The 141879-nt window shown below is 41.8% G+C and overlaps 11 protein-coding genes across 12 annotated transcripts in view; 4 read left to right on the top strand and 7 right to left on the bottom strand.

Moving 5' to 3' along the window:
* Positions 1-15385, top strand: part of unc119a1 (unc-119 lipid binding chaperone a1) — a 20216-nt gene extending 4831 nt beyond the window's left edge. The window contains exons 2-5 of one of the 2 annotated variants that reach the window (XM_071541411.1): positions 12993-13106; positions 13617-13707; positions 14853-15025; positions 15265-15385. In XM_071541411.1, coding sequence (XP_071397512.1) covers positions 12993-13106; positions 13617-13707; positions 14853-15025; positions 15265-15377 — 491 coding nt within the window. In that variant the 3' untranslated portion in view covers positions 15378-15385. Of the gene's footprint in view, positions 1-12992; positions 13107-13613; positions 13708-14852; positions 15026-15264 lie in introns of both variants that reach the window. The other variant, XM_071541410.1, reaches the window with a different exon arrangement.
* Positions 15386-18027: 2642 nt separating this feature from the next.
* Positions 18028-30545, bottom strand: foxn1 (forkhead box N1). Its single transcript, XM_071541409.1, has 9 exons — positions 30416-30545; positions 25131-25275; positions 24057-24407; positions 23298-23402; positions 22577-22704; positions 21665-21761; positions 19763-19970; positions 19002-19466; positions 18028-18325 (listed from the first exon to the last, which is right to left on the bottom strand). The coding sequence occupies exons 2-9, from the start codon at positions 25254-25256 to the stop codon at positions 18036-18038; spliced, it is 1770 nt and encodes a 589-aa protein (XP_071397510.1). The 5' UTR covers positions 25257-25275; positions 30416-30545; the 3' UTR covers positions 18028-18035.
* A 5510-nt stretch (positions 30546-36055) lies between these two features.
* Positions 36056-49167, bottom strand: LOC139662689 (solute carrier family 13 member 2-like). The gene is made up of 14 exons (XM_071541412.1): positions 49066-49167; positions 42715-42843; positions 42230-42366; positions 41874-42121; positions 41630-41685; positions 41457-41492; positions 40756-40925; positions 39955-40077; positions 39643-39852; positions 39185-39279; positions 37898-38013; positions 37632-37793; positions 36927-37064; positions 36056-36184 (listed from the first exon to the last, which is right to left on the bottom strand). The coding sequence occupies exons 1-14, from the start codon at positions 49165-49167 to the stop codon at positions 36056-36058; spliced, it is 1851 nt and encodes a 616-aa protein (XP_071397513.1).
* A 4902-nt stretch (positions 49168-54069) lies between these two features.
* Positions 54070-62422, top strand: slc46a1 (solute carrier family 46 member 1). Its single transcript, XM_071541420.1, has 6 exons — positions 54070-54554; positions 54934-55325; positions 55775-56253; positions 57941-58024; positions 58805-58961; positions 60029-62422. The coding sequence occupies exons 1-6, from the start codon at positions 54237-54239 to the stop codon at positions 60081-60083; spliced, it is 1485 nt and encodes a 494-aa protein (XP_071397521.1). The 5' UTR covers positions 54070-54236; the 3' UTR covers positions 60084-62422.
* A 179-nt stretch (positions 62423-62601) lies between these two features.
* On the bottom strand, positions 62602-67745 carry sarm1 (sterile alpha and TIR motif containing 1). The gene is made up of 8 exons (XM_071541423.1): positions 67285-67745; positions 66504-67122; positions 66163-66375; positions 65660-65751; positions 65235-65561; positions 64282-64471; positions 63349-63470; positions 62602-63120 (listed from the first exon to the last, which is right to left on the bottom strand). The coding sequence occupies exons 1-8, from the start codon at positions 67743-67745 to the stop codon at positions 63003-63005; spliced, it is 2142 nt and encodes a 713-aa protein (XP_071397524.1). The 3' UTR covers positions 62602-63002.
* A 3914-nt stretch (positions 67746-71659) lies between these two features.
* vtna (vitronectin a) lies at positions 71660-75515 on the top strand. The gene is made up of 9 exons (XM_071541421.1): positions 71660-71723; positions 72020-72139; positions 72253-72302; positions 72384-72732; positions 72947-73086; positions 73231-73387; positions 73575-73727; positions 74326-74892; positions 75394-75515. The coding sequence occupies exons 1-9, from the start codon at positions 71666-71668 to the stop codon at positions 75513-75515; spliced, it is 1716 nt and encodes a 571-aa protein (XP_071397522.1). The 5' UTR covers positions 71660-71665.
* A 2459-nt stretch (positions 75516-77974) lies between these two features.
* On the bottom strand, positions 77975-85365 carry scarf1 (scavenger receptor class F, member 1). Its single transcript, XM_071541422.1, has 11 exons — positions 85242-85365; positions 84768-84829; positions 84530-84631; positions 83633-84173; positions 82738-82956; positions 82135-82263; positions 81607-81713; positions 81344-81455; positions 80429-80553; positions 79842-79979; positions 77975-79645 (listed from the first exon to the last, which is right to left on the bottom strand). Exons 1-11 carry the CDS (start codon positions 85340-85342, stop codon positions 78510-78512), a joined length of 2772 nt encoding a protein of 923 aa, XP_071397523.1. The 5' UTR covers positions 85343-85365; the 3' UTR covers positions 77975-78509.
* Positions 85366-90206: 4841 nt separating this feature from the next.
* Positions 90207-101587, bottom strand: rilp (Rab interacting lysosomal protein). Its single transcript, XM_071541415.1, has 8 exons — positions 100904-101587; positions 99225-99348; positions 96766-96887; positions 95179-95364; positions 94785-94954; positions 93900-94022; positions 93404-93487; positions 90207-91808 (listed from the first exon to the last, which is right to left on the bottom strand). Exons 1-8 carry the CDS (start codon positions 101237-101239, stop codon positions 91682-91684), a joined length of 1272 nt encoding a protein of 423 aa, XP_071397516.1. The 5' UTR covers positions 101240-101587; the 3' UTR covers positions 90207-91681.
* A 545-nt stretch (positions 101588-102132) lies between these two features.
* prpf8 (pre-mRNA processing factor 8) lies at positions 102133-122245 on the bottom strand. The gene is made up of 43 exons (XM_071541416.1): positions 122108-122245; positions 121339-121459; positions 121027-121195; positions 120657-120821; positions 120188-120406; positions 119784-119996; positions 119393-119518; positions 118832-118937; positions 118269-118459; positions 117996-118115; positions 117673-117862; positions 117180-117299; positions 116275-116409; positions 115961-116090; positions 115630-115826; positions 115143-115349; positions 114531-114694; positions 114273-114399; positions 113818-114010; positions 113393-113580; positions 112960-113198; positions 112604-112750; positions 112197-112407; positions 111841-111957; positions 111486-111733; positions 111193-111372; positions 110823-110958; positions 110494-110663; positions 110014-110143; positions 109712-109858; positions 109143-109303; positions 108761-108952; positions 107610-107847; positions 107289-107417; positions 107011-107124; positions 106688-106861; positions 106165-106358; positions 105489-105728; positions 104942-105083; positions 104614-104754; positions 104287-104426; positions 103327-103529; positions 102133-102792 (listed from the first exon to the last, which is right to left on the bottom strand). The coding sequence occupies exons 2-43, from the start codon at positions 121445-121447 to the stop codon at positions 102638-102640; spliced, it is 7017 nt and encodes a 2338-aa protein (XP_071397517.1). The 5' UTR covers positions 121448-121459; positions 122108-122245; the 3' UTR covers positions 102133-102637.
* Positions 122246-122420: 175 nt separating this feature from the next.
* Positions 122421-126861, top strand: LOC139662696 (arsenite methyltransferase). Its single transcript, XM_071541419.1, has 10 exons — positions 122421-122550; positions 123204-123337; positions 124069-124219; positions 124309-124445; positions 124555-124624; positions 124738-124819; positions 125013-125144; positions 125244-125386; positions 126228-126350; positions 126732-126861. Exons 1-10 carry the CDS (start codon positions 122515-122517, stop codon positions 126807-126809), a joined length of 1086 nt encoding a protein of 361 aa, XP_071397520.1. The 5' UTR covers positions 122421-122514; the 3' UTR covers positions 126810-126861.
* Positions 126862-128803: 1942 nt separating this feature from the next.
* On the bottom strand, positions 128804-135705 carry LOC139662695 (apoptosis-inducing factor 3-like). Its single transcript, XM_071541418.1, has 19 exons — positions 135622-135705; positions 135029-135119; positions 134736-134845; positions 134084-134193; positions 133446-133490; positions 133250-133331; positions 132652-132764; positions 132360-132446; positions 132149-132240; positions 131649-131779; positions 131063-131178; positions 130872-130943; positions 130658-130721; positions 130331-130407; positions 129771-129888; positions 129562-129660; positions 129389-129464; positions 129188-129292; positions 128804-128939 (listed from the first exon to the last, which is right to left on the bottom strand). The coding sequence occupies exons 1-19, from the start codon at positions 135656-135658 to the stop codon at positions 128909-128911; spliced, it is 1656 nt and encodes a 551-aa protein (XP_071397519.1). The 5' UTR covers positions 135659-135705; the 3' UTR covers positions 128804-128908.
* Between the last annotated feature and the right edge of the window lie 6174 nt (positions 135706-141879).

The following is a 141879-nucleotide window of genomic DNA, read 5'->3' as shown; positions in this document are numbered from 1 at the left end:
GTTTTGTTCATTAGCCTCATTATTACTTGGCTGCTCGCAATGCTGGTGATACATGAATTTAAATGTATTCCATTGTTGCATATATTGTAAGTCAGTCTAGAAAATAGAGTCTGCCAAATGCTTCAAATATAAAATAGAAATATAGATCTATTATTTAAGACTTTGGCTCACTCCACTACCTACCTGTGTTGAAATGTGAAAGGGGAACTAAAAATTAGAGATTTTCTGACAAAGTAGTATATTATTATAGTCCATTGTGGACTAAAGTCAAATAGCCTGACACGCTAACTCAGTGCAAGACTTTGTCCCCTTGTTGATCCCCATTGAGACAATGAAACTGATTTGCCTGCAACACATTTAAAATAGCCTATAACCCATGAATTTAATATAAATATGTAATTGTCAAGTAAATTGTGATAACAACCATTCAAGTTTTGTTCTATAATTAGTTTAGTTCTATAGCAGCTCTCTGACGGTATATTTCATTATTTCCACTCTTTCCTGCTTTTACAGGTCCCATATCGTGCATCGATATAATCAAAGATTATAAAGGAGTTGGATGTGCTATCTAAACATCACAAAAGTATCAAAACGCACTGTAGCAAACTAAATCCACACAATCCATATTAGAAAAGCGAGCCTCTAAATGAGCTGTTTGGACTTCTGTAACTTTGTGGTGTCACAAAGGTTCGCTCATTATCATTTTTGTAAGAAATAATAGACTAACAAAGTGTTTTTTTCAAAGCGGTTGAGCGTTGAGTTTTACCTGTCACTGCCGGGCTGTGGTGTCTCACATTTCACTCTTGAAACGGTTAGCCAATGAGAACAGAGGGGTCGTTAATATTAATGAGCCTTAAAGGCACAACAACAGAAACAGCCTGTTCTTGATAAGGCTCAGAGAGATGCTGGAAAATGAACATGTAAAAATGGATTGAGAGTGTTTTTGGTACATGACACCACACAAACAACTTTTAATGGACCTCAACACATAAGATAAAACACTGGAAAGTGTAGAATATGGGACCTTTAATGTGTGACTGATTGGATCCATAAATGGAATTTCACAGAGAATCAAGCCCAAAAACTTATTTTGGACAAACAGCATCTCTCCTCCATCTTTCACTGGTGAAATAAAAAATGCCTTTTTTTTCAAAGCCTGTGAGTTACAATAGCCATATTATATAAGGTATTCCTGTAACTTCAACTTCTCTGTTGTTCCCTCACTAGATCCTATTGCATCTGCTCTGCCATGGAATGGGATGTAGAAACTCTACCGTGCTAGATCCTTCATTGTACTGTCGGTATTTTTATTGAATTTTGGAGTTAGACTCAAAGGATATTGTTGTGTGACTTCACCTTATTCAGACGATTTACTGAGAACAGCCTGGTTCCTTTTACACTAATGGGTGATCAATTACCTGGCCTTAATAAGCCTGGGACACACAGCAGTGCTTTATCCACTACGGGCGGGATTTCCACTCTGTGATGTCTGCCAACACAATGGATACAGCTTTAATTAAAATTGATTGGTGCGGCCTGTTTTAAATCTCCCATGCACAGCTGTCACAAGGTTACTCTTTCAGAGTGGTGTGGGATGGTGTGGGATGGTATCTTCCATTCCCATCAGCAATCAACACAATCTGTTGAACTGTCTTTTGCTGTGGTTAGTTGTCTTTGTGGTTAGGCTGTTGTTGCTAGACTTCAGTCCATGTCACCTTAATTACATTTTATGTGTTGAACTAGTCGTACCAAGTTAAAGGTGCGTTAAGATTGTACTGTCCTGTAGCACAAAATGGGACATACTATGGCTTTCAAATATTCATTTTCCAGGCCATGCTCTGTTTAAAAGTCATAAATTACTTAACGCCCCGTTAAAGGACTACACAAACTTTTTTGAGTTTGGCCCCTTGATCACCTAACCCAGTATCTGACAAAAGGATTGGTACCAAAATCATCTCTGTTCTGTCTGGTGCACATGCTAACGTTTAGCATACAGTATGTTGAGGAATCATAGGTGATTAGCATTGTCCAGAGTATGATGATAGACCATTTAGTTTAAGATAGACATTTTGGGTGCACCCTGGTGGCTCACCGAGTAGGGCGCGTACCATAAGGCTCAGTCCTTCCTGTAGCGACCCGGGTTCAAATCCGGCCCGTGGTCCTTTGCCGCATGTCCTCCCCTCACTCTCTCTCCCATATCTTCTTGTCTCTCTCTCACTATATCTCTCAATTAAAGCATAAAATGCCAAAAAGAAATCTTTAAGATAGACATTTTGGTTTTTAGTCTATGGCCTGTAGATTCATAAATTCTAGTCCAGTTCCAGTCTTCATCATTATTGAAGTTAACAACGTAAAAACTTTAGCTGTTTGGCCAACTTTGCTCACTTGCTGTGTAAACAAAACAAATTACACTCAAAGTTGCAAGAAGAGAAATCTTGTGTTATTGAAAGCGTGTTCTTTTTGTTGAATTTTATATCTATTTTACCAGAACCCTAAACAAGCATGGCAGGTTTAGACATGTGACATTAAAATTAACCATCCAGTGTTACAGCTGCTACAAGTTCTCATTTAGGATAATGGTAGTCCCCTATGACTACTTAACACACTGTATGCTAAAGTGTACTGGACAGAGCTATCTACCGGAGACAGAGATGATTTTGGTGCCAATCCTCTCATCACATATTGGGTAAGGTAGACAACTCCCAAAAAGTCGCTGCTCATCAAATTAAGGCCAATATTTTCTGCATTTCAGTAAACATTTTTTGGCTGTCAAAGTTGTTGTGATATAATAGCCCACCAGGAAATGTAATTCAACAGTCAACTGTCTATAATAGCAAACTGTCTATAATGAGGCTGCGTCATGGCTGTGTGATAACAGTCCACTAACTCCTCAGCTGGGGAGTTCAAGTTAGTTCAGATCATTGGCATACACTCTGAGTGTACTCTGTTAGTACTGGGATGACGCACTGTGCAACAACACACTGCTACAGTCTGTCTGTCTGTCTGTCTATGTATTTGTGCTCACCATGTGTGCGTGTGAGTGTGCATTGGTGACAAGTAAAGAGGAAGAAAGGAACTGAACTCTAATCATGCCATACAGAGTATGAGTATATATTACAGATATTAGGCTGTCACATGAATTACATTAATATTACAGGTGACAGGAATATTCTTTACTTATTCAACAGTTTTTGTCCCATTCCCCATTTACATATTTCCAGTGTGTTACAAACAATAGCTTTACAATCAATAAAACAATAGTAAAAAAACAGATCTTTTGTTTAGGAATGTGATGGTAGTTATTTGGTTGGAGACGGAGTCCAGGGAAATGTCAGCTAGTCATCCTAACATGCAGCTAGCCAAGCCTTTAGGCTCCAGATGCGTTACATTAGCACACACGCTGTGTGTGTTTGGCTTTCAATTCAAATGACGTAACGAAATGGGAGAGTTGAGACAGAAAGATCCCTGCAGAAAGAAAGTGAGCAGTCTATCTAACCATATTTGTTTTAGCGACGTCCATTCTTTCTGGCTTTGGCACTAAATCATATCAGCACAGAGCAATATGCAAAATAGCCCACAAGCCTCTCAGTACTGGTAAGAGTTGAAGCCTGAAGGCCTCAGTGTTGGCTATCACTGCTACAGGAGAGCTGTCAGATATGTGGTACTCAAACGCTCTGCCTGTGGCCATGTTGGTTATACCTCTGAAACATCAGCCTTTTCTCATTTAAAATCCTACACACAGGCCAAAATACAGGAAGCATCAACATAAAGTCCTCCACAGTCAGAGGCTCCCATGGCTCTCTGCTGCTACGTGCCAGATCCTGGATGATAATACCTCTGTTCACATGGCACAAGTGGGCGCCCAGCGGCTTGAACATGATAATGATGTTAGCCAGATGCCATGGCCTTCTCCATAACCAGATAATTATGGTCACAGCTGAACATTTCTGGGTGGATTTTTGGCATTTTAAACAGTTTGAAACAATGTTTTCCACATGAAGATGGAAGGTCCAGACAATTTCTCAGAAATATACAATATTAGAAGCGATTAGCATTTGCCTCGCCCTCTAGGAACAAACACCATGCCTGAACGAGCACCACAAAAGTTTTTATGTTAAAACTTTTTCTGTTCATGTTTTTGGCCATATCCTATACATCTATGACTGTGCTGTTTTGGCTCAGACTGTGGTGGCCCCACCTTCTCCTGATGGGACGGATTTGCACAAAGTTCTAAATCAGATTAATCAGGGATGATCCTGAACAGGATGCAGCTAACTTCATTCTCGATTTTTCCTGTTTTGCTGCAGAGATGGATGCCTTAGGATCACTCATTGCTAGAGGGAAAAACTGAGAGAAATGGTGTGTGATGAAATGCATATACCTACATGTTTGAAATGTACTAGGAATGCAGACACATTTTTTGTCTTACAGGTGTACATACATATATCTACAGTATTTCATACAGGTTTAAGTCCATATATTTCATGTACTATATACAGTACACATATGTACACATATAAAGGGCTTGGTAGTAATATTCAGTCAGCTCAACATCTTGTTATATATTATTTTTAATTAGTTTAATTCCATCTTTTTCTGGAATACAGTTCAGCATGTTCCTCACATACCTCTCCACATGCGTAATCAGTTTTTCTTTGATGACTCAGAGAAATCACTAAGCCACCAGCTAATTTAATTGGACATGAACTGACCTATAAGGCACTGGGAGAACCACTTACAAAGTAGTATATTATTATACTGACTGCCTAAGTGCATGGATTTTGTCAATATAGGTGTGATGCTCAGCACAGAATGTGATGTGAGATGCAGTATTCATGATACAGTACTATCACAATATCAGGAATAAGGGAACACGTTTATGTGAGGTAGTTTCTTCCTCATGAGGGATTAAAGGGACCTTGGTGCATATGTACATATTCCAATGAGGAAGTGATAATATAAGACTAGTTAAGATCAGAATTACTTAATCTAGGAAATGGCAATAGATATATTTTATTTTACCCTCAGGGATCAATTTCATTTATATTCCGGCCTATAGAAAATTAAATACCCTTTAGACTTCTCACCGTGGATTTATGTACTCCTGAGTGAAATTTCCAGAATAGATTAAAGTAGACATGAGGATGAATACAAATGGAATGATTAGCTTTTTGCTCTTTGCACTGTCTTTACTTTCTTTTGGAATCCTGGCTATGAGTACAGAAGGAGAAATGAGAGCTGTTGAAAGGCTGTAATCACTTCTGCTAGCCTGTTGCACAGATGGCTGCAAGTTGGTGGTCACTTGGACAGGCAGTAATAGCTTGGATCTTACATTCACATTTGGTTCTTGCATTTAATCCTTACATGTAGGGTTTCATTCCCAAACAATCAGTCTATTGTAGATGCAGTGCTGAGTGAATGACCTAGATGTATGTTTTTAGAATTATCCTGATGTAAAATGCTACAATTTTACATACATTTTAAAGCTATTTAGATAGCTAAAAAAAAAACTCTTTTTGTAACAATCAGTGTTAGATTTTCTAAATGTTTAATTCTTTGTTTCAGAATTAAAACAGTGTTTTCTGGCATCTATGAACTGCAGGAGTGACCAGCTGATCTTCTATTTGTCGTTTTGTGTTGTGTGACGTTTCAAATCTCCCGCATGCACTGTGCGCTAGTGGCTGTGCATCAAAAGACACGCGTCCACTGACGCTTCCTATCTGTCCAGGGCTTAAGCCAGGAAGATTGGTCAGGGTGTGTGTGTCTGGGGGGAGGGAGGTTAGAACATTTAAAGGTCGATTCATACTCCTGAACAAAGTGGTTCATCTGAAGAGCTTTAACCACTCCTTATGGGGCTGTTTGAAACCATTTCATGGTATGCTGCACACTACGTTTTTCTAACTTGTAGCTGTGAAATAAAACCCATTGTGGCCACTTCACCTCTACCATTTACATGTATTTGAGCCCATCTCTTCATCGCTTGTGGAGAAAGGGTCATTCTGTTCTTGTACTACCAAAATTTTTATAGTGATTAGACAAACATATGATTTCCCAATTTAAAATCTTGTAGAACTATTAGCAAATTCACCCCATGAAGAATAAAAGTATGAAGAGCGCAAAGAGGGTTTTTTTTTTGTCTTTATGCTTCATGGTCCACTATCATTCTAGCCTAGGGAGCATAGATCCAACTGTGTATCCTCAAAAAGCGACACCCCTTCCCATCCCTCTCGCTGAAGAACACATTTTTTTTCACTCCGTTTGTGCAGGCCTGAGAAAGATAAGACGAAGGAATCTCATCTGCATTCAGCTGCTCAACATGCAACCTCTCCATGAACCTCCCTGTTTGCCAGTTGCCTACAGGTGTCGTTAACCAAGAGACATGAAACAGCCTATCCCTTATTCACAGGTGTACTGTAAGATGTGTATATTGAGGTGTAATGCTAATGTCACTATCCCCCTTTGGCTATGGATTTTTTATTATCTGAAGACGAGTAAACATGTCTACATCCTTGTTCTTGGATTGATTCAACACATAGTTTCAGCATTGATTGGAAACCACAGAGAGTCAAATCAAAAGAAAAAGGCATGTGAAGCCAAGCTCTGTGGCTGAAAAGTCACTAACTCCAGGCTAATCTTGGGGATTAAGGAGCTATAAATGGCAGCCTGCTTGCTCTTTATGAATGCCACTGGAGACCATCTTGAGTCAGACAGGCCCTCTCTATAGGAACACAGCATAATTTAAGACTTGGTGGTAATTTTACTTCCTTGCAGTGGCTGCCAAGGGATCTTTTCAAGACTGCATTGAATTTGTATTGCCATCTAGTCACCATTATGGTCATAAGAATCTTCTGTTGGTCTTTAGGTCTGTATGATAAATGCGTTGTAGCATGGATGAGAGCAATGATTAGCAACCACAACAGAATCTCTTGTAATGTTCAACATGGTATTTGAAATTGATAACATAAACATCACAGTAAGTTGTGAAGAGAATAAATGCAGCGTCACACATCCTTCCTCCAAGCAGCAAGCAACAGCCATCCCTATAATATCCTGCATTAAATCAAATCTATTGCAGATTCCGATTCCTCTGGTGCCTCAGAAGTGTGAAATCACCTTGTTAAGTCAGGCAGAAGAAGGCCTATGGGCCTCATGTATCCCTTCATCAGATCCCAGTCATGGAACGTTTCATTAGCATACCACTGATGCCTAACCCGAGACACTCTCTCCTTTGATTTGCTGCTGCACCTTGTTTTTGCAAAGCAGCCAGGTGGATGAGGGGAAGGAAAAAGACAGGCTAATCGAGCTGGCACACTATTAGAAGGAGCGTTGCTAGGTGACAGTGTTGAAGGAAGTGAAGTGGAGCACTTTATATGTTTGCGTTCATTTGCATGCGTGTGTGTGAGTGTCTGTGTACCTGTGTGTGTGTGTGTGTCTGAGAGAGAAAGAAACAGAACAACAACCCTTCGGCATCCGTCATGCTGAAGCTCACTTGTTCTGTCTCTTTCTCTGTTTCACTCTCTCACTCTTTGAAAATCAAAAAATGAGAATTAGACAATTTATCTTGGGGAGAGAGCAAAAATGCAGCAGTAATTACGTTTGCATGCAGAAAAAAGCGGCTGAAGACAATGGCTAAGTTTGCCTGATCACATGATTATATTGCCTTCACCCTACCTCATCTAAAATATGACAACTGTTCAGGCATTTTCCTTGTAATGCAGAAGTATAGAGATCAAGAAGTATTGTGCACAGTAGGCCAGTTTCGCTACCTTTCTCTGCAGTATCACAGCACAGCTATTCCACCAGTAGGTCAGTGGTCTCCGCTGCAGTCTGCCCATCCTGAGGTTATAGGGGAGTTTTATGGGAGTTCAAGTATCTCTCCCATCTTTGAAGTATGATCACAGCATCAAATGATGGCCTTCAAAACACGCTCCGCTCCCTCTCTGCCCAAACACTCCTCACAATGACATTTTGTTGGGCAAATGTTGTTCCTCAAACACTCATCTCTGAGCTCAATTTAGCCAGATTAGCTAGCCTTGTGAATACTGGTAAATGTTCTTCTCACTGCTTTGAAATGAACAAAATAGCACTTTGTTCACCATAAGCATGTCTAATGATGTTTAAATGAAAGTGTCGTTGAAAGGACCATTCTTGCAGCGCTTTTCTGGTCTTGCTGGTAAATATGTTACATAAATTGTAGCTTAATGCAATTATCCACAAGGTAAAATTCAATTCAGTAAGCTCATAGTTAAGCAAAATAGTTCCCTCTTGGAAGATCCTTAAAAACAAGCATTGATGAGCTTGAGGCCTATGGCAACAATTAAAAAACTATGAATATTTTAGTTTAATGTGACATTTGGCCAGGAGGCTGAAGGCTACATGCAGTTAGAAGCTCATGATTAAGTCATTATCAGTTCCTGAAAAGCACTATATTAACCGTATTATTTAAATATACTCACAGATAATCCGGACCATGTGCAAAGCAACAATGATCAGTTGGGTGAATATTTTCCCAGCTACATCTGAAAATGTATGTCAACATAAACTTAAATCAGTTTAAATCAACAGTGCTTTTTAAGATGGTTTTGCCCAAAATAAGAAACATGTAATAACTGAGTATTTGTTATTATTATGACTGGGCCCTGGTTGGCAATGAAAAAGATTGTTCTACTCACAGACTCCATTGGGACAGTTTTTAAAAGAAGCTTCATGCATCAGATATTCAAGATCTTTTTAAGATTTATTTTCCAAGAAATTCACCATTCTCATTCTCTCTCTCTCTCTCTCTCTCTCTCTCTCTCTCTCTCTCTCTCTCTCTCTCTCTCTCTCTCTCTCCCTCTCTCTCTTTCCTTTTCTTTTTCTTTCACTTTTTTTCTGTCTCTCATCACATCATATTTGTATCATGTTCCTTTTCTCTTACAGCCCACACTCATTTTTTGCCACTCGGCAGTACTCACCTGGAACATGCAGAGTGTGATTTCTGTTACCCTTTGTACAATCTCTGACATGTGGTACAATTGACCAATCATCTGCAAGCAGGCTACACTTTGCTCCATGTGCAGAGATTGTGGAGCCTAAAAAGAAGAGCATTTTGGAGCTGGTCTGGATTTGACTGTAGGTGTAATATGATTATGTGTATCAATGTGAATTCTTGCACTGAACAGGGTGAAGTTGACTCCACTGGTTGCGTTTTCAGATGAAACGCTCCATCTGTCTTTTTCAGCACACTTGATAAATGGCCAGCTCTGATTCACAGAATACATCTATCGGTCATCTGCCCACGAAGAAAGCAAGCTCATTGACAACGTGTGTGTGTGTGTGTATGTGTGTGTGTGTGTGTGTGTGCGTGCGTGCCTGTGTGAGCATGCAGAGCATTAGCATTATTCTAACCTATTTTGGACATAAGTGTCATCTTAGTATCATTTGAGAAATGTCTGATTCAAATGATGACGTCTATTTTACACTTTAGAAATGCTCCTTCGGCAGTGGTCAACAGGACAGTCTGTCTGGTCTCAGCCAGTGTGTCACTATTCAGTGAGCTCCGTTCTTATTGGACGTTGTAGGAAGGTAGACAGCAACAGCGACACACTAGAGGAAGTATGGAACAATGGCTACAGGTCCCAATGTGGTTGCAGAGGCTCTGAAAGAGCAGATGGAGTCTTGGCTAGGCCGCAGACTGCTGGGGAAAGATGGGTGCTTTCTATACTTCTTCACTCCACTTCAGGCTGAAATTACAGCCAGTTTTTTGGATTAAGCCCAGGTTTTTGAGTGTGAAAGCTGCTCTTGTTTTGTGTGTTGTTTTACAGAAGCATTCTTAATATATAGCCTACCTGTTCATGACCAGTTTATAACACAGTTGTAATGCTCCGTGGCCCATTCTGAAATACATGCATTTTTCTTTCTGAAATCCATGTTGTTTGGTTATGTAAAGCAAAAGACCTAGACTGTGCGACAGCTATAGAGTCTGTTTGTATGTATAATTATCTGGCCTAAGACCAAGTAGTCACTCATTTACTGTCATTCTAAACAAGTAAAAAAGTATTGCTTGGTAACATAAATAATTTGGTCAACATCTTTTATGCAAAGCACTGTACTGTGAGTGCATAGATTTTTAGTGTGGGTGTCCCTAGTGGTAAACAGAATAGCTTTAGTGCCATGTTCTACCAATTGAACTAAATAGTCAGTTATACTGTACAGTATTTGATCCAGTTGATTAACTGTAATTTAACAACTCTTATTTGAGTCATGCCAAACTAACTGGCTAGAACCATAATTATTTGCCCCTACAACCACATTTAGCAAAGCCATTAACACAAGTACACATTTCTTCCCACTGTGCTGCCATGACTGAAGTGTGGCAGTTTAGTTTTGCTGATGCTTAATAAGAAACACTGTGTAGTCAGTCCCAGACTTAGGCTTACAGTAATATTCTCAGAGCAGATAAGCCCCTACACATCAAATGAACTGGCACTAGAGGGCACTGCATCAAACAGCAGCTCTCTAACCCTCTTAGTTTGGAAGGCAATATCAAGAGAGTTGCTGCTTGTGAGCCAGAGCAGCTTACATGGAAATCTGTTGACAGGCGTTCTAGTGAGCACGTGGTGTAGCTTGTTTGCCACAGAGCAACTCTACTCACATCTACGTTAACTTGAATTCATCTGGGGAAACTCAACCAAAGACAAGCCCAGTTCACACCCAATAATTCTGCCATGCACATACAGTAGAGAAAGATGCAGGTGTACACACACAAAAGCACATAAACACAAATTCAATCACATGTATGGCATGCATATATTTTATTCACATACTATGCACACACATGCACACGCACTGTCACATATACACACAGTGCTGAAATGAACACACACAAACAGCCTTTTTTCTCTGCTCCAGTATTTAGACAGCTAATTGCCATTCTACAGTTACCACTGATGAGTCTGAGTCATTATTAGTTCTTGACATTTGTTTCCACGGCAACTACACAAGTAATTAGTCAAGACATGTGGTTGTTCAATGGGACTGCTGAATCATTCCAATCAGGTCAAATAGTACAATGTTGGGGTTGCAGCTGAGGTTAAAGTATAAGTTGAGATGCATCTGTATGTGAGCGACAATGAAGTTGGGCAATTAAGGAAGGTATTAGAAATAATTATACAAAATAACAGTATAGAATTGTTTTAGTTGTAATAATGAGAACTTTTCTAAAACAAAGTTTACAAAATACTTAACAAGCATGACAAACAAGGTTACACAAGCAAAGGAGAGGACAGCAGCAAAAAGACAGTCATTAGAGAGGGGGTTTGGTACGGACCTTGGATAAGACAAGGGGTGACATAACATACCATTACATAATTTAAGAAATCAGGACTGCACTACTCTCTTAACCTGAATATCAAAGGTAAGGTCTTTCTGACAGCTGGCTTTATTTTAGCCGATAACATTTTCTGATTTGGCTTCATTTAGTTGTAAAAAATGAAATTAAATCGACAAAGACGACATCATGGAATTTATTGGTATATGTTTGCATGTGGATACGATTTGTCATACCTGGAACCATAGCGAACCACTCAAGGAGCTCTGATGTCTTGTTTTGCAAGGGAACTCAAGAGAAATCTTCAGACAAGTCATCATTCTCTGTCTGGTAATATAAGATGCGTGGCTATTACTTCATGAAAAAATGAAAATCAGAATCAATCCGGTCGGAAGTCTATAAATATCTCCACGCAATTGGCTAAAGCCTGTGTGGCCCATCTGCTTGGTAACCCTCAGGAAGGTAGAGACTGTGTTAGTGTGTGCGTTTGTGTGTGTGCACATGTGCACATACTGTATATGCATGCCTGAATGTGTGTGTGTTTATCTTAGAAACAAATGTAACTTTTCACCTCTGCCGTTGCTACCTATTGTCTTTGTAATTGTGTTGCATGTAGGCCCCAGTGGGAAAGACCCTGACTAACCTGCCCATAATACCTGCCCTTACCATAGCCCTAATCAGATAGTAGGTGTGTGTGTCTGTGTCTGTATGTGTGTGTGTGTGTGTGTTTGTGTGTGTCCCAGTCAGTCCACGTGATGGTAAAACAATATAAGCCTCTTAGGTGTAATCCTGCCCCATGGGGAGGGGACTGTCTCACACACACGCACTCATGCATGCACACATGCACATATACAACCAAACAAACACACACACACACACACACACACACACACACACACTGTGCCTACACAGCCAACCCTGTTACCCTGCTTAGGGGACTTGGGATGCTGTCTTCCAATGGGCTTGTGTTTGCTCGATCTCTCTGACCTGATTGGCTAACAGTATTGTTCACACAAACAAAAGCATATTACGAAAATAAAACCTGTAATGTAAAAAGTTTCAGGCTTCTTGTTCTTTGGACACTAGGTATAATGGAGAGAGAAACTTGACAGAATCACACCTAGTGATAACGCATGCATAGATTGAGATGACGGTATTTTGATGTGTCTTCAAGTATGTGCATACTGGGTTTGGAAAATGACTTGGCTCAGGAGACTGGAGTAGTGCACTTCTCTTTGAGTATCCCTCCTCTTGAATGAGCCTGACAGTTAACAAAGTGTGAGATGGAGCAAGTGGCCGAGGTGCCCAGAGAGTGTGTGGTTATTGTCGATGTCAGCTTGGCACAGAGAAGGATTTCATGTGTAAAAATAGCTTCCTTGGCCTCACTGTGCGGTTACACTGGTGTGTCTGGAAAAAAACCCACTAAGGAGAATGTTTTTAGAAGAGAGCTGACCAGTATGCTCAAATAAACATAAACAAAATTGACTAAGAGAAGCCCATAACAACACATATTACTGAGTCTTGGCACAGAGTTAGCAACAAATTTTTCATAGATTGACAGCTTGCTGCCTGACCCGAAAACATTGCTTTATACACAGTGGTATTATGAAAACAAGAAATGCATGCGTTGGCTCTATATTACTACAACACAGACTAAAAGGTCTTTTCTCTGTGTGTGTTCCAGATTACCTGTGTTCTCCAGAAGAAAATATCCACATGATCGACTTCACCAGGTTTAAGATCCGTGACATGGAGACGGGGACAGTCCTGTTTGAGATCACTAAACCTCCAGCGCCAGGTCAGCTCCACAGCCGCGAACTAGAGGGCATGAGATTATAGATTTATTTGATAGATCTACAACTTTTGGAATATATTATTTACTCAGAGTTAAAGGCTTCAACAATGGTTCATGCTCTTTAATAGGAATTTCTCAGTTTTGTTATATGTGAGCCACTCATCTTTTTATCTCACTCTCCGTAGTGTTCTTTGAAAGGGTGCTTGACATTTTGAATTTTATTGTATGTTATTTGTCTTGTCAGGCGCTTGTCATCATGACATTATGAGGAAAAAATTGTACATCCAGTGAGCTATCAAGCCAGCTTGCAGCTATAGTGGTACCCATTGCAGAAATGCCAACATGCTGTTTTTCAAATAGCTGAAGTTCCAACACAAAAGCATTTCTCTCACACTGAAATAATAGACTCAAAACACTGGGCTATCATTTAATTGTCAACTGATGAATGGAGGAGGTTATTGAACTCAAAAGCTTGTCTAAGAAGAAGCCTTTTTTTTTTCTTCTGTGAAGCAGGTGGCAGAAAGGATTGTGACCCCAATGCTGGCCGTTTTGTCCGATACCAGTTCACCCCAGCCTTCCTGCAACTGCGGCAGGTTGGAGCCACGTAAGTCAACACCAAAATGCCAGCAGGAGGGATACAGATGGTATTAAAATGTGCATGTTTGTGTGGGCGTGTATAGTGGCATAGCCAGTGGGCAGGACACAGTTTACTCTTCATGTACAGAAAGACAGATAAATGGATAGATGATGATGATGGATGATGATAGAGTGTGACAGAGACATGGAGATTAGGGGAAAGAGAGAGAAAGAGAGAGAGAGAGAGGGGGGGAGAGAGAAAGAGAGAGAGAGACAGAGAGAGAAACATGGTGGCCATTCAGTCCTGCTGCTCTTACATACGTGACAGATGTGTAGGAGGTGTGAGGGCTATTCCGTAGAGAGTGAGTGTGTATGTGTGCATTAGTGTGGGATGATGGGCTGAGGATGGTAAGTGTGAACATATATAGCAAACCAGCTCATGCCCATGAATAAGTCAGGCACCACACAACTGTCAATGCTATTGAGTAGTGATCATCACTACACACTGAGTGTGTGTAGTTTTGTTCCAGCCCAAAATCTGACACATCTACTCCCCCAGGCTTTATGAAACATGCTCATGTTTTATTTAATATACTGTGGTTTGTGGAATGCATTTGGGTCTCATGTTTGCTATCAAATTGGATTTTACTCAACATAGCACCTGAGACAGGATGTGTGTACAGCTATGTTCATTGTTGTTTGGTAATTTTGTGGTTCATGACATCACTTGCGCCAAAATGGGCAGGGAGTGCACTAGAGAGGGAGTGTCAATACAAATAGGGTGGTGCAGTGCAATTTTGGTATTCAAAAAATGCTTGCACCTCCGCCTTCTCAGACAAAATCATATAAACCCCTTTCATGGATGTTGTGCTTTCCTGTTTAGGGGAAGCCGGTCTGGAATCTCCTCACTCATTCATTACTAAACTGTCCAATAAGAGAAGATGATTTGATTGGCTATGATTGACACCAGCTCCTACCACACCTACTGATATTTTATTCCTCCTAATCAAACCGCTTTTAAGACTGTGCTGCTGTGCCTGCTCCTGGTCGCAAAATTACCAAAAATCTGTTGGTCACACCAAAGTGACTGCCTGTGCCTTGACTCTCGAAAACCAGGCCCTAAATGTTTGTATTTTCAGTTAATTCCAGGTTGGTAATCTCTTTCCTCCACAGAGTGGAGTTTACAGTGGGAGACACACCCATCAACAACTTCCGCATGATTGAGAGGCACTACTTCCGCGAGCAGCTGCTCAAGAGCTTTGATTTTGAGTTTGGCTTCTGCATGCCCAGCAGCAAGAACACATGTGAGCACATCTACGAGTTCCCTGCGCTCTCCGAGGAAATCAGTGAGTATTCCTGCAGTCACACACATGCATGTGGACATACACACTCACAACCCCCCACAGACACACGCACACACAAGTACACAAACATACTTGCATATGTAAATGTGCAAACACACACGCACATATGACAGACACATATAACCACAAGAGACATATAGGCCCACACCGGGGTAGGGTATTAGACCCAATAGGATGTGATGTCACAGAACCCTGAATGTTGTGTGTTTCTTCTCCCTCAGTGCGTGAGATGATCCTGAACCCCTATGAGACGCAGTCCGACAGCTTCTACTTCGTGGACAACAAGTTGGTGATGCACAACAAGGCAGACTACTCCTACAGTGGCGGACCATAGGGAGACACACATCCTTTACCCCTACCACTCCCTCTGTTGTAGACATTTCCAGTTCCCACTTCAACCCCCTAAGAGACCAGAAGCAGACGCATTGATGGACAGACCACTGCCACTTTTGTTGGCTATATTTTCATCGGTATTCAACTGTTCAGCCAGATTTCTCCCTTTGCCTGACCCTATACATACCAATGATTTCAGACTATCTTGCCCTCTATGTGGGTTCCACTTGATCATCAGTAAGACAGATTGAGTTACAACAGTTTCATGTATTCCAGTGGCCGTAAACATGAAGACAGGGAGCGTGGTGAGGGAGAGATCAGACAGCAAGTCTTTACTGTCGTGTCTTTACTGCATCTCCAAGGAAAGACAAGCAGACAGGCAGAAACCAGCCATGGGACCAAGAGAGAAATGGAGAAGACACTACTCTGAAAAAGTCAGACAAGAATCCATTCAGTCCATTCAGACCTACAGTACATATATATATATACACATATATATAGCTCTACTAGGAGTCTCATTATATTTTTTACTCTCAAAGAAAGTCGAATGTTCCTCATTGAGTTTCTAGTAGTCCTTAAATCTGAATGACTCGGCGCTCATGGGTATGCCACGTTCCCATGATCATGGTCTATCAACATTCCAGTAGATTTACAGTCAGTTGAATGACATTAGATTAACAGAGATATGTACTTTATTAATGTGAATGTGTTGTTTGTTTATGTCCTCATACTCATAGTATTGTGTCAGGAGTATTTTTTAAATAGCCATTTTGAATTATCAGTCAAAGTCCATAGCCACAAGTCAAAACCAGATACCAATTTTGATATCCAGTACATATTCTGTAGTACTGAAGACATACTATGTATACTTTATTTATAATAAATGTGGTAAATATAAAACAAAACTAAAAAAAAATAATAATGTGTAAAGTTTTGACAGCTGAAATTCCATCACTGCAATAAATTATGTGATTTTTTTGGAAATCTTGACACTAATTTTGTGTCTTTTATCTGAGATAAGAGAATACACTGAGAAAAGAAAGGAAATAAACAGTATAGAAAAATATGCATATATATAAGTATATTTTGCAATAAGTTGAGCAGAGAGAACAGAAAGAAAGAAACACATCAAGAATTGGAATCAGTACAAAGAGAATACCATAGACTGCCTGTCCACTTGAAACAAAATGAATAAAAATCAGGTTAAAATATATACTGTTGGCAGTGTGTTCTCTTTCAGTTTATCTGTGTGTCTTGCTGCCCTGCTCCATTTTCCTTGCGAGATGGAAAGGATTGATTCCAAAATGATGATGTTGCCTGATGTTGATTGTCAATAATTCAAAGATATAATCTTAATATCTTCTCAAATGTGACTTTTCCCAGAAAAAGGTATTAAGGTGCCTACAGTAATGCATTCAATAGCTGTCTAACAGCTTTACCTTTATGCCGGCAATCATTTTGCCAGAGTAGTCATTGAATTTTTCAATCTCATTAGAAATTAAACTCATTAATTAGTTTGGAAGAATTATGGCCAATGCTGTTTCATGAACAATCATTGCTTAACTCAATAACCCAAAGTGCTAAATTGATGCCCATTATCTTTAGAGGGGATTGCAGATGACTTGTATAATTTTTCTTCACATTTGTCAGGCTACTCAATATAGAACATGTTGCCTGTGGGTTCATCAAGAAAACAGCAGCACTGTGGAATACAACTACGAGTTTGGTCATCAAGGCTGAGAATTATCTAGGAAAGTGGAAGATGTGATTTTTATTTAAGGAAACTGTCATTCCCCATGTCGAATAAGCTACAGGCCATGAAGGATCTCTGCTGCCATCTGCTGTGGCAACAGTCTCACTACACTATTATTTGGTATTGTACTACTATCATGCCATTTGTTCCCATTCATCAGGTAAGCATGAATTAGTGTAAACAAGTTTAGAAGTTTGCAGATGATGAGCCCATCACAGTATCACAGTAGACTGAGGAGTTAATGACTTAATGAGTGTGATGATATTGATGCAATTCTTAAGACTTGTATTAAATACACGAAAATATCTCACAGATTTGTGGTTAATATCAAAAACATTTGAACATAATTTATTCAATGAGATGTTCTAACATTCAAATAACTGCTCTTAATATGTTATTTACAGCGGTGGTTTTCAATCCTGGTTCTCGGGACCCAAAACCCTAGCAGTCTAATCAGGGACTGATTTACAGCTGGGATGTAAGGTAAATGTAATGAACTCATTGGTAGGATTGAAAACCACTGATTTACAGTATAGGTCAGATGATAGGCTGTCATTTATATCCACATTGCACAAAACAGATCAGAAAGAAAGCTGGTTTTATCAAAACATGAATAGGTTGAATTCCCGCAGTTCAGATACAATGACATGATAATCCAGCCTAGTCTTGGTTTCAAGTTGCAGCCACTTCATAGTAAGGTGCTTAAAGCAGGGGACATCCTCCAACCACCATTTTCAGCAAGAACAGTCTGTTACGCAGCACACAGAGGTTGCAGGGGTTAAAAATCCACCAAGTTAATACTGTGGCATGAAGCTGCTGGCTACAATATTACCCACTCTGCCTACTATAGCATACAGGTCAGGGAGGGGTAAAGGTGAGTAGGCCCAAAGGCAAGGGACTGTCTCTTCAGAGTAAGGAGATAGATGTGGTACAGGACGTCAGATACCCAGCCAAGCTCTCCACCCCTGAATAAACCATAGGATGCAGTCCATTGATATGCTCCAAGCTGCTTCCAATGATGTCATCCTCGACCTCTCCTTTCCGCCGACCAATAGCGATCATCTCAGAGGTTTGACTGACAGAGGCTGCAGCCTGCAGGCTGCTGGTCTGGACATGGGACACAGGCAGAGCTGAAGTGGTGCTAACTGCTAACGGATCCGACAGGCTGTCTTCTCTCAACTCCTCCCACAAGTTACCTAGAAAGATGAAAAGGTAACACTCAGTGTTGGCATGTCTTTTCTAAAATATAATGTATTCTATGTATTCTACATTATAAGCAAATGAAAACCTAATGAAAAAAACGTTGATTGTTTCTGTACAGGTGTCATCACTTTCTGTGATGACTGTCCCTCCCCTCTGTGAAGATAAATCAATGCAGATAGTGTGTTTCTTCCTTTTTGAACTAGTTTATCCTTCACCTCAACAAATTTCTAAGTTCTGAAAAGTGTGTGGTAGTGCCACTTATCCAATACAATTACTGATAAAAAAGCCCTTTTTTTTACCTGTATATTACTCAGTATTTACCAGTCATTTTAATGCTATAATTAGTTGTTAAGTTGTCTGTTTTACTTGGATATTACATGGTTATTTCTGGTCATTACTGCGTAATTAATAGCCTGTAATTTAAAGAGTTAAAAAATAAAAAAAATGGGGAAACACCTTGTGTATTTTGGAGGGGATCTGAATGCTGAAGAGCAGCTCTAATCACTGTGTAAAGCAAGTATTCTGTGCATTTATTGGGTTACTTTGTCAAGAGCGTTTACAAAACAGGAGCATGAGAATCTTGTTATATCATACAGCATGATTTCACATGACACCACCGCAGTGAAAGCCCACATGGCCCCTGCCTGCTCGTCTCTGGCCTGGTCGTACCTTGGAGCTGCAGGTCAGTCAGACTGGGGTTGAGCGTGTCGATGTCATAACTGGCATCCCCCTCCAACAGGAACTCCTGCATGCTCCTGGCTCCAATGCTGTACTCGGCCTGCAGTGTGGCGCTGTAAACCGGCGGCATCTTCCCAGCCGTGGGTGAGTTCAAGCCTCCCATGGTGGACGGGACGCCGGCTGAGGCCTGCTGTCCGCAAGGCGAGTACAGGGAAAATGGGTTGGAGGGATGAGGGGCGGCAGGGGGAAGGTAGCAGGGGTGCTGGGACGGAGCTGGAACATGGGAATACTGGGGACGACGAATGGGAAGGCAGGGTTCTCTGAGCTGGGGCGGGGCAAAAGAGGAGGCGGTGGTGTCGTAGGTGGAGGCGAGTCTGGATAACAAAGTTGGGTTGCTGTAGAGCGGCAAAGACTTGAGCTTCTCGGGTCTCTCTCCCAGTAGACGGTCTAGGTCCTCTGTAGAAACAATATGAATGTGTGAATCAAATTAAATGTACTACTACTCAAATTACTGTCCTGCTTTACTGTAATTAATAAGGAGTAGAGGTCAGATTAGCCTGTGACCCAGCCAGAAGCTTGAGTAACTGGTTTTCAAAGGTAACCTGATTGATGACGTCAAAGTCAGACATTTGAAGCATCTTTCATCTTTCAATCTTTTAATGAATTCATAGTAAAATCAATCCCCTGAGAAATATTATATTCAGCTTCATTCAGCTCTCATTCTTCTTCCCTGAGGTAATAGTTCAGCTCACCTGGCCTCGCCATGCTCTTGCGAACAGTAACCGGGTCTTTGCGTCGCCACTTGTGCAGCTCCTCTTGCATCTTCTCCACCTTGGCGGGGTTGAGGGCCCATAGACAGCCTTTACGGGACGAGTTCCCGCTCTTGTTCTCCACCTTCTCGAAACACTTGTTCAGAGAGAGGTTGTGACGCACAGAGTTCTTCCACCCATCAGGAGCAGTCTAAAAACAGAGAGGGTTAGAGGAAAGGAAGAGTTAAGAAAGGGTTTTTAAATGCCATGGCACACTTTCATGATATAAGAGGAGGCAAAACTAAAAAGCACACATGCTTATCAATTCTTTGGGAATGTGGCAAGAAGCCAAGAGGAGAGAGCATTATTTTTTCTGTTTGTGTGGAAATTGCTGAAGAACCAAACCAATGCTTTCCAGATTCAATTGGTTCTTTCACTCCTCTTGTCCTTTGATGTTATATTTTTGCTTGCCATTGATTTCCTTTCCATTCAAGCAAAACCTCAAGGCTCACCTGAGCTCACATCCACTGCACATTTCAAGGACTGTGTTGCAAATGTCCACTATGTCTCCGTTGTTGATCATTTAGACAAACTGAATGTTGACAAATACAGTGTAACCCATTTTATAGCATCAGAACATCAGACCCATTCTGAAGGGAAAAGTAAAAAGAAAGCAAAAAATAAATACATTTTGCCACCTACTGCTCTGGCAATGTACTGTATGTAATCCCTGTGTCATGCCAATAAAGCACCCACTCAATTGAACCAAATTGAAAAAAACTTAAAAAATTGCCCATGTTAAATATTCAGATCTATCAGAAAAATCCATACTCGCTTTGTGCAAAATTTTTACAGCATTTGCAAATACACTTGACTTTCCAAAACATATCATTTTCTATGATCTAGCTCATGTGTTATCTGGCCCTGCAGCCTATATGTTTAAAGTTACAGGCAGCTGTCTGGAAAGCAGCCATCTTTAAGGTGCCTTCTTCAATGTGAACGCCAACAAGTCTTTGAGCTGGTTCCAGGGGTGAGTCTGAACTGATTTGATTTGTAGATGCCTGGAATCCTTTGGGATATCTATTTGTGACTATCCAGGGTTCAAATAGAGGATCACACCTGCAGCTGCCTCAGAAAGAACTATTTAGCCAACTGGGCATGAATGTGTAACACGCTTTTGAAAGCTTCCGCCAAAATTCTAGTTTTTCACTAATCAGGTTAAATTGTCTGAGTGGTGAAACTTTATCACACTTGCCCAAACTCTCACATTTATCCACACACACACACACACACACACACACACACACACACACACACACACACACACACCTATCGTACTTGTCCACCATACACCAAGATAAACAGATAGAGAATTTGAATTCCCCTGCCAGCCTTCTTCATAGGATTATTACTGACTGAGCCAGTCTGCGCAGGAGGGATCAAGCCTTAACAGGTTACTGTCTGGGTTGGTCCATCGCTGCTGATCTGGCACATTGTTCGACTGCTATTAGCACCGTGTTATTAATCATTAGGGGGACATTGGCGGAGTAATTAGTGTCAATTATGCAATAGATGTGGTTTGGGGCGATCTTTTTACTTACAACACAACACTGGCCTTTGCAAGAAGCCCTTAGCTACTGGAAAAAGACTAAAGGATTGAAATAGACGTAATTACATATATCTATTTTACACATTTTTACAATATGAGTTGTCAAATGATATTACAGGAGTGCTGTTTGAAGTGTGAGCAGTTTGAACAGTTTGTTAAACTGTTGTGTGCTCAATCAGCTTGAGATTCTTCCAATTCAGGGTATTGATTGTCTTGAAAATCAGTGGGTGATGAGTGGACAACAGCCATTGTAGCCATGATTACTACTAGTTTCTGTGTCCCATCATCTGTGATACCTTGAAATAGGGGAAGTGTTCAGTCATGAAGCTGTAGATCTCACTGACTGGCAGACTTCCTGTTTTGCTGTTCCTCAGAGCCATGAAGATCAGGATGCTGCAGACAGGAAGGAGACATTAACATTTATTTGTACATTATGGTACAGGCAAACAAAGCACTAACATGTTGGACCTGAGGTTACTTATCCATTGGCTTGGCATTGAGAGCTTGGCACTTTTACATTTTGAGGCTTCTCTTAGGTATTTCCATTTTAGGGGACATTATATTCTTACTTGATTACATTTCAAAGCAAGTATTTAAATTTATCACATATATCTGACATCTGCAGTTACTAGTTATTTTGTAAGAAGAAGGTTGACATATAAAACCTGCCATTAATTCATGAAAGCGCTGCATTTTCAACACTCAGTCTCAAATGTAAGCGGAAGCAGTCAGAGATAGGATAAGTGGAACTACCGAACCTTTAGAAGTTTAACTTCAATACTTTCACTCATTTACTCAGTACACATTTAATAGCAAACACCTAAATACTTTTAGTAGAATACCGAATGGAGAATATTGAACTTTTACTTTTATCAAAGCACTAATGGGTATGCATGCTACACTTAACAATAAAAAGCCAGCCTTTCACTGTACTGAGGGTACAGACAGAATACCTCACACCTGCAAGCCTCGGGGATAGAAGCAATAAAAAAAAAAATCTATCTCAAACTGAATTTTATCCAGCCAATAATAATGTTGATATTTTTTAAGTTTAGATAGACAGACATACAGAGAGACAGGCAGACAGACAGACAGACAGACAGACAGACAGACAGACAGACAGAAAGACAGACAGACAGATAGATAGATAGATAGATAGATAGATAGATAGATAGATAGATAGATGGTGAAACGAGATGTAACTTCACCTGTATGAGTAAATGGGCTTGGGGAAAAGGGACTGTGTGCTGTCCTGGTGAGACGGAGCGGAGAGACACTGGACAGAATATTTGGAGCTGTTGGATTGGCCATTTGCGGAGTACAGTCTAGATGAGAACTGGAGAGAGCACACATACAGTACATACACACAAAGTATGCATGTGCACACACACACACACACACACACACACACACACACACAATGTAGGCCTATATGCTTAAGTTTAGTACATTCCCAGTTGCAATGTATTCCACATAAATGATTAGCAAATTGGGCGCTGCCTTAAGGATTTTTTCCCTGGTCCATTCAAACATAATGCAAACATGTTAAGACAAGCCATGTAATGGCCATGTAATGTTTCATTTGTGTTTGCTTAATCACATCCATCCATGCATAGACTGCTGTGATGGCGTGGGCACTTAGATTTAGCTTCCACTGACTTGTGGGCACTTGTTCAATCCAGTTATATCATGATCACACCTATCTTTTCCTGCTTATATCCATACAATGACATGGTCCGGTGCTTTTAAACAAACTGGCCGACACTTTCCTTGTTTGTATGAATTATAGTGATGCGATACCTATAAGAACCTTTGCAAATGTCTTTCACCCAGGCCGATATCAATCATTCATTCATACTATGTTTTTTAAGTTCCTCCTTTACAGTATAGGCACTCCCTGAGTGTGGCTCAGTCCACACACCCACTCACCTGCTGCAGAGGGCTCGCTGAGCTGCAGGGGGTGTGGCTCTGAGACAGGAAGCAGGTAGGCTCCACGGGCGCAGCTGGTAGTTCTGGGTACGTGTGTGGAGAGCCCTGTGTGCAGAAATGAGCGATTCATAGGGAATATACCAATCAATTAAAAAATGTACATGTGTTATCCTTAATATGGTCTAGTGCAGTTCAGTCAGTATTTGGGAACACAAATAACTCTCTTCCAATTCCCCAAACCAGAGAAGGGTGTGGGTGTGTGTGTGTGTGTGTGTGTGTGTGTGTGTGTGTGTGTGTGTGTGTGTGTGTGTGTGTGTGTGTGTGTGTGTGTGTGTGTATGTGTGTGTGTTTGTCTGTGTCTGTGTCTGTGATTGCATTGTATCTGTGGTAGTCATGTAAATCCCTCCAAAAAATTTCAGGAAAAACCACCATGCAGTTTTAGTTTAGTATCTAAAGGGTTTTGAAAGGGTTTCCTCAGACCAAGGGTGGGAGAATTTTCTCAACCCACAGAGGATCATGTAATCCTTCAATTTAAGTGAAATCAAGAAAATCACCTAAATTGGAGTTACGAGGTTTTCGCCTGGCAACAATGAAATATAAATATGTCCTGGTCATCCAGTCCAGTCTTTCTTTCTATTAAATCACAATACAAACTTGATAAGCCACTATACTGATACTCAACAATTGTTTCAAATGCAAGAGACCATGACTGGAATATTACATTTGCCCAGTTGCAAAGGGATGATAAAATGAGTGTACCATAAGTCTGGAAGCCTGAAAGCTGCCACTGAATTGGTCCCAGGACGTTGGCGCCTCGCTGCTGGAGCTGTGTGCAGCAGAGCAGGTGTCGGCGCTGGACACCTCCTGCAGGCAGCTGTAGGGAGACGGGCAATGTTGGAGGCAGCCTGTGGCCTTCACAGCTCCGTCGCTGAACTGGCGGCGGTACGGGTGGAAGCGCTCAGAGTCGCTGCCTTGCCCCGGCACCGACCCCGACCCCGGGCTGATGGCTCCGTCAGCGCTGTGTCTCCTGTCCAGAGCTGCGGTCCTCAAGCTGAAGGTGGTGCTGTCTTGCTGCTGGGTGAAGCAGACATTGCTGCCTTCCTCCAAATTCTGTGGTGTGATCATCACCCCGGAGGAAATAAATCATTAAAGACGTGACAACGATATTCAACTACAACCTACAAGAACTGTTAATAAATCTCATTTCCAGCCCCATTATAAGCCAATAGATAAAGATGATGCCAAGATGCTTTATTTGGAAACTCCTTCCAGGTCTTTATCAAAAGATCTCACTTCTCATAGTAGATAAACGGTGGAGAATTGTCTTGAACTGTGAATGTGAATGTGATTTATATTCATAATATACACACTTAAACTGTAAAAACTTCATTTCCTGAATGGGAAAACACATGCTTGTTATGCAAAGATGTAAGATGGAATGCAGGACTCCTGATAAGCTCAAGTATATGTTGTGACATATGGCATGCCCCCCCAGGCATTAATTAATTTGCCTCTATAGAGGAAATGGTGATCAATGCCAGGTTAAAACATTTCTCCTTAGGCTGTCTTGGCCATGGAAAGGCCTTCTGTCTTCCTAATTCACGATTAAAACCAGAAACTCTCCCCATTTCACTGCCCATTTCAAAACAGCTGCTGATGGCTGTGCAAAGAGTTCTGCTGAATATATTTTACGGAGCACATACTTTGTACTCAGCCTTGAGTACAGCAGCACTCAAGGCTGAGTCAAAACAGAGAGTGGTTTTCTGTGCCCAATGCTACACAGAAGAAGTGTTTTTTTGGGTTAAAAAGAATGGCTTAAGGCTGTTGTAGTACCTGTGATTCTGCCATCTGCTGGTAGGACGTCCCACAGGGCTCGCAGGTGTGCAGGTTGGCCTGAAGGGTTGACGTTTGAGACTTGCTGCTGCTGGGGGAAAACGTAGAAGTTGGAGAGTCTGACATTCTGCACCAAAATCTGCACCTGTGAAGAGTTGAAAGCAGGCTGAATGAGATGGAATGAAACATGTGTCAACTATACTTCATCGTCTCTGGGATTTTCTGATAAGATGTTGATGAAACTTGGAGAGATGATGCATGTTGTTGCTGATTGGCCCAAGGGTGCCTGCATTATTCATGGGCGATGACTTGATTCACTTGTTAGAATTTAGAACCATTTAAATGAAAGGTAATTTGATGCTTGATGTTGACCTTTGGCATCAGATAAGTAATAAAAAAATGCAAAAATGTGTCATTTGTGTTACATTGACACAATGAATTATGTATAATTCATCTGTAAAATAAACCAGCCTTTCTCTCAGTTTGTTTTGAAAGACTAGGGACAGGCTTGCCCACTAAAAACTCTACATAAAACATTAGCTGGGTGTCATTATGATGGGCATCAGTGGTATATTCTGGTAACATCAAGCTCTGGATCAAGTTAAAAAGCTCAAACTTTGGATGAAATTCTAAACACAGTGCACATCGTCCAAAAGTTTCAGTGACTTCATCACATTAAACATCTTGTTTGTCACATACTGTATCTTTGTATTTTTATTATATTTTGTGTTAAATCATGCAAATCAAAAAACAACTGACGATATGAGGCAAATCTATATCTATACATGGAAAGTGCATGTTGGTGCCTATGTTAAGGCAATAGGAATGTCCCCATATATTGGAGACAACTGCTTCTTACAGTCACACTCACATTAATATCATATTTACTGTCCCACCAAGGGAAGTTTTGGTTGCAGTCAGGGTTAAAAACAATTACAATACACAGAGCCACATCAACACGTTATAGACTCAAGACACACCGACAACAAAGCAGAGCAAAAGGAGCTGATGTGCAAAAAAGGGATGCATGATGTGTGTAAGGCCTGTGTCCTGTGCACATGCAGCAAATCAGTAGCTGCAGAGACAAAAGACACCCTGAATCTCTGACTGTCCAAGCTGGAACTCTGCACTTTAGAATACAATAGAATAAAATAGCATGTCGTTTTTGATTCTGCTTTTGATTTATATTGCTTTTGCCATATGATAGGAAGCAATTGCGATGTGTTTTGACAAAGAGCTCCTTGTCACTGATCCTTTTAGATCATGTCTACTGAGTCATTATTCTACTGTAAATCAGCGAGATATACTATCTGTTTTGTACAGTATGAGTGCAGGTGTGGGAACAGGTAAGCTAGTTTCCCATGCCAGTACATTAGAGCACCAAGGTTTGACACCAGTGGCCTTATGTGGGCAAGGGTCCCATCTGCCTGACTTTACAGAGCTGTTATCTGATCCCAGCAGCGGTGAGAGACACGTGGCCCAGGTTCCAGTAAAGGAAACCTCACCTCAACCCTGCAAACCAAGCTCATTAAAACTGCCAACAAACCATGGCCATAAGGTCACTCAACGCCAAATAATGCTGAGAAAGACTGAAAGTGGAATCAACCTGCCTTGTGGTGTGCCTGTGTGTGTGTGTGTATGTGCGTGTGTGTGTGTGTGTGTGTGTGTGAGAGAGAGAGAGAGAGAGAGAGAGAGAGCGAGAGAGAGAGAGCATGACAGAAAGAGAGAGCGAGAAATAGCAATCGTTGATCTTTCTGCTCAGATCAAAGGAAGCTAAGGTGTCAAGTTGAAAGTTCACTGATAGCCTTTTCACCGTCGTAGCAACAAATCCTCTCAGCTGCTTGAGAGACACACTGCTACCAGCCAGAGGGGACGCAACTGAGCAATGGAGGAAATTCTCTGGCTATTTCAGTCTGTGAGGTGAGACATAGAGGCATAGATTTGATATATACTGATGGTGCATAAGCATAGAAGGTACAATGGTTCAACTGTGAGGTTAGTCGTTGCAAGAGAGGAGCTAAAAATAACATATAAAAAGTACATCTATGCTAAAGGTTCAAATGAGGCTGTGTGTCACTCCTGCATCAGTTTGTTTCATTAGTTCGTGTTTGTTGCCATATGCGGAGATTATTACTGACAAATCATGCCATTAGACAACAATGGGGCCATTGCTCATGAGTTGACAGGTAGGTATTACTGCCAACCCTTGCCACCTTGGCAACAGTGGGATGTTATTGAAAATAAAATCTTGAAATGTTCCATAGTTTATCCTAGGGGTTATCCTCTAGGTATCTTCACCCAGAATGTTTTACAAATCAGTTGTGATTCCGTTCAAATGACAAAAGAAAAAAAAAAAAAAAAGAGATACACGACACCTCCGATATATCACCTTCGAAGAAAAAAAAAAAAACGGTTTTCCGTAGTGTCATTTCCCTGTTTAATAATGATGTTATTGTCTCCACTGGATCTTGGCTGGTTTCTAGTCTCAGTTGTCACAGCCTCGAGAAACGGCTTTGAGCTTACACTGTTTGACTGGCATGACTAATGAACTATGAACATATAGTTTTTCACTTTCATCAATCATGTAATTAGTGGGATTTCTGTGCATATTTCCTCTTGACTGAGTCGGGACATGTTTTGTATTTATTGCGAAGAGGGTGAGCAGTGAGGGTTCTTTAGCCAAAAAAAGGAGCAAAAACAAACACCCTCTTGGAGAAATTTAAGTGGGGTTTTGACATTGGCTTGACACAGATCTAAACCACAGATGTAAACCACAGATCTAAATCAGGTTTTCCTGCAAGGACAAAGAATGTGAACAGGCTGTTAAGAGCAGCAACAGTGACATAAGCAGTATCAGTAACAGTGAAAGATGAGTGAAAATAAATTTCCCCGCGTCCCATGTGATGACTTGTGTATGCATTAAACTGCCTGTACTGTGCAACATAAACCCTTCAAAAATGACTTAAGGGTTGTCATATGAAAACACAACATAAAACACGTAAATGAAGTAAATCAGTCTTTCCGAAATGTGATAAACAAACTAACAACTGTACAAAACAGTTTGCTCAAAGAGTTCATCTGCAAAACAGGTGTGAACTGGTATGAAGCTTGATAGGAAAAGTCCAACCATTAAACATAAGTTATTCCTCTTATCTTGGACACTTTAGTTTTAAATTGTAAAAGTGAAAATTGCCAAAACTAGAAAGAGACTCCACACTGGGAATGAATGTGAAACCAATTTAATGGACAATAAAATGAGATAATGCTCGTTTGGATGTAAAACCTCACAGAAGCAAATACAAAACTCAGAAATTCAGCTGGTCATCAGCTGTCAGTAGCGATGTCACAAATTAGAGCCACGACTATCTGATTTTTCATTTGTACATTTTGCATTTGAAATTTGAATGTTTACTAATATTGATTGAACTTGATTGAACTGTTGTAGATCATGGGGAATAGCATGTGTATTCTGTTTTAGTGAGTGAGTTTTTGTTTGAAGAGTTCCTGTCATACTCCTGTCTCTACAGCTTTTGTAATTGTTTTCCTCGCTCTGGAAGCTGTGGCACCCTTTCATCTCCCAGAGCCTCACCCTTCAACTGTCGCACGTGGTGAGAAAGTATTTCTCTGGTCGTCATGCAGTAACGTGATGCACTCCTAATATGCAAATCTTTCTGCCTTGTGCCCATGCCAGTGTCAATGTTGTCTCAGATTGGAGAGGAGCCACTGAAATGTCATAGGTAAATGTCAACAAGGTGCAGCCAATACAGTATAATTGTTTAGTATTTTGTTTACAATTGTAAACATTAAAATCTTATCTTCATGATTTGTTATAGACTACTACTTTTTTGTGATTGAGACGTCAGTTGTCATGACAGTGAACCCCACTCATCTGGTCCTCCGTGGGTATGAGCACATGTCGGCCCATGTCCTCTGCTGCATAATATATGATGTGTTTTGAGGCATTTCTGTGATGGCAAACATTAAAAAGAAGTCACACCAAAACCACATCCAGCAGGATGATTCACAATGTTTAGTATCGCATCAATGGAAATAAAACATGTAACTGTAAATCAGTGATCTTGTTGTCAGGTTTGGATATTTGACAATGTCGTTTTGATGATTTATTATCATCTGTAATCAAATCTGAGACACGATTGAAAGTGGTTCCCATTTGGGAGGTTTCACATGTGCTGCTGCCTTTATTGGCACCAAACCAGGTGACAATCCCTAAATGCAAAGGCAGAGATGATGAGTGCACATTATCAGGCAGATGCATATTTATTTGGTTTTGCTGTGGTTCAATAAATGACCCTTATAATCTGATATTACTTGTGCTGTTACTGTAAGCAGGGACCATGCATCGCATTACTTTTCTTGGACTATCTCATTAAAACATACCAACATACCATGTCTAAAGGAAAAGTGGTGGGAGGGTATTTTGTGTCTTGTTTGACCGCCATGAATATTCATATTTAGGGATCTGTGACTCCTTAAAATGAAGCTATCCCTCGTCAGGACCGGCTGACATTGGCGCTTGCAGAGAAAGGTTAACTAAGGCGCTGTTTGGTGTACACCCAACTTCAATTAATCTATTATTACCTTCCTGAACAAACCACAATGCCACTGAACACTGGAGTTTTTCTGCACTGACAGGTTTAATGATCGCAAAAACAAAGTCATATTTCCCACAATTCTTTAAAGTTCGCCCTTTAAAGTTCAGTCAACTACTAAGTTCATTTGAAATTGTATTATTCAGCTATGTCTAAAAAAAAATGTTCTATCAGATTTAGAGAAGTTCACTTACAGTGTGTACAGTGAGACAACTTTCAGCCTTCCAGTGCGGCTAGCAGTTAATTTTCTCTCTACTTTCCTTGCCACAAGCTACGGTTAATACGAAGGATTATCAGGTAAAGCTAATTATCTTCAATGTTTATGATTGTCAGACAACAAGAACAGGCAGGTCTATTTGTCATAAGCGTGATCAGCTGAATTACATAATGGTACAGTTACTATTGACAGTCGGTTTGTCAGTAGTGTAGAAATGCAAAGGCTCTCTGAGGAAGCAGGTGCTCAAAGTTCAAAAAGGGCAGCAGGCAATCCACAACTGCAACAGCGCCAAGAATACAACTGCTTTCTCACAATTACTGCTCAATTACCGAATGATAAATATGAAGACAAACTGAATAGTAGAAATGAAACAGAAAGAATCACAGAGTTAACGCTGTATATCAACACAAAGAGACATCCAAACATCCAAATATTAGAAAACTTTCCAAACAACTCACCCAACCCTCGAAGTCAGTAATGTGCCATCGCCACTCTCTCTCCTCTGTGGTTTTGTAGTTTCACTCAAATTTTCCCGCCCGGTCCTGTAACGCCTCCTGACATCTTGAGCCCATTTCCCTCTAGGAGCCGAGGCACCTGAAGCACCTTCACCTGACAGTGCAGCAGGTCGATTAGATCGACTGTCTAAATGTGTATGGAAGTGGCTGATAGGCTGGTTTCAGATTTTGGCAGCACAGAATATCATCCTCATTCTCTCCGTGTGTGTGCGGGTGTGTGTGTGTGTGTGTGTGTGTGTGTGTGTGTGTGTGTGTGTGTGTGTGTTTGGCACTAGTCCAGGCCAGCCCAGCAATAAGATATACAGAAGGAAAAACCTGCCGCAACAGGTTCAGAAAGGCCTACTGCTGGAGCCACTGGCAGCTGGCAGCCCTCTCTTCCTCCCTCCATCAGTCTTTCTTTGCCTGACTGAATGGTTACTTGTCTGAATAGGACATAAGATACACTACCGATCACATCCAGTGGCAGAGAGTGGGCACTTTGCCCTGGTTTCAGAGCTTGCCCATGGCAAAGGCTCTACTAGTTGTGATCTGGTTCCTCACACACACTCACACACTGCTCATTCACATACAGTGTGTGAGTAAACACACACATAAGCAGTGAGGATTGTACATCTACATTTGAAGAATGCACACACACTCTCACACACACACACACACACACACACACACACACACACACACACACACACACATTTCACACAGCGTGGTGATTCGTTTGCCAGCAGATGTGACCTACATACACCAATGGCAGTCAGTCAAGAGTTCACATGATGAATGCCTCTCAGCTTTAAAACTGGAGCAAACTGAACCACAAACACTAGACACTCAAGTAAACAGAAGCAGGACAATGAGCAATAACGTAATTTTCAATTTGCAGTGTAACCAATAGGAAGTTTAGCATCAAAACAGTCGTGCCGCAAATGGACATACCCAATACTGGAGGTGAAGTCAGACTATTCCCAGGCGGGACAGCACCATCAGGCAGCTCCTGCACCAAGATGCTCCATGGGGCGTCAGTTCATAGGAAGCACTGGCTTTTTTCCTTGGAAGACCGTTTTGAAAGAGGAACTTCAATTTGAGTTCTTCTCTGAAACTTTTATAGTGACAGATGAAGACGGGAGGAAGAATGTAACCTACAAAGGCACAAAGAGAGAGGGAGGGAGAGAAATAAAGAGAGAGAGGGCGAGAGAGGGAGAGGGAGTAGAGGTATGTCAATACAGGTAGATTCCTATCCTATCCTCCCAATGAACCAGGAAAACAGCAGCACCCTTAGCTCTTAGCTATACCTTTAACAAACCCTGTCCTCAGTGAGAGGGCGAGGCAGAATGACAGAGAGACGAGGGATGAATTACAGATTGAATAAACTCTTGTGTTACAGTGCAAGGCCTCTGCAGAGCGAAGCTACCGCTGGAGGCTCTTTCTGCCAAACACAGAGTTTTCTAAGAGGGTGTAATGTGGGAACAGATTCCAGGGGGCACTTCAGTGAAAGTCCCATTGTCTTCTGAGTAATAATTGCTGGGGTGCTCAGGTGTTCTCAGTTGCCATATCAAGTTTTACAGAACTAGAGCATTTTATAGTCGCTTTTATCAAGTTAGAAGTAAGAGAATGTTTTCAAGGCCATGTTTCTCTACTGGTCTAACCATCACTGTGCTATGGTCACACTTTATTTGGAGAGTCCAGTGTTGAGACTTAACTTCCAATCAAGTGACTATAATGTGTCACTAAAACGTCTACTGAGTTTTAGAGATTAGAGGCTAAGGTCAGGGTTAGGGTTACATAGTCTGTGGAGTTTCACCAAATAGACAAGTGACACTTTGTTGAACATCTACTGATAATTGATAGTCACCTTATAGTTGAGTATCAACACTGGACCCTCGAAATAAAGTGTTGCCAGTGTTATTAATTAAAGTACACTTTAGATGTTCAGAGTCGTTAATGTGAGTCAAACTGTCCCAAGTAACTGTAAATATTCATCAACTATGAACCCATCAAGCTATTTAGCAATTTACTGTTTTTTAAGAACTCAGACCGAAGTTGACCAAACCAAATAAACAACTCACGATGTCAATGCAAGTTCTTGATTCAAGTCATTGGTTACTCACAGGTGTTACTCACATTTTCAGCATATTTCCAGTATGCAACATTATCTAATCAATCTGTCAAGAAAAATACAGTTCGTAGTGACAGTCTGCCAGTCTGCCAGGATGATGACTCACACAGACCTGTGTGTGTGCTTGTTGTATTAAATTTTGCTATATGCAAATCAGCATCGTGTCATACAAACGGAATTCAATCCTGGTTTCTCAGTATTGGCTTATCTGATGGTTTTTATACTTGATGTGTAAATGACTCATTTGATACATGGCAGTCACTCAGCAACATTGACACACCTTGGTCCACCTTCGGCGATCTCTCCCTGTTTCTGAATCTCCCAGCCTGCTTAAGCTACACAGTATGCCAAGCTGGTGCAGATGCTGCCTGCAGTTGGCATAATGATTGCAGCCAATTAATCTAATTGGAGTTAGTGATGCAATAGCCTACTGTTACTAATATATACAGCATAGACATGCAGGTAACTGCCAAAATATCGTCCTAGATTCCAGTTTCTGTAACTTTATTGGAAGATGCAACATCGTAACGCTGTTCCTCCGTAAGAAATTCTATCACTTGCCGTTTTGGTGGCGGTGGAAAACACTGTTTCAGAGTCTCCCCTAAGAGCTGAACTGCTCATAATTGCACTGAGCACTTGTGCCACCACTGTGGAAGCAGGTATCGTCATCCTGGAAGATTTCTCTCCCATCAGGGTAGAAATGCTTCACCATCAGATGAATGTGATCGCTTAGAACTGTTTTGGCTTCACTGTGGGAGACAAATACTTGGGCCTATAGACTATTTAGGTTTGTACCACACATGAATACGTCTGCTTGTTGAGAAGAAGGTGAAGGACGACTCCTTTGACCATATGACATTTTCCACTGCTCCATAGATGCCTGTGGGGTTTATGTGCTGCAACCTGACCACAGCCTCCCTCTGTGAAGTTTCTCAACAAACTGTTATTGATAAAACTGTCTGCTTCCGCCTTAGATTGATCTTTGTATTCAACTGATTCAGAGTTGCTTGGCTGTTTTTCCTTGACTCTCCAAACAATGCATGGACATCACTGTCAAGGAGTTTCTATTTCAGACCACAGTTGCAACTTGATGCTATCTTTCCCTGACATTTTCATGCCAAAATCACCTTTGCCTCATGAAACACCAGAAAGTAAAGTCTTCCTCACCGAAGCTGCCAAATGTGCCTTCCCTCAAAGTCCCTGAGGTCTCATTTGCAAGCCATCGTAGACAAAATGAGATCAACTCAGCTCAGCATTTTTATACATGATAGGATGTTGATTTTTTTTAAATTATCTTAGGGACCATACCTGTGCAGAAACATGTGCTTTCAATATGCTTTGTTTCCTTTATTTTGGCTGTTACCTGAACCCACACTTGTACCCACTGTCTGTTTTCCTCAGTAATTTATCAACTTAAGCAACATATTGCTTGCTATATAATCAGTTCTAACTGTCCTTATTACTAGTTTCATTACCGTTCAAATTATCTTTTGTTATAAGCAATGTTGGTAAATGAGAAAGAGGCATGTAATGTGTTAAATAATGTCAGTGGAAAATATCTAATTCCAGATTTCATATCATCAGAAATGGTGATTTATGAGTGTCTTTTGAAAACTTAAAGGAACACATCCACAGTCCCTGGGGCACCAAGATTTATCACTGAATAATTCACTTTTTGGCTCAAGGTGAGCTTATAAAAAGTCCCAGTGATATTCCATAATATAAAAACTGCAGCTGTCTCCCCACAAGACAGTAAACGGGGTGCTATATTTGCATTTAGCTAGCCCTTTCAGGCCCTTCTTTGAAAAGACTGGTTCAGAAACACTACAGTAAAGCACAGTACACTTAATAATCTTTGGAAAAGTTTCCACTTAAGGCGACAAGGAGGGGAATACTCTACTTTATGTGGGGATGATTCACATTTCAGTACGTACAGTTCTTGCACACCAGTGACAAATTTCAAATACAATGGAATAACACTAACAAGTTGTCACAAAAGTCACAAAATGGGACTGAACTGACATATTTTCTCCATGTATTTTCCATCATGTACTGCAAAGCCATTTGGAAAAAGACCAACAATACTCAAGTAAGATGAGTAAGAGCAGGACATTAAATGTCAGAAAGATGTTGACTTACCTCTCAATAAAGACATTCATCACACCTTCAATAATTCCCATGAGAACCAACCTATAATTCAACAAGAGTGAGGAATGGTTTGTCCTTTGAACGATCTATCTTACAGCGTTTACCAGGAGAATGGTGGCTCGATTATATAGATACTATATTATACAAAAATATTTGATTTCATCACTGCTTACTGTTTTAACCCCTGTGTCATTTTATAGGTTCTGTAGTTTCTCCATTTTAAAATCCCTCCTGTTCCCAGCATCACATGGCACACGGCCCCCTGCCAAGCAGTTCAATGAAATTATTTCAGTTGGTTCTCTATAATTTATTTCCCTTTCCTTCAATCATTTTGCATTTCTCCCACATCGGTTGTTTTGAAAGGATTTGCCTTCTGTCCCCTTGGCTCTGTTTAAACCAATTGGGGACCCAGTGGTTCTAATCCTATGGATGGCAATGGGATTTGAGCCCATCATCAAATTTAACAGTCTCCACAGAAAGTGGGCAAAACTAAACTGAACCCATTCCCAGCCCAAACATTTATTTTCATGCAAGATGAAATACTCTTTCTGCCTTTGGCATACAACACAAAAGACTGATTACATATTATGTCTAGCAAATTTCCATGATGCATGTAATAATGTGTATAATTTAACTATAGGTTTGTAAATACAATCACAAAATGTAGAAATGATTGCATGTTGTTTAATAAAGTAGTAATTAACTAAAATCCTGAAAGTATAATATTTATATATTTATTATACAAGTGAGAAACAAAATCATTGGCCTTTTTGATATTGGCAAAAATGCACAGTATTTATTACGTTAGGACGCTGCAACACTATTCACAATTACTACAGCAATGAGAACTAACAGTATCAAAGTTTTATAATTATAATATCCAATATCCACTCCAATCCAGACTGGCATCATCCTGCATAAAACATAGATTAACAATATTGGTGAACCTAATAGCATGAAGTTATGACCTGCTTGGTTCAGTGTGATTCTTCTAAATTAATTGAGTTCAGATCCACCAAAACATTGACAAAAGGCGAACCAGTGTTTCTAGTCAGCAAGTCCAGCTGGGTGCCTAGGAACGTCACAATGTCAGGCTGGATGTAAAGCTGCATATGAACCTGCGTCAACACTTATCAACAGGCTCCAGTGCATATCAGGTTGTACTGGTTGTTTGGACTGTCTAGGAGAGATTTAAAATAAAACACCAAGATGGCCGCCAGCCCCGTCTTTCACTGACATGCTGATAAATGAGCACATATCGTTCATCTCTCCCCCTCTTCCTTGCTTCTTTGGTCTTCACCATTTCCATTTCCACGTGTTCATAATCAAGGGGTGTTGGTGACATTGGCCCAGCTGGGAAAGGTGTTCAGCTGGAACATGGCCGCACCCCACGTGTTTAGGGCGATGTTGATGGTTATGACTCCAACAAAGTTCAGAATGAATCCAGCCTTGGCCTGCAACCAATAGGAAAATAATGGGTTTTCGGTAACAAAAGTATATTTGAAGACTACACAGTCTTAAACATTGTACTGTGAACATCCTCTGTTATCAATATTACCTCAGACTAGTATTATCCCAATATTGAAAATTACATTTGCTGGGATGTATCAGTATTATTACCAATGTGTCAAGGTGCTGAGGCATGTATACATTCCATTTACTTAAAGATTTCACCATCTGCATAAGATCAGTTTCCATGGTAACATTCAGAATATTCTGTTTATGCAAATAGAGATATGAATTGACCTTATTCACATGGCAGCCATTTTGAACACTCAGTTATCAAATTAGCTAGCAGTCTTGGGAAAAACGACAATGACTGCTTGAATTTAGAGGGAAAGTTAGTTAGCTAGCTTAGTAAGCTACAAACTAGAGACCTAGGCTAGACTCTGGTTGCTTGTGATAATGCACCAAATATATTAAAATGTAAACCTAAATCCCTCCAGTTTCTTGAGATCCATTGGTCTCTTATATGTTTTTCAGTGGGGAATCTGTGAATTGATAAATGTTGCGCATCTTGGTGCACAACAGTAGGACGGTCACATGAGGATGCATATAAGGTCACATCAGGATGCATATAAGCAGCTTATCTCAAACTCAGACATGAGCTTTTGTGTGTGTGCTGTAAACATACTCACTAAAAGGTTCCCTACGGTTCTCTACTCCCATAGCCGATGGAGAAGTGAAGGGTCTTACCATGTCCATGACTTTAAGGTTGCCGTAGGAGAAGGCAATTGCGTTGGGTGGAGTGGCCACAGGCAGCATGAAGGCCAGGGAGGCACAGATGGTGCAAGGCAACATGACGTACAGCGGGTGCAACTTGATGGCGACGGCCTGGGGTGAAGAAGTTCACACAGATGTTAACAGGCCAGATGAGGGATTTTAGAGCAGTCCTACTGATACTATTGTTAACGATGCAACTGGTTGACATCAAACAGACAGACAGCCTTCTGTTCCTCTGTGGTATAGACACACATGGCCCATCGATGTGCTGCTAGACCAACAGCTACAGCAAGCAACTCTCTTTATGCCTTTTGCTGTTAAAAAGTTAAATATATGAAAGGTGACATAGCTAACATAACAGCAGGCTAACAAAAATACAAAAAAGATTTTCTGATTTGTTTTATCAAAAATAAAAATAAAAATCTTATTTGAATGGAAATTCACAAGCGGCAGACAATTACATAGCCAACTAAGACCCACCTTTCTGAGGGTATCAGTGCATATATGACTGTCAAACCAACACATCCCTTTAAAAACTGTAAAGCTCCACTTGTTTGGGATTGATGACATCAACGTCACATGACTGACAGTGTTTCGATAAGACAAATCTTAGAGAGAGAGAGAGGGAGAGACAGAGTTGTGTCTGTAAACATGTTGCTCTGCGTGACTGTCTCTCACCATGGAGGCCAGTATAGGCAGGAAGAGCGTTGTGGTGGCAGTGTTGCTGGAACATTCTGTGAACATGGCCACCAGCAGGCACAGCAGGATGGAGATGGCAAAGGGAGGGATGCTCTGCAGCGGGGCGAGACTTTCTCCCAGCCACGTGGAAAGACCAGATGTCTTTATCCAGAGGTAAAAAAAAAAAATACAAGTCAGCATCAAAAAATATGAATATGGGATTCTCTTTAGAAAACTGTAGAGTGCTTGATGATCAACTATATTACCTCACTTCCTCGGGCCAGCGCAAAGCCTCCTCCCAGAAGCAAAATGATACTCCAAGGCATCTTTTCATGGACTATATCCCAGTTAAGCAGGGTCGGAGGGGCTTTGAGGGGCTTTCCTATTGGAACAAGGAGAAAATGTTGAAGAAAATTGCAAAAAAATCTTTACAGCTGACAGTTTATTTTCAGCCATTGGTTAAGAGATCATAAATCGTGGTATCTCTAACTTAACTATGGAGAAAGCCCAGCTTTTACTGTCTACAGATATGACATTATGACAGTGAAGGTACTCCATAAAGATGAAAGGAAATGTGATAAAACTCACAATTAAAATTTGTTGTTTTAACCGGATTCATACAGGTTCACAGGTTTTTGCTGATAATAACAGATCTATTCACATAATGACCCTGTATTTGACCCTGTACTCATTTTTCTCAGTTCCCAAGATGAAAAATGGACTTTGACACAAAATGTCACCTCAAAGTCTGCCTCATACTTCTCAAACAAAGTGTGTTTAATCTTTGTGGCATCTCTCTGTGTACAAAACATACTGCTTTGGGACTGTTCGAGGAGCAGCAATAACCTTGTTGCTTATAAGCACCAGCAGGCCACGCTCAACTTAAGTTACCAAGAGGGAATAAGAGCATGTATTGATTCAAAAGTAATTTGTCTAAGGAACGGTACAGCATGTAGTGTTGTACAGGCTTGACCTTGGGGCTATCAGGCTACAGCTCACTCTTGTGTGCCTCTGCAAGGAGCTGGGATAGCGTTTATTACAAAGCACGAGTCAGCTAGATGGGTCGTGTCACAAGACAGTAAAAGTTATTGTCTGTATCTCCTTAGTACACAGATAGAGAGGATAGACATGACTGCACCGTAAAAACTGACTGCACTCATATCTTCTTGTCACAGACTTAACACACCATGCAAACAGAAAATGTGATGCAACAGCAAATAAACTGAAATACTTCCGATTGTGTACAGACATGCAGAGAGGGGCCCCAAAAGAGAATCGAATTGCTGCCCTTTTGCTTGAACATACACAAGTTCCCTCTTATCCTTCTTATAATGTGCTGACTTACATATTTCCCATTAAGATTTTATCATTGTCACTTAAAAACGTGTGGGATAAACATGAAAAAAGACATCCTAGACATCCTACTACAAAAACGTCTTGAGAGTTTTTTGTTTTGTCTGTGCCTGGTACTGTACATATCCAGACAGTAAGGTGTATATAATGTACCTATTGGTATGGTGCACACACAAAATCATCAAGAACATGCCGCCTACCATCCTCAGATGTCCCGCCACATCTGGGGAGTGTGGATGGGATGCAGAAGAAGAGTGTTGACATCAGTATGGCCACTGTCCCATCAGTGACATACCTGTTAACGGATAAGAAAAGGGATTGAACATATCTGTGATTAACATATTAACATTTTTAAAGTACTTAAACTAGTACTTTGAGTAGAGCCTAGCATTATAATGACCCAAGACTGGGCAGATGATTACAAGGTTGGTCAACTGACAAGTCAACAACAAGTGATCTCACATCAGACCAGCACTCAAAAACACAATGGCTACTGTAGTTTGGCTCACACTCGGGTCACGGGGGGGAATTGGGTGTCATGAGTTCATTATTAAAACACTATTAGACCCCTCTTTGTTTTCTGCTCCTAGACTTGACCAAATGTTTTAATTAAGTGATAATTAATTCCCTCAGGAGTCATGAAAATCATCATACTCACGGTCTGTCCTTGTTGAAAAGCACAGTGGCCCAGCCGGGCATGAACCCAGGCTCCCTGGTAAACCACAGAAGAACCAGCAACGTGAAGATAACCAGCACACAGCCCTCAGCGAAGCTCATGCTGCCCAACTTTTTGTACTCATCTTTCATTACCTGGTACGCCTCCCTGTCACCATCTTTGTGTGTGCCGCATCCAAAGGACTTTTTTAAGCTGGAATAGTACAGTGAGAAAGATAAATTGTTCTATTTGTTCATAATGTTGAACTTATGGTATTGCTAAAAAGAGAATATGACTCGAATCCATGAGACTTACTTGAAGCCCAAATAAATGAACTGCAGCCACAACCAAGAGAGGGCAAGCATTAATACCATGTTGGGAAAAGAGAAGCCAAACCAGCTGGCAAAGTTGATTATATCTCCATTTCCTGGAAAGAGTCTGTTGGTAAAAAGCCAGCATTAGCAGACATCCGAACAGAGGCCTTTTCAAAGTGGTCACCATTATTATATCATACTGATAAATCGTATCTGATAAATATAGCAATTTTGTGCTCATAGTGGCAGAAACCTTGGTGGTGGTAGAATCTTTTTCTAAAGACCTAGACTGCAAAAAATATTTGAATCTCCTGATTTGACTTGAAAACCTCACTCTTTGAACATTCTGTGAAATTTGTACTGTGTAGATAGAAAGTAACTAACTCAAGATTGAGGAAGGAGAAGGGAGAATGCCAAAGATTGCTAATGCAGATGAGTGATACTGCATAACTTCCACTTTCTTATAGATCCCCTGTTTAGATGGCTGTGCACTTAAATGGCACGAGGAAAAAAGAATTGGAGGAAAGCCATGACTGCAATCAAGATGAGTTAACCACAGGAATGAATGAATTTGTGCTCAGGGACAAACTCGTATATATTATATATTGCTTTAATAAGAATGATTTGAGGACTATGTGGTCTTTTATTAAATTACAAAAAAGGCCACAGGAGAGAGGAAACCAAACGCTTGGCCAAGCCCTGAATTGTTTGGAAGCAAAGCTTTCTAAAGATGAGGAAGAATGGAGAACCTTAGTTAAGGTGTGTGTGTGTGTGTGTGTGTGTGTGTTGGCACAGGTCCTACTCATCAATCTGGCCCTTCAGGATGACATTGGGTGTGGTTCCTGTGAGTGTGGCCGTCCCTCCGATGCTGGCAGCGTAACACACACTCAGGCTCATGCCTTTTGACAGGTTCACATACTTCAGCTCCCTCTTAATTCTGCTCAGCTCCGCCTCTGGGCTCCTGTCACAAACCTCTGGAGGAAAGAACTGAGGGTCAGACAGAGCTTTTCACTGGATCACTGGACTTTTTGTGGACTCTTTTCACCGTTTCACCAGTTTCTGGAAATGTTTCAAATTCTAAACACCAACCTTACAGCAAATGTAAACGCTCTCATGAACTGGGTATTGGTTGAATCACTATTATGTTTTATCAATCAGCAATAGTGTATCACTATTGTGTAGCAAAACGGACATTTATTTCTATTATTACTTTATCTGTTGATGTCAAAATCTGCTAAAGGTTTCTCCATAATATCTTGGAATGAACAATGTACAAGTCAACATGTCAGTTCCTCTCCATGAATATTGAAATGAATGAATGAAATTAAATTTGAGTATGCATGAAAGACGAACGGTTGACTGAGTATCTTTTTCAACTAATCCACAGGTGTAAACTATCTATATCATGATCATTCAGAAGATAAACCTATGTGAACATAGAAAAACTGTGTTGTAAAAAAGCCCCAGGCTGAGAATACAGTGTATTCAGGCAGTATAATATACGCATACTGCATGTACTACTGAATGTATTGCATTCAGCTCCAATACTTGAGACGTTCTCTTGTGACAAGATGAGTTTTCCCATGTTATTACTGATTTTTTCTGTAGATTTGGCGTATAAGAATTTAATACAATGATATTAGGCTGTTATTTCAAGGAAACCTACTTGAAGTGACACCATTGTCTTTGGATTTGATTTCCATCATGTCCTTTGTGTCTTTGTTGTCATCATCTTCATCCACATTTGCTTTCATATCTGCAAGAAACCATTACAAACAACAGCAAGGAATAGAAACCAAAAAGTCATCAAATCATCTCTTAAACAACCGAAACGTAAACTTCAAAAACAACTCGATTGACTTACTATTCCAACAGGACACTCACACACACACACACACACACACACACACACGCACACACCCATGTTAATGCTGCTGTCCTTGGGCTCCTTGTCGTTGCTCTCGTTGGTGTCTCCCATCTCGAAGGCCTGGTTCTGGTGGCCGGCCTTTGCAGCAGTCAGGCCCAGATCCCTCTCCTCAGCCTTGGCCTCTGTGTCAGACAGCTGCTGCAGCACAGCGTGGGCGATGGGCAGCATCATGGCTGTGGACGCTGTGTTACTGATCCACATGGACAGAAAGGCTGTGGTGGTCATGAACCCCATCATCAGGCTGGAGAGGAGAAAAACAAATGATGAATGAAGAAAGAATGTAAAGAGATTGGAGTGACAAATTAAACTATTGTGGGGCAAATAATGTACGGAGAGCAAGGCATCTTACAGAGCGGGCTTCACCCCGACAAGAAGCAGGACTCGAAGGGCAATCCTCTTGTGCAGGTTCCAGTGCTCCACAGCGATGGCCACCAGCAGCCCGCCAATAAAGAGCATGTTGGAGTCCTTCAGGTACTGGATACAAACCTGGATAATGAAAAAAAGAGTGAGAGAGAATACAAACATACTGTATGTTCTCATGTGGGAGTGAAAAACATGCTGCAAATATGGCTTGGAAGAGGAAAAGAGGCCCCGTCAACTAAAAAATAAACATATTCAGCCGCTTCTGGAGGGCAAATAATATGGAAATGAGATGCTAAGTCATCAACTCTCAGCAGTATACTCTGACTTTTTCCTACATAAAAATCTAAACCTGAAATGGCAAACTGATCAGAATCAAAATCCACAGTAGCTATACTGTGAACGTATACAGTCAGATTTGGTAATAGTTCATCTTAAAATGAGTTTACAGGGAAAGGATGAAGGTGTAAATACCTCGCCTGACTCCATGATGCCCATCATGGGGAAGAAAATGACCGGCAGCAAGGCGGTCACAGCCAGGGGGATGCACTCTGTACACCAGTACAGAGCCATCAGGATGATCACATAGCCGCACTTCGCCTCCTGTGGTGCACACACAAGGACAGGGTTAATTATCTAATGCCCTAAATGTGCTGATGCACTTGTGTGTGTGTTATAGCAATGGCTGCCACTGGAAAACACTGAGGTGGGCACACATCAAGAGATCTTATGAGAGGTTGTACTGGCATTAAGGAAATTTAGCACAGACTCATCAGTGCACTGTGTAGAAAGTGAACAGCTGGAGAAGAACAATCAAGTACATGAAGTATAAAATGCTCATCTCCATTCAAATTTACATCAACCGTGAAATGAGCACTAGCTGAAAAGGGCAGAAGTCGTGGTCCTTGAATGAATGGGACTGATTGAGCCCCTGAACGTCGCCTACTTTTTCATTTAGCTTGATCAAAGATACAAAAGGTCACCAGCGGAGGTCTTTCCTGGGCATGGTGCAGCGGAGAGATGGACAACGTAAAGCACTGAAAGTACGACTGGACTGAAGGTGAATCACTTGTGGGATATTGTTCTCTGATCCTTTTTGATTGTCAAAGGTTACCTCTTTCATTTGGTTGCCATTGACTCTCATGATTGTTGATTTGGATAGAATATTATTGTAAGTTCCCCCCCCCTCTCACTCACTCCCTCTCTCTCTCTCTCTCTCTCTCTCTCCCCCTCTCTCTCTCTCTCTCTCTTGCTCTCTCTCTCTCTCTCTCTCTCTCAAGACATGGCAAAACATATTTTTCATTTGATTCAAAATACCACAGAATGAATCCAAAAACAAAAGACTTCACTTTTTTGTCGAAGGTACATGGGTCATATTCCAGAATTGATCTGATTTGTATTTCAAAGCAGAATCTTCACAAAATTGAAGAGTGTGTTATAGAACCTATTACTCTATCTGACTCTTCATCTGACCATGGTCCAGTAAGGCTGAAATTGAATATGGGTTTCGAAAGGCATTTTAAATACTGGAGATTAAATGTCTCGATGTTGACAGACCCGGTTATTCAACAACAATTAAAACAAACTATAGAAGAATACTTTGCAATAAATGATAATGGATCAGTGCCCCCCTCCACTCTTTGGGATGGAGCTAAGGCTGTGCTGAGAGGCAAATGCATTGAAATAGCTGTTAAATTAAATAAACAAAGACTTGAAAAGGAGAAACAATTGGAAAGTGATATAAAAAGATTAGATCATGAACATAAAGCAACTGGGGATGAGGACACACTGAAACATCTCCAGTATTGTAGAACTGCTCTGGATGAATTACTTACACGTAAGGCTGAGGGAGCGCTTAGATACACAAGTCAAAGATATTACGAGATGGGGAATCGAGCAAGCCGTCTACTTGCCTTTCAGTTGAGAAAAGAACAGTCGAATCGTATAGTTCCTAAAATAAGACACCCCACATCTTTGACTGAGGTTTCCCATCCAGAAGAAGTGGCAGAGGCGTTTAAAACATTTTATAAAAATCTTTATGATGCACCGGATGAGGCTCAAAGTATGGCGAAATTGAAAGGAATTTTTAAAGATCTTAATTTGTTAAAGCTAACTGAGGCAGAGGCTGAGCAGTTAACAGCCCCAATTTCAGAAAGTGAAATAGAAGAAACCATCAAATCCCTGAAAAACAAGAAGTCCCCTGGGACAGATGGTTTCCCTTGCGAATTCTACAAGACGTTTGTGAAGGGGTTTACACCTAAACTTTGTGAGGTCTTTAACTATGCCTTAGATGAAAATGACCCACCCAAGAGCTGGTCAGAGGCTATAATATCAGTAATTCATAAGGAGGGGAAGGATCCGCTAGAGTGTGGCTCCTATAGACCAATCAGCCTGCTCGGGAATGATGCAAAGATTCTTAGCTCCATACTGGCGAACAGAATGCAGAAATATCTAGGGAAATGAATCAACCCTGACCAGACTGGTTTCATACCAGGTCGTCAAGGAGCAAATAATATTAGAAGAGCTTTAAATTTACAATCTGTAGCAAGAGACTCGATCCTCCCTTCAATGCGTCTTAGTCTTGACGCAGAGAAAGCGTTCGACAGGGTTGATTGGTCATATTTAAATTATACTATGCAACAAATGGGATTCAATTCGACCTTTATTAGGTGGATTTATACTTTAAACAAAGATCCTATATCTAGAGTTAGGGTGAATGGATATTGTTATGAATTCTTCAAACTTAAGAAAGGTGTTCGGCAAGGAAATCCGGCCTCACCTATTCTGTTCGCATTATGTATTGAACCGCTAGCTGAATTAATTAGAGGGAATGATCAAATTGAGGGGATAGTAGATGGGGGGGGGCATGGTGCACAAAATATCATTGTTCGCGGATTACATTCTTTTGTTGTATAAGAAATCCATTATTATCTATACCTGCTCTCATGCAATGTCTGAGGAACTATGGAGAAGTTTCAGGGTATAAGGTCAATGATGGGAAATCTGAAGCAATGATGATCTCAGGAAGTTGGCCTAAACAGCTAGACAGACAGGTGAAATTCAGATGGTCAAAAGAGGGCTTTAGGTACTTGGGGGTCACTCTGACTCATAACTCTTCTCAATTATACAAAGCTAATTATGATAAACTTATTTCTCAGGTCAAAAAAGATTTGGAAAGATGGGAGATGCTTCCCCTATCTTTAGTAGGTAGGGTAGAAACTATCAGGATGAATGTACTGCCAAGGTTGCTATTTCTCTTTTGTTCTCTTCCTATTACTGTCCCTATATCTACATTCAAGTTTTTGGACAGACTTGTTTCCAAATTCATATGGCAGAATAAAAGGCCCAGAGTGAGACTCAAAGTTCTCTGCTCACTCAAAGAGAAGGGCGGCTTAGCCTTGCCTCATTTCAGAAGTTATTACTGGGCATCACAATTTAGGATATTGGTCTCATGGATTAGGTTAGATGTGGATACAAAATGGGTACACATAGAACAAAGCTCTGTAACTAATGTATCAATTTCTGTTCTTCCCTTTCTAAAGGCGAAGGTATGGCGTAAACTTAAGATACGAAATGAATGGGTAAATTATACCTTAAAGGTTTGGGAGAAGATAAGAAAAAAACTGAATTTACCATTATCTTTATCAAGGGCAACAAAAATAGCTTCTATTTGCGACTTTTTGCCTGCCAAACTGGACAGTGGTTTTATTAAGTGGGCGGGGAAAGGTCTGACCACAGTAAATCAGTTATTTGAAGGAACGACTCTCAGGGCATTTTCGCAACTTCAGGCCCAGTATGGTATTGCATCTAATGAATTGTTTAGATATTTTCAAATACGACATTATTTGATGACACATAAGGAATGGGACAAAATTAAAGAATTACCAACCAATTTTGAACAGTACTGGATTGGGTTGATTGAGAATCAAGTACACTCAAGGAGCATAATATCTTGTTTATACAGTAGAATTTGCATGGATTCAACAGATAATACATTGGATGTAAAAGCAAAATGGGAATTGGAGGCCAATGCCATAATTGCAGATGATGAGTGGGAGAGGTCCTGGATGTCTGGGCATAAATGCTTAAGTAGCTCAAATTGGAAAGAATTTGGTTGGAAGTTGAGAATGAGATATTTTAAAACACCTCTAGTGATATCCAACTATGACAAGAAATCTACCCCTCTCTGTTGGAGAGGATGTGGTCTAATAGGAGACGTTTCGCACATTTTTTGGGATTGTCCTAAATTACAAGTATTTTGGGAAAAGGTAAAAAAGGAAATAGAAGAAATTTTGAATTTAGACAGATCATTTGAACCACAGCAGCTAATTCTAGGCAATATACCTTTAAGGGGGTTAGGGAAAAACAAGTTGTATATGCTCAGAGCTCTTGTGTTAATAGCCCATAAAATGATTACAATAAACTGGCTTAAGCCCCACCCACCTACCTTGGACCAATGGACCCAAAGACTTAAGGTTGTGAACTGTATGGAAAATATAACGGCGAGACTACAACTCCGGATGGACATTTATTTAGAAAAATGGTCTTCTGTTATAATGTATTTAGCAAAGTAAACATACTGTAAACATTTAATTGGATAATTTGGGGTGAATGTGAAAGTATATATAACATACAAAGAAGGATATCCCTCCTCCTCCTATCTTATGTCTGTATTGTTAATTAGTTTTCTTTCTTTTTTTTATATATATACCAATATTATTTGTGTCTATGTCATGCTGTGTGAGACGCATTGTCAAGGAACCTGTTTTAATAAATGTTCAAAAAAAAAAACACCACAGAAGAACCCTACAACAGAGTCACTCCCAATTTTCCTCTTCAAAAAAAAAAAAACTTCACATCCTCCTAATACCCCCTCTGCAGTCATTCTCTACTATGCTTACTTAGCTCTTATTTCTTTTTCCCGCACTTCTCTATGATAATGTTATGGTCACTATTTTGTTGCATCTATTGTCAGCGCACTGTGGCTCTGAACTTTGCACTCCTCACTAATAATGTTGTTGATCTTAGAATTTAAGCTTCCTCTGTTGTTGCACTAATTATAAGTTCCTGTGGATAAGAGGTTAAGCTAAATGCCTAAAATGTTTTTAAGATAGTAGACCGAAAGCAAAATGCCTCTCTATTGTATGATATTATTGTGTGGTGTTATCACAATGTACAGTAGTAGACCTATTATCAAGTTACTACTGAAAAGACAGCTAATCAGTGTAGTTAAAGCAATTACCATAACGTTTTTACGGCCTGATGATTCAAATAAACAACATCCTCGATTTCAAATCGGTGAGTCATTTCATGGCATTAATGATTGCAAAATAGAGGATGACGTAAGATAAGAGGACAGGCTCCAACAGTGACTGTCACAGTCTCATTCACAGGTAAACCCAAGTCTCAGGACTCAGCCATATGTCGACATCAGTCACACAGTGACAGAAACTATTCCTGTGCAATAAACCTACCTCATGTATATAATTGTATATAAGTATGTAATGTGTAATAACTCATGTATATAATGTAACCTGTTACACCAACAACTCCATATTTATCCCAGCATCTTTGCACTCTGCACCATTGCACTATTGTCCTGTACATAAATGTTTAGGTTCACCTCTGTTCATCTTGTTGTCCTTGTTTTTAGCTGTATATTTATTCTGTGTTAGTACATTGAGAGCAAGGAAAAACCAGAGTTAAATTCCTTGTATGTGCACATACTTGGCCAATAGAGCTGATTATGATTCTGATTCTGATTCTGACAACAAGTTTTCAAGATAATATCTACTGTGTATTTTGTAATTGCTATTTTCCAGCTCTGAAAAAAATATTATGGAATTTGTATGGAATATATTAATAATTGATGTTTTCAAATCCTATAATATTTTCTGGCAGAAATTGAAATTTTAATTAAGAAAAAAAAAAAGTACTTTAAGGACCAGTGAGGTAGTATTGAACCAATGAGACCAATGATGAGAAGGAATAATAAACAAGAGGAATATATAGGATATTTTTGGTTTATGAATGTTTCCTTATCAGATACATGCTTTAGAATTACAATATAAATGTACTAATTAAACACATTGCTACCACTATTTTTGATTTGCATTAATGTGCATTTTTATGTATTTTTACACCTTTCTGAATCTGGAAGCTGGAATGTGCAACCATTTATTTTTAAAATATTTAAGAAAATATGTTGCTTATGCGACTTCCAGCTCATATTGGAAACGAGCTATTCAAATTTGAATGTGTGTTACAGAAGAAAAACATTTTCTAAAATATCGAAACCGATGGTTGTAAATTGTTCTTCCACTTTCAGTAATCATAAACAGGCTGCTTTCATCAGTGTGCTTTAATGTGTTTGTGTCACAAGTTGTTAAAGGTGGAAAAACAAATATCCACCGAATATCTGATGTCAACAAACAAAATGGACCAACTAATACAAAGTGCATCACCAACGGCTGTGTTTGAGTGATTTATGATGCATTTTCTAAGACTCAAGAATACTAAAGAGTAATATATCACAAAATCATGTACCAGAAGAGTTTTTATTGCCATGACTCACATGGGAAATTGAGCCTGCAGTGTGGGCGCTGAGATTGTGATCTTGCGTAAATAGGTTAATTAGCAGAACTTCCAAGATCCACGAGCATCGCCAAATTATCCAACAAATTAATTTAAAATGAATTTCATAAGTTTTATTCAGCTGCATCCCAACAAGTCCAGTGAACTAAGTGAGTCTAAATGAGAGGGATAGGAACTAAAAGTGATGTCACTGCATAATTCAAACATTCAAACATACACACACGTCCTTACCGGGCCTGGGATGATCAGTGGCAGCGGCAGAATCAGAAGGGGCGTCAGTACTATCAGAAGGTAATTCCTGTACCTCCACAGCCATGAAAGGCAGCCAGCCATGATCCAGATGTGCTCCGGATATCCAAAGCAAAGGAGTGGGAGCAAGAGAAAGAGTAGAAAATGAAATTGAGGCGGGGGGGAACGGTTTTACAAGATAATTGGTGACACCACTGCACCATTTAAGAGAGAGTAGCAGAAAAAGTCACAGTATATATATCACCCAGAGACAAGATTAAAAATTAACTTTAGAGTGAGGGGCCCGCATGCAGAGGGTGTGCTGTAGTGTCAAGTGTTTGGAAAGAGTCAGGGTAGGGTAAGGAGTTGTGATTTTCTATGGAAAAACTAATCTTCTATGTCATAATCGTAAGATGTGAGAACTGCTTGGTATGTATAAAGTGTGGAAATACAGAAATACAGAATCTCTTCAAGATAAACCATGGAATTATCAGGTAATTAGCAGAATTACCTGGTTTTTACCAGTTTACCCATGAAAACCTACATGTGTAGTAGGCCAACACTGAAACAACAAAAAAAGAAATCCATCTTTATAAGTAAGTCGAAGTAAGACCAGTCTGCCTTACTTCAGGATACTGACACTTGTTACCAGAAAATTCCTCAAAAAAGGAGATTTTAAGATTTTAAGATTGAATACAAGTCCAAATGATTTGTTGTGACATTTTTGTAGTATATAAGCCTATGTGACCATGTATGTATGTATTTGTCTTATAAAATACATAAGTATGTATTGTATGTATTTTATACATACATACATACATACATTATATAATTCACTCACACACTGACCACTCAAACACACCGTTTATGCCCCATGTCACATGATTGTCAAACTCAGGATGTCTCATGTGTCCCACTCCTACCTTGAGTGACTCCTTATATTGATTACTGTAACAATAATCTTATGCAGAGCAAAACGACATTCAAAGGAGGGAGATTTAAAGAAGCTGAAGCTTTCTGGTATATTGTTTTTTGTCTTTGTGGGAAATTACACAACTACCACTTTGTGGCAAATTACACAAAACCTTCAAATCCAAAGACTTACTCTGCCCCATCTCCCATTTAAATTGGTGGGATTTTTCAAAGAGCTAACCACTTACCCAAGCACAAGCGACAAGCGGACCGTGCCTGGCTCATGTCCTCAGTCAAGGATAGAGCCTTATTGTCCCCACTGCACAGGGCTGCACGTTTGAATGATTACTAATTTCTTTCATATTGATAGATACCCACCCCAGATACCCCAGATACATGAGAATCATGCTCTTTGATTTCTCCCATGCAACACCATCCAGACCCTCCTGCGTGGGGAGAAGCTCAGAGTGATGCAGGTTGACACTGCTATGGTGCTTTCTTTTTTACCTCTACTTCATCTGTATAGTTTAATATTTTTTTATCCTATTTTTTTTATTCTTTGTACCTACTCCTTTTGGTTGAAATTAAGCTTATCATCGTCATAGCTTTGGTTTGCATTATATACACATACATTCCAAAGTGGCAAGCTTGTAACCATTGTTTTGTGCAAACATTAAGGCTGGGGAGGCAGGCAGGATGAACAAAGTGGTGTAGAGCTGAGTCTGGACAGCCTGGAGGCAGCAGCAGAGGGGAGGATGAGGTCTAAACTGAACTCCATCCTGGACACAAAAACATAAACATCTCCCACCTCCTCTATGGTGAGCTGATGCAGCTACAGAGCAACTTCAGCCTCCATTCCCCCCCTCCCCACCCACCCAAGGTTCAACACATGCTCTTTTATGTCAACAGCCATCAGACTGTACAATGCCTCCAGTCCAAATGGCTAGGAGGGAGCTGAAACCTCTCCAACAAAGTAAACGACAAAGTCTGTAGCTAAGAATTTGGGTATGGTATTTGATTCAGTCCTCTGTTTTACTGATCAGGTTAAGAGTGCTGTTCAGTCCTGCTTCCTTCAGTTAAAAATGTTTCCAAGATAAGGTCTGTTATATTCTTTGTTGACTTTGAAACAGTTATCTATGCCTTTATCTCGTCACGTTTGGACGACTGTACCTCTATTCCTGCCAGTCAGAGATCCTCCCTCAGCTCCTTCCTCTAGTGCAGCACTTTGTAATGGTTGTTTGGAAAAGGGCTGTATAGTTAATTAATAGATTCTTTCAAATATAGGTTTGAATTTAATATATTCATTGATGCAAAAATGTTTAAAGATAGATTGACATTTGTCATGACTGTAGATTGAAAAACTTACTACTACTTTTCATTATATACTTTAGTATGCTACAACCCACACGAAGCAATCACTGCTTTACTTGGCAATGAGCCTTTATCCCTTTTCAGTCAAGAATTCCTCTCTAAACTTTGGCCTTTGTGAACAGCTTTCAGAAGGAGACTTAATTTTGAAGTTCATTTAAGTGATGTGATGTTTTTAGAAGAAGGACCAGATGATGATATATTTTAAGTTCATTTTGGGGGAATTTCCAGGGTTAAAACTAACTCTACTTTACTGTACTGTAACCCTACTGTAAAGAAATCAGGTTTAACGTGTCCACTGAGGGATGATAAAGATAATAGACCCCCAAAACAAACATTGAACTAAATGAAAACAACCCCTGAAAGAGTCAACGTAACTATAGAGCGACAGGCGTCTTCAGCCATCCGTGTCTCCTAGAAGGAGTGGGGAAGACAATCTTGTAGGAAACAAAGTCCCATTGGGTAACAGAGATAACCGGCCAGTTTGAGGACTCAGTGGGCGTGACTTATCAAAGGGATGTGTTGATTCCTTGGCAAGGCCGCCCTCGGGGGCTGAAATGTAGACAAACCTGCTCATCCTCCTGTTGTTTTCAAGTCACCATCAATCACCAAAACAGATTTTTTTTTTATGATAGAAAAATAATCCAGAACAAAAATGATTTGCATATGTGTGTGTTTCTGCATAACAGACGGGGCGGGTGTTTCTGTAACAGTCAGAGGGTTGTACAATAATAGTTACGGGAATTGATGCAGGTGAATTTAAACCAGTCTGATGGGGAATAACAAATATTTGTATATGACTGAGGAGAGTTCAGTTTGCACTAGTGAATATTTACTAGTTCAGAAACGTCAGACCAGTGAACCCTGCCATTGGAAATGTATTATAATATTATAAAACATGAATAAGGTGAGATCAACAACAGGGAACTTTCTGGGGGTATGAGCAAATTTTCAGAATGAGAACTGTCTTTATTGCTATTAAATGAATATCATTTGAGGATAAAAGCTGAAATAAATATTCTATTAGTCTATAAAATCAGTCCAGCAATCAGTAAAGCCGTTCCAAGCTGTGATCTACTGTGTCCAGGTGTGTGTGTGTGTGTGTGTGTGTGTGTGTGTGTGTGTGTGTGTGTGTGTGTTACACCATAAACCAGTGAAAAACAGTTTCCAGGGTGAGAGTATTGGTCTTTTATTGCTTGAGGAAACCTTGAGTTTTCTTGAAATTACTCTCAAGCACAAAGTCCCACACAGTTATAGGAACCTTTATTTTCAATCTTAAACATCCAGTCTGAAGAGGGCAATCATAAGAGAATGCTGTCTGTCTGTTACATCTGCCTAGTTTCCCATCATTCTCGCAGTGACCCCATGATGAGAAGAAAAAAAGATTATTTTCTGACGTTGTAAAATTAAGTGTTGTTTAAATTGTTGACTATTTTCTCATAATGTTTACTTTATTCTCAAAATTTTGACTTAAATCTCAAAATTCTGACTTGACTTTATTCTAAAAATATAATGAATATACCTTTTTCTTTCCTGGCCCCAATACTCCTTTGTACTCATCACTCCATTTAATTTGGTGAATGTGAAATATTCCAAACATTAAAAATAGATCAATATCACCTAATCTCTACTTCTGACATACAGAGACATATTCACAATACGTTTCTCATTCAAAAACACTCATGGCAACATAGAGATGTGCAAGGCCAGGCAAAAAACAGGTGTTACAGAATAAGCAGTTATAATTAAAGTCTAATTTTAATCTCTCTGGTGTATCCTTCACAGGATATTCTGGGCACTTAAAGGACACTTCTTTGGTTTTATTGCTGCAATAACAGTTAAAAAGACACAAGATCCTTCCATGGAAGCAAAGGAAACACTGACATCTGCACATATTTTGAGGAGGGACTGGAAATGTTGTTAAACAATTTCCTTACAATTTACAAAACTTACAAAACTTGTTACAAAACTTACTAATTACAAAGTTACGAAACTTTGGTTGTCTGACTAGATTCTCACAACCGTAGGCCTATGCTATGTAGACTTCACATAGAGCAAATGTGTCGCACAGAGATAAGGAAAAAAGTCATACATTTGTTCATATATGCTACTTTAATCCATAAGCAACATAAAGTGGCACATTAGGCACATAGTAGGTTGAGCCAGCAGTTGTGTGCCTCATTTATAAAGTCCAAATAACTTAACATGGTGAGTAGAAATGGAAATGATCTACATGCACAAAGCACTCTGGTAAGGGATCCAAAACAAACCTCTTGCCAAGCATTATGTCACCAGGTGTTGATGTCAGTGGGAGGGCTTTCATTTTCAGCATTGCACTCTATTCATTCCTGACAAACTGATTTGAGCACAGAGATTAAAGTGACAGCATATGGACAGAGGCAAGAAAAGGTTTGGCCTTCACTGAATATCATAAATCACAGCTAGTTTGCTGTAGGCAGTAAAATAGGCCTAAATGTGATGTTTATGCCTCATTTTTCGCTACACAGCAATAGTGCAATCTACAGTAATGACATGCCAAATAAGCTTACATTTAGATTGTTTTAACAGAAGTGGCCAAATTATGTATTACTGTATGAACACAGGTGCAGTTCACATCTTCGTCCAGATGGGGCCGCTGACTTCACGCTGCAAAGCTTTATGAACCGCTTCCTTTAGCTGAAGTTGCATTATCTTCAAGTAAGTAAAGAAGCTCCATTTTTTCCCCAAGAGAGACAACAATAGAATAAATACCCTCTAATGAACTAGAGGCGTATTACACAGGCATAGCATCGGAGAAAGGCAGCCTCCAGCATGAAGTATTAATAGTTTGTGCGTGTTTCGTTACACTGTAAACAAAAAGTTAGTCTACTACGGTTAATGTTTATCAGCTCGGCATGGACGAGCCGGACACCGCAGCGATCCTTCCCGACGATGGGCTCACATCTACCGACGAAGAAATGCCGGCAGATAATTCCCCTGACCGTAAAGAGGAGGAAGGCAGAGGAACTATCCGCTCGTTAAGGCCGCCGGTCGCCTGTCCCGTGCTGGTCTCGGTGGAGCCGGTGTTGTTCCTCTCCATGTTCTCTCTGGCCCTGCAGGCGCCGCTGGCCACGCAGTATCTGTGGGACCGCATCAGTGAAGACCTGGGCTACAACGGCACCAGGAGCGGGGGGTGCGGCAACAGTTCAGCCCCCCATGACCCTCTTCAGAAGGTAACTATATGTCTTTCTAACCATAATTTATCCCGGAGGAAACTTTTCACATTCATACAGACTGCCTAGTACAGCCAGTCTGCTGCTGTTGGCCACAGCTGGGGGTTCAGTGCCTTGCTCAAGGGTATCTCAGTAGTTCTGTTGCAAAGTATAGCTCTGCCCTATCCCGCTAGACTGAATATGTGTTACTGCCATTAACAGTGGTTGTCAATTACTATCTCCATGTATCTGGGATCACTCCATGGTGAATACAGTGAACTGCAATTAACTACCTGGAGGGGTAGAAAACCAGCAGTATTCACCAGGTGCAGAGGACCAGGATTGAACACAGATTACAGGATTACACACATCCCTTTGCCTAAATCTTTTATGTTTTCAGGAGGTGGAAACCTTGACGGCCCACTGGAATCTGTACATCAATCTGGGGGGCTTCTCCGTAGGACTGTTCGTGGTGACCCTCCTCGGTTCATGGAGTGACCTGGCAGGCCGTCGGCCGGTCCTCATCCTGCCCAGCCTGGGCCTCGCCCTGCAGGCGGCGGTTTACCTCCTGGTGATGTATCTGAAGCTGCCTGTGGCCTACTTCCTCCTGGGCAGGCTACTCAGCGGCCTTTCAGGTGACTTCAACAGCATCTTGGCGGGCTGCTTTGCCTACGTGGCTGATACCAGCGACAGGAGGTCCCGCACCTTCAGGGTGGCGTTGCTGGAGGCGTGCCTGGGCCTGTCAGGCATGCTGGCCAGCATCATTGGAGGGCAGTGGCGGCGGGCACAAGGGTATTGAATGGTTATTGTTCTGTAGTTACAGCTCCTCTAGAAGAACTATCCATATATGTGCGCATTGCACAAAATGAAAAACAGACATACAATCATCCTTTAAGACCCTATGAAACGGCATCTTTACTTCCTTGATTTGATGTATTTCCTGTTGAAACAGGATGTTGGGGCGGGACATAACACAGTGAAGGGTCATTCAAAAGTGTAAACCAATGGAATATCAGTCAGGGAGAGAGACAGTTTTATTTGATGGGAGGGGCAGAGAGACAGGACTGTTCAAATATCTGTGATGGTTTTATTGGGTGGATTTTTTATTTAGGCCTACTGGTGTGGCATGATACACTGATTTCCAGGAGTAAAAGTAATGGGAGTTAATTTCATGGAGGCCTTAATGGTTATACTATTGCATCTTTATTGCTATTCATTGACAAGTTTACTCCTGTATTTAGGTACATCAACCCTTTCTGGCTGGTCCTGGCCACCAACCTGGCTGCAGCTCTGTACGCTTACCTGTTTGTCCCGGAGTCTGTCGTCCCAGACCCCAGTGCCAGGCTCTTCACCACCCGCCACCACCGCGCCGTCTGGCGCCTCTACTCAAAAGGAGGCAGTGCCAGCGAGGGTGGTGGAAACTTTCACAGGTGCAAGCTGTGGCTTTACACGCTGTGCTTCTTTTTACTGGTGACCGTCCACTTCGGCAGCCGGGATCTGTACGTGTTGTATGAGTTGAGCGCGCCGCTGTGCTGGGGGCCGGCCCTGATTGGCTACGGATCGGCGGCTCAGCACCTGGCCTACCTGAGCAGTCTGCTGGGGCTGAGGCTCATGCAGCGCTGCCTGGAGGACTCCTGGGTGGCTCTGGTGGGCCTGGCCTCCAACATCGCCGGGCTGGTGGTCATCTCTGTGGCTGACACCACCCAGCTCATGTTCACAGGTGAGAGGCTCCGGAGTGAGTTAGTGAGCACCAGAAGCTTTGTCCGCACCTTACACAGATTTGTTATTAATTTACTCGCATGGCTAAAGAAATTGGTTGCATGTGTAAAAAGTTTCCTTCAGCTAACATTCATACACAAAAATAAAAACAGGATAATGCAAGTAAGATGACTCACAAGTCTCTGATTACCACACTACTTAGCATAGAAATCAGTTTGATTTTTCTTTAAGCATGTTTAAGCGTGTTAGGGGCTCATAAATCTATTCAATCAAATTGCTTGGCTGGGGACTGTCAAATTGTCAAATTGCTTGGCTGGGGTTATCCCTTGCATAAAAATTGCAGAGCTTACAAAATCCATTTAATTATGATGGTATAATATAATTTACCTGCAGGCAGCCTTGACCGGCCCCTCTCCTTCTCTGCAAATGGAGTTTAATCTTTTTTCGGTTTACAGCACCCAAGGCAGGACAAAGGTTGCACCATATACTGTGGATAAGTGTAGGAGGAAGATTTGTTAGGATGAATTTCTTTTGAATTAATTTATTAAAAAAATATATAGGGAAAGAGGATTGTTTCATAACGCAAGATTTGAAATTCAAGACCTGTTTAACTGTTGAAATCGTCTCCTCAGGACTCATTGACAATATTTTTAGAGCTTCCACTCTCCCACTTGAACTTGCTCAGTCACTTTACATCTATCTAATTTCTATGCAGAAACCTAACCTCCATCAGTCTCATATGGCCTACTTTGTCCCTGACTATTTGAGTGTTGGGGAAAATGACTTTAAAAAGTAATTACTTTCTTTACTTTGTTATTTACTTTTAAAAGTAACTAGTTAAGTTACAAAGTTATTCTTTATTACTAGTTATTCGTTACCCACTTCAAAATATACCTTAGCATTATGGCTTGTGCTGACAAATTGTCGATCATTGTTTTAAAATACAAAGCAGGACTATTGCTCTGTTTTTAAAACAGTAAGCCAATCTTATGTCAAGTGTAGTTCAATTGCATTTTTTTAATTAGTTGCCTGCATGAGGCAAGACAATAGGCAGCACTTATTCATGCCACAGAAAAAATCTCACAGCATGAATAGGTGAATCAAAAAAAACCTCAGCTGTTCCCTCTCCTCCCTGTTAGGTATTTTCTCTATGCTCGCAGCCTCTGGCAATAATTAACATGAACCACAAATTATACTCTGCCATGTAGTAAAGTTCTCAGATTGTAAAATATTTGCATTTATTAATGTAGTGGCAATCCGTTATTATAGATTCAACACAAACATCTGTTTCATTAAATCCTAGCCATAATCACTGTGTGGTGACTATGTTGCACAATAAAATTCTTGTGGTTAATGTTAATTATTACAAGAGGCTCCGAGCTTAGAGTGTAGAGTTTCATTCCAACATGTGAGTGTGTGACTTCTACTATTACAGAATGATTGACAGCAAAAATTTCAAACAAATTATGGTACTTGTTGAAGGATGTTTGGTTGACAAAATGATAACACTTTTACAGCCTGGGTCTTGTATATTTTAGAGATATTGAAGTGTTGACTTTTCAAAAATGAGATATATACCGCAGTTTGGAATGTAACTCTTCAAATAGAATCTAAGGGGGCTCGACTCCTCTGAGCTCCACGCAGTTTGTCCAAGTGAAAAAGTGTAAATGTGTTTTGTCTCTCACCAGGATACGGTGTGTGTTTCCTCTTCATGGCTGCGACTCCTGTGCTGAGGTCGAAGCTGTCCAAGTTGGTGGATCCATCAGAGCATGGTCAGTCACTCATCAAATACAAACCATATATACGATACACTATACACTATACACTGTATGACCGCCTCACTGTTCATATCACAAGTACATGGATCTGGATGAATTTGTTTAATAATTTAGACAATTTAAAATGCATTTTAAACCTTTTAAGACTTTTTTTTAACACAACAAAATGTGTAATGAGTTAAAGGGGTGAGTACTTTGATTGAGCAACTTTATATTCCATTCTTACACTGTTTTTAATCATATCATGTGACCAGGGGCCAGTTGCATAAAGCTAGTTTAAGACTAGTCTAAGCCTTAGACTGGTCTTTAGACTGTATGTTGCTTAAATATTAAGACTGACTTATTTTGAGATAGGAAAGTTAGCCACCTTCCCTCTGGGTAAGCTTGGGTTAAGAATTTTGTTTCTATAGCAACAAGTTGGCCTAACTGTCACAGTGGCAAGTTTAAATACTGTCGCTATTTCATAAAAGATGGGAAATCTTTGGTTTTTGGAAAGAGCCTGAAGAATAGAGAGTGTCATTTGAGACAGAAACAACCCATTAGAGAGCTACAACAATCAAGTCTATAGCAAGTTTGACTTAAGGTCAGATTTAAGTCTAAGACTAGGTCTGTCTTTATGCAACTGGCTCCAGAGCACATCTGGAAATGAGTTTGCTCTCAGTGTGTTACCCTGTGTACTGGCTGAATGAACAGGTGAATACAAATTGGACCATCTGGGATATCTATAGTACAGCAGGTTTTATACATACTTGTGTGTCTGTGGTTTTGTCCCAGGTGCCCTGTTTGCCTCTGTGGCCTGTGTCGAGGGCCTGTGCGCTCTGGTGGCTAGTGGCCTCTTCAACTCCCTCTACCCAGCCACCCTGCACTTCATGAAGGGCTTCCCCTTCCTTTTTGCTGCCATCCTCCTCTTCGTCCCTGCTGGAATAATTGGGTGAGTCCACCACCGCCTCATCACCGCTCCGATCCTCATTCTTAAAGTGAACTGATCGCCTGTTGTGTTGTTTTATGCAACAGTGTGTTCCAGTCAGAAAAGCCACAAATGTTCAAGAGCTCATAGTTCCCTTCAAGTCTACAATGAGTAAGACAGGCATTACAATGGAGATTGTGAAGGCCCAAAACATAATAAATGACCATATTGTAATAACTGCTCATAACAAATGTAGTAAAGCCCATAACGTAATAAAAATCCAATAACGTTCTAAAATTTTGAACCTGTAACATAATAGCATTTTTGCCCATAATGTAATAACTTCTTACTTTATTTATTATTTATTTAATGCATGTTACAAGAAGTATTCCTTAGCACCAGAGAGTGTCACAGAAAACAGCAAAGTATCACAAGCTATACTGGAAATTATGAAAAGCAGCATGAAGCAAACCAAACACACAACACCACAAAATGTGGCACAAAGGGAGCTGATCCCAAAGCCCCAAAAATTCTACACCAAAAAGAACAACACAGTAAATTAAAATACATTTTAATTTATGTTATTTATTATGTTACTGGCTGATGTTATTACATTATTTAGTAAAAATATTGTTATCACGCCTGTAAAGTAATGAAGTAGCAATAACATAAGAAGTTATTATGTTATGGGAAAAAAGCTATTATGTTATAGGTTCAAGATTTTATTACGTTATTGGATTTATTACATTTGATCTTATTACATTATGGTCAATTATTACGTTTTGGGCCTTTACAGAGATTGCTTACCATGAGACATGAGACTTTTTCAGTCATACCTGAAGGGAAAATAAAAGCTGTTTACATAAGTGGATGCCCAGCCCTCTCCTGTTGGCTCTTCACTCAGCCATCTTTACAGCTGTGACAAACACTTTTTTCTCAGCTGGTCAGGACGTGTGTGAAGTGAAGTGCATTATCAGTAATGTTTTTAAACATCAAGCACTAAACTGGAAAATGCCCTTGACACCAGAACACCAGTGTCCATAATCCTTTTCTATGAACACTACAGTGTTTTTACATGTTTGTCTGTCTAGGATCCTGGAATGTGAAGACCAGAAGAGAGAAAACAGAGACTCAACAGCATCCTGACCTAAGACGAGGAAGAGAGCCGTAGCTTATCAGAGGGTCAAGGTTCATCCTGCAGTCAGACTATGAGGTTAGCACCTCTCAAAGACAGACATCCATTTTGTCTCTGTCTGTGATGCCAAAATTTTAATCTAAATGCAGTGTTGGGGCAGCTGACTGTTGTTAGCGAGCACAGAGATGGGATTCTTCCACCAGTCCCATCAAAGGGATCAAGACCAAAGGACCAAGAATCAAACCCATGACTGGCATTACTGAACAGCCTCCTCCGTCTCACGAGGAGACAGAGGAGGCTTTGCTGGTATTAAAAGACATAACTTAAGCCATAGCTATTATTTCATTGTGACATTTATACTCAAGTGTAGCTGATTTCATGAAGATACCATGCATTGTAGGAAGCTCTATGCTATCAATTATTACCAATTTATTACTTAAAGGTATACAAACAATACTCAAACATGGGACATCTCAGTAAATTGAAACAAATGTGTTCAAACTAAGACTAATCTGAGCACCATCATTTGAACCCTCAAAGTCCCGATGCTGCTGCGTTTTTGTTGAAAAGCAAGCAGAAAAATAAGCTTACTCAGCAAATATGCAAGTCAGCACCAAAGAATCACAGTATCACACTGTAAGCAGATAGATTAGCCTTTGCCAAACATGTCCAGACCCAACCATCAGTAGTCCCCCAGCAGAGCGAAAGCCAAGAATTTGAAGCCGTGGCCTGGGATTACAGTTACTGAGTTACAGCTCTACCACCCCCCTACTCAATATAACAGAAAGCAAAGTCCACATTCCCTGAAGACTCCCTCCTCCACGAACGAACAACACTGGATACCCCCGGAGCATGAGGCCGCGGCCAGTATACATGCAGAGGTCAGGTCACAGTCGCACAGAGAGGGAACAAGAGCTGCCATGACGGCTTTAAAAGGCACAAAGGGAAGATCACAGGTTAAGTGAAGTATAAACTCAGCTACTGCAAATTTATCCGCATTAGGAATATTTCTGACCGGCCATTTGACACTGGGCTCCAGTTGGGTCGAATCATGAGGTTAAAGCCATTCTTCAGCAGTACTGTCCTGTAATTTATGTAATATTTAACAAAACAAAGCTATTCTTTGTCATAATAAATGGCATAATTGTATTTCTAAGTTACAGTCAATTAATTTACTGGAAGAAAACTGCAGGGTCAGTTTGTATTCTTTTAGTCTTATTGACACGATAATCTTAATTCAAGTGAAGTTCAAATGAAGGTTTTCACTTTCTAATTTTTGTACAACACTTTTATTTATTTATTTTTTAAATCAAAGGACCAAAATATTTATGCCTGACACTGAGAAAATGTTTCACAAAATGTTATGGTCACAAATGAAATCCTGCCTAAGTACTTGAATAAAAAGAAATGTAACCTAAAATACACATTTACACAGTCCTTTTCTAAGAGGTGAGCAGTACAGGCAAACAGTATTAAGGCAAGATAAAAAAAAAAAAAAAAAAGCCCTGCAGAACAGTGACAGAAACACCAGCTGAGAACACAACTAGATAACTGTCATTTTGAGCCTGTGTGCGTTATAGATATAATGCTGCAGAACAAGTATCTCATTCAAGCTGTAATATCATTTTATTGAACAATAAATATTCATATGACCCATTCAATCCTGGTGACTTCCAGTGTCAGTTTTCAACACCTGACAATCGTCTGATCATCTCTTATTGATCTCAGCAACAAAGCAGAGCAGGATGTTGTTTTTCTTATTTTCTGTATTCACAGTTGTGGAACTGCACATTACGTGTTCTTTGCCACTGTATTTTTACAAGCCTCAGTGTGGTAGCATTGCTGGTTTCCTTTCTTTTTTTACCAAGCTGCTTCTATCAAATACAACCAGGGAATGAGGAGAAGTTTTCCATTGTCAAGCAGCCAAGGAATTATTCAACATATACTGTACTGCTGGGAAGAAAACCACAAGTCACCAGTGTTAAAGATAAGTGTCAGCTTACCTAAGCTAATGTATTACAGCATGTTGTAACAACAAGACATTCTGAGAAACAGATGGAATAATTTTCAAGAGAGTACAGATTTAAATGGATACTGTAAGTGAAATTGCATCTTTTTTGAACATACATTATTTCCTCTATCCACTTTAACATCAGCAAGAAATGTTTGATACTGCGCAGGTATTGTTCATTGCCTGAAGCACTCTTTGAATCTCTGTCTGGTTAGATTTGGGAGTAGGGTTATGTTGAGCTCATAGCTCATAATGTCCTGTGCAATAGGTCATCCCTTGGCCTTGGATTAAACCCACTGCTGTTGCATTCATCATGAACAAATCACTGCATCCACTGGACATAATTCATTTTCTATCTCAGCCCAAACATAAACCTAAAAAAAAAAAAAGGATTCAATTTAAATATAAGAAACAAAGAGATTTGGTTATTGTACAGAAGTGAACAGAAATGTCACAAAAATCCGAGACTTATTTTAGACCACAAAAAAAAAATTTTGGCAAATAAAAATCATCCCTCTGTAGATAACTTATGAAGACTGTAATGCAAATGATTGCTATTGATCATTTTGCTGGGTGCCAGGTTGGCTGATACATCACAGTTATTTTCCTGAGAAAAAGACAGAAGGCATATACCTGAAAACAACATGTTCAGTAGTATGAGGGGACTGCAGGTAAAGATTCAGAGTTTATTACATACAAGCTGGAATCCCATGGTGTTACTTCAGCTACTGGTTGTAATTAGATTTATATTAAGGTCTCAGTGTGAGTATCAGTGTCCTTAGCATATAATTTAACCATAACTCACCAAATTTGTCTTTACATGCATTGGGGCAAAGTACAAAGCCACCGGCCAGTTGAGTATAGGCGATGTTGTATTTGGCATCATTGGTAGACAGTAATTAGCTGAGGTCAAACTTTGTTATTTCTGTTTATTTTTCTGCCCTTTGGAGCCCTCTGGACAGTCCGGCTGGTCTTGGTTTCCTTTCAGGAAGCGCAGGATCTTCTCAATTGTGGCCTCCTGATACTCATGGGACCATCTGTGTTCAGAGAAGGGAAGGCCACAGGCATTTGAAGATGTGTTTGTTGTTGTATCATAATGCAGTTATGGATTGTGATAATTAAATTTATTGTGAGACAATCAGATCATTAGAAGCTCGTATTGCATAAAACAGCGATGTGGTGAAATTAAGCACAATTAGATAGTGATGTGTTGACAAATGACAACATGTGGCTTTTAACATATTAGAGTATTATCAGTAACTCACTTGATGCCATTGAAGTTGAGTATAGACCTCATGTCCTCCGGCAGAGACATGGGGTCCGGCCACATGAAGTTATCTGTGACAGGAACAATGTTCTTCTTACCGCCCAAGGCTGTGACTATCTCCTGCAAGAATAAGGAGAAATCCTGTCAGTCACTGAAATAATGAAACGGAACAGAATCTAGACAGACTGGATCATACCAGAATCATCAGCAGCTGAAAAGTAGTCTGATCCCTTGATTCAGGTTTGACCTCTGTATTCGATCTTTCAAATCCAACATATATGCTCAGATATGGAAAATGAATTTGAGATAGGAGTGATACGATTGTATGAAGAATTGTAATTCTCAGGCAGTACTCTTTTGGTAATTCTGCAGTCTAGGCGGAAGACTAAGGGTGGTCGAGCTTTGTCTGTCATGGCCAACCCACCAAACGACATCCAGGTAGCCAACACACAGAGGCAATAAGTAATTTATGACTTTTATCAACCTCTATCGGCAACCAAGGAATTGCAATAACATCGACGGGTGTCTGATAGTTTACGGTAGCACATAATGGACAGAAATATAAAAGTCAAATTTGTCAGATTTGATTAGCCCCAGTCCTTAAACCAAGGCATTGGAATTTTATACTAAAAGTTACTATCCAAACACAAATCTATGTACAGTACATATACATGCAGTATGCAGTATGGAAACTGATCTGATCTATTCCAACTAACACTGTATCAGCCGTACTGTGTACCTCATTTATTACCGTTATCAACATGAATTTGTAATATCTTGATGAGGGGGTGTGGGGAGGTGGGGGGTGAAAGGTTAAAGAGGAAATTATAAGATATATACTCTTTTTATAGACTTACTTACTATAAACTCAGGCCTGCAATTTCAACATGGAATCTCTGAAATACTGTATAGAGAATGGAGGAAGTCTGACCTTGTGCACCCAGTCCTTCATGGCAGTGTCACCCATGCACTTGTCGAGTGCGTTGGCGGACAGGACCAGGATGAAGTTACGTGCCCGCTGTACACTTTGAATCAGCTTGTCCTCAAATTTGCCGGCCTCCAGCTTCTCCACATCTATGAAGACACTGTATCCTCGGACCTGCAGGTGCACCTTCAGGAGGCTTGGAGGGGAGAGAGAGCGAGAATGAGAAAGTTAGTGACAAATCCTCAGCTTGGAGTTATAAGGTTCTGTCAAAACTGAATTATCCACATATTTGTGATCTTTGTATGTTACTTTAGGCTGCTGTGATGTGTCGTTTTCTTTTTTTTTTTAAAGAACATTTTGGGGTTAATTTTAAAAGACAGAAAATACATAATGCTTTTGCCAGCTTGTATGTGAAATCTTTGATGCTCAATATTTCAGAACTGCACTCCACCCTGATAGAACCTTATAATTCCAAGTTCACAAAATGAAGCTTTAATACAAATATAATTTTAACACATCTGTGTGTCTTCTTTGGAACAACACACACTTGTGTTGAAGAAGATATGTTAATAACAACACATGTTGTGTTAAAATGTATTGTCATTAACATACAGTATGTTGTGTTGAAAAGTAGCACAGGTGTATGTTGTCCCAAAGAAGACACCCAGGTGTTAAAAATGACACATCCTTTTTAAGAGAGTGAATGTGTGTGTGTAGGTGGTGATGCTTTTACTCAAAGCAGCACCTTACATTAGCATACATTTATAATAAAGGTGATCCAAAAGTGGGGAAAAAAGCCCTAACCCTGTCAGTGTCTTTGCCATGCTCCACCCATTGACCTACACAGGACCACAGTGAACTTCATCACCACTGTTCACCTTGTCCCTTTATGCCCTGTGCTCTTTCACCCTCCTCCTCCTCTCCCTGACTCACGCCCCTCACCCTGCCTCAGTTCTGACCTGGCCAGCTGGGAGCCGGTCGTCCTGCGGTAGCTGATGAACACGTCGGGTCCTGGGGGCTGGGAGTCCGTGAGGCAGGGCTTGAAGGGCCTGCGGTTAGCGGCCAGGATCTTGGCCCGGTGGACGCCATTCTCAACGCAGCAGTCGCACTGGAGCTGCTGGTCCGTCAGGGTCTGGACGTTATTGCGATCCACTCCTGACTGGACTAGGCCGTAGGTATACTGGCGGAAACGAGGGTCCACCTCGGCCAGCCAGTCAGCCATATTGTTTGGGTCGCATGTGGAGTAGTTGGCGTAGGTCTTCAGCACACGCAGGTCTCTTAGGAACCTGGAGGACCAGGCAAAGCGGAGGGAGGCAATGTTTAACACAATGAATGAACTGGGTTTTACTTTTAACCCTCGTCTTGACAGATCTTTATCACTTACCTCTTGCGGGTGAGACCAGCAGTCATGCCCAGGTCACTACTCAGATCCTGCTCTGTGATGTTCAGCAGGAGGTCTCCATCCACCTGTAGCTCCTACATTATAAGACAGTTAGAAGATATATGGTATATATCAGGGGTTTTCATCAAGGACCTCCAAATAGATGCAGACCCCCATTTGATAAGATTTTCTAAGACCCATCTAAGATTTTTGTGGTTAGATTTTTAGTACGGAATTATGACTATTATGTTTGTACTGTGGGTACCACAGTGGGGGAGACTGAAACCTATGGGCATCATTCTTATTCATTCTATTTATCTATATCTATATTTACAACCAACGTATGAGTGAAATAATTGTGAAACAAATTAAACAATTCCTCATTTTGCTGGGGACCCCACTTGAAAGATAGATAGATAGATAGATAGATAGATAGATAGATAGATAGATAGATAGATAGATCTGTATGCCCTTAATTACTGTGTAAGATCTTTGATGTTACACACCTGGAAACGGTCACAATAGGCACTAAAGCCAATCTGCTGGAGCCAAGTCTGCACCTCACAGTTCTTCCAGTTGGGCACACAAGACAGGATCCGTCTTGGCACCTCCTCACCCATCATGCCCAGCGCCCGCTTGGCAAGGGCGCAGGCTGTGCCATTACTGGAGTACATGACAATTCGTTTTAGGCTCTGCACTGCTCCGATCTCTTGAAATATCTTGGATGGAGGACAAATGATAATTAGTTCATTTCTAATATAGGAGACTTTCAGGCTAAGTCACAATAAAACCACCTGTTATTTGACCTGAAAATTTGAGTGATATGTAAAGTGGACAGCGGCAGTACCTTTGTGTTGCGCTGGCGGGACTTGATGCTGGTCTCAACACAAAGGTAGAAGGCAGCAATGCACTTCCCCTCCAGTCTTGTTCCATCCAGCAGTGGCAAGAGGTGCTGGAGATCAGCTGCTGTCCTCCCCTGCATGCAGTCCGCACTGTCCAATAAGCTCCGTGCAAAGTCATCCGGGTCCAGAGATGCAATAAATGGCTCTACCAAATCCAAGGTCCCAGATTTCACCACCTCCTTCTCGATTTCTCGGTTGGCAGCTAAGATGGCTACAGCCAGACATGCATGGAAGCGAATGAGTTCGTCCTCTTTGGAAAAGGCCAGTGGGAAGAGCCATTCCGCTGCCTGTTTCTCTATCATGAACCGCTGGCAGCGGTGGCCTCCATACATGGCACAGTTGGCCAGGGCCACAGCGCAGTGGCGCAGCACAGTGGGATCTGTCCCTCGGCACCAGAAGAGCAGGGCATCCAGGGCGCCGTTGGAGATGAGCTGGACTGACGTCTCCTCTGTGTGTTTGAACATGTGCTCCAGGATCCCAGAGACACTGCGTGCCAGCTGGGCGTCTTCCTGTTCTCGGGTCAGGTTGAGGATGACCCCCAGCCCCATGCGTGCCACATAATCTCTGTCAATAGAAGTGTGTAGAAAATATGGTAAAACTCTATGGTAAAAGCCTAATCTATTGGCTAGATAGTGACAGAGATCATTATCAAACATGAGGCGTAAATAGGCATATATAGAGTGTCTTGATAACACTAAAGTTGTAAATCAGTGTAGGCCTGCATACCTGTTCTCTGACACCAGGATCTGCTCCAGTAGTTTTGCAGACTCATAGGTGATCTCCACAGCAGGTGTCTGCAGCAGCTGCAGCAGCAGCTCCAGGCCTCCATCCAGCCGGATCCTGTTGCAGATCTCTTCGGCCACCTGACGGCCGACGGTGGGCAAAACCCAAGCCTCCTCCACCAGCTGAAAGGTCTCCGCGATGGCCCTGCGGGTATCATCTACGTCAGAAGTATCTTTGGCTGACTTCAGTGTCTTCATGGCGGAGCGCAGGGCGGGGAGCGAGCTATCCAAAACGGCCTGCACGTCGGCGTTGATACCCGGAGAGACCGCCTTGTGGTCCGCAGAGCCGCTCCTCCGGGTCTGGAGTCGGCTGACATACTCTGGGACTGTGAGTCTGTCCGAGCTGAACATGATGGAGAAATGTCGATAGAGCCTCCACAGCAGGAGCGTCAGAGAAAGGAGCATCTACCGACCAACTCCGACCAGGCCAAGAGAGCTGGATGCAGATTTAGATCAATCAGACATCGGCTATATTTTACCAGTGCGGTGCGCCTACAATACGAATGCAATAAACAAACACAAACGCTGAAATGTTTTTGTTTACAAATGCCTCCAAGCCTAGAGAGTTAAGTCTGTAATGTGCTGTCTGCTTCCTTCCGGTGCGTCAAGCAGGCCTCTACTCCCCGCTCTAAATTAGAAGTGACAGCTATCACCAAATTGCATCACCTCTCCTTGATGTCATCTCTAGGAGTAAAGCGGATAAACACTCCCGCATGTCGCGTCATGAGCCGGTCGCAGTGCGTTTGCGTTCAGGCTTTCCTTTGCCCTCTTTTGTCTCTCTTATAACAATGCCCGTTAGATGACTTCATAACAACTCACCGGAGCCTTAGCCTAGATACATTTTGCAATGGGCCCTTTAAGAGATAATAAAGTCTCACCACTGCGTCTCTGCCCGGCTACAAACTATTACACAGCAAATCATTGTTTTTCCAGAGGGGTGGAAAAATAGACAATAGTTCTCTGTCCCTCCGCTTGCATTAATTGAGGTTATCCAGACAAAGAAGGCCTGTTGTTAAATTATGTCGACCTACTGAGCTTTTCCCACATCATCCGCCGCACTATAGCCCAGTGGTTCGTTATAGCCCATTGAAAATATGATTTCGGTGCTCCCAAAATAGCCCCTCGCCCTTCTCATCCTTTGGTCAGCATCTGCAAGCTGCATCCTCGGGGTTTGCACCGCCCACCGGCTCCAGATAGCCTACTGGCGGAGATCTGTAAGAAAGGAAACCTCCCCCCTCCCGCATCACCGCATCACAGCATCATCTCTAGGGACGGCCCTCTTGTGGAGATACAAGGGAAAAAGCTGTGAGTCAGACCCCCGCGTGCATACACACACACACACGCACACACATGCGCGCACGCGCACACACACACGACCTCCTTCTGAAATAATTTCTCAAATTGAAATTTGGGAAAGAGAGTTATGCTAGTTCTGATACTCGGTTGTGATTGGCTGAGCCACATTCAACGGCGGTGTAAAAAGACTAATGAACACCTTTGATAACATATGACATTTCATTTAAATATTAATGCACGCGCCGAAAATCACCACTCATGCTCAGCAACCACTTGTTTAGCTATTGTTAAGGAACTATATTGCTTGGTGGAAGAATAACATTTAATACTGATTAAAAAAAAAAACTAAAAAGTAAATTACAGTGGTGTTTAGAATAGCAGATGAGAGGCATTGTTAGACCATGACGGAAAGAATGTCACTATAAAAAATATGTAGCAAATGTGCTTTTGTTTCATTTTATTACGTTAGTTATTTATTTTTTATTTTAAAAAGGTCTACAATCCTGTAATACATTTTAGAAGGATACTAAATATCACAGGAAAACTAACAGGATTAGCCTATACGATTATTATGCAATGGGAGATAGAAATAAACACAAGAATGATAAGGTCACTATAAACTCACTGTTGAGTACCACAGAGACACTATCAGTCCCTATAGGAATATAACAGGAATATCAAGTCAAATCTAAATTTATTGTCATTCATACACAAGGAGACTCTGTGCTTTACATAAAAACAATAAAAGCAAAACATACAAAAGTAGTAGACACACCTGGCGCGCACACACACACACACACACACACACACACACACACACAGGAATCAAAGGCATTGGAGAAGACAAAGGTTTTTGGCTAGCTCTTAAAAGAAGTCTCTCAAGTCCACAGACTGGCTATCCTAACACCTTGTAGCATTATAGCTAAAACCGGCTTCACCAGCTTTTGATTTAATCCTTGGAACATCTAAGAGGCCGGCGCCAGACGACCTGAGAGACTTACTTGGCTCATATCGTGTAGACAAGTCAGAACTGTATTGTTGGGCCAGGCCATTTAGAGCTGTGTAAACAAGCAGTGGATTCTTAAAGTCAATGCTTAGTGGAAGCCAGTGCAGCAGTGTAATGTTTAATGTGTTAAGTTTTTTTTGTCCTAATCTGAATAAGATGCAGCCTTCCAGCATTTTACTTCAGAGGACCATAAAAGAGGGCTTTATAGTCTAATCTACCTGTAATAAAGGCATGCACAAGTTTTCAGAGAACATCTAACTTTAAAAGTATTTTTAGTAAATATAAAACTGATGCTCTTAATATGACTTTGGAAATTCAGATCGGCATGCATAATCACACCAAGGCTTCTAACCTGCTCAGTGCACTTCAGAGGGAATAGAGATTTCCTGTATAACAAGTAATTCAGTCCAATCTTTGTTGAGCAGAAGAAAACGATGGGATATCCACATCTATACAGCAAGTTAAGATGACTCAAATCCTCAGAGACCAGTGAATCATTTGAATAATTATGATAATATGTTTCCATATTGCATAACAAAGAAAACATTTACAGATTGAATAACAGGGGCCCAACAATTGGCCCTTGTGGAACACCACACATTATAACAAGTTTTTCAGAGTTAAAACTTCGAGTTTAAATTTCTACCTTTCCGGTATGACCCCAACCAACTGTTCTGTCAAAGGCTGCACTCAGATCTAGCAGTACTAACACAGAGAACCTGGGAGAGGTGGAGGACATGAGCTGCTAAACAACCTCATCAAGGTCTTAAACATAACAGAGACATTTTCCACCACCAGATGAAGTGCACCTATGTGGAGAGAAGGAAATCTCAGGTTTCCTATCAGGGCAAGATTTAACAAAGTTAAGTCTAAATTGTGTCTTTTTTTTAATGAAAGAAAGCAGAAAATTCTACACATTTAGTAGCAGAGAAAAACTCACTTGAAATAGAGAGTGGTGTGTTTACAGTAATAGATTAGCAAGAGTGGTGTCATTAGTGATCATAGAGAAATGTGATTGCCCAGCAAGTTTCAATTCCCTTTTGTAGCTGTGCTGTGTCCTTACAGACGTCATGCTGAATACGCAATGTAGCCTATTGTTCGCTATTTGCCCTCAGCTTTTGCGATCCATTTTTAACCTTTTTATTGATTCTACATTCATCCAAATTATTTTCTTTGCCAAGTGAATGTTTTTGTTTTTAGTTGAACAACAATAGTCTTTTCTAAACTGATATGAAGCTGTGGGCAGTGTTAACTTCTGAAAGTAAGTGTCAGTGGCCAGTATGATAGTGAATTTTCATTAAGGATTGATCTAAATGAAAGCTCACTCCGTGATTATAAAAAGCTTGCATTAAAGCTTTGACTGGATTCTATCATGGAGTCTGGAAGGAGTAGCATGATGACCCCTCCCCAAAACAATACACACACACACACACACACACACACAATCACACAGTTCGGACATACAACATACGCAGTGTGGGGTCCAGGGCTTTTCTGTCATCATAATCACTCATCACCCTGTGTTAAACTGTTTTAGGTAAAGCACACTAGGCTTCACAAGTACTTTGCTCTTCTGTTTGCACTGAGGCCCCACAGTGACGCCACACTAACATCTAAATTCAAGTCTAGGCCTGTCTTTTAAGCAAGTAGATCAAATAAAAGAGAGCTTTTCAATCACAATACAGGATGATGTTGCTGATTGATAGACTCTTAGACTGCAGAGAGAAAGGTCACTGCTCTGTGAACGCTGAGTAACCCTTTCTTTTGCAATAAAAGTGGTCAGAGGATAACAGATGTACGTGTAGTAGTGCTCAAACTTCTCGTTTCTGTTGCTCTCTCTCTCTCTCTCTCTCTCTCTCTCTCTCTCTCTCTCTCTCTCTCTCTCTCTCTCTCTGCTTCAAATTTGCAAACAAGTTTAAGTAAACACGGACAGAGGGTGAATGACACATGTTTCTAATGATTGGTAGCACACAGCACATCATTACTTTTCCACTCAGTCCACTCACACATCCGCAGAGAGAGGATGAGACTATGGGCCGTCCTGCTGCTAGCTCTGCTAGCTGTTGCTTTTGCTGCAGAAGGTAAGTACTAATGTTAAAAATCCATTTTATCATTCAGTATAGAAACAATTTGTAGTAAGTAAATGTAGCAAATGTAGGAATAAGAAAGTAAAGTTTTGCTGGTTGTTGACTGTCCATCCTTAAGTATATCATGTATTATTTGGGAAAACTAAAGCAGTAACGGTTTAGGGTGTACTGTGTATATTGATTTAACCCTATAAGCACACATAGAGTATGTATACTACATTTCCATCAGTAACAACACTGCACTGCCAGCTGGTTGATCATTTCTCTCCACTCTGGCACTTCATCTCAAGAGTCCTGTATGGACCGCTGTGAGAATGGCTTTGACTCTCAGAAGAAGTGCCAGTGTGACTCTATGTGCAAGTATTACCAGAGCTGCTGCTCCGACTATGAGCCCACCTGCCGCAGGAATAGTAAGCCTTCTCTCTACTAGCATGTCAGTAATCCACTCAGTCATATTGTGACCCAGTAAAGATAATGGAGGGAAAGCTGTTTAGCCATTGATATCACTGCACTTTCCCCTCAGCACGTGGGGACACGTTTGTCATTGCAGAGGATGACGATGATGATGACCTAGTTGGCACCACTCCCACACCGACCACTGGCCGTCCACCAGTGCCTGATGAGTCTCTTTCTGTTAGCCGTCACTGGCCCAAGCCCACAGCTCGCCCCACCGCAACCCCTCGTTCTATACCACAGGATCTGCCAGCAACAACACCAGAAATAACCAAAGCCCCAGGGGTACTGGACACCATAACTCAGAGAGTCCCTGTTACACAGATGACTCCCGTTTCACAGCGAGTCCCCATCAAACAGGACGTCCCCACCACACAGAAGGTCCCCACCACACAGGACGTCCCTGTGACCCCGACAGTACCTGTCACGACCACTGCCCCGGTCACAACAGCCACCACTGAAGCTCCTGACCCAGATGCCGAGATCTGCAGCGGCAGGCCATTTGACTCCTTTATGCAGATAAAAAACGGCTCCATCTACGCCTTCAGGGGTAAGTGATTGGAGGAAAATAAAAGTGTATTGTGTTGTAATTGGTTTATCGAGGGAGTATGTTATATTCATTTGTAGAAATTTGACATTTGAGAGAACTTGGGTTTCCCTGATTGCTCTTAAGTGGTCTTAGAGTTTACTTGTGTACTTTTTGTTGTTGCAGATTGTCATGGAAGTGTATAATCATTGGTACATCTTTCTGTTGTGTGTGCTAGGGGAGTACTTCTTTGAACTGGATCAGAAGTCGGTGCGTCCTGGTTATCCAAAGCTCATAAAGGATGTGTGGGGAATCAAAGGGCCCATTGATGCTGCCTTCACACGGGTCAACTGCCAGGGCAAGACCTATATCTTTAAGGTGGGGGCAGTGCTGAAGTGATAAACAGCAAATGAAGTCTTCCTGTAGATTAATTTAAATTAGTTAGACCAATTAGGTCCATCTCTGCTCTGATAAGCATGTGATGTTTATGTGATGCTAAAAATAATCCCAAACGTTCAACAGGGCAACAAGTACTGGAGGTTTGACGACGGTGTGCTGGACGGTGACTATCCTAGAGAAATCAACGTGGGCTTTGACAAGATTCCTGATCATGTGGACGCAGCTTTTGCCCTTCCTGCCCCTAGTCACCATGGCAAAGAGAAGGTCTATTTTTTCAAAGGTACAGCCAGATCTTATGCATAAAGTCTCTATTTATCTGTGCATCTAGTCATCGCTACACAGTGCTGGATGTTTTGTGCATGTGACCATGCGAAAACTCAAATCTTGTGATAATCATCATTTACTCTACATAAAGTTACTTGCATATCACAAGATTCTTATTTGTAATACATTGTTGTTTTCACCAGGTGATCAGTATTACCAGTATGAGTTCCTGCACCAGCCGTCTCATGAGGAGTGCATCACCATGTCAGAGAGGTCTCCCTCCACACTGTTCAGGCGCTACACTGACATGTACCACACCAACTATGAGCACTTTTTCAGCGAGCTCTTCTCCGACAGTGAGTTGTGCTGTTATGGATCACTTGTATCTGCAGAGGTGGGAAGTATAAGTAATGTACTTAGGTACAATTTTGAGGTACTGGTACTTTACTTGAGTATTTCCATTTTGTGAGACTTCATACTTTTACTCCACTACATTTCAGAAGGAAATATTGTACTTTTTACTCCACTACATACATCTGGCTGCAAAATAAGGTTTTACATGCAACACATACAGTATGATAAGCTCATAAAATATGAGCATTGTTAGAGTTTAAACTCCCCAACACTACATGGAGTAGTTAGACCTACAACATTAAAATACTTTTTACAGGTTAATGCATCAATAATTTAACACTCTGAAAGGGACCATTCTTCACAATGAGTACTTTTACTTTTGATACTAAAGCACATTTTACTGCTAATACTTCTATACTTTATTGAAGTAAACTTTTGAATGCAGAACGTTTACTTGAAATGGAATATTTCTCCATAGTGTATTGCTACTTTTACTTAATTAAAGGATTTGAGAACTTTTTCCACCACTGTGTCAGTATGTGTTTTCTAGGAAGGGGTCTTGTGTCAATTCTGCACTGATCAATTTTTCATCTTCCTCAGTGCCCCAGCATCACAGCGGCCACCACTTCATTAACAAGGACTGGAAGGGCATCAAGTCACCAGTGGACGCTGTCCTGGCTGGCCGAATCTACGTCGGACCCTGGAGCCCCACACCAGCCCGCAACGACTACTGGCCTGACCAGCAGTGGCGTCAACAGCAAGGCCAACAGTGGAACCAGCAATATCAGCAGTATGGACAGCAATGGGGCCAACAGTATGGGCAACAGTCGGGCCGTCGCAGGCAAAACCGCTCACCCTTCTGGGAGACCTTGGCTGAGCGGGGGATGAGCATGGGCCAGGGCTTCGCTGAAAGAGGGATGGACTTGGGGCTGAGGCTGGCGGAGAAGGGGATGGCAATGGAGGAGAGGCTCGGACGAGGCTGGGACAGACGGAGGGATCAAGACTGGGATCAGGACAGACGGAGGGATCAAGACCGGGATCAGGACAGACAAATGGATCGGCAAAACAACCGCGGCAACTACGACTCCAGAAACAGAGATGACAGGACCTACTGGGAGTTCATCCAGAGGAGCCAGCCCCTACAGAGCGTCTTCTTCTTTAAAGGAGGTAATGCAGTATGGAAAGCACAGTTGATTCCTCAGGAGTGTGAATGTTCCCCATGTTCTTTAACAAGTTCTGTTAAGCTTGGGGTTTGTGTATTTTTGGCAAGGAGTTCTGCCGATCCTATTTCAATTAAATATTTTTGGATGTTTTGCCGAAGATAACAGTGCCAGCTTGTGTTTTGGGAGGTATGCATGCCAGCATAACGACAGTGATGACAGTTACAAGATAATATTTCTTGTTAAACTATGATTATTCATCCAGAGGTTTGCTGATCCCAACTGGGAGTTGCCCAGTACAACCACATTCTTGTACTGTTGGACCAGTTGGAGGTGCTTTGCTCAATCACATTTTGACTGTAGTTGTTTTGGAGGAGGAGTTACTTAATCTTGCTGAAAACACAAGGATAGCAGCCATGACATATCACCGCTTATCCCACTGCTACTCACAAGTTTTCCCACTGAAAACAAATGAATGTCAGGTTTATTGTCTGTGTTTGTTTTCTAGATAAGTACTACAGAGTGGACCTGAAGACCAGGAAAGTTGACCCTGCCTTTCCTCCATATCCCAGATCCATCGGCAAGTACTGGCTCGGCTGCTCCGACACAGCTGGGGCAGAGAAGAAGTAGAATCTTGTATCTTGAATCTGGACTATATGAATTGTGTGTATAACAGAACATGCTTTTTCAATTAAACAGGCTATATTGGCTGTTGAAGGTGTGTCAGTAACTTCCTAAGTGCAACACACAACTAACTGCTCATCAACTTTAACCCATATTGGAGATCAATAAAAGTCCACCCACTGCTGCATACTACAATAGTTGGTTCATCACGGCCAAAGTTCAATTGGTCGGTTTTCTAAACTCTATGGACTTCTCTCATCTATACTCTCTATCAGCTGACCTACTTTGCAATTAAACAGTTCTCTACAGCTTACATCTCATCCAGTTTTTCGAAACCTTAAGTCTCAGAAAAATTCTGATTTGGGATTTACCCCAATTTTCAAAATGTTGTGGGGATGCCTAAATTTGAGGATACTTCTTGTTAAGACCTTAAAGTATGTACCCATGCTCAACAGTCTCAACAGATTCAGAGTTCAAATTTACACTTTATTCCTGTGATTCCACCTGTAATTATGAATTTGTTTCATTGCATCCACCCTGAGACACACACCAACAGTATATCGCTGCTGTCAGGTAAACCATGTATCAATTATATTTAGGACAAGAATGAGAAGAATGCTTATTTTCTTATTGACACCCATATATATTTGAAATCTACAATAGGGTTGAAACAGGTTTCACTGGCAGAAGGGTCATGAAACTCATGGCCATGCAAACACATGGTCATGCAAACTTTTCCTTACAGTAAGGAAAAGAAAAACACCTAAATTGCAGTCATGTGGCTTTTCCCAACAGCAGGAATATGTAGCTCTCCCACCAGAGAGGTCAGAGTACAGTGACAGGTTGGGGTTCAGTATCGTACTCAAGGACACTTTGACAGCGAGACACACAGGCTGTCACAGTGGATGTGTGACCCTCTAGATGTGGGATCATTGTTCTTCTCACCCACATAGCTTCCTGCCATCCTACACAGATTGGTATGAGAGGGGAAAATGCTCTTAATAAATTGTGATAGTACAGTCTTGCCAAATGCTAGTGGCCCTTGACAGACAGTTCAAGGGAGTGTATGTTGATTCAAACCAGTTAAGTCACATTCATTTGTATAGTCATATATAATAATAATATTTATTCTGTCAGTCACTGGAGAAGAACCAAATCCAGGATGTTCTCATTTGCGATTTCCATTCCATGAGAAACAAAAACAAAACCAGAGGCAGTGGACTCAAATAGTTGAAGAGACTCTAAAATTATAGCTTTGTTATTTGGAACCAGAAATATAATTCATCATGACATAATTGACAGGAACAATTATGTTTGTGAGAAAGAAGATGATCTGTGAGGGCGTGATCTTCTAGTCCTCCGATCTGTCACTGCCTTTCAACAGCACCAAAGTATGAAAGTAAACATGGTTAGTTCTGGCAAGAGATAAGACAATATTGCCAATACCTCATCATATGTCCCTACATGCAACTCCTTCTTACTCAACCAGAACACCTGCCAGGTGATACAGGTCTTCTATTTTGGTTCCTGTGATAATATTGTTAAACACAAGATCACTTGAGGATAAAATTATGTTTATCAAACAAAATTTAGATACGGTTGGAGGCAGGTCAATTGATATTTACATCTTGCATGTACATTTTCCGAAAACGTTGCTGTCAGTCTTGGGATAATTTTTTTTAATAAAGAATCCCAAATTGGAATTTTCCACATCAATTGTTATTCCATAATAAAGGCCAATACGTTTCAACACCCCTGACAGGAAAAACCTATAAAATTAATTGAAGGATCACACATAAAACCAAATTTGTGTTCTCACATGTCCCTGTTATTTGCACAATGTGCGAAAAACAAAAAGAGAACTGAAGACGAGATTTGAAATTTGCATTCATTATTAATCATTATCATTAGTAACATAATTAATAAAGACCAGTGAGCGAGCACCAGAGGGAGCCATGCATGCCCAAGCCTCCTCCATACATAACAGATGAGATTGTGTGTTTAGGAACATTTGCAGTTCCTCTCTTTCTCCACACTTTACTCTTTCTGTCAGTTTGATAAAGGTTTATCTTCGTCTCATCTGTCCATAAACTTCCACAGCTCTTCTGTCTCATCTTTATTAGTTCTTTGCAAACTCCCGTCCGGCTTTCCTGTCTGTGGTGCTCATGAAAGATTTACATCTTGTGTGTAGTGTAGCTTTTATATTTCTTCTGTCGAAGTCTTCTAGGGTGAATTGTGATACTTTCACCCCTGGACTCGCCAGAGATTGTGATCTCATTGGCTGTTATTTTAGGGTTTTTTTCACAGCTCTCAACAGTTGTTGTCTTCCTTGGACGACCTGGCCCTTACTTAGACCTCCAGTAGTTTTTTTCCCCCAAAACATTACACATTATTGAATTCTTTAATCAATTTTTTTTAATTGCTTTTTTTTAGTTCCACTATCCAAAGTCAGTTCTCCAGTCTTCATGTTGGTTCATGCTTTCTAAGTCAAGAATCAGACATAAAAGACACACTCCAGAGGCCAAGCCCAGACATTCACAGACCTTTTATGTACAGTATGCACAATTAATGTAACATGAAACACCTGAGCAACAACAAACACCTGTCACCCCTTTGTCCCAATATTAATGCTCAGCTGAAACTGGGGGTACTGATTGTACTGCTCTAACATGGTTTTATCATAAAATACTCATAAATCAAAGCTGACATTCTGTACTTTTGACTCTGAGATCTGAAATACAAATTTGATGTGTATTTCATGTATACGCATTAGAATTTAGGCTGAAGGTTACTGTAATTTTGTGTAGGTGATCACAAATACTGCATTAATGTCAATATGTAAGATGGACTTCATGCATAATTTTGCATAATTCAAACATCCACAGCCCAAAATTTCAGATTTATGAAAGTAATGTTTCCCCTTGTATCTGCAAAGTTGATAAATGCAGGGTGTGTGGCTGCATTTGAATGAGGCCCACTGATGAAGTGATGTTTCAGAGGTTATAAGTGTTTAATCATGACATTTTCATAGCTGGGTTCATCATTCGCACTGGCCACCGCGCCTTCATTAGCAATGACCTCAGTGAGACTCCCAGCATCCACCACTGGTCCCACAGTCAGGTAATCACTCTCAGTTTGTCCCAAACTGGGGGATCCACCCCGCGCTCCGGCTCCTTCAGCCCTCACCTCCGAGCTAGAGTCGGCTGAAGCCGCCTCCGGCACACTCTTCAAGATGGACGACAGCGGCCTCTTGGGAGTGCCACTCTCTGATGGTGGAGTGTCATTAGCACCCGCTGTGCCGGGGGAGTTGAGGGAAGCATGTTTCCTCCTAACAGGCTTGCATATGCCAGCCTCCCCTCCAGGAGGCCCCCCCTGCTCCCACACACTGGCCCGGGCTCCCAGCTTCCTCCTGGGCGGTTTGGTTATCCCTTCGGCTGCCTTAGCCTTGGGCCTGCCAGCGTCCTGCTCCTTCTGCCTCTGGAGGCTGCCGAGCCGCCGCAGCATAGCCTGAACGGGGCCTTCGGAGCTGGGCTCGACCTTCGATATGGGCCGACCTGCCTTACCCACTGTCACATACACTGTGGTGACCTTATTGGCGACTCCCACCTGAGCGTCAGAGGCAGACGGCGGCACCTGGGTCCCTTTATGGGCAGCAGTGTTGGACATAGTGCGTCTTCGTCCCGATGCCCCAGGCACCTGCAGGGTGGCGCGGGACGGGCCGGTTGAGTGCCTGTCTGCTTCCTGGTCCCCCGCCTCACAGCTTGACTCCTGGTTGTCTCCATCCATCCCATCTTCCCTCTCCTCCCCTTCAGCTCCGTCTTCCTCCCCGGACCTAGCCGCGCTTCCCTGGGCCTGGAGGGCAGAGAGCATCAGGACCCCCCAAGTGGACTTGGGTTTGGTGCGCGGGTGTCCGGCGGGAGTGCCCAGGTCCTGGGCCGAGCCTCGGCGCTCCTTGGGACTGAAGCGCGTGCCCTCGGCAAAGGAGACGGAGGGCCGCTTGGACTTGGCGATGCTGGAGGTGCGTGGGATGTTGAAGGGTTGGGCCATGTCCTCTCCACTGAAGCCTGACGGGTCCATGAACATGTTACATTTAGAGCTCATCTCCTGGAACTCACCGCCCGCCACCGCCGGGATGTCTGACAAAGACAGAGTGATAGAAAAAGCCAGGAGCAAAGGAAATATATGAGGACAAATTGCAAGGGTAAGGGAAAGAATTAAGCAGTTTGAAGCAACACAGTGAAAAAGGGAATTTGCAGTGACTGCTGACTACCAAAAGGGGGCAACGTAAAGCAGGTGGATGAATATTAAAGGCCTGTGTCTCTCTGCCCTTACCTTCCCTTGGAGGGACACAGTAGAGAGCCTCTCCATCCTCCTCATCACTGTCGAAGGACGACCCGTCAGTCACCCAGCCAGAGGACGGGGGTTCGATGAAGCTGTGGTTGAAGGTCAGCTCTGGGTCGTGGTGAGACACTGTGTGTGTGTGTGGCATGAAAACACAGATCATGTGATACAAATGATGATGCTCATATAAGGCTTTGTCCAAAAAGGACTTTACCTTGCTTTAACAGGCTAGTCTCATGAACTAGGAGTCCATATAGTCCGTCCAAAGAGCATTCATTTTTATTTATTTTCAATTTGTTAGAAAGTTAGTAAGTCACTAGGAATTTTTTTTTTTTCTTCTGGAAAATAATGCCTGAAAAATAAGTTCCATTTAGACACATATGTTGTGAAAATGTTTTGGTAGGTTCTGCATGTAATTTTTCAGATAAATTATTTTCATCTCCATTGTCTTCCACTTGTTAACAAATGTAACAATTTCTGCTTCCAATATCTCAGCTGGGAGTTGAGGAGTTTGTACACATTCCATGAATTACATTGTATTACTTTTATATTTCTTTCTGAAGTGCTGTCAGACTGACCAGTGACGCGAGGCAAACCAGACGACCAGTTAGAGATACAGGGGAGCGCAGCACTGATGTTAGCCAGGACGCTGTACACATGATACTTCATCCGAACTGATGCACTTCCATCACCCACGGTCACCCTAAGAGAGCGGGGAGAGAGAAGGGTACAAGGGTGTCAAACTGTGAGCTTCATACAAGAGATTTCTGATTGATTTCTGATTGAACAGTAGAACCTAATTTGTTCAGACAGTGAAAAAACACATTGAAAGAATGCCCAACACTCAGCTGCTTGTCTTATTTGTAGAGTTCACTGTGCCATGGAAACAAATATAAAAAGGAAGAGGCTAGACTAACAGACTGAGCAGAACAGCAAGGCTTTAAAGGCAGAGCACACTATGTGGAAGTTGGATTTGAATATGGATAAGGATTTATAGCAACCTCCAGCACCAATTTCCTTAGAGTCAGGAGTCTGTGGTCAGAGTCGCACCAGAAGAAGAGTAACTGAAGACATTGACACATTTGATAAACCCTTTTCCTCTGACATGCAAGCTGGGTTTCTGCACACACTAGAAAGTTACATCAGATCCTGTGTAAAATATGACAAATTCATGCCCACATTGTCTAATTGTGGTCTATAGAGGATAATTTTGGTGACGCTCCCCATTTGATTAACCAATTGGTCCGGAATCTGACGCTCAGATAAATAAGGTATAACTTGTCGTGGCCCCAAATCCAAGTAAAGCCCTTAGATTTCATTAATGACAGTGTATTTTGGAACCTGAGGCAACACACACTCAAGTAACTGATTCAGCCAAACCCAAACCCAGCCTGATGGGCCCAGCCCAGTCCAGTCTCAGCCAGTCATGTTCAGGCATTTATGTTTGAATTTGAGTGGATATAATGAGTGAGAGTGTGAAGTGAGGTGCGGACCTGTCTTTGCCGTCAGCAGCTCCTCCTCCACAGCACAGACAGCAGCAGAGCACAGCGAGCAGCAGCAGCAGCACCGGCACCAGCACACCGGCCAGCAGAGCGCCGCGGCCACCTGACACAAACACACACACACACACACACATACACACATGAATACACATGAGCAAAACACCTGATGCCCTTCAGGTGCACTGACTAATCCAGGCACAAGCACACGGACGCATACACAAACATACTGTGCACAGACAGATGGATAGACGTACTGCTGGGACAGGCACCGGTGGCTGGATGGCAGCTGACACCCTCACTACAGTCACAGGCAGAGGAACAGTTGAGGCCATACTGGGAGGCTGGGCAGCTGCTGTTACAGCTAGAGAGCAGAGTAATTACACAGCCGCAGCATACAATAAGACTGTATGTGATCAGTGAGTCACATAATGTCAAAAGGAAATATGATCCAGTTTGTTACACAGTGGAAATAATGATTGATAAAGAGTGGGACATTGATCACAATGAGATTTAAACTTTCACTTTTACTGAACATTTCTTACTTTTAGCACTTCGTGATCTGTTGTCAACACTGTCATGCTTTTTTCCCCCAATTCTAAATATTGACAATTGTAAACAGCCAATTCACAGAATGAAAGAGTATTAGCTCGGTTTTATTTGCTTTTGTAAGTGTTTAAAGAACTATTTTTAAAGTAGGTTTTCCCCTGAGTATAGGTGGTTCACTGATGTGAAATATTGCTTTAATTTTCGCCTTTGGGGCGCGTCTCTCCCAGCCCTCTCACCTCTCTCCCTGAAAGCCTGGCTGACAGACACATCTTCCTGTCACGTGATGGCAGTCACCATGGAAACAAGGGCTACAGAGGAAGCTGCAGGCGTCTCCGTACGTCCTGTCAGAGCAGGCCTCCTCACACCTGGCAAGAAGACGCCATGACCCAAAAACACAAATATGGTTTTGTTACTATTCTCACATTCATTTTCCAATCATTTATCCTAAATTTAAATCTCACTACATGCTAAACTGTTCTTCTCAACCTAACTGTTACCTTGGCCTTAACCCTTAACCTTGTTATCAGCTATTTCCCTTGTGAGAATCCGTTTTGTGCCTGTGACCCTAAGTTGAGACAAACTTCTCTCTCTCTCTCTCTCTCTCTCTCTCTCTCTCACAATCACACTCATTCACCTACACACATAAAAACACACTCAATTACACAATCCATACCAGATGGAAAGACTCTTGATGATAGCTATTTTAGAGTATGAACACATGACCAAGCAGCATTTCCATGCAGATTGAACCTTTTAATTGTTATCAATCACAGTCTGCAAGTTGTTCTATTAATCTTTGCTATAACATGTATGCATCAAACACAGAAACACGTGCACACCTGGGTCCTGTCCATCCAGGGTCACACCTCCAACACTTCCCTGTTTGGGGGTCACAGGCCTCATTGCTCCTGCAACGTGGGCACTTCTCCTGGCAGCCGTCACCGTAGTAACCAAACGGGCAGGGACGGTCGCATCGGGTCCCGTTCCAGCCGGGCTCACAGGCAGAACACACACCGTCGGTGGCAGAGCAGTGCTGGGCATCTTTACAGTGACCACAACTAGGGAAGAGAGACAGACGGAGATAGGAGGGAAAAAAGAGAAAGAGTAAAGGAGAGTCAGGGACAGACAGAGAGAGATAGGGGAGAGAGAGAGAGAGAGTAAAGGAGAGAGGGATAGACAGAGAGAGATAGGAAAAAGAAAGCAAAGGAGAGAGAGGGACAGGCAGAGAGAGATAGGAAAAAGAGAGTAAAGGAGAGAGAGGGACAGACAGAGAGAGATAGGAGAGAGAGAGAGGGTAAAGAAGAGAGAGGCAGACAGAAAGAGATAGGAGAGAGAGAGAGAGTAAAGGAGAGAGAGGGACAGACAGGGAGAGATAGGCAAAGGAGAGAGTAAAGGAGAGAGAGGGACAGACAGGGAGAGATAGGCAAAGGAGAGAGTAAAGGAGAGAGAGGGACAGACAGAGAGAGATAGGCAAAAGAGAGAGTAAAGGAGAGAGAGGGACAGACAGAGAGAGATAGGAGAGAGAGAGAGAGAGGGTAAAGGAGAGAGAGGCAGACAGAAAGAGATAGGAGAGAGAGAGTAAAGGAGAGAGAGGGACAGACAGAGAGAGATAGGAGAGAGAGAGAGAGAGTAAAGGAGAGAGGGACAGACAGAGAGAGAAAGAGATGGTATGAAAAATGAGAAGTGATAGACAAACATATTTCTCTCTCTACTTGTCACCCACACCTCACCTACCTCAGTTGGCACCCGCTGCCATACTTGCCCGGTTTACATGGCTGGTTGCAGTAGCCACCCTGGTAGCCCGGGTGGCACAGGCACTGCCCGTTCACCGGGTCACAGCGGCTGTGTGCCAGGTCACAGTTACAGCGCCGGTCGCAGCTGGGGCCCCACCAGGCCGGCTGGCACTCACACACCCCGCTCCGCTGGTGGCAGGGGGACAGGTAGCAGTTGCAAGTCATGGGGCACTTTTGGCCCCAGTGGCCCCTGCGGCACTGGCACCGGCCCGTCAGCTGGTCGCAGGCGGCGCTCACGGCACCCCCGTTGACGCACTGGCACGGCTTGGCGCAGGTCGACGTCCACCAGCCCTCGTCGCAGGTGCAGTTTCCGTGGACGGGGTGGCAGCGTCCGTGGCGGGTGCACTTGCAGGCGTTCTGGCAGAGCGGACCCCAGCGATTGGGGTTGCAGGTGCACTCGCCGGTGACCGGGTGACAGTGGCCGTGTGGGTGGCAGTGGCACACCTCACGACAGTCTGGAGCCCAGAACTCAGGAGGGCAGCCTGGCAGGAAAAGACAAAACACACTGCAGACATACACATAACACATACATGTACATTATCAAACTGCATATTAAACAATAAATTGTTCTCATAGTTTGTTTGGCAAGAGTGACTCATATTTTGAATACATTTTAGTGCACATTTTGAAAAAAAATTACTTAGTCACACTGTATGCATAAAAAAGGAGCAGATAAGCATTTTAACTTCATGGACCAATGGTATGGTTGAATCAATTAACAATTTCAGAAATACAATTACAGAAATATCTAGTACAATTTGTCTAGTGTAAATCATATTGTCAAAAGAGACACAAATCTCAATTTAGGAACTGATCCTAAATGTTTGCTGTAACTCACGTGTTTTACAGTGAGCCCCGTAGTAGCCAGCTGGGCAGCGACACACTCCAGGATACACACAGAGCTCATCCTTCAGGCAGGCGTGCTTGCCCTCACACACAGCTAGACACACACACACACACACAAAACAAACCAGCGAAATGAGAAGCCAGGAAATACAAAGCCAGTACTACTACTATGGAACTAGTAAAAACATACTCCCTAAAGATCATCTGTTTACAAGAACAGTGGAACTCACGTATACTGCACTCTGTTCCCTCTTGACGCCATCCAGTGCAACACACCAAGGTGGAAGGGTCCCTAAAAAGACAAAAACATAATGATAAAGATTGGGACTTGGCAAATAAAACACTGTGTGAGCCTTACTGAATATCTCTTATCTAACCAGGCAAATCAACCAAAAACACTCTTATTGAAAGCAGTGACTGTGGGAAATAGCTACAAGGAGAGGAGGAGTTACATACATACATACTGTACTCACACCAAGGAACTGTCCAGTACAACTACAGTATGTACTGTTAAACGCTTTGCTCAAAGGCACTTAAACAGTAATTGTGAAGGGATGGGACACCCTTTGTTTTTGTTTTCTTTTTTCTTGTTCATCTTCACAATCCAGATTTTCTCAACTTGACCAGGGATTTGAAACCTTTCTTCGCCGACACTTAATAAGAAAACTACAAGAGTGAGTGAAGGTGTTAAAGCTATACTGTACCTGAGATTCTGGCAGACGTTTTTCCCAGTGGGGTCCAGTGTTTTTGAGGAGGACAGAGAGCAGCAGAGCAGAGCAGCCAGCGCTCTCAGGAGAGGCCTCATCTCCTCACCGGTCCTACAGCTAAAACCAGGGACCAGAAAGCCTGTATGTCCAATCTGTCCACTCCTCTTCTTCTCTCTCTGTAGATTTTCCTTCTCTCTGTCTCTCTCGAACCGGTTCTCCTCCAAGTCAGAAGAGAGGGACAATGCAAGGCGGTATCTCTCTTTCTGTCTACCCTCCACCCTTCCCTCCATCCCTCCTTCCCTCCCCCACCCCCCTCTCTCTGCCGCAAATCGTCTTATGGGTCCAGTCCAGTCATTTCCTGGGGAAGTCAGAGCTACTTCCTCCAATTCAACCAGACGCAGAGCTTTTTAAAGATGGTCACACACACACACACACACATAAAAAATGCCTGCACACATACATATACACACATACGTACATTCACACACACCCATAATAAACAACAATGTTCACCTTTTCCCAGAATCCACTGTTGACATTCTGAGAGGAGATGAAGAAGAAAACCTTGCATCTCCATAAAAGCCATGGCAGTCACTCAGTACAAAAGTGATCATGTAATCTTTCAGCTCCAGGAAAAAAAAATGTTTTAATTCAACAGCAGCAAAATACACTGCCAAAAATATCTACCATAACAAGTAATTTAATGTAGCATTGAGTCTTACACTTTTTTTCTTGAAACAGCAAAAAAAAAATCTGCGGGAACGCTTTATTTTACAGCACGCTAATTACAGTGTAACTAGTTTGTAATTATGGGGTACTAATAAAATAACAATGTTGTAGTTACAGGGTAATAAAACAAGAAGTCCGGGAATTAAGGGGTAACTATTTTGTAATTATGAGAGATTTATAAGATAGTTATGGTGTAACTGTTTTCGTAATTACTGCATACTTAAAAAGTAATTCCAGGGTACAGGTAAGTCATCTGCGCTTAAAGGTTCATGCACTGGAAAAAGGCCATTGTAAAGTGCTACCCATGTTTCTATTAACTACATGGGTTGATGCACAGGTTGTTCTGGAAAAAAGAAATACTACACCTGAAAAGCTGAATTGAAGATTAATAACTTTTCTTTTTATTATCCCAAAGTATCCCCTCAGATATGATAGTAGGTAGTAGTAAAAGGTAATAGTAACATATAGTAGTAACAGTAGTAGGTAGTAGTAAGATTATTAAGATAACTTGTGGCTTAAAACAGTGAAAGTGCAATAGGGATTAGCAATTAAAGAGATGTTTTCTGCATAAAAAATACAGTATCTTAATACAAATTCCAAATATTCCGTTATGTGTTTTTTAATCATGTGTAGTTTATAAACCATCATAATGAATCATAATGCAGCTGGACAGAATGCAGCAGAGTTCATAGAATTTAGAATGTCAGTGTCATAAAGGAGCGATTGACCTGAAGACAGACTCAGACTCACAGTTGTCTTTTCTGATCGGTGTTCACCTGCAAATTGAGACAGAAAACTCATGTAGCATTCATTTGGAGAAACATCAACAATATCTGCCTTTTAGAAAGGAAAACATGGAGAGTGATTTCCATCTTGGTAAGCCACATGTATTTATAATTTTATTATTTAACAGGAAAAGATTAGTACAGAGGATTTTGCTGAACAGACAAACAGGAGACAGGCCGTCAGGATAGACTAGTGTTGAAGGATTTGCATTTAAATAATATAATAATAATGAATTTTATTTATGTAGCACACTTTAAAATACAACAAAATCTCAAGGTGCTTCACAGAAAGAGTAAAACAATCATAGTACAATGTTAAAACTGGTCAATTTACACAGAAAAAACATGCGATTATAGGCATAAACCAAAATAAGGTTTAAAATAAGATGAATAAAATTAGCGACAAATAGGGACCCAAGTTTAAAAGGAAGGCACAGATGAGCCGGGACCCTAGGGGAAAGCAGAGAGGAACAGGTGAGTCTTAAGATTTGATTTAAAAACAGCGAGTGAGTCTGAGGCCCTAATCGTTCCTGGGAGCTGATTCCACAAACGTGGCCCCAGAGACGAAAAGGCACGATCTCCCATGCTTGACAGCTTAGATTTGTTACTTTTGTTTCCAGTTCTTCTATAGTTTGATTTACATTGTAAATTCACAGTTAGATTTGTTGTTGAAATAAAACTATGATGAAAGGCATAAGATGAAGCTATGATGAAGCATGTTTACCCTGAATGAAGCTACATCAGGTGGCCTTATGGTTATTTGATTATTGTTGCCATTGCATTTCTTTCAGCATCCATGCAAATGGTCACTCAACTCAATGCCCTTAATGACGATCGCCATGAAAACATCAACTGCATGTTTGTGAAAGTCCTGAATAAGGAGCAGTACCTTTATGCTGAAGCCTCTAGTTTATCTGGAGTTCCTGCTGAGCTCAACTGTGACCTTTCACCTCAGTCTGCTGTTGGTCTCGGCTCCAAACCTGCTTGTGGATTTGAGAGCCTCAATATATGGGAACCAATAGTCAGCACAGCTTCATCAGCATACAAACATCTCTTGGATATGGACAAAGGAGACCTTCCTCCCACAGAGAAAGAGTCTCCTCTCATGACTGAAGTCACAGTGTTAGGTAATGCTGGAGCATCCATCCACCCAGCTCAGCATGTTGAGGCTCAATCCAACCTGCTCCGCTTTGTTGAGGCTTCATCCCATGAGGCTCAAATGACTGATGACTTCAAAATCATTGAGAGACTGAGTCAGCTTCAGCACTCCCCCTTTGGTTTTGACGATGACTACCACCTGGAGGCAGTTGGAAAGAGATACCTCTATGCCCCCCCAGGTGACACATCTGGATTTGTGGCTGACTGCTGCTCACCCTGTGGATCCATGCTGGGCTGCCTGGATGAGTGGGAGCCACTGGTCAAATCCCACTTTGACTTGAAGAAGGAGGGATGTGGTGAGGAGCTCCTCTATGCTTCATCACATCTCTCTAGATTTGCAGTTGGCTGCTCCCCACAGCATGGGCAGACTCTGGACCAGCTTGACAAATGGGAACCTGTTGTCAGCAGCACTGATTCTCATCTGATGCAGTTCCTCTCAGTCCTCCTGGAGGAGGAGGAACTTGGTGAAAAGCACATCTCTGCTTCCTCAACAGTGAGTTCTACATTTATGGCTGCCTGCGCTGCACCCCATGCCCCTACTCAAGATCATCTTGATGAATGGGAGCCAATCGTCAAAGCTGATTCTAAACTGATGCTGTTCCTCCAGGACTTGGAGAAGGAGGAAGAACAACGTCCTTTTATCATCAAGAGGGAAACGGTCGACTCTTGTGCACAGACTGAGGCAGCTGCTGAAAGCTCTGTCCCCATCCTGTATCAACCTGAATGTTGTGAGGGAACAAAAGTCACTGTCCTCTCCGCTGGACCTGACAATAACTCCACTTAAGAGGAGGCTCTCCCCGTTTCTCTTGCTGAATACACCCTGATTCACCTGCTTGAGGAAGGATCAACCAACCTGCTTCAGGAGTCCCAGGCTCCAGCCATCCAGGTTGAGGTCAAAGCTCCACCAAGCCTTGTGGTTGAAACTGTAAAGGACACCAAGGATCTGTCCGGTCTGACCCTGGAAATTACACTTTCACTGGTCGAACCTACAGGACCTCAGAGTTCCAGTGCCAAAGACAGCCTGTCGACAAAACCAAAGAAGAAGAAGCGTAGCTTCTTTTCTTGGCTATCCCGCATATTCCAGAGGAAGAACAAGAAATCTGCTAACATGGCTGCAACAGCAGACACACCGCTCCAACAGACCTGCCAGATAGAAGCAGATGAGCCAAAGCCCTGTTTGAACAGCCTCTCACCTGCAGTCCACTTCTGAACTCCTGTCGTCTTCCTATCCACTTTACAGTTGAACAACTGAATCGTTTTATTTGAATACATTTCTTTGCACACTACTGTTATAGTGTCTTTGAGCATTTCTTCAAAACACACCTTTATTCCTGCAGTTATGGGTAACCTGTAGCCTAAAGCAGTGAAAGTGTAATGGAATTAGTAAATATATGTTGACCATTAACATTTTCTATACCTCTATTACTAACAATATAATCAATATTTATTCTAAATGTAGCTGTTTTTTCACTAAACAAAACAACTACAAAACAATTTAATGTAATTATGAGAGATTTATAAGGTAGTTATGGTGTAACTGTTTTTGTAATTACTGCATACTTACAGGGTACAATAACGTAATAAGGGGGGACAAAACAAATGTTGTTGGTGCTTGTTCACTGTAGTTGAAACAAGTGAGACAAGTGAAATTATCTGACCCCATTGGCAGAACTTTTCACTTCTATTAAGAAAAATACGAAGACTGATGAAACTAAATAGCTTTTTGATGGACGGACAGCTTTTGCAGTGTAAAGAACACGGTCAAAATGAAAGAAGTGCCATCTTTTAATCGCTGCCACAGTGAAGAGCTACGGCGGCTCTGCACTCAATTTCCTTGCATGAAATCAACCCGATCATCCCTAAGTAGGTTAGGAAAACAAATCACTGGCCAAGTGACCACCGTCATCCCATGATACATTTGTTTGGTTTATTTTTTCAGGGAAAGTATGCTGCAAATGGCTTGCTTTTCACTCGTAGTTAAATACATTCACATTTAAAAGCTGCATAGTACAATCCCAGTCTTCTGATGTTGACCACTGAGCAGTTCGGGGGTTGTGTCTTTCTCTGTGGCACCTCTTGGGTCGATGTTGAGTGCCCTTCCCAGAATCCCCCTCTCTTCTATTCTGGGAATTTCAACCATCAACCATCCAGCCACAAGCCCATTTTTCTGACCTTTAGGCCATGGCTGCCCTTTGAGAGAGACACCGTCTTCCACTATGGCCACGCTTCTCTCTTGAGTTTGTAAAATTGTTTGTAAAAATATCACTGAGGGAAGCCTTAATGTTGTAGTTTCCTTTATTGTAACTATACATTGTATAGAGGCACACACACACACATTTCAAAGTTTGATCACACATTCAATAAAATTCAAAGTTACATTGCAATTGAGATCTTTAATCCATTCCTTTCCATTAAAAACATGCTTACAAAAATAAATTGTGCACACAGTATTGTAGGAAAATATGGTCTGATTGGAAGGTTGTACATTGCCAGCAGAATGCCACTGGTCTGTGATATCTGCGTACCACTATGACAGACTTTTAAGGGGGACAGAGGGGTCAGACAGCCAGTGAGGTTTGTCTGTGTTAACTTGTCAGCTGAAGATGGTGGGAGCAAAAAAAAGGAAAAAACCCCAACACACACCATGTCTCATTTCCGCAAAGGAAGCGCATACTTCCTTTTAAAAGTAAAGTAGCCAACCTGCAGAGGCCGGTAACACACGTGTGCATACACACACATGCATGCACCCGCCTACACTTATGGCACCACCATCAAAAACACGCCAGCCAAAGGCCTTATGCTCTGTGCAAGGATTGACGACTGAAATTTATAAAAACAGAATTTCATTAATACATGTACAAGCAGTGAATTAAGGCTCAGGGGACACAGTGCATCCACAGATACAATGGAAGAGATTGGTAATAGAAGTTGCTTTTTACTTGATGATCATGAAAGTGCTATTAGTAACAAGTAATGACAAATACCCAAACATGGGTAAACACATGGCTTAAAAATTCCCCTACTGAGGTAAATGTTACATGTTGAATTCTTGGTAAAATCTTGATTGTTAGTTGTTAAAATGAACCAGTGCCTTCTTGTGGAACAGAGGTGTATTTTATTAGATTGTTTCCACATTACTACTGTGTGGATAGTTTCAATTCAGAATATTTCTCGGTAATATCTTTGGTTTTTAAAAAAAGTTAAAAGATCTATACAAATATCTATGAGTCGTAACCCATTTTTCAAGAACTTCTTAGATATACAAGCCCGATAATAAAAAATTCCCTACAATGAAGACTAACATTTTTGTTGTGTAAATACTTGAATCACACAAAAGGTAGAATCTCTTTCTGTCTCAGTTTAAAATGTTTCCCTCTTAATACTGTGGTACACTGTACCATATATAGCTGATCACTTTTCCTCTCATTAAGCCCTCCTGAGAAAGAAAGAAAGAAAGAAAGAAAGAAAGAAAGAAAGAAAGAAAGAAAGAAAGAAAAAGAAACAAGGGGTGCCAGAGCGAGAGCGAAGGGCTTGTTAAGTGTAAGACAACATATACTTTCCTTACAGTCTGGTAGTGTCATTTGTGTGGTAAGGTTTTTCAGGACACACTTGGGCTGCCTTCATGTAGTCAAAACTCCACCCTGTCCTCGTAACTTTTTCCTGAGCCACAACAGATTCTGTGATTCAAGTCAAGTGAAAAGTTGCAAGCAAGTGAAAAGGGGGCTGCTTTTTTTTCCAGACGACGTGCAGACGAAGGTCCCGGGCTCAGGGAGACGGTCGCTGCTCTGCCTCCCCGTTGGCCTCCGAGTCTCCGATGATCTCCCAGCTGGAGGCGGAGCTGCTCATGTGGGTGGGGCTCCGGCTGCTGCCAGACCGCGTCAGGAAACCGAAGCTGCAGCCGACAGAGTAGACAAGAGGTCAGATCGGCTGTAAGGGCTTAGAGCTAAATATAGGCCAGGACAGAGAACGAAGCTCTGAGGTCAGAGGCGGTGTCAGCAGCATGAGAGGGATGGGGCCAGTACTTTAATTCACAGATGACGTGTGTTTCCTCTTTAATTTTTATAGCAATGGTGGTTGTGAGTAATTTTGTTTTTTGTTCCATTTTACTCGTTTCTTATTTAGCGACTTGTGGTGCTTCCTTTGTCATGTCATCCACTCTCTCACAGTCTTCCCTATCTAATAAAGGCAAAAATGCCCCCAAAACACTAAAAAAAAAAAAAAGACACAGGTTGCATTCACAATGCTAACCAGGCGAGTCTAGTCAACTACATTCTCCATTGTCCTTTAATCAAATTCTCACTCGTGAGCACGGTTTCACTAACCCAAACTCAAAATACTTGCCTAACAAGTAAGTAAAATTTCCATTCCTGCAAGTCTTACTTTAGTAGAGTCATTCCCAGTCTCTATCCATCATTAGTTGGAGCTGGTTCGGCCCTCTGTCTTAACACATACAAGTTTCTAGTAATAGGTATAGGCACTATAGTGAAGGGACAGCCCCTGAAGTGTGGTCAAACACCCATATGCTAAATCCTAATGAAACAGACCTAATCAAATAGCTAGATCTGGAAGCCCTAGATAGAATAATGCATGGAAAATAACTACATCATATTGACTTAATTTATGGGTGACAATATCTTGCACAACCGGAGAGGCAGCTTATTATCTACTTAGATTTGCTTAATCAATACCTAGAACATGAAATTCAAATTACATTTGATTATGCCCCTATTACTAAGGTAACACATTTTAAGGACTTAAATCATGTGCCAGGGAAAATCCTGTGCAAAGCAAAAATGCCACAAAAAAAACCATAATCTATAAAGATAATCCTGTGCCTGCTGCCTCGAGACCTCGTCTGTAAAGTCAATTTGATATTTGCGTCATCAATTCAACATTGCTATGAGAACTAAAACTCATCTACTGGTCTGTTAAATGATGTAAGCTGCGTATGAAGCAGTCTGTTCACTTGTGCTGAAGTGAGCTCTACTGGGCTGAGGGCAGACTGTGTAAACATCCTGTGTGTTTTGTATTAAATAACCAGAGAAATTAAGACTCTATATTAACATTGATTAACAGTGATTCAGCAGTGGCATTGCAATTTCCCCTATCTATCTATCTATCTATCTAGACACTAGGAGCAGGAGAAAGTAGACACACCGGTCTGTCCAAAAAGGAACCTCATTCCTCTTCTATCCAATTAAAAACCTTGTAATAAGAGTTAAGAAGGTGCGCAGTGGAGCGCTACTGAAGCAAGAAAATTGCCACGGCTGCAACAGTAAGCATGTATATTTTCTCCAAACAAAAACATAAACAGGGACAGATGCTGAACCAAAATTATCCAACCACCACTGCAACCAAAGAAGTGAGAGGGAAACACTGCAAGTTGCTATTGTATACGTATATCTTCTTTGTTGCTAACATGAAAAGTGTTCTTGTTTCGTACTGCTGAGATCTGAGTGGCACAGCGTAGGGGGAAGTTGTACTTACAGGTTTCGAATGCGAGATTCAGCTGGTTTGTCAGTGGTGTCGACTTCTCTCTGCTCAAACAGAGGACCCTTCTCCTCCTCGTCACTAGAGAGAATGGGAAATGAAAACCGTGAAACTGTGAAAAATTCTATATGTGTGTGTGTGTGTGTGTGTACTATTTCCTCAGCAAACAGAAAACAATCCAAAAATCACCTCCCTTCTGAAATAGTTCTGACCACACTTCTGAAAGGATTACTTCATGATTCAGTTTCAGATAAGAGGGGTGAGTTCGGGGTTGGAGCTAAGGTTAGTGTTGAAGACAGACTTAAAGTTAAGGTTAGGGATTAATGAAAGCAAGATTTTGAGTGTGAGTGTGTGTGGGAGAGAGTGTGTCCTTGTATATTTGGGAGTATTAAATCGGGTAAGTGTATGTTTCACTGATTGTTCTTTTGCTTTGTGTGTGTGTGTGTGTGTGTGTGTGTAAGAGCGACTGAGTGACTGAAAGAGAGAGAGAGACCTGCTGCATTCGTCCACAGGAATGCCCAGCATCTTGGCCTTGATGACTGTTCTCTGTTTCCTGATCGCAGAGCGGACGGCTTCTAGGAGGAAGCCTGGGCACCTCTCATCATTCAGAATCTCCCTGCAGACAAAACACACACACACACACATACACACACACACACACAAATCAATATTTATATTTTTAAATTATATTTAATCTATGAGTGAAAATCATATTCATCATAGATTCCCTCAAAGAAGCAGCAGAGCTAAGCGGGATAAACAGGCCAGCGAGAAATGTGTGTCTCTCCTGATCGTAAACACCCATGCAAAACATTTCAATTTTAGTAGTCGGTGAATCAAATCTAAAAATGTAATTTTGCATTTTAGTTGGCTTGTCATGATGTTAGCTCTGTTTACTCAAATACATTTCTGTTAGCAGACTGTAAAATGGTAAAAATGGATAACAATATAATGCAGAGTCATTAAGAAAGACGAGTAGTCGACCCTAACTTCCTCCTCTGCCTCTCTCCTACCTCCCTCTGCTATTTGAACTTTTCCTTGACTTTTATTTTTGCCCCTAGCACATTATGTAGGCTATCTGCATTGACGCTGTCACACTCACTTGGCTACTTCTAAGTAATTTAAAAAATACATCTGAAACTAATCCTAGTTCTAATGTTAAACCTAAACCTAGACCTAACCTATAGTCACCCCATGAAGAAGAGAGGACCGGTCAAACTGACCTGAATTCACAAAAATTCCCTGCCTCAGAAGGTCTAAAACTAAAACTGGTTCTTACAAGCATAGTAAAAGAACAATGTGCATACACACACACACACACACACACACACGCATACACACACACACACACACACACACACACATTGAGCAAACCCACCTCTGATAGTAGCTGAGCTCCTCCTGGACCAGGAACAGGTTGGCTTTGAGCTCGTTCCTCTCGAACAGCATGTCGCGCACCTCCTTCTTAGTGAAGCACGGCTGATCCGGATCCTTCTGGTTGACCGCCAGCTTCTCCGTCGGCTGCAGAGACGTCTGAGACGGACTGGACTGATGGGAGAACAGAGAATTGTGATGGCCGTTTGCTAGGTTCATCCAAACTACTCCAACCAAACGACTCCAAACAAGAGCACACTTTCATACAAACAGACACAACAAGTAGAATATTATGTATTATGCAGTGGACATGGAATATAAAAAGGAACATAAACAGTAATCATCCATTCTGTGTAAGGTGCATGTATGTGCTCACAAGACACACACACACTCCTTACAGGGCTGCTAGTGTTGGCTTTGTCCAGTTGAGCCTGGAGGTTTTCTATCTGCTGGTGTTTCTCTTTGAGGTCGGCCTCCATGTCGGCCTTCCTCTCCACGGTGCTCTTCAGCTGGGCCTGCAGCACACTCTGCCTGTGGCGCAGCTCCCCATTCATCTTCATGAAGCGCTCCAACTGCTCCTGGAGCTGCAGACACACACACACACACACACACACACACACACACACACACACACACACGCACACACACACACACAGATGGACATGAACTCCCAGGTTTAAACCATGAGCAGTAGACCTACTTATAGACAGGTTTGAGTCAAATTTGCCTAACTGCACACAGACACAGAGTTCCCAAACTCCCACCTGTAGCTAGAGTAAATACACTGTTAGATGTGAGTCAAACCAATAAGCCAGGACCAAATCAAGTTCCTGTCCAAAAGGCAAACTAAGATCTCACAAATATGTGTTTTGGTTATATGCCTAATATTAATAGTAGCAAATGAGTGGGGTGAAATGACCCCACACATGGGATTCAGACCGAACGACTGCGGAGGGAGAGGAATGAGGCTACAGAAATTCAAGACAAGAGTAGCATTCATTTCAAGAGGGAAAAAAATTCTAGGCATCCATTTGAGCAAACAGAGAAACGAGCTTAGCTGACCATGTGCTGTTTTTCAACATTCTGTCTTTCACTCCAGTCACATGATTCTGCGAGAAAAGAGCATGAAGCATAAACAAATACACACGCCCAGTTATGGCCGCTGTTAAAATCATGTGGCAATGAAGCTTACTCTACTGCTGCATGCGCACGTGCAAACACTCTTATACGCACGCACACACACACACACACACACCCAGCAGCTGTGAGTAGTGGAGTGAGGCCACTGCCTGGACTTGTCCTGACTCCAAAGGTGTGGCTCAACCGTCAGCCAGTAAATACAATGATTATCTCAACGCTCTTCCCTCATTCGCTCACAGTTCGAACAGTTCCTGTCTTCCAGTCCTAAGTCCTCTCACTGGACGAGATACTGAAACCATCTCATGGACACAAGTAGTCTGTTTTGCATGGTATGATTTGTCTTTATGTAATGTGTGATTGGGTAGTTAATGTGTGTGTGTGTGTGTGTGTGTGTGTCTAACTGTTGCAAAGTTATATGTCTAAAGGTGAGGGAATGAGAAATGAGCATGCCAGTAATATAAAGCACAGTTCTTTGTGTGAGGCAACACGGCTGATATGAAACTAGGGCACGGACCTTTGTAACGACATTCATAAATATGCATGTGGTTGTGTGTTTTTTTGTGTGTGGCCATGTGTAGCAGGTGTCATGCAAAGTAGCAAAGACCACAGCTTCCTCTCTAGTGAGTCTCTCTCTGATCTAGAAGAAGTCTCGAGTCCTTGCACCTGCCAGCATGAAAGATGGCCGTGCTGCCAATCAAGCTCTTGAATTAAATGAAGGAAAGCATTTCTACCAGAGGAATGACTTAAACAGACACCTCCTGCTACTTCACATGCATATGTCTGTGTGCGTCTCTGTGCATACATGCGTGCCTTTAAATGTGTGTGTGTGTGTTGTGTCTCCTTACCGCTTCCACCTCTTTGGAGATGGTGGTTATCTCCTGGACTTTGGCCCTCAGCTCATCTCTCTGCTTGTCCACCACCTCCTTCAGCTTCAGCATCACCTCTCTCTCCTGCCGCTGAACACGGTCTGATACGCGCGCACGCACACACACACACACACACACACACACACACACCATAAAATCTCAACTTGATGCTGTCCACCAAAATCCAGCAGAGAGGAAGCAAAAGGGAAAGCAAAGAAAACACCCGAGCCCTAAAACAAACGTTTTTCCTTCCCATTCTGTATTTGCCAATAGACTTCTGTCTATAACTAACATTTCACTTCCATATTTACAATGAGGATAATCAACAACTGATTGATTCATTATTGAGTCATGGAATAAGTCATGTTGTATGTTGATGGCCACTTTACCGATCTGCAATGTTGTATGATGCATTATAAAGTAAATTATTTCATTGATTAACAATAAATTGATCACAAACAATGACCTGGGGCTACACATGAGACACAGCGAGAAAATTTGTGGAATTTATCAAACTGACAAAGTTGTATAGACGGACGGCAGGGATGAAAATATACCACTTTTTCCACTAAATATTCCTATTCTGGGTGCTAAATTATAGGCAAAACTGACTTTCTGTGTAGTTTACACTGTCCACTTGACTTCCATACTGATATGAGACCAAGAAAAGAGAGCAGACCCTGTGTATTTTCAAGTGGAAGGGAGATTTCTGATGAAGGGTGAAGCAAGAGTACAAAAGTTCAGGGGGGCAAAAACCTTTGCACATGACTTTACTTTCCAACTCTCAACCAACATAGTACATTAAATTATAACATTAACACAGGTAATTCATTAGGTTCACAGGTTAATCATTATATAAGACTGACAATCAGAGCATCTATCCTAATTCTGTCTGGCCAAAACTGGTTTGACCTAGTTTATCCTGAACCACATCATCTAATAATACTACAAGGCACTGTCGTTTATTGTTTGTCTTCCAGGTTTGAATTTCTGACAAACAAGCACAAAGTCTGGGATGTCACCTTTCCACCAGTTTAAGTAGTTGTTAAACACAAAGACACAAATTCCAGAGCAAACATACTGTTTGTAAATTTCTACTAAATCTAGAGCACAGATATATTTGAAATTCACCCCAGCCAAAGGCAGCATGGAAGCCCAATGTAGGAATCACATTCATCACACAAACTTAATGTCACATTCACTTCCCACATGGTCTCTTGTCAAATAAATCACAATATTATTATGTCAGAATATCTTTCCTGTCACTGCAAGAAAATATGAGTCAGCAAAGCAACTCCATCCCCCCGGCTCACGTTAATATGGGATGTTTTCTATGTGATGGGAAATGTCAGTGAATACGTATGAGAAAGGGTGTGTGTAATATCTGTAATACTATTATGATCCACTTTATCATAGCTATCCTATTATTAAGCAATACTGATGGAGTAGATGTCAAATGTAGATTATATGCTTTAACAAACCATTATTCAGCCCAATGGCATTAAACTCTATAATTTAATTGTTTTATTTTGTTGGCTTTTTCAATGTCATGGGGTATTTTACCTCATTTTTTTAGCGCTTCCTCTCATGTTTGCTGCTTGAGGGCAGACTGCTCACCTACCACCTGTGACAACTGGTTGTACTCCTTCAAATTAGGTGTCTTCAAGTGCCTGATTAAATTAGTGGTACTGTAATTAGCTCTGCTGCTGCCACCCCTTGAAACACATGCATTGCAAATACATTACAATTACCTGTTGGACTGCTTTCAGGCTCCCGTTTAAACAACTGCCTGACTGCAGACATGATTGCTATCGAGCTGCTTTCAAACTATGCGGCACACTGCGATAAGTGGTTGACAACACTTGCTCACGGCAAGTCGTTTTTTATGTCAATTTACATACATGGATTCAAGTGGGGAAACAAAATAAATAAATAAATAGTTTGGTTAAGGATCCAATTCCGCTACTGAATACTGGATCGGTGCATCCCTAATGTTAGCAGTGCTTTTGAAAGCTGTGGGATGTCAAGCATGCTAGAGTATTTTATGTGACGTCTGCATTCGTTTTACATTGTGTGAAAACTATTAAAACACATGCTGGGGATTTCTAGCCATCCTAAAATGATCAAGGTTGACTTGACTATCCCAGACATTTTAAATGTCCACTCAACTCTCACCGATAGGATTCCCTCTGGCTATATGAGAGGTTTATGTGCTAACATCTCAAGTGGGGCTGGTTTTACACAAAAAACAGTGTAGGAGTGTGGAACTACTTTTGGAGCAAAACAACAACAAAAGATTTTTGGAACTCATTCAGGAAATAATGTACAAACCTCATGCAAGCAAACAATAACAAAGACATAGGATAATTTACATTTTTAATTTAAGTATTCAAAAAGACACTAATGTGCCTCATGCATGTCAAAACCCTGGGACATACCCTCCTGGGCATGGCTGCCCTTCAGCCTGCTCCGCAGCTCCTCCCTGTCCACCTGCAGCTGCTGCACCTGGACCTGCAGCTCCTCACACCTACTCCTCCACTGCTCCTGCTTCTGCTGCAGCTCCTGTTCAGAGGAGAGGAGCCTGACTGTCAATCAGCACCTCAGGGAAAGGAGGCGCACTCTGAACCAATTAAATTTAAGAATAAACAGGATCTGATGTGGCTGTCCCTTGTGCTGTTTAACTCCGAGAGACTACTTAGAAACCTGTCTTAGCTTGGAAAACAGGGTGTGTGGGAGCTGGTGTTTCGTTTTGTTATAAATCAAGTGCTTCCAACTACAGATTTTTTGTTGAATTAGATCCAAGACAGTGGACAGAGATCTCAAAATCTAAATTCTGACTTCCCACAGCCACCCTTCTCCATATCCACTCTCAGCACTAACCAGACCGACACTTGTCTACACTACATTGATACTAAATGTTTATAAAGATTAAAGGGTTAGACCATAGACTGTAAGGGGTTGGGCGTGCTGAGGGATAAGCTATGTCTGAATAGACTTCATATGATGGAGTACAGAATGGGCAACAATGCAAATTTACATAGAGGGGAAAAAAACATTACTGTGGTCAAAACATTGCAAGGTGAAGATTTTGCTCATTTTGTGTGTTTTTTTTAAATGCATTTATAAGATGATTTGTCACAATCTCACAATACTGTAGTCATTCATAAGTGCCCTGCTGTGTGGTTAGGATGGTGGTAGACAGAAGTAACACCACCCCTCTTCCTCTACTCATAAACAGCATTATTGTTTATGTCACCGACTGAGATGCAATAAAGCATGACTTGTTGAAACTGCTGGAAAATTGGGGTATTTCCCATGAACATGGTGGTTAGAAACACTTCATAGCAGTGCAACATAATAATGTGTTCCATACTGTATTCACGTTGTGCCTAACAACACTTTTAACTGTTCTAAAACTCGCTGTGCGGACTAGCTTATAGCTTTTATAAAACGTCGGTAACATACGCTTGCTGTGAGGAGCTGGAGTATGGTGTACGCCATAAAACGAAAGACTGTTCAATGTTTTTGTTTACAAACAAAAGACTTAAATAAAGATATATAACGTTAGTGATGACTGCTCCTCTTCCGCCAAATAATATAGTTCTTGAACAGTAGTAGTAGCCCAGTAGTAGTAGTAGTAGACAACGTGGTTGCCAGGCGACATAAATAGCGTGTGAGGTGATGATTTAGAGTAGCGCATTAATATCTGAACTAGCTGATATGTGGTTAAGCTCGTGGTTACAGGTGTGTGTTTATCTGGTATAACGGCTTCGAACGTGACTCAGCCAATCAAAATTGAGTACCGGGACTATACGTTGTGTTATACATAAATATGGAAATGTTTTCACAATACTGGGGAAGGCGGTGGCCATATTTTCATGTTGGTCTGGCAGTTATGGAGCTGGCTTACACTGTGAGTGAAACGTCTGAAACGTCAACATGTCCTAACGCACTACACTTACGTCAAGTAGCAAGCACATTAAACAGGACATTGGAAGTAGACCGTTGTAACACTGCTATAGCACTGCCATTGCAACCACTCTAACTGCAACGTCCTTCGATGCATCCATCATTGTTTACAACGTGGTGGAGGATTAAAAGCTACCATCTTACTCACCCGCAATTCATTCCTGTCCTTGCCCTCTTCGCTTTCCTTCACGGCACGTTTCTTCTGCTGCTGTAGCTGTATCGTCTCGAAGGTTTTCAACAGCTCCTCTTCCCTCAGTTTGTGTGCATGGTTCCTCGATGCAAAGCTCTCCAACAGCTCCAATACTTTGACTACTTTTGGCACTAGTCCTACGGCACTCTCTTTGCCGTAGCCATCGATCAGTTTCTCCACTTCGGTGCCAATCAATTTGGCAATTTCGTACACATCATCCACCGTTAAGGCTGAACACGTCCTATCAAAACAGTCTGTCTTTTTGATTTCTGAATGCTCTTCAGTGCTCTCCATGTCTGAACAGTCTACGGTCTGAACCCAGTCAGACAAGTACACTAGATGCGCACCTTATCAACTATCGAAAGTGAGACTAGACTCGTGCGCGTGGCATGACAGCCAACCGTAAAACAGACGCGAGAGGACGAACAAAATGTGCAATTTCTGAATATGAAAACAACACCTTCATGGATTATTCGAGACAAACCCATGCAGCACTGGTCTAAACTTGGTTCGCAACATTGCCGAGCCCACGCCACCGACACGTCTGAACTTGACCTGCTCCTCTTCCGACAACACGTCACGCATTTTATCGGCGCGGTCACATAAATGTAGAGCTGCAAAGAAATTAAAGTACATCGAGTACACGACTACTGTGGCACACGACAATCCTGCAGTCTCTCAAGCCCCAGACTCGCTGCAGGATCCTCCTACTTTTCTGACCAATGTAATACGAGAACAGCTACACGCATAATACTCGACTGCCAGGTCGACCGTAGGGTAATGTATGCAACAGAGCGTACAAATTTAATTTCCTCTGTAGTCCTGGCAAATCAAAACATTGATCTGGAATATACTGTCGAATAAATGTCTCTTAAATAACCTAAATAAAGCAGTTGTTCAAGACTGACAACCATATCTTGTGATAAATTATAATTTCATAAAGCGGGGAGGGATATGTTGCCAGTTACAAGAAAACAAAAGAGATAGTGTTTGGCAGAAGGGTGAAAGTCCTTCACCTGGAGGACCTGGGTTCAAGTCCCCATATCACCAAGTATCCGCCCTGCTAAAGTTTCCCCTCTGAAATAAAATTAACATTAAAACTGCTCAGTCATTCTGATCAAACTTCTTGCACTTTTTCTTTTTTACAAACAGATAAACAGCAGATTACAACATCACCACAATACAAATATTTATAAAACTGGTGATCTTTATTTAAACCCAAGCTACAATGTCACACGATGTACAGTACAACATAGTAATAGGGCATTGACTGGCATATAAAAAGGTTTTTCAATTACAATTCCATTCTAAAGGGTAAGGCCCATGACATTTCACCCTTTACAAAACAAATTCAATAATCAAATATTATACCTAAGTAATGTGTACTGAAAACTACACACAAATGCACATATGCTTAGATGCGTCAGAAGCCACAAAAATCAAGACTGCATTTTCATGCAGAAGCCTTACTGAAAGACAGTGGGAGGGAGAGAGCTGGGAACAAAATAACATTTGTAGAAAACATCCGAAAGTTGACAAAGTCCTAAAAGGTCCTAAAGCGTTCACATAAAAAAATTCCAACATCATAGTTACGTTTGCTCAATAGAAATATTACAAGGGCTGTACTGGATTGGCTCTACATGATTCTGGCAGAGCTATCTACAAAATGCGACAAGACCCGTGTGTCTGCTCTCAGGCGTACATGTCCTCGCGGTCTGCGTTGTAGATCTCGCCCTCCTGCAGCGAGGCGAAGTTGAGGAAGTGCGAGGGCCGGTGGACCTCGTGGTAGAACTCCTTGGGGTTGGACAGCTGCAGGTCGTACTTCATGTTGGGGTCGTGGCGTACGCCTGTAGGAAAGAAAAGATAATGAAATCGTGAATTAAACTGATTTACGCCGCAGATTCTTGTTGAATTCTGCTACATCTGAAGTGATCAGATACCCAGTGTCATAGCTGTGAGCACTCAAAGAAATTGATGATGTGAATACAAGTTGTGAATCAATTTGACATAGTTTAGAAATTTCACATAGTAGCCTACTATGGTGGAGTTGTCTGTTGAGGAATGATCATTAGCTGATAAAGCCATTCACAATTCCACACAACAGCAGAGGCAGAGATTTTGAGCTTGTAAAGCAGAGTCACATATAGTAAAATCAATACAATTGACTTTCTCAACAGAGAGTGGAAGTGGAAAAATCAATGTGTGACACAAATAACTGTCACAAATGAAGACATACAGAACATTACCAAGGATATTAAAGATATATGCATGCCTTTCATATCCTTGTTCAAGAAAAGTCCAACAGACCCAGACTTTGTTTTGAAGCAACATTACTTAGCATGCATCTTATAAGAGAAATCAAACAAAAACTGGCTACTGACCCATGAAGTTATAGTTCCAGGAGACCTGGCCAGGCACCATGAAGAAGCCCAGGAAGCGGTCGGACAGCAGCATCTGCACCCTCTCATAGTGGGACGGCAGGTAGCCTTTAGGGTTGTTGCCCTTGTCCGTGTTCTGCCGGCCCCACTCATAGCCGCTGGGTGTCAGCTTGTAGGCAGTGAGCGTGCACGAGCCGGGGGTGAAGCTGGAAATCAGTGGGAACACGCTTTTAGTAACATTCAACCCTATCAGTACAACGAGCCATAACTGTAACATGTTGTATTTTAAGAGAGACCACAGACTAACACACACTTGTGGTCGTTCCTGTAGCAAAAGCCTTTACAGCGTCAGTTTCCCACAGTATTGCTGCATGTGGTACCAGTACTGAAAAAGTACCGTGATAACCTATTCGAGAAACTGTAATAGTCTTTTCTAGTCCCAGTTCTCCATTCTGCAGTTCTCCATTTTGAAAGTTGTTCCCCCTCTTTAACCCGTTATAAAAACGACTTTCTTATGCAATTAACATTTCTAAAATAGTTTACAGTCTACTCATAACTACTGCATTTTCAATTATTTCCAGCATTTTTGTGTTTGTCTACAGCAATGTGTTAGGTCTACAGATGATTGCTGTCTTGTGCCATGGAGGCCCGAGAGTAAGGTTTTTGTTCCAACCAAACACTACACCAGCTGATTTCACTGATTAAACTGAAAGTGTGCAAATCAGCTGGTGTAGTGTTTGGTTGGAACAAAAAACTCCATGACATGGGCCTCCTTGGTACATGACTGCTCCCCTCTGGATCCCAAATAGCCAAATGTTTACCATCTCACTACAGACACTTATTAGGCAATGCCAGCTGGCAAGAACTCATTGATAATCAACTATACTAGTCCTGACAAAAACTTCTCATGCAAACAAGAAACAGTCAGATTTAGGAGCCCAGGCATGTTCTGAAGAGTCCCACCTGCAAGTGATGATGATGGTCTTCTCTCCATCCCATGCTGGGTTGTCGGCCATGATCTTGGCGTGAGTAGTGACATCCTGGGGGGACAGCTGGGGCGACTCGTTGGGCTGGGTGTGGATCCAACCAAGGGGCTCCATTTCCTAGTTTGGTAAGAGGAGAGAATTAAACATTGCTGGGACACCAAAAACTGCTCCTAGTCATCTGTGGTTTGTTTTGAAAAAGTAGTTACTCCCCAAGTAGCCAGAAAAATTAGTCTGAGAATAAAATGGTAATGATGACCTTAACTGGAATGAACATTCTCTCAAACTGTGTGTGTGTGTGTCTTACTTTAAGGTATTCATGTGCCGGCAGCTGGTTGGGCAGGTGGACAGTCTGGTGCGTTCCCCACTGAGGCACCATGACGATACAACGAATCTCCTTCACCTGGGGGTTGTCTGGAGGACTGGTGCCGTACAGGTAGCCTGCAATCTGGAACAACACAGGAACACATTCAATATCTATAGAGGTATTTTTGTTTTACTTTCTCTGCACAGACTTTGTGAAGTACCCTAAAGTAATTATATCCAAGTGAGCAACAATGCAATAATTCTGTATTCATGTCAAAGGTTCAGACAGTTTGTGTATGAAAAGCAGCACCATGGGCCCCCATATGTACCTGCGCTCGCAGATCTGAGATGCAGATAAACTTCTTGAGGACATTCTTGGGCAGGATGTAGGTGTAGCCCGTCTCCTTGATGTCATCAGACGACACGTAGATGTGGTTGGTTCTCAGGTGGAGATTGGCAGCAGATATGGCCCTGGGGGAGGAGGAGGGGACAAGGGACAATCACGCTGACTGAGATGGTAACCAAAGATGCAAAACGGAATTCACAGTTTAGTCGTTGATTAACTAGTTTGTGATGTTTTTGTTTTTTTTTATTTATCAGTCACAAACTGCAATCTTAACTTTATGACTTCAGCACTTCAGTCATTTAAATGCTGCAGCTCAGTCCATCAGCCCCACAATTCTACAGCTCCTGCTTTGAAGCTATTAAACAGAAGTAAAATGATTTGGCGAGACTATCTGAAGGATATCATGTAACACTAACCAATCTTTCTCTGCGATGTTTTTGTGTTTTACAGGGCAATATAAAGGTTGCAGTGGTAAACGGAGTAAAGAACTTCCTCCAAACAAAGCCTGAAATCAAATTCTGCCCACATACCTGACCCTCCACTCAGTCTTGGAGGAGAAGGTCTGTGTCTCGTAGTTGGAGGTGGTGGAGGTGATGATCTCGTCACCGTGCTTGTTGACGGTGCGCGTCTGCGTGGCGGTAAGCTGCGACTGCTCCTTCGTCTGCTTCTCAATCTCGGCAATTTGCTGGCGCTGCTGTGACGGAGCAGAGATCTCCATACCCAGGATGATGTCACGGATCTCAGACTGGGTCAGCGAGGCCACGTTCACACTGGAGGGAGGGAAGGGTGGGGTTACTGGAGTGTTGTCAGTGAAATCAACGTCTATTCAGTGATGGACAGGAGTACCAACCATGTATGCTTATGCTAATGTGAATGGTCCTTACTGTGGGTAATACTGATTATGGATTAGTTACAGATGGGGAGCTTACACTGTAGTATCAAAAGAAAAGCTACTGTGAAATAATGAATGATGTGTTTAATCAAAATGTCCTTAAAAGTGACTGAAGGAAAATATTTCAACAGACCTGACAGAAATATGACAGAAAAAGACAGTGAAATACTATTTGCTTCTTGAGGTAAATATTTCTAAAAAAAGAAATTGAAAAGCAAATCGAATGTCCCAGCTGTAGTCACGAAATATCTATAGCAACTATTTGAACTACATATGCATTTCAAACAAATATTCAGCCCATGTTTACTACTCACTTGTTCTTTTTGCCATAGTCAGCCAGAATTAGATCTTTGAGCTGCACCTCCACCTTTATCCACTCCTCATCAGTGAGGGTGGGCCAAATGTGGTGGGGCTCAGTGATGGTCGTCTTGTCGGGTTTCAGGATCACCTTGGCCCGGTCGTTGTTGACGTGGAGCGCTCTGAGGATCAGGATGAGACGGGAGAAGGCCTAGGGATGGAGCAGAACACCAAACACACACTAGTTACACAGAGATAAGTCAAGTTGTCTCTTTGAAAATAAATGCATCATTAAGGGTTTTATTAGGACAACAGTTGGGGGCTAGATCGTTGTTACACTTGACGAGGAAATAGAAGGCTACCATTTTGTTTTGGCTTGTTATGCTATTCTAACTATTCTTGCTAACAGTTGTTGGTAAATTGTCTCAGAAATCAAACATACTGAAAAAACAACTTCCCTAGAGACTCAGTACAATGAGGTAAAAAGTTCATAAATGTATTTAATCCTGGTTTGAAGTTCTAGCAGGGAGTGTGACTGACTGTGTAAGAGGAGATGGTCTTGAGCCAGTCGTCGTAGAGGTTGAAGAGCACCATCTGGGGCTCGGTAGCCTTCAGGATCAGGTCTCCAAACTTCTCCACCTTCAGACAGGCCTGGAAGGGCAGCTGCAACTCGGAGCCTTTGATCACAATGTTGGGGAAGTCCAGCAAGTGGACCTGCAGGGGGGAGAAGGATGAGGAGGACAGTGCTTGGCATTAGAACTGAAAAGACTTTGAGTGTGTATTTCATCTTCAGAAATCTCACTGAGACGCCCATAAAGTCTTGTCATTATTATATAGTAGAATTTAGCTTGACAAAGTCTCACCTCAAGAGGATCCAACATGCCCTTCCTGGTGACAATGATCTGTTTGGGCTGCTCTTCCACAGGCAGGGAGCGGATCAAGGCAGCCACTTCTTCAGCTGTCTTCCATTTGGCCAGCTACAGAGATAAAGCAACGATGAAGCAGGGCACATGGGGCCAGAAGTGAGCAATTTTAGTCTTGGTTAGGGCCAAAAATCTAGCTAGCCACTGTGAAAGGCTCAGAAGGTGTGCGAGTGTGTCTATGTGGACAAATTATTCTATTACTGTAGCCAAGGCCGTACCTGTCCCAGACGTTTCTGCCCAGCCCACACAGAGGTGTGGATGATCTTGAGGAAGAGCTGTCCAGTCCTGGGGTTGAAGATGAAGATAGCCCCGTTGATGGGCTTGGTGGTCAAGTTACCCTCAAAGGTCTGAAGAGAGAGATGGACAATACATGTGACTAAATTCAAAAGGATAGGTGTTTTTACATTTTTCTGCAAAGCTAAGTCTTCAGGCACAGATCCAACAATATTAATAAGCTAATATTCCTAACAAATGGTGCAGGCAGGACAATTCTTCACTGAATTAGTGTTGAGGAAAAAAATACAATGATTGCCCCTCACCTTGTGGATGGTGACTCTGTAGACATTGGTGTCATCTACGAACCAGATGATCTGGTTGGAGAAGAGTTCTCCATAGTTCTGTGAGGACAGGTAGGGCTCGGTGGGCTCTGACGAGTACAGCTGCAGACCCTTGCGGATGCGCTCCCTGAGCACATACAGGGCAGGATTGGCCTTCATGATCTTGGCCATGGCCTGCTGGATCAGTGGCTTGCCTCCTGGGAACCAGTTACCGTAGGCACTACAGGAGGACAGGAAATGACATACAGGGTTAAAGACTACATTGTGGTTGTTGAGACACACTATGGTCAGCTACAGAACAGCACCACTGCAGCTGGTAGGGATTCAGTATCTTGCTCAAGGACACTTCAGCAGGGTGGGTGCTTGAGACCAGGGCTTCCAGTTGAACGACTTTGGTTTTTGGTTGTTGCCCTGACTGACTTGACTGTTTTGACTGTCAAGTTAAGTTCAAATTAGGGTACAAGCAAAAAGGATTTAGACTAAACTCTCACTTCAAGAAGCCTAGTGAGAGAGACACTATGGTAGATGGTAATGCTCATGTACAACATATTAGGGAGCTAGTGTGAAAACTTGACAAGCTTCAGCATAATATACTTGTCGACATGAACAAGTGGGTGCCAAGAACCACACAATATTGTGAAGCATGTATGTGAATCCATTATTACCTCTGCCAACAAAGTTGGAAGGACGTTGTGTTTTCATCCCCGTCTGTTTGTGTGTTTGTTAGCAAGATATATCAAAAGTTATGAATGGATTTGGCTGAAATTTGGTGGACCTTGGCCAAAGGATCAGTAGATTAGGGTTGGGGTTGGTAGTGATCGAGATCTAGGATTTCTGCCATTAGACATTTTAGACATTAGATTTTTGTGCGTTGGCCAAAGTATTATGCTGCGTTCATGTGCTCTGTGTCTTATATTTTCAATTGTCCTGAAAGTCCAAACAACAAAAAACAAGCTAAAAAGAGGGCCAACATAGGGGTATTAACCTGCAGATGTGTTAGTCAAGTAAAAGCTAAGCTATAATAGCAATTGATGGACGTTACAATAAACGGCAACCTTGTTTACATAACAGTGAACCCTGTAGGCATCTGCCATTATAACTGATCATGTATCCATGCTTGTAACAGTCCTAACCTGTGGAGGTTGTAAGCCAGGTCGATAGCGATCAGCACCCCGGTGGGGGAGGGGTAGATACTCATGTTGTCGGTGGTGTAGTCCAGGAACTTGGCCCTGGCGTAACGCTCAATGTCATGTGAGTCGTAGTCACCCCAACGCAGCTGGATGTCGATCCAGTATTTCTGTGTGGTGGTGCTGTCCATCACGTCCCTGTAGGAGGAGGTCCACATTTTTAAATTTTAACAAGACTACACAAAAGACCTTTAGAATGCTATTCATGATGAGTTTACAATGCCACAACAAATTGTATAGATTAGGGAGGTTCTCAAAAAGGTTCAATATATTAGGTGACAATTTTGTTGCAGGTGATGATATATTGCGTTAGCTCCTGAAGACATACTTGGAATCTGCAAGCAGTGAGGGTCGGGAGACATTCCACTTGTATGACGCAAAGAGGAGGATGTCTGCACAGGAGGAGTTCATCTTGTAGGACTTCCTGGGGTGAATGGTCTCCTTCTGCACCGTCTCAATCTCCAGAGCATCCAGCTCCTGGTCAAACACCTGAACACAAAGACAGCAGAGTTATTCCCAATGTGGGCAGAGCGTGTTAAGAGTAAAAAAAAAAAAAAATGCCAGAAAGAATCCATTATAAACCGTGCTATATTTTGCCATCACAGAAATCTATCTTGCTTTTCAATAACCTTAAAACCACAAATTACATTTGACAACTATTCACAAAAAGTGACAGCATTTACATGCAGGCAGCAAATCATCTTAATCTGACTGAATAGTGTTTATTTGAATTTACTTGCATTTGGGAAATTTAAATTCATCCAGTCGGTTTGAGATTTATATTTGTGATGTACAGTACTGCAGTCAGTTAATTTGGAATAAGCAAGTTAGTCCTGTGGATTCTTATGCTGTGTGAAAACCTAGTGGGTAAGGGAAAAAAAAAAACAAACAACCCACCTGACAGAGATCCATGACAATGCTCTCGTGGATCTTCTGCCACAAGTGAGCCCTAAAGATCTGAATGAGGGAGATCTTCAGCGTGGGGATCTTGCCGTGCATGAAGATACCCGTCAGGTCAAGCTGTACCTGAAAACCGACGTACACCTAGGGATAAAAGTCAGAAGAAGAAAAACTGTTAGCCAATGCAGAATCTTCTGAACCAATAACACATTTCTTCATTCCTCATTTTCAGGGCAAGGTAAGAAAATTCAAACCATTTGACAAGAAATACAGTTTCAACTGTTGATATTTGTACTAACATTGGCTCTGTTGATGGTGGGTGACCACCAAAGTGTGAAGCGACGGTTGGGGATCTGGTTGAGACCAGACCTCTGGGCGTTGGTCAGCTTCTTCCATTTCATGGACTCCTCAAAGCCACTGGCCTTCTCCCTGAAGCCCAGAAAGACATAAGAAGTGCTGTTATATTTTGATTCATTAAATGTAAAACAAAACAACAGGAAAAAAGGTAAAAATATAAAAGTCTATTTCATGGCTAGTTTAAAAGAATGTATTAAAGCTAAGGCAGATGTGTTTTGGCCAGTCTGTGGTTTTCATTAGGGACTAGCAGACCAAACTGCATAAAAAAACACTGTATACCCTATTTTCTTTGAACATCAACAATAGGATTTTGTGAGATGAAGGAGAGCTACAATCATCAAATTCTCCTCCTAATTTCTCATCAAATTGCACTGTAAACAGATTTGGAGATTTGTACATTTGTAGCTTCAAAGTGCTCTCACCAGAAGAGACCCTCCCAGGTGGGGAAGTAAGTGCCTTTGAAGAGTGTGTGCTCCAGGATGCCCTCCACACCGCCAAGGGCCTGGATCATGTCTGTGCGGTAGTTGTTTAGGTTCCACAGCTTGCCGTCGTGCCTCTGGTGGGTCCACCAGAACGGGTTCTGCTTCAGCACCTGCATTCACATTCAACACAGAAATGTTAATAAATTGTACCAAGTCTATTTGTGGGTTGTGTTGAACTTTACCTAAAATTTCTGCAAAGCCATTAACAATCTGAATGAGTAGTTTCAACCTCAAAGCAAACAATGAAGCAGCTGCATATCCAATCATACCTGGTACTGTTTGAAATCTGTCCTGACTCTCCAGCCCTTGTCGTAGGCCAGCGTGTGTCTGTCCTTCTGGAAGAGGGTGTTTATACGGGGGATTCCTCTGTCCCAGGAGTCCTCCAAGTCCTCCAGTGTCAGACGCCTGGGACACAGAAAACACACTGCTATTTGCTTTGCCTAGTTTCAGCTCTTATTGCTTTGCTTAGTATCAGCTTAACTGCTAGTGGACAGAGATGAGTTAAATGAAAAGATTGTCGACAAGAAAAATGTGAGAATTATTATTTTCTTTTGGCACAAGTTCATAGATGGCATATAGCACCTACAAATCTACTGTACAAGGTGTTTATCTGCATTGAAGCCATGTTTAAGGCCGTACCTGTTCTGGGCGATGGCCTCCTGCCTCTTGAGAGCGTACTCGGCCCAAACCCTCTGGGAATCGATGAACTCGCTCTCCCATGGCTGAATGTAGCGATACAAGTTAGGGATCAGCTGATCCTCTTCATGGCTCATTCCCGACCGGAAATGTGTGATGCCCACATCCGTCTGCTTGGACCACCTGATGGAGAGGGAAAAGACAGAATGAATGACCGGCCAATTTGCTGAACCACCACAGTTAAAAAAATGTAATGGGAACACCGACTAGAGATCAAGTCATCCACCATCTCTCACCGCAGGTCTGACTGTGGGATAAGCACGTGGCCCATAGACAGCATGCCGAGGCCGCCCAACTCTTTGGGAGTGTAGAAGACTACAGGGGGGAAGCGGCTGGGCATTTTGGAGTTGAGGCCGATCTTGATACGTGTCTGGATCTTGTTCTCACACTTGACCAGCAGGTCCAGGAGCTCCTGGGTGTTGACCACTGCCTCGCGGAAGTACGTCATCAGGCCAATCAGAGCCGTGTTCCATTTGTTCACAATCTGGAGGCAAAGAGGGGAGATACTGACTTATTCTGACAAGGTAATTAGGCACCCCGTTATTTTTCAATTTAATTTTTTTTACTTAAGGGATATGGTTGTTTGCTGACCTTGGTGAATGTGGTGGACCCAGAGGCCATCAGGATCTGACGCACTCTGTTGTGGAAACGCTGCATTGATTCATCATCCACACGCAGGAAACACTGAGCCGTCCTCTCTTTGGTCACCTACAAAGAGAAATACAAAATTATGGCTCAGATAAACAGAAATGTGCTTAGGGCTATCTGAAGAAAGAACAAAAAAAAACCATTGTACACAGTTCCAATTGTATGAGATGTGACAGTACTATGCTCAGAAAACTGGGATATCCATTTTATATTACGTGCCTGAACAACACAATTGACTCAAACTGTCCATTTATTTTAAGCAGCACAGCTGTTATTTATTTGGGTTTTGGCCTCCTCACCTCATTCTGCAGGTTCCAAACACCATCCTTGTGGGTGAACTCCTCATAGCTGGTGCGGCACTTGGGCAGGATGCGGCACTCAAAGCCACACATGTTGAACAGCAGGTTGGGGTTGTCCTTGCTGTAGACCGACACAAAGCTGTTCTCCCATTGGACGGTGGTCACCGACCGGGGCAGACGGTTCTTGATGTCCCAGAACACCGCACGACCGCTGGGAGGGTTGGGGGAGAGAGAGAGAAAATGACAACCTATTATTCCACATTGAAAGGTTATGACTATTCACTTAACTTCATCTCAAATGGCAAAGTATATTCCAATTTCACAGAAACTTGATTTTTTTATTATTATTATATTTTTATTGTATAGCTCTCTTATAAAATTCAACACAGTCTGGAGGTGGAACTCACAGGTTGACGTCATGCTTCATCAGTCTCATGCGGGCGTCTCGAGGCCAGCACTTCTTGTTGTTGTAGCCAACTATGTTCTCATTGTTGGGATCCGGGTGCTCAGTCAGGTATCTCTGAATCAGGTCCCTGGCCTCATCAGCGGAAAACCTGGACCCATGAATATACACTTTAAATACAACATGTATGGGAGTAAATCACCTACTTCCCTCATTTTACACATATGCTAAAAATCTAGAAGGCAGTTTGTAAACCTCATGTTGTCAGAAATCATCTTCAAACATTTGCAAAAACCTCCCACTACAGAGGCCACATCTTAAGCAGGGGTACAAGTTCTCATTTTAATGACTCAATCCCACCTGAAGAAGATGTGGATGCGGTCGATGTAGCGGCAGTACAGGCGGATGGGGTGGGCGCTCTCCGTCACTGTGTCCTGGAAACTGAGGAAGTCATTGGGCATCTGGGGCGGGCCAGCCATCTCACTGGCACGGTGCAGGCCGAGCACCAGCAGGTCCATCACCAGGCCATAGTACTGCACAATGAACGAGGCAAACTGGAGCCCCCGGATGATGCCATAGGAGTTGGTGTGGTTCATGTCCTGGATGGGGATGGAGAGAAGACAAAAAGGAAGTTTAGACCAACTAGATGACAAAAACATATGTGACTTTATCCCAGTAATAAATCAATGATCGAATGGCAAATGTCACCACTATTGACTTTCTTTATTTGCAGGTTCTGTAGGATTACCTACGAATATATAGGAACAAATCAAAATGTAAACTGAATGCTTACCTTGTAGTTGATGACCACATTGTTCTTGGCCGTCATGTAATCAGCGATGTTGTGGTCCACAATCAGACGCAGTAGCCTGTTGAGCAGTGTCAGATCAATCTTCTCATACATCTTCTCATAGCGGGACTCCAGCATCACGTTGCACTCTCCCTCCGTAGTCTCCCACACATCCTGCAAGTTGTTGATGCCTGGGGAGCATACGATAAAAAAAGCATTCAGATAATGTTTGACAGTTGTTCTCAATTACTCCTGCTGATTTAGCGGGGTTATGAGATTTGGAAAGCATATTGGTTCAATATTGCCTTTTCATTCCACCTAAAAGCAAATCACACTGCTGCTAACCTTACACCACAAATATCACAAAATGAACACCATTGCTATTCCCTCCATTCACAGTTCTATTCCTTCATGAGTGGAGCCCTGACCTTGGCACCACTTGTAGACCAATAGTGGCGGTGGCTCGGTGTCGGCAGGTTTGATCCAGGGTGGGAAGAGGCGTCTCTTGTCTGCCTCATACCACAGGTACTGGTCGAGGTAGGCGTCGGTGATCTTCTCCAGCGGCTCCACATCGTACACCGGCACCAGGTGGCTATACAAGTCCATGAACTCAATACCCACCTGGAGAAGGGGGAAGGAAGTGTTAAGACTGAGATGGATGGGACTGACAGAGCTATTCATCCAAGGACAAGCAATAAGTAACATCTATCTAATGATTTTACATGTAGTTTGAAGCTGTAAATGACTTGTTTACATCTCTATTGTTTGTAAACATATACACACACACTATTATAATTTATACATTCCGTATTAGGCCTCATTCAAAAACTTCACTTGGATAGTTTTAGGATAAAATTCTATCTGTATAGGTCTTGGTCCTGACCTCTTTGAAGGCTCTCTGGGTGAGCAGGTGACGTTTGATCCTGGACAGCGCCTCGTGGGGGTTGTCGTACGCCTGCTCTATCAGACCCAGCTCTTCCCTCTGAGACTGGTTCAGACGGGATTTCACACTAGGGACACAAGAAACACAAACTGAATAATGTAGAAAAAAAATTCTGGCAATGATTTAGCCCACTGTGAATTGATGTGTGCTGATGAGTTAGTCATCAGTATCATCAGCGTTATGTTCGCAGTATGTTACCTGTACGCCTCCTTGAGCCTCTCCAAGGCCAGGATGAGCAGCTTGGTGTCGTGTTTGTAGGACAGTGGGGGGAAGGGGATGGGTGAAAAGCGCCGACTCTCCAGCCAGTGCACTGTGGTGGTGTAGATGGCTACCGCCTCTTCAGCTGTGATGTAGGGACCATCCTGTGGGCAAAACAAACATACCTCGTATCAAACATGTACCAAAATGTGCTGTCCCTGGACAACAGTAGGATGTAGGGATGATACAGAACTGATTCATTGTTCACTGCTGACAACCAATTTAGAGCACTTAACTTAAAGCATTAGCTGATGCAGGGTACCAGTTCAATTAATCTTATTCAACAGTACAGATTTGGATGATTTGTTTGTGGTCAAGCATTGAAACCTAATCAATTTATCCAGTAGAGAAATCTAACCTCTTTCCATCTGTGAAAAAGGCCAAAAAAATTATACTATTCACATTATTATATTAGCATATTATTATTATACTATATATAAATATAATGATACAGTAAACATACTGAAATGCAATAGACAACACAAATACAACTTGTTCACTGGAAGGGACTCTATTGAACATTTTTTGTATTTTCTTTCTTCTGTGTGTTACCTTCAGGTAATTATGCTGTCTCTCCTGCTCAGCTTTCAGGTACAGACGGGTCAGTCTCCCCAGGTTCTTCTTGCACACTGTCTTGTCCACAGTGGCTCCGCGGCGGATTCGCTCACGGTTGTAGTGAGCCGTGTTGGTCCACCAGTCAGCCTTAGCCTTCACGTAGCGCAGGATCATGTTCTCGATGGGAGTGGGCAGACCCGGCACCTGAGATTGTTGGAAAAGGTTTAAGAATCAGAACGTTGTTTATTCATATATCCATACTGAGCCTTATCTGCCACAACCATTTTGAATGCTATTATTTTAGGAGTACTTACTAGTATTTTTCATTTCATTGTTTTTAGGAAACAACTCAACAAATCCTCAATTCAAATGAAATAGCAATAAAAGGATTCACTAATCGATTTCTGTCTTTCAAGAATCTACCAGACTACTTTCCACTCCAAGTATTCAATCACAGCTGAGGTGAGCTGTACAATGTGCTGACCTTCCAGGGGATGTTGGCCTTCCAGCACCTCCAGGACTCGCTGAGGTGCTGCAGGATGGTCCTGGCCTTGTTCTGTTTGATTCCCTCTGGCATCATGTCCAAGATGTCGTGCATCACTGCAGCACGCAGCTCCAGGTCAAAGTGAGACTCCACACGCTGTTTGGTCACAGTCTTGGCCACGCCCTTGGAGTGACGCCCTGTTGGGAGAAGTCAGAGAAAAGTTGCAGCTGAAAATGGCATGTAATCCACTGAAAATATGCATTATGTTTATTTTCTAAAGCAAAAAATAGGTCAAGTGGGCACCAAAAATTTGGTATAGGTATATGCATACCTTCAAACTGCCTGGCCAGCAGGTTTCCAAGCCACCTCTCCAACAGTGGGGTGATGCCCCTCATGAAGAACAGCCAAACCCTCCAGCCAGGAGCCCAGAAGCCACAGCCTGGACCCTTTCCCACAGGACCCTGATCAAACAAACAAACACACAGAAAAACCCAAACATTAAATAAAACAGTAATTTCTTGTTATGTTTGACAATATTTTTGTGGAATGATAAATACTTTCTTTTTACAGCAAAACATTACTTTGGTAAGCTTAACTGTTGACAGACAGACAAAACAGTGCGTGTGTGTGTGTGTGTGTACTTACGGTATTGAACCGGTAGTAGATGAGGTGCTTGAGGTCTTTGCACATGCGGATTTGTCTCATCAGCTTGTACTTGTAGCGGTACATGCCTGTCAGCTGGCCCACGTGAGCAAAGATGTACTGCAGCCCATCAGCCAACTACAACAGAGGGAAAATTCACATTAGGCATGTTTAAGCCAGCATGTAGGAGAATTGATATCTTGTCAGCACAATCTGTAATCAAAATGTTAAACATAGGGCCAAAACCAAAACAGGACTGAACACATTTTTTGATTCTCAAGTTCACTGATGGTGCCAAGGACCAAGGAGATAAACGTTGTTTTTAAACACCAACACTGGCATAACGTACACCTTTAAAGTTTTACATATACAAGTGTAACTCTTCTATAGACCTGTCAACCTTGGGGAAAGTTTTTGAGTACTCCCTTGAGTTTGGTTTTCAGCTCATCTGTGTGTGCTGCTAACAATACAACACATTTTGAATAAATGTCCTATTTATTGATCACTGACAAAAATGTATGTCTGCATGTACCTGAAAAATATTGAACCACCGCTCAACATAAACTGGCAGTAAAAGCACAATGAATAAAGTAATAGTTTAATAAATGGGTAACCTAAATGCCATGCAATCAATGGAACATAGCCTGCCTAAGTTTTACCTAGTTTGAGCTCCAACAAAACACTGGTGACATACAGTATGGTTTCAGTTTCAGTTTTACTTAACTGAGACTAACATAGTTCAGGTGATAGTTAAACTTGCATTCTGCAGCTTCACCTCATGAGGCCAGATTTGGCTCTTCTAAGCAAGGTGTCGCTATAATCCTCAATTATTTTTCTGCAGGTGTGTGGGTGAGTGTAGCTGGGCCGCAGAAGGGACCTGCTGAGTAAAATTGGCCTTTGTTCCTCACCTGGAATGCGTCAACATTTCCCAGTCTGTACTGCACATGGCTGTCCACCACCAGCTTGCTGAGACGCAGCACCTCTCTGCACAGATGGAAGGCGTTGCCGAATCTGGACTTCTTACGCTCCTAGAGGATGGAAACACAGAGGCAGTGCTAGGTTGGCTACAATAGTACAAACAGTTCTTGGTACCACAACAGATGATAGTGTGCAACATCATTCAGGAAGAAAAAGGTGACTTTATGTCCAATATATTGGGTTTTACAGAAATCACAGAATTTCTGAATCTGGAACTTCAGACATAACATTTGTTTTTCATGAGTAATTAAAACCATCAACAAAGGAAAATTAGATTCCAAGAGAAAAATGTAACACATTTCATATGGCTCTAAATGAAGGCATCTGTGTACACAGTGCCAAATAATTCAAATAACAAATTAAATAAGGTGTCAAGGGAATCACATTAAAAGCTCATATAAAGCTACATGGTGAAGCTTGTACCTTAGTGGTGAGTGTCTTGACGGGCTTCAGGTTGAAGTTGTAGTCAAGATGCAGGTAGTTGAGGTTCTTTCGGTGGATAAGCAGATTGAGCATGTTGTAGCCCTGTCGGCACACCTGCAGGCCCACCTCCACCCAGTCCAGCTTGGTGGACTGGAAGAACTTGGTGGCCTTGAAGGAACGGAACAGGTACCTGGAAGCCAACAGAGGGAAAATCTTTACAAGAGATCTAGATTATAGGCAACGAAACTGGCTCCTGTCAGAAAGATAAGGCAATAGGAAATGAAAGTGGGGCTTTTCAATGCAGTGTCTCTAGAGATGCTCACCTCTTCTTCTGGGCCTTGGGTGGTCTGTGTTTGAGAGCATTGAGCACGTAGTACTTGAGCAGTTTCTGGTATGACACACGCACTTTCACAGGCTGGCCAGCTGGGCAGTGCTCACGATACCTGTAAAATGATGCAAACACCTCCCAATTACATTTGATCAAATACAGCCACTGTCTTTATTAAGTCGAGCTGCTCAACATAGTAGGAAAGATCAGTTTGTCTTGAAACTGCAAATCCGTACCACATTTCAGGTTGGTCCAAGAGTTTACTCACCAGTTCTTGATGAGGGGGATGTCAATGGCACGCCTTGTCCGGCCAGACCGCAAGTTGAAGGGTCTCGGTGCCCACAGCAGAGCGATGCCATTGGCGGTGTTGTCTGTGTAGAGTGGCGTTTCTTTGAGGAAAGGCTCCACATACTCAGGCAGCTCAAACTCCTCGTCGTCATCAGGCAGCGGCTCTTGACTCTGTGAGCGGGTAAAGGAGATTGAAACAAGAGTTTGCAAGAGGACTCTGCCTTCAAATCAAGTGGCTCAATTAAAAAAAGGATCTATTTTTTCCTTTCTTCACGAGTTTTACACCATTTGATTTTCAACTCCAACTACTATAATATTTGTAAGGCAATGTCTGAATGGTACGGAGCCAACTGCAGCTGCAGCCAGCGATTAATAAAAGCACCATTCATTTAATATTCCTCCAGTTCTTACGCACAGGCAAGCAGACCAATGCAAGTGCGCCTTTGTAAGAGGACTTAATTCTTCTTCAGACTTGTTGTGAGAGCATTTTATTTATCTTTCCCCCCCGTCAAAAGCAGAAGGTGGACTATGAGCCAGGCTTACCTTGACAGAGTGTCTGTGAGAGATGGGGTTGATCAGGGGGTCAAAGTAGAACGCCGGAAGATCTGGATCCTCTGTCTTGATAAACACCACATTGGGCGTATGGTACCTGCAAAAAGAAAAAGTCAGGAAGGTGCACTCATTCCTATAGTCAATATGAGAGATCTCACAGTTTAAGTAATTTGATGAACAAAATAGTTAAAGGGGCATTTCCCCAAAGTTACATCTGAACTATTTTGACTCAGACTTTGATGCAATTTATTCTCCAACAAGGATTTTTGCTAAGTTCTTCACTTAATTGTTAATGATTTGGTTGTAATACCTAGTTTTGATCTGAACCTTAAAAAGTCTGATTCATAGGACAAAGTATACAAAACAGCTTATTTCTTTCCATTTTGCACATATGCCCTCCATGTTGTTCAAAAACTCTTGAATCACATTAATGTGACAAGACTGGTTAGTTTTGAGATAAGATCATTTATCAACATTGTTTTTCAGTGAAGTGCCCCTTTAAGAAAGTTATTCATTATTTTGTTCATTCACTTCGAGTGGACTTTCTCTCACCAGGTGAGGTGGACATGATGCGGCAGGTTGTTGTACAGGTAGGGGAAGGCGATTTTGTACTCTGTCCTGATAGGCTGTCGGATGATGATCTTGTTGATATCATTGAACTCGTTCCAGTCTTCATCCCTGTAGGAGAGTTAGAGAGATCTTAAGGCAAAGATAATCTAGCATAAATAAATTCATGCTTGCTGCTTACATGGGGATAAAGCAGAATTTGCATTCTAACAAATACAAGAAATATGCTTTTCGTAAAAACAAATGCAGAAAAAAAGTCTCCATCCACATGTTTTCGCATGTATAAGTATGCAAGTGGTGTTGGCCTGCATAATCCAGCACAGTAATAGTAACTAGTTTTCAGCTCTATTGTTTATGAATGGCAGGAGGTCCTTACTGGAGGTTGATGTCCCTGACCAGGGGCTCAAACTTGGGTCCACCAGGGATCGCCATGTTCAGGGCCTTGGAAGTGAAGAAGGCCTTGAGGTCAAACAGATAGAAGTAGTTGTAGTCCACCAGGTCAGTCAGCAGCTGGTTGGCCAGGCGGTACAGTGTGGACATCATGGGCAGGGTGAACTGCCAGCGACGGTAGGTTGTGCCATTCACATACCTGAGGAGGAAACAAGACAGTGTTACACTTATGATGAACATTATACATGAGGAGATAGCATGTTGAAGCTGAGATCTCATACATGTTGAAACATTATTCATTGTTAGATTTGGCCAAATTGGGAGCAGCTGTCTAAAAGCAGGGTTAACGTCTGTCTCTCTGGATAATATGAGAATGAAATGGAGACTTACTTTGTGGTGTCTTTGAGAGGCTGGTGCTCATAGAACCAGTCCACAACTGAAGAATCCTCCTCAGGGTCCAGCTCCATCTGGATGGCCTCCAGCGGTTCAACGTCAAGGATGTTGTCAGCATAGTCCAGTGGCGGCTCCTCATCATCGAATGGTGGAAAGCGCATACGCTTGAAGTGCCGGCGGTCACGCTTCTCACGACGCATCATGATCCACATGGCACTGGGGAGGGAGGACAGGGGATAATACTGATCATTGAGAGCAGTAAGAAATCTTGCTCATCAATGTTTGGAATGCTTGGAATTGTTTGGAATTTTATTTGTGTTGATATGTAAGCAATCCTCACTCAAAATCAAATCATTAGCACAAAGCTGCTAATGTGCATTTTTCAGATTTGTAAGTGAAATGTACTGAAAACACAACACTATAATCAAAACACAAGTAAATCACCAAACGAGGTGCTCTCTCTTACCCCCACTGGGCGATGTAGACAGGCTCGATGACCCAGGGGATTTCGTTGACGAAGGAGATGGCTCCTGTGATGTGGTAGAGGACGGGCACATCTCGAATCTGTTCCCAGGGCATGGGCATGTTCTCCAGCAGCTTTAGCACAGCATGAGGCATGTACTTAAGAGCACTGTTCAACACAAAGGACAAAAACAAAAAGGGATACAAGATGAGCTATTCTCCAACAGAGAGCATTCATGTGAAAAAATATTTTCATGTATGCACTTGAAGTGCTAACCCAAGCAGAATTTGACACGTTAAAAGAAAAATGGCACTGAATTGTTTTTAGATGGTTAAATTGATGCATGTTTATTATACAAGTGATTAAATCTTACCCGAGGTAGACCCTCTTATCGTGGCGAAACTTCCTGTTGGTCATGTCCCCATGGTCCCTGATGATCTTACGGACATGCTCGGGTGGCATGTCCTCCTTCTGAGCATCCACAAAGCCAAACTTTCTCTTCTCAGAGTAGCGCTTTGCCTGCAACTGCTGCCATTTCCTTGCTGTAGAGTACGAAAGAGTTTTAGTGCATAACAAATGCAAAGATGACCGTGCATGTACGGCATCTTATCCATATGAAGATGGGGTCAATTAACAGTGAAATTTTAAATAAAGATGATATAGCCATAAGTAAAACCTAACATACCTTTCTCTTGCAGTTTATCCTCAGACATGTAGTCTGGTACCTGGGCAGGAGGGGGTATACCTGGTGGCATCCCACCTGGGACCCCTCTGTAGGGAAAAGCAGCTGCCATGGCGCCTCACAACTAAAAACACAGGAACCAAACAGAGGATTACAATAAATACTCGATCCTGCGTACATTGTGTGCGACGGATTCTTGTTTGTCAGCTGCCAATCCTGCCAATATCCGAAATTGTAGCGTTAAAGTAACTAATGTACAATAAAAAAAAAAGCAGATGCATTTAATAAGATATTGCCATTAACGTTAGCCTATGGAGCTAACTTAGCAGACTTGTTCTAACGATTAGTTCTGCTAATGTCCTGAAAGCACTTTGCAATCAATGTAAGTTTGGGAAAGGTCTCCCGACGAAGCTAAATAATTAGCTTCTCGCCTTTCAGCACTCACAATACAACGGATCACACGTTGATTTACGCTAGCTAGTGTTAGCTAACCCCACAATACGGCTCCGAGAGCGGCACAAACCGTAGCACCAAACCTTAAGATACAACGAGCAATTTAGCCGATTAGGCATTTGGTGAACCTTTACAAAATGTTCTAGTAAGGTATTCAAACGGTACTTAACGTTATATAGCATGTTTGCATTATTTTCGTCAAGGTAGGTGCCATAGTAGAGTTAAGGCCAAGCGTGAATGAAGTTGCTAAGCTAAAGCTAACACTAGCATAGCAGTTAACTAATACATGTTACAGTATTTGCAACACCAGTTAACTTACCCCCACTCCCGAGGCAACTGCTTAACGTCGAAGATAGCCTCGTTTCACAGAAAACTAATTTCTCCACAACATTTCTTTCAAAGCTGACTAGACTTTCCCGGTTGTGTTGAATTGTCTTCCAACTGCAGCACGCACAGCGGACGGCAGCCACACGATGCACGCAGCTCACCGGGAATCACAGACGTCGAGTACGCTGTCGCCAAGCGTTTCTTTGTCACTAAAGGAAACAAATCTACGTCGAAAATTTGCGCAAACGTTGTACGAGCGCAATCTTGCAAATACCCCGGATGAAAGAACCGGAAGTTTGCGTTTAGGGTTCAAGGTTCAGTGCAGGTTTCCCACAGAGCTGCTATAAAACTTAACACTTTTATGATAAAACGTCATTGGCTTCAACCATTTCAGACGGAATGTCGACTAGTGTTGATGTGCATGAAAATGTTAAGGTAATATGCAAAACTGACTTTGGAGGTATTGATGGGCCTTTGAATAAAATCAGATATGGGAAGTCAGTGCTGGATATGATTTTATCTACGCAACCAGATTAAAGACAATTAAATTAGAGAAAATGATGACAGTCTGTAAAACCAACACCGAAACATGCATACAAGTAGCCTATTTCATTAGTATGGGTTTCAGTGGAGGGTTTTGTGTCCTGTGGTCTGATGCTGTTTTAGAAGTTTTTCCACCCTGACAAGAATAAAATCCTGGGGGAAGTACACAATATTTGAAATTTTTAATTGGAATTATTCTCGGCTATCGGCGATTCGTCAGGTATTGATATTGGCCTTCAGAAGACCCATATTGGTTGAACTCCGATGAATAAAGCTGTGATACGTGCACGTCCCTCTTCCTCTGTATGGGACATAACTTCAAATTGAACGCTGAAATTACACGGCTCAAAATGGCACTTGATTCAGTCAATAAAATCTCGTCTTCTTCTCCAAAATACACAGTAGGGGGCGCTAGGGGCCGGGCATGAAAGCTCCCGACATTAAACTGCCAAATGCAGCTCCACATGTCGCTCTCTCCTATACAGAGAGAGAGCAGCATGTGTCCGGTCGGTTCTTGTGTTTACTCATGTTTCATCTGCCCATAGAAATACTATGGCAGCCGCCTGGAGTCTTCAGGTGATTTGCAAACCAGCGTTGCCTCCTGCAGTTTGTCCTGCCGCCCGACACCAAAGAGTGTCAAGGATGCGCTGAGCCTTGTTCACCCCGAGGTCACTAAAAGGTATATGGGTTTGATTGTAAGCTTCCTAGAGACTACACACTGGAATTGCACAAACTGTAAATAGGAATTTCTTTGCATATTATTAGGGTCCAGAACACAGGAGTGGGGCCGATTCAAATCTGGAAATGTTTTCTGTCCAGACACTTCAAAAGGGAGGGATGAGGAAGAGGGAAGATGGCCTTGGTTTTTCTTATCTTTCCCAAGACACATAGACCTTTCCTTTTAGTTGACAAATCCAAAGTTAAGGGAATCAATAGAGTACAGTTGAAAATATTGCATTTGGGCATTGTAACAACACTAAGGTTGGTCCTTAAATATTGGAAAAATAGCCTACTAAAGGACCACTTTTCACAGAATTTGATGGATTTATTGATTAAAACAACTACATATGAAATTATGTTAACTAGAAAGTTAGAAAACTATGATAAAGAAACAAGAGAGACATGGGAAAAATGCCCTCATGTTTTTTAAAGGCTCATAAAGGGGTGATTTTTTTTTCATGTATTGTGTTGTGCGTATGATGGAAAATGAAAAATTAATGGATGCTTATTGCTAAATTCCAAGGATGCTCTACATTGTTGGCCATGGCTGCCAGTCACCCACGGCACCCATTCAAATTCCACTTATGCTCTAGCCAGCTTGCTGCCCTCGCAAACAGATGCTTCCCTGCATTTGCACCATGTCAGGCGTTTTGGCCTCGCACTGTCATCATTCAGAGTATTTTCCTCCAGATTCTACGGATGCGGCCTTCCAGTTCCGGGGAAGCTGGCGGGCTGCAGAGTCCTGGACCTCGGCAGCGGCTCCGGAAGAGACTGCTACGCCCTCGGCAAGCTTGTTGGACAGAGCGGGCATGTCACAGGGATTGATATGACCGAGGAACTGGTAATGACACTTGCATCTACACACAGGACTGCACTGATTGCACTGATTTCTGTCCTGTCCCATCCATTTAACTGCATATATCCCTTTAGATCGAGGCGTCTCGTAAATATGTTGAGTACCATCAGAAGAAGTTCGGCTACGATGAGCCCAACGTCGCCTTCGTCCAGGGGTACATGGAGAAGCTGGGTGAAGCTGGTATCCACAGTGACTCCATGGATATTGTAATGTAGGTTTTTGTCTTAAGGAAATAGCATGGTTATGATCCTATATTGTAAGACAGACAGGACACTCCACAAACAAAACCCACTGTGTTTTTCCCCCGCTACTCTCTCCAGATCCAACTGTGTAATCTGCTTGTGTCCCGATAAAAGAGCAGTGCTACAGGAAGCCTACAGGGTCCTGAAGGTTAGTCTGGTGAATTTCTACCCATTTACATTTAAAACAAAATGTCCACAGAAGTATGTAGAAAAGGCTATTTATGATTCCATCTCTCTCCACATTGCGCTTATTTGATACAGGAGGGAGGTGAGCTGTACTTCAGTGACATGTACGCCAGCAAAGTGGTTCCTGATCATTTGAAGCAAGATGCAGTTCTATGGGGTAAAATATAATTCATTTTAATAAGGACTTTGATGATAATGTCACTGAATAATCATCATATTTCAATGAGAAAGGCAAAAATGTTGCACAGAATTACAATGTTGACACTTGTTGACAATGAGAATTCCTGCATCTTTGACATATAAAACATCCATGAGACTGTTGGACAATCTGTTTATCCTGTCTGGGCCAGGTGAAGGAATGGGCGGCTCTCTGTTTTGGCAGGACCTCATTTCATTGGCCCACAGCGTTGGCTTCAGCACTCCACGCCTGGTTTCAGCAAGCCGCATCGTGGTCTACAACTGTGAGCTCAAAGAAAAAGCAGGTAAAAAAAAGACAATTCTGACTTTTGACGACTTATGTGAAATCATTTTCATTCGACAATTCAGGCAGCTTTTCTCTCCCCTCATATTTGCCCCAACAGGTGACATCAGCTATGCATCAGGCACGTACAGGCTCTTCAAGCTGCCCAAAAACCCCGTCATGTCGAAGGCAGCAGTGACCTACAAGGGAACTGTGGCAGATTTCCCAGATGAGTTGGAATTTGATTCCTCCCACTGTTTCAAGGTAGGCTGTACTGCATCGAGTCACACTGAAGAAATGTACAACTAGACAAATACTGATTGTAAACTATTGAACAAGATTTACATTTGGGCAGGTATTGACAGTCACTACACTAACCTGCTGCATATACTTTGAATAACAGGAATAATTGTGTGTGTGTGTGTGTTATACATTTGCCATTTGCCACTAGCTGTTTCCACTCAGAAAAAAACATGCAAATTCTTATCTAAACTAGATGGCACTCAGTAGAGCGCATACCTCTGCCAACGCTGTGCAGTTGTCAATATAAACCAGTTCCACATGTCAGATTTTACCAAAAGTAAATAATTTCTTCCATGCCATATTACCAACATGTTTCACATTTTCATGAGTGGACCTGAAATGGGACATGAGATCTGCCTGTCCAAATTCTAGCCACTGTAAAGCATTTGAACTGATAATTGCAACACCACATGGCCAATCAGCTCTATCTAATATCTGTTCAGTGGCCATTAGGACTGTCCTATCACTGGACCAAGTTTTGGAAAAATTGGCAGGGCGGATATGTCTAAAAGTTTGATAGTGTTACATGAATCCGTTCCAAAGTTACATGCCTTTTTATGAGAAGCCACACCCACTGTCACAACCCACTTTAATAATCAATAATCAATTAATCAATTCTTCCTTGCCCCATGACCAAACTTTCCACAAAGTTTCATGCAAATCTGTTCATAACTTCTGGATTTATACCACCAGAAGACAAACAGACAGACAGACGGAATGGGGCGAAAACATGAGGTAAAAATAATGTGTTGTGTGCTGTTGGACAGACAGGTAATGTTTACCTTTGTGTTGTGCTGTGCAGAAAGATGTAGCAGTGGAAGTAAACGGAGAGATGGCAGCAGTTCTCCAGAGTTCTCGTTTCTTCCCCGATTTCAACATCCAGACACTGGGGGAAGCAGAGCCGAGCTGCAGCTCAGCACCACAGGTAGCATCATGGCTGTCATGAACTCCTGACTACATACTAACAACAAACAAATGTTATCGACCAATTTCTGCCTGTAAGGCAATTTTATATATATATATATATATTTTTTTTTTAATATTTATTGGTATTTATTTGAAATGATTTTAATTTGAAATTTACAGCTTCAAGTAGGCCTACATTTCTAGAATATATTTTCCAGCTAGTGTACTTTGTGTGGATCTAACACAAAAAAACACTATTTTTTGTAGAGAGTCAAGTCAAGGAACTCTTTTTAGCAACTGTATACTTTGAGCTTTGATAGTAATGGAAGATTTATATGAGTTTCAGATAAGGGCTAAAGGTCTTTTAGTGATCATGGATTTGCTCTCTCCTCTTCCTTAGTTCTGCCACCTGGATCCTTTTCTGTTGGCGGACAGGCTGGGCTCCTCAGTGAAACAATGCTCCAAAACAGGCAAATAAAGTGTAGAGGCTGCTGGACGGAAACTTGGAGAGAGGAAGGAGAGAGGCAGAATGTTTGTAAGTCTAAAGACAATAATGGAAATAAGTCTTGGACTTTTTTTCTTGTCCTTGTGTAGGTTCAGTAGGGGCTTAATCATTTCATGTCCTGACCTGTGTAATTACTGTCATGTAACGTAATGGGATGGAGGACAATTTTGTCAAGTGACAAATAATCTATGAATTATTCAGTAGTTTACATTGAATTACATATTTCATCATAGTAATATGATAATAAGCCATCATAATGATAAAGGTATGCAGATTGTAAAATGACTTATTTTCATAGGTAATAAAATGAGGTAATATTTTCATGGGTAATGACATTAGTTGATTCACAGTAAATTAAAATGCTTATAATTTTCCTTTTCTAGTAACTTGAGTTGAAATACCCAAGAAAAGGGTAATCATTTTTATTCTTTAAAATAAAATTAAAAAGTGCCTTTGTGTGGATATTTGGATGTGAATCATGTACACATGTTAAATACCCAAAACCTGTCATGCGCTGTTTTTGTAATTTGAGGAAACTCTAACAAAAGGTGATAAATATCTGATCAAGATAGTTGCAGCCAGTAAGACTGCATTCACAAAATAATTGTTTGGAGTTCCCCTGCTCAGGGACAGTGGCTGGTTTATGATGAAGACATTTTTAATGAACAAACTCACATATAACAGTAAAAGAAGCTCAATTTGACAGAAAAGGGGACAAATGGATGGGATACAGGCACCAAGGAATGATATTAATGACGGAAATGGAAATCCACTTACATGGCAATCATACTCTGATGTAATGTTATCGTCTGTAAGAAATGTGTAACTGCCAATAAAGATGACAGATTATGTTGTGTTGTTACATAAAGTAAAAACAACAAAGACTGTAAACAAAGAAATGAAAACAACCAAAGTAGCAAAGGTTTTCTACAGTTACGATTGATTTTAATATCTGTGTAATAGAAACAAACCCAAGAAAAAAAAAAACCCTGAAAGAAAACAAATCATTGGAATTGAACACTTGAACACATTCAGTATCTGCCTGGCCCATAACAGTAAAATACAGTAAATGGAATGATTAGGACAATCAATAGTATAGAAACTCCCACATGGCTTAGTCTAACACCTGAGTATTAATGACCTGCTAACCTAAGCATCCAGATTTGTTTCCTTTAAATGCTCACAATAAATCACCTACTTCTTTTTATCTCATATTGAATTTCAAGAGCAGCCACTGAGATAATCTGACACAAAATGGTGAATCAGTTTACAGTAAGCCTACCAAAGTAAGGCTGAACAATAGGCTACAACTCTGCTGTAATTACTTAGACGCTTCGTTAAAACACTTCAATAAACATGGAACGATGGCCTGAAGATTTTAAAAAATAAGTTAACAAAAATGTTAAACACCAACATGGTCCATTACAGTATTTCTTTTCCAGTGCAGTATTTTTGCCTGACCTTGGTATTTTAAGGTTCCCTCTGACACGTCAGCCTAAAATTTGTTATTCATAAAAGTGCTGTAGCTCTACAAACTGGGTAGAAATACAATATGAAAGATGTTATACCAGTGTTACAATATGGAAACTACTCTGAATATTGATGGAATCCTAAAATGCCAAATTCACAAAATTCACTCAATTCATTCATGGAGATATTTCTGTTGTGTAGCTAATACTAACCAAAGCTTACTTTTGTTAGTTTGCATATTACATTTTTTAGCACAGCTGTCGTAGTCAAAACTTTTGTTAATACAGGCAAAATTGTTGCTCTTGAAGTTAGTCTTATCTGGCCTCTACCCATTAACAGAGTTTGTGTCACAGACATACAACCATTACTAACTGGGTGCAGAAAGCGTTAATTCAACGGTTGACTTGCTTCTATGGCAACGGTGCTTTGAGTAAGAGCAGATCAGAGGTCTGACTGGTTTTCAACTGGCCTAATGTAGGAGGTGGAGTGATTCAATTTGGCACTCGTTTACAGAAAGGGAGAGAGAGAAAAAAAACAAAAAGAGAGAGGTGACGTCCTTCATCACTTGAGGAGTGTTACTTCTGGACACAGTCGACCTCCGGTTACATCTGCAACCAGCTCAGGTCGTCAGATCTGAAACAGACAAGTGAGACAGACAGAGACGCTTCTTAGGCTTTAGTCAATATCTCAAAGTAACAGATATTCAGCACAGCCTCATGTATCCAGGGTGCATACAGCTTATTCTCAAAGTGTTGTACATTCAGTATTTACTCTCCTGGTCTCCAGTGACGTAACAGAAACAATTCAGTTACTGTATGTAGTAAACGTACTAATACTATATAAATATGTAGTGTACTATGTAGACAGTACTTGACACTCACTGAGCCTGTGCCTTTGTTATGCGCTGGCCCATGGCCATCACTTCCGCCAGGCGAGACACAGCCGGGTCAAACATCAGGCTGGCTGCTGCTACCACCACCTCTTCTCTGTTGACAGAGGAAGAATGCAGTAAATTCATGGCAAATGTCATGAATTCATATTCAACATCAAACAACAGCAGGAGTTACTGCACAGCTGCTTACTTGATATAAAATGCCAGGAACTTCCTTTCTTCCACGTTGCCTTTGAATATGATTTCTGTGTATCCTTCCCCATAGCCTAGAATGGGGAAATGAAAGGAGGAAATACAATTCAGTACAGCCTGGGCTTAAATATTCAAATATAAGCGTGCCATTTTCTCAATAGTCCTTCATACCTGTGTATCTGATACTCTTCCCTAGCAACACAGTCCAGAAGAAAGGAACGGACTCAATTTTGGTTGGTTTCTTCAGCATATTTAGGGCAGCTACTCTTCCTGGGGTAGAGCAGACAAGACACAAGCATGATGAGGTCAATCCACAACATCAAGTCAGTTGCACCCATTTTGCTCTGCATTTATTGTCCTGGAATCCTTCAAACTCGTACCGTGGGCTTGTGACATCTGCCAGTGACCGATGTTGACCCTCTGGTCTCCCCGAATGGTCAGAGGGAAGGAGGTAACATCTCCAGCCCCAAAAACATCCGGTATGTTGGTCCTCATGAACTGTCATCAAAGTGAAATGTGTTTACAGTCGAGCCTCAATATTAGACCTACAAACAAAGTGGTTCACTGAACTCAATTAGACTGAACAACATCATTTTCACATTTGGATAATACATTTTCCATGCATTTCAGCCATCTGGACAATCTTTTAGCTGAGGGAGTCAGATTAGTGCTGGACTCAGACTTGGGCCAAAAACCTAAAGCTTGAAAGGGGAGAATGTGTATTCTATATTGCTAGAAACAGTATTTTTCAACAATATGTTTAATCTGAGTCTATCCAAGAAAACACGTGAGCAGCTCAAATCAGCTGGATCTGAACCCATCAGGTTCAGTCGTGTGAAGCTGTATTTCAAATTACGCAGCAGCTATTGTATTAGCTATGTCAACACCACAGTGATTATAATGTGGTTGTTGACATTGTCCTCTGCAAACAGTGCGTTACCTTGTCAACAATCACCGCCTTCCTAGAGTCCACCTCCACCTGGCTTCCCGCCAAGAAGTCAGAATTGGGGATGACACCTGAGAAACAAAGAATTATGCACAGGAAAGTTAAGTTACTACGACATTAAAGGCCGACAAGTGTTTGTAATGTTGACAAAACAAGAAAGGTCCACAAGTTATTGTCAAGTTACCAAGACAGAAAGGGGTTGCAGGAGAGGCATGTTCGTTCCTGCTGACTGTCACAGTAGTCTAAATCCAAATTTGTATTGAGTGATTTTGATTTTGAAGTGTATATCCTAATATCTGGGAATAGCAAATAATAAATTACCGATTCCAGCAATCACCACATCAGCTTCCAGGACTGTCCCACTCTTCAGCACCACCTCTTTCACCTGAACAAATGACAAACCTCATTTATGCATCTCACTAGAATACACACTACACTACACTAGAATCTTAATTAGGACTGAAGTAGCGCCATAAAGTGCAGCACAATCCCAGTTTCAGTGACAGTGCAGACAGTAGAGTAACGGTAGCATCACCTTGCCATTCTCCCCTCTGATCTCAGTGACTCTGTCGTTCATGTGGAACTTCACATTCTGTTCCTCCAACATCTTAAAAGGAGAAAAAATATATGTGTTTTGAAGTGTAGTGTTTCATAAAAGCTGAAACAGAGCTATGGGAGTGATACTGATACTGATGATGACAGACCACCGCCATCTTTGTTTCTTACTTGCATAGTCATCTTGCCGATCTCCGGGCCCAGCGACTGTTCATAAGGGCGTCCTGCGGTGCCAACCATGGCCACACTGGCAGCTTTGTCTGATAAGTAGGACGCCACCTCCATACCTATTGTGTAAATAAAAAGCAGTTAAAAGTCTTTTACAGCAGTCCTGCCTGAAGCCTTATCATTGTTTTGAATGGTAAATATTTGGTTTCCCTATTAGTGGACATGGGATTGAATGAGGTCTGCTGCACATACATGGTGGGGTGTCTATATTTTCTATATATTTTCCTTGATGCAGTGAATCAACTGAAGCAAATGTTTATCAGGTTAGCAGGTGCACCTGGGTTTCACAGCATCAATGGGACAGAAAGCTGAGAGATGTTTTTGCAAGCTCTTAAAGCCAGCAATGACATTTTGTAATAGGTGATGTAAACTTCAAAATGGAGCATCTTGTCAGCCTAATGGGCTAAAGTATTACAAGGTGTGGAGGCAAGATAATCAAACACAAAGCAAAACTCCTATGAGCTTCTATTTTAGACATGGACAATCCAAGTTTCACTCTGCAGTGGAAAGAGAAATCTAATCTGATCACCTATGAAGGAGGCACCGATGACGACGGCCCGTTGGCCCAGACAGGAGCGGTGGATCTCTTTGGCATCTTCATAACTCTGCAGTAACTTCACTCCCTTCAGGTCCCAACCAGGGCAGCTGAGTGGCCGCGCCCTGTGAACACAACAAAGATGATTAGATTGCTGTTGTCGTGTGAAAACCTTACAACTCAACAATCATAGATGTTTCTTATTTATGTGTTGAGTCATTTTGATGATGCTAGGCTGTATGAGAACTATTAATAATCGACTGCATGTTTGCTTTTGTTCCTGAAAACCTTGCTTGAGTTGTGAGGTTTTCATCCAACAGTAATTATGGAACTAAACTGTAAACAATGTAGACCTTCTGCTTCAAGAAAACACTGCGAGAGCTTCCACTAGTAATCTGATACTAATCTGACTAATGCGTTTAATGGAGCCACGGCCAGAAGATACGGCCAGTAGTAACGAAGGGACGGGTTGGTGTGCCACCACCGAGGCTAACCTACAGCCAGTCGAGATGAGGAGCTGGTCATAGTGCTGCAGAGTGCCGTCACTCAGCTTCACCGTCTTATCAGGGGGGTTCACCGACACTGCCTGCAACACGCAAACACGCAGCACACATACATCACCTGCCATGACCAAAGAGCGGATCCATTTTGAAATGGTAGTGAGACTACTTTATGAATAAACAGAATTTATTTTTTCCTGCTCACCTCCTTTTGCGTCCACACCTCTATCCCATACTGTTGGAAAAAGTCACTTGAACGCAGAAGGATGTCGCTGCTGTCCAGATTCATTGCCTGAAAAGAGAGAATGCCATTTCTAAGGTGTCTTAACATTTCTTCAAAGCATCCCTTCTGCCTCGTTTTGAAAGGAACTAACATAATGCATCGTTAAGCACGCGCTCATTTTCTTTAATGAATGGGATCATGTAGTGTTTTTTGTTTAGTTGATGAGCACTTGGTATGAATAAATGCTGATTCTCTCTTCTGACCGTGTCCTTACCTTACTCAGTTTGGGCTTGTCAAACGGAGGCAGGGTGTCTTTGGTTACCATGACGATTCGCCCCTGGTAGCAGTTCTGCCGCAGTGTCTCAGCACACACCAGGGAGGCGGGGCCTGTAAATACAAAATGCAAGCTCAGTCCTTCACTGTTCATTTTTACATTCAGAGACAGAGCGTAAGGATTTTGGGTACTGGATCACCAAGTTTAGTTGAGTGCCATCTCTATTAGCCCCTTTTTTAAGTTTAAGTTCTGACCAAAAGGGAGAAATCTGCATTACTTTGAACCAAAAACTTTGCTTGGACTGTAAATTTCCCTTTCCTATTTACATCCAAAGTTTGATTTACACGGACTGAATACTGAAACAGCAAATCGGAATGGCCACCAGTAATGTGGTCACCAAAGCTCTTCAATTTAATGGATTTTTTCATTCTCTTCCTCTTATTATTCTTATAACTACCTTAAATCGTATATCACTTCTCTTCAGCAAAGTCACACAGTGCTATGTCTCTTACCTACCAATGGATTCAAATAGGAAGGCCTTGTAATAACCTGGGGTTTCCACCCTCAAGTGAAACCTCCCATAATTCTGATTTGTTACCCCCTCCTATCAGCAGGACAGTGTGGTTGACCCCTGGTACCATGCTGCTCATCTCCTTCACCCGCCTGGTCAGCTTCAGAGACTAAGGGAGTTGGCAATAGACAAACAAGCAATTGGTTTAGGTTGAATATTATATGTCAAAATGAAAGAAAAACACTGTGATAATCTGAAATCCATTTATCTCGCCTTCACTCACTTTTTTGTTGATGGAAACGTATACCTTGCCATCTTCAACTTTGACCTGTCAAAAGAGAAGAAAAACCCAGAATGTGAGAAGATTTTTTTCAATATAACCATAGCACAGTGGGGGCGATTTCTCAGCAACAGTAAAATGTTTTCAAAATATCAACTGGAAAATTACTGGAGCTTCTGCATGAAGGCACACCCTGGATTATAGCACAAAGGATTGCAATGTCAGATACACAAATTCATAGGTGCAGTGGGAACATGTGACATTTGAAATGAACATTGGAAATTTATGCTAGCAGTTGATATATTAAAGTGGCTGTTTTGGAACCACTACAATTAACTGAATATTAGCATAATTTAATTATTTGTATGTCAGCTTGCAAGCAGATGTGCAGCATAGATGGAGATGTATTTTTGTGTGAAATGGAGTCAGATTACCTTTAAACAAGACAATCTATATAAATTTGAAAAAAATGAATTGTTTGGGAAAGGTGACAAAATATTCACCTCTTCAAGGAAATGACTGGACCAATAATTTGTGCCACAAATGTCAGTAAATTTTAAATTGGTAAGAATATGTCCATTATGGATCCACTCCTTTTTAAGAGTAGTGCACTCCACATCAGCTCTGCAGGCAGGTTTTACCTTGTAGCTGGGCAGACAGTCCAGACCTGGATACTCCTCAATATCTCCAGTCCTGACATTGAAGCAAGCGCCATGAAACGGACATCTGACTCTGCCACCAACCAGCACTCCTGAACCATCAGAGAACATGCAGTTAACACTACTCAAATCCTATGCAAAGTATTTCACAAAGTCATTTATTCAACCCCATTAGTCATGTAGTGGGGACTGTTGTAGTGGCCCGCTCTCCCCTGATATCAGAAATAATATGCAGGTTTTTTCAGGCTTAAACTCAATTAGAGTTCCATATGAAACCTGCAAAAAAAGGTCAGAGGCCCAGCGTGTTGTGAATGGGGACGCTGGGTGACACAGTGGTTCAGGCATCCATTCAGCTGAAGTGTCCTTGAGCAAGACGCTGGTAGGGATTTAGCTAGTGTGTAGCTGAGCCTGACCTCTGACCTGCCTGGCGGGGGAATTTCTCTACAGCGATGAATAAAGTATTGCATACTGTAACACCCAACAGCAGAGTGAATCAGACCACCGATTGGTCTTCAAAATTATAGTTTTGAATATGGTGCACACACACACTTTGACTGTTTAGAGTTAGACCGATAAGCTGCAGAGACCCATACACAAGAGAGAATCTGAATCTGAAAGTATATGAAGTCCTTACCTTTAACTAGAGGAGCGTTGTAGTGAGAGCACTGGCTGCCAACAGCGCTGTACTGACCCTGCGTACGGACCAGCAGCACCTTCTGATCCTCCACCGTTACTTCCTTCATTCTTAACAAACACACAGGAACAGGAAGAGTGCAAGTGAAGAAAACATAGCTCCCAAATACAGCTTATTTTAACCAATGTGATCAATCGTCAAAACTATAACAGATCCTTTTCACTAAGAGTTGTGCTGGAGCATTTCTCTGACTCTAATCTGATGCTTTTCCAGTGAGAAGAAACAAAACGTACTGTCCGTCCTGCAGGTCAGCCTCCTGGCAGACCAGCCCAGTCACCTCTTCTGGCTCTTCACCTTGGCCTGGTTCTTGACACGGATTCATAACTGCAAGACATGGATCACGTTAAGAAAACTTGCCTATTGTTTAGCCTACTGGCTTGGGTTACAGCTGGTTTTGAATGAACAATAACAATGTCTGCAAAGATGATACAGCATACAGACATTATGAGCATACACATAAATATGAAAGCAAATGTATCGTTGTGTTATTTGTCAAATGTCTGACTAGCCTGCCTTGAAACGAATAAAATAAAATGTATCACTATTATTATCAGCCTCAGTTGACATGACAGAAACCCAAGCCTACACTGGAACAATCAATATTTTGAAACCAGAAGTCATATTGTTAGTAAAGTTGTCAGGATCCATTCAAGCAGCCACAATCAGTAAAGTGCAAATGTGAGAAGCTACGCATCGCAAACCTAGCTTTTCAGCAAACTACCATGCACGTTTTACATAGGCGACTCCTATTAGATTTCGCGTGTACGTCAAACAAAACGTTTACATGAATTTGCGAAACACCAAGGCTATACAACGTTGTTCTCACCTGTTTTGCCGCTAGACAGCGATCTAACTCTTGACATATAGAAATTATGGATGCGTTGTATCTGCAAAACCGGTCCTCTCCTCAACGAATATGTCAACCGAATAAAACCGTTCATTCAAGAGCACATCCAGGTCGCGTGACAGCCAGGCGGCTTCGATGGTGCGGCGGCGTCCCGTGCTACTCGCGAGCTCCTCTTTTTTTTTTTATAACCAACCATAACCAGTACAGGCTCGAGAGATGCGATAAAACAGCAAGTGGCTCTATCACTTCAGCAGATGCCTATTCCTGCAGGATGAAAAGATTAGCTACGCACTCTTGAGAATGACTAAACAGGTAATACGACACGTAGGGAGCCCTCCAATCAGATTTGTGTGTGTGTGAGAGAGAGAGAGAGCGAGAGAGAGAGAGACCAATACGTCTACCTAGAATCATTCATCACCATGAATCGTACAAATTACACATAAAACTCGTAGGCTTTATTCAAATGAGTAATTAGTGTCAAGTTAAGAATTGCCAACATGATTATGAAAGAAGAAACTGACCATTTTCTCCACTTTCGACAAACTCTTCGACAAAAAAATACTAAAAGTTGAATTCATACAAAAAAAAGCTTCAACCAAAAAAAGGTTTTCCAAGGTGACATTAGTGCACATTTCATGATATCTCGCATGATTTGCAAAACAATATTGAATGTCATAATACAAAAATGTTTCCATTGATTTATATTTGAACTGGTAGACTTCAGTCTGCTGAAAGGGGGAACAAAGATACCCACCTGTTCCTCTCCATTCACACCACTGATGTGACCAGAGGGAGGCGTGCTGTACAAACAACAAATTCAGATATTGCCCGAGCAGGAAAACATGTTCAAATGCTAAATGTTAAACATGTTAAATGTTATCCCCTTAACCACATGGGGGCGCTGTAATATACAATATTGTAAAAACAAGTCCTTGGCCTGTAGTAGGCCTGGAGCTTGGATGAGGGCTGTGCTGTTGTGCCAACTCCTAGTGAATGAACAGTATAATTAAACTATTCATCATTTTGCCGGACACCTCTGAAACGCCCCAAGAAAGCTGGAGCCTAGTTTGCAAACCACATGATTTTGATAACTATACACATCTTTTGGAAGCCTACATTTTGTTGATTATTATATGTGCTATATTATAGTATTTTGTGCTATATTATAGTATCATGTAGGCCCTGTATGTATGTACATATGTTATGAAACTACTCTTCCCATAAGTCCACGGCGGTTTATGAATGAATGAGGCGGGCTAAAAGCAATGTTGCCTTCAGGTGCTCTTCGTAAGCTACCACTACCGAGGTCGGATGTTGTAAACATGACTTGTCGCGCATTCATGTGCTTTTGTAAATAACCACAAATAAACCATGTTACAAAAGCCTGTTTTGATGGCTCTTGTTTTATTTTAGAAATCAAGCGGCAGCTACTTTGTGTTGCAGCGACAGAATGAAGAGGAGAAAATGTGAGAAAATAACTTAGAATAACATATAATAAAATAAATCACTTTTACCATCAGTTGTTGGGCTTCAAGGCCCTTCGCTCTCTAATCGTCACATCACGACAACTCGGGTATCACAGACTAATTCCCACTTTCCCCAGTCATGTGTAGCGCCTTCTCGGGTCGTTCGAGTGCGCCTAACTCGTGAAACAGATAATTCCGACAGCACCTGAAGGCAGCACAACACGTGAAACACAGTAACGTGCTTATAGCCGCGCCCCTTCATAGTAGGGCGGGGAATCTCTGTTGTTTGGTTACAGTGATGGCAAAAAGTTACACAAGCAACGGATTGAATTTTATAACAGGAGGGTTTCACAACTGTAAACGTCGCTCCACGCGCTACATTCACGTCTGCCGCCTACACACCTGCGGAGCACGGTGACATTTTTAGGGGTTACAATAAAATAAAAAAAACCCAGTCCGTGTCAGCATCAGTGGGAAATCATTTGACAGACTCGTCCACGCCTTCCTTCTCTCAACAAAAGCGTGAAAAACGCGTATTTCCATCGCGTTACAGAAGCTTTTTTTGAGTAATGACTGACCTGAAATGATAGGAAGCATGTCGGTATGTTAACGTAATTTTCTCCGCCGTCGTAAACGAGTTGCATTCATCTGGGGGACGCCAATATTATTGGCTGCATATACCGCTCACTTGGGGACATCTGGGGCCCTTGAAGTCTCCAAAACAGAAGAGGACAGTTCAGTCATGGAGCTGAGTTCAGTGATTTTAACGACTGGGAGCTCCGTGGGGTTTTTTAGACTTGTGAACACTGGATTTAGTAAACTGCCCATGCCCGAGACCGCCTGCAGGAATGCATGGAAATGGAGAAATATCTCTACATCCTTCGTCCACAGTTTTATTACTGGGATATGGGCAGTGCTTTGGTGAGTTTTTATAGATTGGTCCTAGGGCTTGAATTGAGTGAAATGGTTTAAATGAATAATAAGCGGATTTGCTCTCAATATTTAGCCTCTATGTTAGATTTAAATTGGTTCAGTCTATGAGCCCGCTGGTTTTATAGTGGGGTATTAGGCTGTGGTTTTCAAATTTGACTTTGAATGTATTTAGACTTTATTCATCGTCTTGTTCCATCTTCTGTGTGACTTTGACTTGTTGAATGTTGTTGGCCTGCAACTTTTATGTTTGCCATGATGCTGTTTTCTCGGCCAGGTCTCCCTTGAGAAATATTCATAATCTCAGCTGGGAATCAATTTTAAACTTAAATATAGCAAGCAGCTTAATGTGTGGTTGGTATTGCTTCACAATGATTGAGTGATACTGACATATACATCATTCATTCAAAATTAAAGTTGACAAGACTGGATTAATTGAAAAGAAATCACTGTTATGTCTGTCAAATTGAGTTTTACAGTCTTGCTGCCATATAATAAACTGATTAAGAATAAGGCCTTTTCATCTGAAAGGATTTAGTTGAACTCATTTTATCTTTTCAGCTTTTTCCTGCACCCGCAGATGGCCGAAGATTTGATAGAAACTCACTCTGTGTTTTCACACGCGCTGGTCTCGGTTTCGATCGGTGAGTATCGGTACTACCACTCTGTTTGGTCTTGAATTAGAAGTTATGTCCTTTCTGAATGGCCTGATGTGTAAAGGGGGTGTGCGCGCCCCAATGAGGCGCGTTCACGGAGAGGAAGTCACACTACGGCCATATAGACGGGAATGCAGTGGAGAGTCAACCCACTATCCAGTTTAACCACTTTTACAGGCTGAGTTAAATTTTTAGGCTATGATATAAATACATAGCACACACATTGCATAAAACTGCATCTTACATAGAGTCTTTGAGGGGTAAAAAAACATGTTAATGCTTTTCTGAAAATGAAAGGTTTGTGTTTTATATTGGTTGTTGTTTACCTTATGATGATAACTACCTGGAGGTCATAGTGCACCCACCATTTTATCTACCACCAAATACTGCATGTAGGCACACAATATTTCATTGTCAAATTATGCCCAATTTTCATATTACATTACCTGAAGCCAATATGAAGCATATTCTGGATCAACAGTCAAGAACAGTGAGGCAGAGATGGGAAATCGGAGCGCTTTTTTACCACAATGCCTCCCTTGAATTCCTGCAGGCTGGTCAGAGATTTAGCCGTGACCAAGTTGTTTCACAGCACCGTGTCACACTGTCATGTCACATCGCCTCCCTGTGTTTCTAAATTGGTGCATGTGATGCAATTCACAGCCATGTACTGTACTTAGTATGGTAAATATTAAGGTTTGCCAGGGTCAGTTTGTCTCAGATTTGAACATTGAACATCTCTCTCTCTCTCTCTCTCTCTCTCTCTCTCTCTCTCTCTCTCTCTCTCTCTCTCTGAGTGAGTGAGAAAGACATCACAGTCACTGATACACACACACACTCTCTCACACACATACAGAGGAAGTATGTAGGTAGATTTTTCCAGCTCCTGACCTCTCAGGTGACTTGTAATAATACTATGTTTGTCACACAGGCCAGAACAGATGTACATGTGTGTGTCTGTGCAATGGGTGTGTGTGTTTGGATGTGTGTGCTGTCACTTTAACTTTTTTGGCTTTATTAGATAGTTGATAGTGAAGAGAGGCAGGAAAGCGAGAGAGAGAGATGACATGCAATAAAGGTTGTGGTCCAGATATGAACCCAGGACATCAAAGTTGCATGGTCAGCACCTTAGACCACTGAGCCACCGGACGCCCCCTCACTTTTTTACTTGAGTGAGGTTCACATGTGCAGCAGATGGCAAGATCTACAAGCTCACAGCATGTTTCACCAGCTACTTTCCATAAACCAAGTGAGAGACTCTGATAAATTTGCTTGATCAATTCCTTATGATTACTCAAACTTGAATGCACACTCCACCCCAGATTCTTAAAATAGCAACTCGCCCAGTTTTTACTTTTTTCCTCATTAATCCTCAAAGTATTCTGGAGCACCCAATGGCACGTGAGCCCTGCTAATTTATTGGACCTGTGCCAGGCAGCAAGGACTCCCCTAGGATTCCCAGGATTTTTCACATTCTCCCTGGAAGCCCAGCACTGGACGCTGGCAGAGTAGTAGTGGTGGTGGCTTGAGAAGATCAATGGGGGGCATTATGGTCGGTCCCAGGCACCAGGCCTAACCCCGTACGGTCATGTGACTCCGCCATGGGCAGCAACTGTGCAAGAGGTCAGTTGATTTATGCGGGCTGTCCGGCTCAGATGCCATCGGTAACAGAGAGTGGAGTCATCCTGCACAACAAGCCCTCCCACCAATAGAGTGGTGTGATGCTGAGGCCACGGCGAGTTTAGAGAGGTCTTTTTGTGGACTAGACACATCCATTCAGCCGCTCGCTGTTGTGATACCAGCCTGCAAACTTTGCAGTGACATGCTGCAAATGATTATCCACTTGTTGAATGAAAGACCTTGTCCAGCGCCCAGACCAACTTGTCACAGTGGCTGCGTTTACATGCATTGGCCATGCTGCGGTTAAGCTGTTTACATGAACCTTTTCCCTTGATACCTTGTGATGGAGTCTCCCTGTTGCCATGAATAAACCAGTTACAGAATATTCCCGTGTACCTGTGGTGTCGCGTCCACAGATAAAACAGTCTGCTAGCAAAAAAACTGTGGAAAAAGATGCGGTTGCCAGCTGCCCTCTTTGACTGAAGAATAGGTTACTTAGAAGAAAGAAATGAAGTCCTGCTCTATGGTATTTTTAGTTGGCAGCAAAATGTGCCCATAATGCTGTGTGAGCCTGAGTTCACACAGCTGGCGGAAACCAAAAGGCAAAGGAGGAAGATGTTTACATGCCACAGTAACCTGTTTAATGTGGGAGGTGGCCAGGTTTCTCATAATCAGAGTATGAGCTTAACTGGGTTACTCTGACCGAGTTAATGAATCATGAATCATTGATTTATCATCCCAGAGGATATTGAGTGGGAGAATCAAATGTTGATCATCAGAGATTACTTTGAAACATTTCTTTCACAAGAAATTCACTTTTATCTTTCTGTGACCATCCCACTCAGGCTTTGGCTGTGGGCCAGTGTAAAGGCTTTGTTTGCTTCCCTTGTTCTCAGTGTGGACGTCAGCTGCACAGAGTCTGGGCTTCAGGTTGGCATCCCATTTGCCAGAATATAAAGAGCAATCCTTTGATCAATAAAGCAAGATCAATCTGTCCCCCTCCTTTGTCAGTCTCTCTCTCTCTCTCACATGTATATAGGAATACAAACGTTACATAAAGCGCTGAATGAATGCTAATAAAACACAGAGCGAGATAAGAGATCTCAGTTGAAGAGCACGTATATTAAATTGGTTACGTATTCCTATGGGCTGTTTATGTCACCACTTGTCCTGCATTATGTAACTTTAACCCTCATGTAAAGAAATAATCAATAATAAAAGATTGAAAAGAGTTTACACTGGCATTGAAATGAGCCCATGCTTTTTGCTTTATCAGTTGTGATGAGTAGTTGCACTAAAAGCACTGACAGCCCTGAAGTGACACTGTGCCTTCGTGCTTTAGTGTTGCTACAGTTTTATCTGCTCAAAACCACTTGAATTAATATGAAGCTAAATATGGTGACCAGATTATGCAAATAAACAAACAAAAGGCTTGATAACTATCTTGTATTTGTCCTGTGGCCGGTGACAACAAACACATTTATTTGTGGTTAGATAAAATGAATACTGTCCCCTTGTTGTACCCAGTTGGCAGAAGGGTGTCGGTGTCAAGTTCATAACATAAA

Source organism: Centroberyx affinis, unplaced genomic scaffold, assembly GCF_046629955.1.
Source record: "Centroberyx affinis isolate AG114_WGS23_722 - 3 ecotype Tasmania unplaced genomic scaffold, CSIRO-AGI_Caff_v1 ptg003868l_1, whole genome shotgun sequence".
In the NCBI taxonomy this organism is placed as follows: Eukaryota; Metazoa; Chordata; class Actinopteri; order Beryciformes; family Berycidae; genus Centroberyx; species Centroberyx affinis.
Note: the sequence above shows the minus strand (reverse complement) of the source record. Positions and strands in the feature narration are given on the sequence as shown.

Bases quoted from the DNA above. Each gene is read 5' to 3' on its own strand.
- foxn1 (XM_071541409.1), bottom strand. From the start codon at position 25,256: ATGTCAGACTCTCCAACTTCTACGTTTTCCCCCAGCAGCAGCAAGTCT. The intron at 19,467-19,762 runs GTGAGCTGAACT...TTGTTTCTACAG, and splicing joins CAAGAGCATGGCGAGGCCAG to AGGACCTAGACCGTCTACTG. The intron at 18,326-19,001 runs GTACGACCAGGC...TCATCTTTCTAG, and splicing joins GACTGACCTGCAGCTCCAAG to GTAACTTGTGGGAGGAGTTG.
- LOC139662689 (XM_071541412.1), bottom strand. From the start codon at position 49,167: ATGGCTGGCTGCCTTTCATGGCTGTGGAGGTACAGGAATTACCTTCTG. The intron at 42,844-49,065 runs GTAAGGACGTGT...TGTGCACCACAG, and splicing joins CACTGATCATCCCAGGCCCG to GAGGCGAAGTGCGGCTATGT. The intron at 40,926-41,456 runs GTATATTATACT...TTTCCTCCAGAG, and splicing joins CAGTAGTACATGCAGTATGC to GTTTGTGACAGGAGCCCAGA.
- slc46a1 (XM_071541420.1), top strand. From the start codon at position 54,237: ATGGACGAGCCGGACACCGCAGCGATCCTTCCCGACGATGGGCTCACA. The intron at 54,555-54,933 runs GTAACTATATGT...TTATGTTTTCAG, and splicing joins CCCATGACCCTCTTCAGAAG to GAGGTGGAAACCTTGACGGC. The intron at 58,962-60,028 runs GTGAGTCCACCA...TTGTCTGTCTAG, and splicing joins GTCCCTGCTGGAATAATTGG to GATCCTGGAATGTGAAGACC.
- sarm1 (XM_071541423.1), bottom strand. From the start codon at position 67,745: ATGCTCCTTTCTCTGACGCTCCTGCTGTGGAGGCTCTATCGACATTTC. The intron at 66,376-66,503 runs GTACTGCCGCTG...CCTCCATCCAAG, and splicing joins CCCGCCAGCGCAACACAAAG to ATATTTCAAGAGATCGGAGC. The intron at 64,472-65,234 runs GTCAGAACTGAG...CTCCCCTCCAAG, and splicing joins ACCGGCTCCCAGCTGGCCAG to CCTCCTGAAGGTGCACCTGC.
- vtna (XM_071541421.1), top strand. From the start codon at position 71,666: ATGAGACTATGGGCCGTCCTGCTGCTAGCTCTGCTAGCTGTTGCTTTT. The intron at 71,724-72,019 runs GTAAGTACTAAT...CTTCATCTCAAG, and splicing joins TGTTGCTTTTGCTGCAGAAG to AGTCCTGTATGGACCGCTGT. The intron at 72,733-72,946 runs GTAAGTGATTGG...TGTGTGTGCTAG, and splicing joins CTCCATCTACGCCTTCAGGG to GGGAGTACTTCTTTGAACTG.
- scarf1 (XM_071541422.1), bottom strand. From the start codon at position 85,342: ATGAGGCCTCTCCTGAGAGCGCTGGCTGCTCTGCTCTGCTGCTCTCTG. The intron at 84,632-84,767 runs GTGAGTTCCACT...GTGTGTGTCTAG, and splicing joins GGGAACAGAGTGCAGTATAC to CTGTGTGTGAGGGCAAGCAC. The intron at 79,980-80,428 runs GTCAGTCTGACA...ACACACACACAG, and splicing joins TGGTTTGCCTCGCGTCACTG to TGTCTCACCACGACCCAGAG.
- rilp (XM_071541415.1), bottom strand. From the start codon at position 101,239: ATGGAGAGCACTGAAGAGCATTCAGAAATCAAAAAGACAGACTGTTTT. The intron at 95,365-96,765 runs GTAAGGAGACAC...GTGTGTCTGCAG, and splicing joins TCTCCAAAGAGGTGGAAGCG to CTCCAGGAGCAGTTGGAGCG. The intron at 94,955-95,178 runs GTAAGGAGTGTG...TTCTCCCATCAG, and splicing joins AAGCCAACACTAGCAGCCCT to TCCAGTCCGTCTCAGACGTC.
- prpf8 (XM_071541416.1), bottom strand. From the start codon at position 121,447: ATGGCAGCTGCTTTTCCCTACAGAGGGGTCCCAGGTGGGATGCCACCA. The intron at 108,953-109,142 runs GTATGTCTTCAG...CTCCTCCTACAG, and splicing joins TCACTGCTTGCAGATTCCAA to GGACGTGATGGACAGCACCA. The intron at 106,359-106,687 runs GTCAGTCACACT...CTCCATCCCTAG, and splicing joins AGACCATCTCCTCTTACACA to GCCTTCTCCCGTCTCATCCT.
- LOC139662696 (XM_071541419.1), top strand. From the start codon at position 122,515: ATGTCGACTAGTGTTGATGTGCATGAAAATGTTAAG. The intron at 124,625-124,737 runs GTTAGTCTGGTG...TATTTGATACAG, and splicing joins AAGCCTACAGGGTCCTGAAG to GAGGGAGGTGAGCTGTACTT. The intron at 125,387-126,227 runs GTAGGCTGTACT...TGTGCTGTGCAG, and splicing joins ATTCCTCCCACTGTTTCAAG to AAAGATGTAGCAGTGGAAGT.
- LOC139662695 (XM_071541418.1), bottom strand. From the start codon at position 135,658: ATGTCAAGAGTTAGATCGCTGTCTAGCGGCAAAACAG. The intron at 132,765-133,249 runs GTAACAAATCAG...TTGTATTTACAG, and splicing joins TGTCCTGCTGATAGGAGGGG to GCCCCGCCTCCCTGGTGTGT. The intron at 129,661-129,770 runs GTACGAGTTTGA...GCTCTACCCCAG, and splicing joins GCAGATGTCACAAGCCCACG to GAAGAGTAGCTGCCCTAAAT.